The sequence below is a fragment of the Myotis myotis genome, unplaced genomic scaffold, assembly GCF_014108235.1.
Source record: "Myotis myotis isolate mMyoMyo1 unplaced genomic scaffold, mMyoMyo1.p scaffold_m19_p_19, whole genome shotgun sequence".
NCBI lineage: Eukaryota > Metazoa > Chordata > Mammalia > Chiroptera > Vespertilionidae > Myotis > Myotis myotis.
This window is the reverse complement of record NW_023416323.1, coordinates 27337251-27479380: the sequence shown is the minus strand read 5'-3', so window position 1 is coordinate 27479380 and position 142130 is coordinate 27337251. Positions and strand designations below refer to the sequence as shown.

Below are 142130 nucleotides of genomic sequence, written 5' to 3'. Positions count from 1 at the left end.
CACTGACATCCTCCTGTTGTAGAGAAGGTGCTGAGCCAGAGGTCTCCAGTGAATTCCCTAAGCATTATTGGTGTAAAATTTGACAAAAAATATTGGGCAGCATTAAAGAAATGTAAAGGGTGGATTGATGGTTGTGGTTCTGGAAATCCCCCAATGGAGGCATGAATAAATTCAGTCCTGTAAATATGAAAGTATTTTCTATGCAACCAGCCCTCCCAGGTGTAAGAAAATAACTTCCTCAAACTCGGCGTAACCAATGTGCCCACCCACAGCTTCAAGCAAGGAGTACTGTGCATATAGAACAGATAGGGCTGTTTGGGGATAATGGGTGAATTGCAGGGTTAAAATTTTTAGTGCCACTCAGCAGCTTTGTCTGTGAGGATTTGCAAGACAGGTGCTATGTTTATAGATTGCTGACCATGTATGTGCGAAGGTAGGGGAAGCAATGGTAAAAGATGGTAGTGCTGAAGCCAGAAACCTGGCCATGGAAGCAGCCCCTGGTCTCCGTGTCTCCCTATGCTCCTAGCACAGTGAGTGGTTCCTGAATGTACAAACTCTTCTGAGGGACTCTAGATAAAGACTTTGGTGTCAATAGCACTCAAATCGATTGTTCTCCCATGTGTGTGGGAGTGGGGGGTGGGGACTGCTAAGCTTTCTGTTGTTCTGTGTGTTTTTTGCAGTCGTGTAAAGTGAACTCCTAGACACTTGGAGAAATTAGAACAGCCATGGTTAGTTCTTGAATCAATTAAAGGGCCCCACCAGAGAACTGCACACACACACACACACACACACACACACACACACACGCACGCACCCTCTGAGAAAGAGAGAGGAAGAGATAGAGAAATTGATTTAACATGCTCTTCTAGAGCCTGGACTCATGGATCTGGAAATCACTTTTTCAGATTCTAGAGTGGATGACAGACCTGTAGGCCCTGTCCAGCCAAGGAAACGGCAGGACCCCCAGCCCAGGATGGCTCTGGCCAGGCCTCACTCAGGCTGTCGTCGTTGTGTGGGGCAGCAGCGTCACCTAGTGATCCTGTGGTCTAAGTACAAGCTCTTTCCTGGGAACTGTCCAATTTGGTCAAACTGTAATGGGATCAATCATCCATATTAATGAGTGACAGTGGTAGTATATATAATCCCAGACTAGAGATGACCCCCAATTCCATTTTTATTTAGCCTGAAAAGCCTTCTGTGACCATTTAGCATATGGGTTTTCCATCAAGTAACATAGAAGAAAGTATGGCTGAGCTCATGCCAGGCAGGATGGGTGGGAGAGCCAGGAAAAGTTAGCAAGGTTAAAAGAAGGCTGAATCCTGGTGTTAGTTCAGGTCCTCCAAGAAGCAGACGCTGAAATGGAGTTGGAAATGCAAGAGACTTGGTGGAGTTAACACCCGTGAGAGATAAAGCGGGAGTGGGCAGGAAGAGCCTTCAGACCATACAGGTCTGCCACCGGCGAAAAGGACGGGGAAGGAAAGAAGATGAGCTAGGAAGAGCCTCCAACTACAGTGCATTTGGAGAAGAGCTTGGGCAGCCCAACAGGGCAACCTGGTGCAGACATCCAGAAACGGTGATCCCTTCTACCACCGCTGTGCCTGGTCACTGACCCAGAGCTACCTTGCAAGACACAGCTAGAGGCCACCAGCCAACTGCCCTCCTTGGGCAGATTCTCTCTTGAAGCATGACTCTATGGAGTCTCTGCCACAGACTCGAAAGGAAACTGCCCCTTCACATGTTTGCCAGCAGATCCCCATGTCCACACATGGACACTCAAACACAAGAAAATGAAGGAACACTGTGGACTGACGTGTCTACATGGATCAGTGTCAAATCTAGCACTTGTCCTCATTCCATTATCTAATGTAAACTAGAAAAAGGGACTCCTGCGCAGCCTTTCTTAATCACGCCTTCCTACCAGCAAGCTGCCTGCCATCTGTGGTGTGTTCTCTGCCCAGGAAACCAAGTTCAATGTTGACAACCTGGAACACCAATGGCACTTCAGCTTCTTTGTTGAGCATGGATTTGGATCTCATCATGACTATGTTCTTCCCAAGCATGAACAATGACCTCATATCTGTGCTGGTTCTCTCCTTCCTGTAAACAGTCTTTGATGCTGTTGACCATGAGATGCCACTGCCCTGGTGCTATGACCTGGTCTCTGTATTTAAAAACATTAAGGAACTCACTCAAGTTCAAGGATTTTCATAAATCAGATTTAGATGAATTAAGAAACACGGATGGCACTAAGCAAGGGCACAAAGTTTTCCAATCACAGTTAAGCCACAAAGGTCCAGGATGCCTTGAATTAAAAAAAAAAAAAAATGCAAGGAGCCGCTTAACAAAGAGCCTTGAAAAGATCCAAGGGTGGGGAAAAGCCCACTGTGGAAATCCAGAAAGGATGAGAAAGAGCCAATAAATAAATAAGTAAATAAAAATGAATGCACCAACTCTTTCCAAGGCTTGTCAGGGAAAGATAAGAGCAGCAGAGACTGCAGAATGAGTTAATACCACCAAAGAGGTTAGAGGCAGTGAATATAGGCTGGGGAGGAGGCAGCATGTGCAGTAAAGTGGCTAGACTAATAAATGAGAAGGCGAGTGAAATTAATGATGACTCTGAGTGGCAGAGATACCAAGCTGCTCTTTTAAATTGGTCTTTAACAAGAAAAATAAAGGAAGGGAGCATAGATAATTAGGGAGTAATGAAGACCTTTAAATATAGATGTTGAAATAAACCAGGTGAGGGAATACTTGAAAACATGGTACAATACGTAAATCAGCAGCTCCAGACAATGTACATTCCCCAACCTAGAGGGACTTGGTTAATGAACTTGCTGAACTACTGGCCATTATTTTCAAAGGTTCCAAGAGACCAGGGATTATAAAATGAAAATATTTGACCAGTCTTTCCCCAAATTAAAAAAAAAAAATAAGTGGCCTCGATAATTACTATACCTGCCACTATCTACTCTCCCCGCCTCGTGGGGATGTTGTAATGACAAATGAAATTAGAAATAGTAAACCACCTGGAGGAAAACGTGGTGAGGAGGGGAGTAGCTGGCGGTGGTGTGTGTGATCCAGGCTGATGGACTGGACCTGGGATGAGGAAGGTGACACAGACATTCGACATGTTGTTCAGTAGAATGCATTTGGGGGTTGTAGCATTGTATTTGGGGGCGTTTTTTAGGCTGCTATAAAATCAGTTTACATCCCCCAGAGAGTAAGGGAGATAAAGTCTTCATAGCATGTGCCAATCTATGATGTTACATTTTCTCAGGATAATCCACAGATGGGTAATGGAGTATAAGCAGTATCAAAACTCTCCAAACTTTCTTTCTAATAAATAAGACTGCAAGAAGTTATTCTTTATTTTACTCAAAATAAACATTATTCTTGTAGAAAAAATACAAATAAGCAATAATAATAATGATCACCTAAAATCCTGCCACTGTTTATAAAATTCAATGTAGGTGCATACATAATTTTTCCCATGAAAATAATTATAGAAATTTTTTATTAAAAAATAAATAACTAAAAGTTGGATAGTCTTATAGATAGGATGGTTCATATACATATTAAATAACTGTAGGGGTTTTTCTATTCACTTTAATATACACCCCCCTGCCATCATTTTAAATTGCTACATAGCTACTTAACCAATAAGTTTTGGACATTTAGATTCTTTCTCCTTCTTTCTTATTGCTACCAGGTACACTGCAATTAACACCCTTACACAAACATCTTTCTATACTTATTGTTTTTTCTTCCCTTAGGACATAATCCTATAAGGGGAATTGCCAAGTCAATTGTAGTTTTTTTAGGACTTTCGTTCTATATTGCTAAGTTTCTTTCAAGAAAGAAGCAATTAACACTCCACAAACAACAAATGAAAATGCCAGATTCCTCATATGCACACCAACTGGATTTAATAAATTTTTTAATCTTTCAATTCAATAACAAACATTCTATAATAGTTGAATTTGGATCATTAGATGGAACAAAACACCTGAGGAAATTTATGTATTTTCTATACTTGCCTTAAACTATTGGGGATGGATTCTCTTTTCTCCCTCTTCTCTCGCTCCCTCTCTCTATCTCCTTCTTTCCTTCCTTTCTTCCTGCCTTCCTGCCTGCCTGTCTGCCTGTCTTTCTTTTTGAATCATAGATGTATGGACATAATTTTCATTAAGTTTGGTAAGAAATTCAAGCAGCATTATTGAGAGTAACAGTCTGGCACTGTCTTATAAAGTTAAATGCCTGCAAGCCTAGGCACCGTGCACACACATTGGAGAAACCCTTGCATTACAGCATGAGAATGCCCAAGAACGCACACAGCAGCCCTTTCTTCATAGCTAAGGAACCACCAGCAACACAGCTATATGGGAAAATGGATGAGTAAACTATGCCATATTCCCACTGTGGGCTGTCATACAGCAGTGAAATGGATAACCACAGCTAAATGCAACCACGTGGACCACTGCCCCTGGGAAACAATGTGGAATGAACATAGCAGGTTGCAGAAGATTAAGTAGAGTATGATACAATTTTTATAAAGTTCAGAAGCAAAGAAACTTAACATATTGCTGAGGGGTGCATACATACGGGATAAAAGCATTTTTCAGCATATAGTAAACACAGAATTCAGGGTGGTGGTTACCTCTGAACCGGAAGGCAGGGTCAAAGGACTAAAACAAAGGGAATTCTTAGGAGAACCAAGATGGCGGCATAGGTTAACACCGGAGTTTGCTGCCTTGAACAACTACTTCAAAAGTGAAACTAAAAAACTGAACGGACATCACCCTGAACCACAGGAACGCTGGCTCAGTGGAAGCCCTACAACTAGGAGGAAAGAGAAACGCATACGGACACTCAGAGGAGGCGCAGTGCTGAAGTCAAATTCTGAGGTGCGGAGTGCGCGGAGTGGGCTGGCGGCGGAGGGCGCGGTTGGCATTTTCAATCTGGAGGGAGTCGCAGACTCTGAGCTCCAGATCCGGGCGAGTCTTTAGGGACCCAGACTCAAACGGGAGAAGCGGGACTGTCTGGCTTCGGTCAGAGCGAGTGCAGCTTTCTCTCCGAGATTTGCAGCGGGTGCTGGGACTCAGAGAGGCAGAGCCCCTGGGGACAGGACTGAGAGCCGCCATAACTGCTCTCTCCGGCCCACCCTGTTGATCCTGTGCGACCCGCCCCGCCCAAGCCCTGCACACAGGCATTTGCCAGATAGCCTCAGGCAAACGCCAGATTAGCACCTCCCTAGAGGACAGAAGTTCTCTCACTGTAGACACAGCTGATTCTCATAGCCACTTGGCCTGGAGGTCAAACCCTCCCTGGTATTAGCTACAACAATCAAGGTTTAACTATAAGACTGCGCACAAAGACCACTAGGGGGTGCACCAAGGAAGCATAACAAAATGCGGAGACAAAGAAACAGGACAAAATTGTCAATGGAAGATATAGAGTTCAGAACCACTCTTTTAAGGTCTCTCAAGAACTGTTTAGAAGCCGCCGATAAACTTAATGAGATCTACAAGAAAACTAATGAGACCCTCGATGTTATGATGGGGAACCAACTAGAAATTAAGCATACACGGACTGAAATAACGAATATTATACAGACTCCCGACAGCAGACCAGAGGAGCGCAAGAATCAAGTCAATGATTGGAAATGCGAGGAAGCAAAAAACACCCAACCGGAAAAGCAAAATGAAAAAAGAATCCAAAAATGCGAGGATAGTGTAAGGAGCCTCTGGGACAGCTTCAAGCGTACCAACATCAGAATTATAGGGGTGCCAGAAGATGAGAGAGAGCAAGATATTGAAAACCTATTTGAAGAAATAATGACAGAAAACTTCCCCCACCTGGTGAAAGAAATGGACTTACAGGTCCAAGAAGCGCGGAGAACCCCAAACAAAAGGAATCCAAAGAGGACCACACCAAGACACATCATAATTAAAATGCCAAGAGCAAAAGACAAAGAGAGAATCTTAAAAGCAGCAAGAGAAAGAAACTCAGTTACCTACAAGGGAATACCCATACGACTGTCAGCTGATTTCTCAACAGAAACTTTGCAGGCCAGAAGGGAGTGGCAAGAAATATTCAAAGTGATGAATACCAAGAACCTACAACCAAGATTACTTTATCCAGCAAAGCTATCATTCAGAATTGAAGGTCAGATAAAGAGCTTCACAGATAAGGAAAAGCTAAAGGAGTTCATCACCACCAAACCAGTATTATATGAAATGCTGAAAGGTATCCTTTAAGAAGAGGAAGAGGAAGAAAAAGGTAAAGATACAAATTATGAACAACAAATATGCATCTATCAACAAGTGAATCTAAGAATCAAGTGAATAAATAATCTGATGAACAGAATGAATTGGTGATTATAATAGATTCAGGGACATAGAAAGGGAATGGACTGACTATTCTTGGGGGGGGAAGGGGTGTGGGAGATGCGGGAAGAGACTGGACAAAAATCGTGCACCTATGGATGAGGACAGTGGGTGGGGAGTGAGGGCGGAGGGTGGGGTGGGAACTGGGAGGAGGGGAGTTATGGGGGGATAAAAGAGAAACAAATGTAATAATCTGAACAATAAAGATTTAATTTAAAAAAATTAAAAAAAACAAACAAAAAAAACAAAGGGAATTCTTAGATGCCACATCAGAAATGCGATCCCCAGAGGTATCACACATATTCATTGCATCATTCTACTTCAAAACTTACATCCATGTGATAAGCATCTGAACGTATCCGCCACAGAGAGGCAATTATTTATTGCACACTCACTAGTTAGCAAATTTTATTGGCTAATACGTCAAATAGTGTTCAAATGTCCCCCAAGAGCATAAGCTGTTTTTCTCTGCTAAAACCAGGCCCCATACTGTCCCAGCTGGGTGCCTGCCACAGAGAACACAGAACAGGGTCTCTCTGGAGCATTCCCCAGTCCCCCCAGAGAAGTGCTGTGCCTTCACGCTTCAAGAGCAGAATTCCCTCCACTCCAGAGAATCAGGAAGAGAGAAAAAAATGAACCAGGATGTACAACAGACACAACTTCTGGAGGAATTCCCTAAGGCTCAGGGCCCTGACCTTACCCATTCACTGGTACTTTTCTAAAAATAGATCGCCAATTCTGGTAAATGGTTAGGGGAGAATAGCCTATTTTAAAGAAAGAGGTCCTAAATAGCGAAATCATTTTGCTTAAGCAATGAGCCAAGTCATTCCTAATGAGGTTGTGGCTTTACTGGAAATAAGAGAGATATTTAAATAAATAGTCTATACATTACCCCCAATAAATCATTTAAAAAATATTCTCAATGCACTAAATGTATTTTTAGTGGCACACACCTGACCTTTCTGGAAGAAGAAATGCTGGAACATTTTGAGAATAAACATTTATCCAAATTAGTAGTCAAGACACTAGTAAAATTGTTTTACATTTTCTTAGCACTTTTAACTATACCCTCTGCTTCAAAAACAATGTCTTTTTCCTCCCTTTAGTAAAATACAGAGTCTGTCTGTAAAGTAGCAGGAATATGAGAGGAGGAGCTTTTTTGATGACCCAGTGAGAAACCCTATAATGGTCCTATTACTTCAAGACCTCGGGCAAGATAAATATACGTATCCATGTATTTGCAACATTTCATAAAATGATTTGCAGTCCATAAAATACTCGTTTTTTGTAACTGTGTTTCCAAGTGTTTTAATTTAGTGTCATGTTATTTTTGTAATATTCATAATAAGCGTGTAAATAAGACCCATGTAGTCATTCAACAAACACGTCCTGAACCTACTCTTTGCCTGGTACTCCGCTAGGGACACCGAGTCTTCTCTCCAAGTCCTTGCGGCCTAGGATATCTTGTAAAACCCCCTGTATCAACTCTGAACCTTTTTATGTTATGTTTCTGTGCCTGAAAGAAAGAATAACGATCATTGCATTGTTCTCCAGAGAATGGTTCAGGTTGAGGCTTGCAGAGAAGTTGGATACCTACCTCAATCTTACTTACCTCCGATGCTTCCCCCACCCCACCTCTCTCTCACTCCTCATCCTCTGCTTTTCCCCCTTCTCTGGATCCTTAGCCAAGCTCATTATCCTCCCTTCCATTCTCTCCCTTTTCCTTCTCTACCCTCTCTCCTGTCTCTCCCCTCTTCCCCTTACTATAAAACTTCTAGAAAAATATTCGCATCACTCTCTCCTCCCAGAAACTCCCCCATCAACTGCAGCATCATTTCAGTTCTCTGTTCTACCCGCCCTGTGCTCACTAAGGTCAGCAGTGGCCTCCTGGTCCCCAACATAATGAATGGCCTGGTTTCCCTCATCTTACCTGAACTTCCGCAGCAGCTGACTCTGTGGACCTCACCATAATTTCTCTCCCTTTGGAGAGATCCATCTGCTGGTTTTCCTTCTGTGGGCTCCTTCTCAGCCCTCTTTGCCAACTTCCCTTCATCTACCCATCCCTTCAGGATCAGCACTCACACCCCAAACTGCACCCCTCTTATCCTGTTATTCTAACCTCTGGAGGTCCTCCTTATGTGCCACAGGTAGTCACAAATCAATGCCCTCGGACAAGCTTTACTTGGAATGCCAGCCCTGACATCCTCATCTCACCCATTCCCTCTTTCTCCATTGGCCCAAACCCCACTCATCTTTCAGGGACTGGCTTAAAGGGATGGGAGCAGGTAGTGGCTGAGGGCATGAGCTCTGCAACCAGGTGGTGTAGGTTCAAATCCCGACTCTACATAGACTAGCTTGGGCAAAGTTATTAACCTCTCTGCGCCTTAATTTCCTCTGCTTTAGAAAGAAGGTAATAACAGTATCTGCCTCCAAAAATTGTTATGAGAATTAATGAGTAAAGTTCTGTAAAGTCCTCGGAGTGGTGCCTGCAACATTGTAAGTACTGTGTGTGTTTGTTTAAGGGGAGTAAAGTCAACTCTAACAGTATTTTCCAAATGCTCAAGCTTTTTCCTACAAGGGAGTACCCATACGACTGTCAGCTGATTTCTCAACAGAAACCATGCAGGCCAGAAGGGAGTGGCAAGAAATATTCAAAGTGATGACTGCCAAGAACCTACAACCAAGATTACTTTATCCAGCAAAGCTATCATTCAGAACGGAAGGCCAGATAAAGAGCTTCACAGATAAGGAAAAGCTAAAGGAGTTCATCACCACCAAACCAGGATTATATGAAATGCTGAAAGGTATCCTTTAAGAAGAGGAAGAGGAAGAAAAAGGTAAAGATACAAATGATGAACAACAAATATGCATCTATCAACAAGTGAATCTAAGAATCAAGTGAATAAATAATCTGATGAGCAGAATGAACTGTTGATTATAATAGAATCAGGGACATAGAAAGGGAATGGACTGACTATTCCTGGGGGGGAAAGGGGTGTGGGAGATGCGGGAAGAGACTGGACAAAAATCGTGCACCTATGGATGAGGACAGTGGGTGGGGAGTGAGGGCGGAGGGTGGGGTGGGAACTGGGAGGAGGGGAGTTATGGGGGAAAAAAAAAGAGGAACAAATGTAATAATCTGAACAATAAAGATTTAATTAAAAAAATATATATATATATATATATATTTTTATTGATTTTAGAGAAGGGAGAGAGATAGAAACATCAATGATAAGAATCATTGATCAGCTGCCTCCTGCACGCCCCACACTGGGGATCGAGCCTGAAACCCAGGCATGTGCCCTGACCCAGAATCAAACCGTGACCTCTTGATCATAGGTTGGTGCTCAACCACTGAGCCACACCGGCTGTACCTAAATACTCAAGCTTTTAATCGTCTCTTCTTAGCCACCTTGTATTATATTTTTAGATAAGTGCCTCCCTGGAATACTCTGTGCTCCTTGTTCAGGGACTCTGTCCCAGTCGCTTCTGTGTCCCAGCCTGGCACAAGGCAGCTCTCAGCGAATGTCTGTTGGATGAATGGACGGTCAGAAGGGATGGGTCTTCCATGGGCACCCAATCCTAATGGTAAAACAGAGAGTATGACCTAAATTTTCTTGGGAGATATTTTGGCGGGTGGTGGGGTGGGTAAGGTTAGATATTGTTAGGCACCAGCACTTTCCATTCCCACAATTTATTCAGCTCAGTAACCTGGTCAGGTGACAGGAGCCATAACAGTGCCAAGCCCAGTTAATCCAAACCAGAATGGCACACACTGTACCTTTCTGTATCACATCAGCTGAGTTTTATTTTCCATCCCTCATACCTGTTTCCTTCTCTGGTGTAGTTAATGAGCTTTACATTTAAAACGTGAAAAGCCAATAAAACATGAAAATCACGAATCAACAGTGCTTTGTTCAAGAATATTCTATTTAATCAAGAAACTTGCCCAAGCAATGCATTCAATTTAGCCACCAGATGCCAGGTGGCAATAGGTGTTGTAAGGGGGAGGGCTACACAAAATGTGAGAGAAAATCCATGCTCCCTTCCCTTGGGGGTCTACAGTGCCAGAAATGATTAGCATACACTGTCCCCCTTCTGGACAAGTACCTTTAGAAATCAGAGATGTTCCCATAACCTCCTAATGCATCTGTACCTTTAATTAGCCCAATGGAGCGTATAACTCAGTAAAATCTCTCACCTCTTTTGCTCCTTTCAACTAATTTCTGAACATTTCATTTTCTCATAAGCTTCCACTGCATAACAAGCAGTAATGAAATGACCAATATTAACCCATTGTTAGATTAAACCAAGTACATCATTGGCTGATAGCATTCCATATTATTGGGTTTGAAATGGGTCCTACCCTATGATGAAAACATTTAGCATTTGCCTAATGAGACCACTCTTGTACCTACAAAGGAAAAAAGGCATTGTATTAAAACATTTCATGCTAACGATGGCACGTTCAGCACTTTCTGCTCCCAGCCACATCTGTGGGTGAGGCAGGTGTCTCGATATTAAATGCTGCAGTTGGGCCCATATTCTTAGAGAGATGTCTGATTGGCTACTCCCCAAATATAACTTAAATTGGCTTAAAATAGAACAATCACATGCTAACCCAGTAGCATTAGCAACTCTATTAGCAGCCAATTTCACATCCACACCAGAGGGAGTAAAAGGTAATTTGCTCATTATCAACACCCTCTGGCAGTGGAAGGAAATGACTGTTCATCAAAAAGTATTTTCCAACATAACAATAGTAACACCCATATGGAACCCCCTCACTCTCCCTTCCTTCCACAACTTGATCACTGGAGAGCAACTACAGGGAAAAGACTTTGAAATATAAATGGGTTTGGTATAGGTAGTCTACCCTTTCCAGAATGAGCCCTAACTTCATCTCACCTCCACAACCCTTTAGGGTTACAAATGAAATGTTGGGCAAATAACCCTACAGGGTAAGGGTGGATCTCACTACGACAGAAATAATTTAGATCAAAAAGGTTTCCATTCTGTGTCCTGCCTACTTGAATAGTATTTGACTATTTTAACTCAACTCATTGAATGTGGACAGTTCTCAGAGCCCACTGTAGCCAGCTCGAATCTGCACACTCACCTAGTGATTGAAGAAAATGAACCACACAGTCCTGTCCTGGCGGAGCAATTTTCCATCTCACCCACCGCCAGTCTGCATTTAGTAAATATTCAGAATTGACATTATTTTTGTTTGTTTGCTTTAAATCACTGCTCACTATACTTCAGTATTATGTGTGTATGTATTTGAATATAATATTATACTATTATAGAGACAAATTAGAGAAACAGATTTCTTACCTATTGCCCTTTTCAACTATTTTTAGTTGAAAATAGTTATCTCCTAATTCCTGTCTAACTGCCTGGGCCTTTTCTTCTTCCTTCCTCTGTCTGCCCTGTCTCCTATACACAGAGACCAGACTAATCTGCCTGAAGCAGTTCTTTAGATATCACTCCCCAGCTCAAAACACATTCAGAGGTTCCCTGTTACTTCTGGATAAATGCTAGACACTGCCTCTCCGACTCGTCTGGCTCTAGTTGGAAATTTTCATTTCTCCCTAATGTCCTAGAATACAACCCATCTTTCCTATCAGAATCAAAGGCAAGATCAAATGCAACCATCTTCATAAAAATCTTTTCTTGATGATCCAGTGGAAAGTGATCCATTGTACCTCTGAACTGCAGTAGCCTTTTGGGATAGTCTGCCACTTCATAGTGGATTATAGAGGAGTGATCCCCAGAACTTGAAATAAAAAGATTGTTCTGGGAGAGCTAAACCATATCTAGAGCCTATGTAGTCACCTAACACAGAATAGCTCTCAGATCTCCAAAATCTGACTGTACCAGAGTAGCCTGTTTAAGGAAAGAGCTTATCAATCTCATGATGCTGAGAAGGGGGACATGATGTCTGACCTCCTCCTAGCAATGTTCAGGGGAGAGGGATCCTTGGCCAGCAGACTGATAAAACCAGCTCCATTGGTGAGACCTTTGCTCTTTGAGATGGTTATGTGATGCTGTCCTAGCCAGTGGCCATTCAACATTGGACTCTGTAAGCGTCTTTAAGTTCTGATTCTGTCACCCAACACCGTCTTATTTTGTCCTGTTGGCCTACCTTATAGAGAAAGAGTGTGCTGGTCATATGGACTCAGAGTACTTCAGATCCCAAGATAGTGATTTCTCACTGAAATTAGTTCATTGGCTCCATTCTTTCAGTAAATATTACTGAATATCCATTCTGTCCCAGATACTTGTCTACTCACTTGAGATAAGATGGTAATAAGGAAAAATGCCATCCCTTGATCTATGGAGTTTACAGTCTAGTGCAGTGGTTCTCAACCTTCTGGCCCTTTAAATACAGTTCCTCATGTTGTGACCCAACCATAAAATTACTTTCGTTGCTACTTCACAACTGTAATGTTGCTACTGTTATGAATCGTAATGTAAATATCTGATATGCAGGATGGTCTTGGGCGACCCCTGTGAAAGGGTTGTTCGACCACCAAAGGGGTCGCGACCCACAGGTTGAGAACCGCTGGTCTAGTGGAACATACAGACAACTATGCCCACAATTCTAATATAGTGTGATGACTGCCCTGTTAGGAGTGTTCAGTGGATCAGGGAGGGAGGAAGAATCTAGGCTTAGGGAGCCAGAAAAGGCTTTGTAGAGGAAATGATATTTACTGAGACATCAGCTGGAGTTTGCCCAAAGATAGTGGGAGGAGAGAGATTGAATGATGCTTGTGGACAAAGCCGCATGGGCAGAAGACTCAGGATGTGTCTGAAAAATTGAACATAGTTCAGGAGAGCTATAATGGGAAATGTGAAGAAGGGCTGAGGGTCAGGAAAGCAGGACATAGATCAACGGGAGCCTTGTAAACCATTCTAAGAGTTTGTACTCTTTCATGAGAACAACGAGGAATAATTGAAAGGTTTTAAGCAAGTAAATGACATGATCATATCTCTAATTGTTGAAGGAATGAGCAGTGTCATTGGAGATAAAGACAATAGGGCCAATAGATTTATTTAGAAGCTATAATAGGAAAACTTGGTAAGTGATGGGATAAGGAGTAAAGTGAGTGAGAGAAAGAGAGAAGAATCAAGATGGCACTCACATTTCGGGCCTTGAACAAATGGAGTGGGTAGTGGTGCCTTTCACTGAGGCAGCATATAATAGTTAATAACACAAACTCCAGAGTGGGGCTACTTGGGTTTAAATCTCTGCTTTACCACTTACTCCTCTGTAGTCTTGGGAACGTTTCTTAACCTCGCTGTGCCTCATTTTCTCATCTATAAGAAAGATAACCAGAGTATTCATATCATAGAATTGTTATGCAGATTACATAACAATTAATAGTGACCTACTCAGAATAGTGTCTGACACATAACAAATGTTATATGTGTTTATTAAATAAATAAAAATAGGTGATAGGGAAGGAGTAGCAGGTTTGACGTAGAGGATTATGATTTCAGTTTTAGAGATGAGTTCAGTCTTGTTGAACTGCAGAGATCTGTGGAACAATCCAGAATAGCTCTCTAGAAGGCAGTTGCATATAGAGATCTGGAGCTCTATGTGGAGACCTGTCCTGGGGATTCTGTTGTGCGGAGACGTCTTCATATGGATGGTAACTGAAATGAGCACAGTGGGTGGAATAGAGCAGGGAGGATGCAGAGTAAGAAAGGAGAGGGCAAGACAAGAGAGAACCTTGGGGACCATTCCAAGAATGGTCTGTCGGAGAGGTACTTGCTGAGGAAATTGAGCAGGAGGAAACCTCAGAGAGGGTGTCAAAAACAAACTAAGGACAGAGTTTTTAGTAGGAGGAAGTAGCCACTGGTGTCAAGTTTGTCAAATACCATAAGAACCAATAACCCATTGGTTCTGACAATGAACATTTGACCTTGACCAATCAGAGTTGCTGCTGCCAAGTTGGGAGTGGGAGGAGGGTGGTAGAAGAAATATCAAGAGACAGCAAATGTACACAATTCATTCTTGAAGAATGTGGAGGAGAAAGTAGATCATAGACGGAGGTCAGGAGAGGCTTTTTTTGTATAGTTGAATATACTTGAGCATTTGACTGCTGTTATGGGTTGAATTGTGTCCTCCAAAATCCTGTATGTTGAAGTGCTAATCCCCAGTACCTGAGAATGTGACCATATAAGGCACTGTTATTAGTTAAGAGGTGGTTGTGCTGGAGTAGGGTGGGCCCCCACACCAAGGTGACTGCTGTCCTTATAAGGGGAAATTGGGAGACAGACATGCACACAGAGAGAACACAGAGGCAGAGATGGGAGGGGAGGGGCAAACCACTGAAGCTAAGTGAGAGGCACCGAACAATTCTCCCTCACAACCCTCAGAAGGAACCCACCCTCCCCACACCTTCATTTTAGACTTCTACCCTCCAGAACTGTGAGACAATAACTTTCTGTTGTTTAAGCCACCCAGTTTCTAAAACTTTGTTATTACAGCCCTAGGAAACTAATACAACTGCTAATAGCTCTTTTCATTTTCCATATTAATAAGGCGGGAAGTAGAGGGCAGGCTCAGGCTGAGTAATTCATGGAATGTTTCATAAAGGGACAGGGTCAAGTATAAAGGTGTGGGCAAGATATAAGGAAACTAAGAGGTGCCTGCTGTGCCCATCTCCAGACCTCAGTGGTCAAGGGAGGGAGCAGACCTACCTGAAATTGGTGACGGAGCAGCTGTGTGGAAGGGCCCAAGACAGAAGTATGTCCGGAGACCCAGTCATTCTTGGGGATCTGCCAGAGCCACATCTGAGGGCACACGTGCATATAGGGCACAGTTCTCCCTCCCTCTGGTCTCCTGCTGATTCTACCCATCAGCCAAGCCAACCTGAGGCTTGTGGGCAAGATTGCTAATTGATGCAGCACCCACTGGTCCACCTCAAAGGAGAAAGGGGTAGAAAGGAAAAGTGAGAGGCAAACGGAAACCCAGTCAGTTCACCTCCTGTTCACATTTTGGAACCACTTAGCTATATTACGTATTCCAATGTTTAAACTTTTAAAAAGCTAATAATCATTGAGAGGGAGAGGCTGCAGTTATAAGGCAGCATGCTGTGTAAGGCCCCCTCCAAGAGGGAAGTAGGCTATTTCATGGCACCGGTATACTTTCTCTTAGTTATATTTGTCATTGTTTATTTCTGCTTCACCTAATGCATGCTGGGTTCTCAGCACATTTAAACTACTGAATAAATTAATATTTATAGTGTCTCTTTCTCTTCTTTCATCTTTGGAAATAACCATTGAAAGGGACTTTTTCTACTCACTAACCTCTTGACTGTTTGAAGTGATTGAGGTGTATCTCTCCTCCTAGGATAACTTTGAGATAGATGCCAGTGACCACAAGGAAAACCGGTCTGGTTTAAAGTACAGGCTCATAAGAGGCAGGAAGTGACTCCAAGAGAAGCTTCTGTTTATAACACTATCGGTAAGTATCATTTCTTTTATCTATGACTATAAACATCTAACTAAACTACAAAAACTTTATTATCTAAGCTAATAGATGATGACATGCTATCATTTTATATGCTTCTATACTAGTTAGCCAATGCTTTATTTCAAATAGAATCTTAATTCATTACAGAAGTTAGCATGATAATCATTGATAAAAATAACGTCTTTTATAATGAAGGTCGATGTTCACACATTCATAGCAGTTCACCTTTGGTTTTTGCAACCTGGATAATGTTGTAATCCCACAGAGTATCACCAACTATGTGATAGTCTTTTGAGTCGTTGGGTTGGCTTTTCCAAGTGAAATTAGGATTTGTTTTGTGACAATATCCACCTCAGAAGTCTCAGCTTCTCACACCATAATTAGGGCAACACTCCATTGGTTACCTACTTCTTAAAACAGAAGAACCAAATTTGGATGTCAGTCTCAGGACTGAAATATTCATGTGAATAGCTGCACACTGCATTATTTATCTATAATGGAAATAGAAAACAGATGTAATAAAACACAGAAATTTTCATAATGGAAGAAGGTTGCTCCTGGATAAATCATTTGAGCAAAATCAGAATTGAGCTTTGACCCAATTTCTCTGTCGCATGAATGATGGATTTAAAGGGAGGAGAGAGACCAGGCCTCAGAGAACATCAGTGATGGCAAATGAAGAAACCAGGTGAGTCAGAGAAATGACTGTGCTAGGCTGACAAGTCGCCCAGAAAAGCAGCATTCAGAATCTTTCTAGCTGGATATATTTGAGAGCTGGACAGCATTATGGGAAGAAAACTGAGGGAGCAATGAGAAAAAGCCAAAGATAGCTAAGAACTTTAATTTTTTTAAATTAAAGCCTGGCCAGTGTGGCATAGTGGCTGAGCGTTGACCCATGAACCAGGAGGTCAGGGTTCAATTCAGGGGAGGGCACATGCCTGGGGTGTGCAGGAGGCAGTCAGTCAATGATTCTCTCTCATCATTGATGTTTCTCTCTCTCCCTCTCCCTTCCTCTCTGAAATCAATAAAAATGTATTTTTAATATAATAATAATAATAATAATAAATTTTAAAAATAAAATTTAAATTAAAAAGCAGCAGGCAAAATGGAAGTGTGGCATGGTCCAACCTGTCTTAGCTATCTTAGGCTTTTTCTCATTGCTTCCTCAGTTTCCAAAATGTACTTTCATGAATGGTCCTACTAATGCTAACTTTTTAAAAAGTCACAACCACATGCTGCAACACACAGGAATCTTTCTTTCATTTTGGGGACAGAAATTCCTTTTAACGTCTCCTTGTCATGGGAACTGTGGGAGCACCGGGTTCACCCAGACCTGGGCTTTCCTCCCTTGTTGCCACTTGCACAGTCGATGCACTCTTAGTTACAAAGCACCAGACGGCTGCTGCCTTCAGTCAATCCATTTAGCCGAAGGCCTCTGATTTGTTCACATTTACTACAACACATACAGAGGGCTGGAGGATTTTTTTTTTTTTTTTTTTTACTATTGATCTGGTGCTTTAAGAGGGGAAAAAATCTCCTTGGCTGTCTAAACACTATTGATCCCTGCTTGGGAGTCACAGCAGAAGTGTAGAAAGGGCGTGGATGAATTGAAATTTCATTTCCGACAACTTGTTCCTGTTATTTTTACCCTTTTGGACGGGGAGAAACACGTTACTGCGGCTTCAGTCAATGTGGTCGATAGCTCCACTGAGAAACTCAACACAGCTTCTGCCAGAGGTTTGGCAATGAGACATGATGTTGGATTTAGAGTATATGGAACTGAGGGATGCTGGTGGAAAGCATGAGGTCTTCATGCCAATCGGAAGCAGCGCAAATGGCTGTGGAGAAAAGGACTGTGGAGACTAATGACACTCCCCTGGGAGAAAGGTCATGCAAGAAGCTTCACGCTTCGGGCTCGTGGCTGCCTTTCTGTACCGACCAGAGGGGAGGTCCTCTGACCAGTGCTAAATTTCAGGCCTCAAAGAGCATTGTGTTGAACTATTAGAGGAAGTGGCTTTCTGATTGTCCAGAAAGGACCAATGCAGACACTGGAGCTGTAGACCCTCGGGGAAGTAGGGCACACCACTGGGTGTTCCAGGGCACACATCTGCAGCCAGTGGCCTCAGGAAGCACCCCACCCCTAAGCACACTGAGTAGATGTGGTCTGGTGCCAACAGCACCAGCTTTGTTCTGACTTTTATTAGATGTTCAAAGAATCCAGGAGAGAACCAGGCTCCCTCTTCCTAATGGCAACATCTGGCATTCATGTAGCCGTGCACCTTTGATCCTTAAGGATACCAAAGCACTTTACAGCCTGCTGGAGTGCTAATGGCCATAGCAGCGGTCTGACGGGACATGTGGCCAAACATTCCCCATCCTGGTGCTTGGCAGTGTGCACAGCAGTTCTCCCTTCTGGAAGGAAAGATTCCATTTGCATCCCAAACACCCCTTTTGTTTGTCTTTATTTTTGCAAAGTTTACTTAGTACTGCCCAAGCCTTTTTTTTTTTTTTAACTGAAAGTACTTCCTAATCATTCTTAATAAACAGTGCTTTGTTTACATTTCCAATTATTTTATGGACCCATTTATGCCCCATCCTCATCCCTCCCATTCCAGAGAAAGATGAAAATGTTCTCCCCGGGGAGCCAAGAATCTGCATTGCGGATAAGATTGCAAATTCAGACACAATAAACAGAATTAAGAAAAACTGAACTGGCATTTGACAGAAATTGTAAAATGACACTCAGAAATGTTGCTCTTGTGGAAATTACTGATATTAAAATATAAATCAGTGTCTTGTGTTTCCCGTAGCACCAGGGGCTCTATTAGGTTATGCTGTTTGATTGCTGAGCTGAACCTAGGAGACTTGGCAGTTCGGTGCTGAAGTTTTCCCAAAGAACTTAACCCTTATCCTGCTGGAAACAGGCACCAAGACAAATGCCAGCTGACCATATCACCTCCAAAAGGCCATGGCTCATTCACTGAACCTTCCGAAACCTGGAAGAAGGTGGAGGGAGCTCACATAGAGAACAAGGAGGAAGAAATTTGAAAGCTTTTTTATCAAAACAAGACTCTTCTTGAATAGTACCAGGAAGAAGGCAGCCAAGGCAACTCAAGGAACCAATTCTCAGATTTTTTTATGAAGTATAATGGAATCACAGTAACTGTATAGTGGATAAACTCAGTAGACACCAGCATAACCAAGTGACCAAGGTTAGGATCATTGATAATAAATACAAACAATGAGGAAACTGGAGAAAGGATATATAGGAACTCTCTGTTGTATTTTTACAACTTTTCTGGAAATTTAAAAGTATTTCAGAAAGGTCTGTATGTTCCTGTTTTTTCACCAGAGAAGACCCTGCTTACTTTGTGGGGGACAAAGAAAATCATAAATAACCAGAATAATGGCAGATACTGTTGTGGTAAAAGACATATAGGTAAAGTGTTATGGGAATGTGAGGAGTTACCTAGCTGGCAGGGTTACTGTGAGGATTAGCTATGAAATTTTATGTTTAAAACAGTGCCTGATATATAGTAATTGTGCCATGCAAGCTTTTGGAAATTAATTATAACATTCCATAACTCTGGAAATTAAAATTGGAGAGAAGATGACAAAAATGGCCATTGAGTTGGGCCTTGAAGGTATGTGATATTTGAGCAGGCAGAAAGCAGATATGTCATTGAAAAGGAAAGAAAGAAAGAAAGAAAGAAAGAAAGAAAGAAAGAAAGAAAGAAAGAAAGAAAGAAAGAAAGAAAGAGAAAGGAAGAAAGAAAGGAGGGAGGGAGGAGGGAGGGAGGGAGGGAGGAAGGAAGGAAGGAAGGAAGGAAGGAAGGAAGGAAGGAAGGAAGGAAGGAAGGAAAGAAGGAAAGAAAGAAAGAAAGAAAGAAAGAAAGAAAGAAAGAAAGAAAGAAACAGAAAGAAAGAAAGAACGAAAGAGAGAAGAAAAAGAAAAGAAAGAAAGAGAAAGAAAGAGAAGGAAGGAAAGAAAAAAGAAAAGAAAGAAAAGAGAAAGAAGAGAAAGGAGGAGGGAGGGAGGGATGAAGGAAAGAGGAAAGAAGGAAGGAAAGGGAGGGAAGAAGGGAGGAGGGAGGAGGGAGGGAGGGAAGGAGGGAGGGAGGGAGGGAGGGAGGGAGGAAGGAAGGAAGGAAGGAAGGAAGGAAGGAAGGAAGGAAGGAAGGAAGGAAGATATTGAGCAGTCAGGTGGGAGAATGTATAGAAGAAGCAGCTGGTGTAAGTGCTAGAAATGAGATGTGAGTTATAGGGAGGTCTCTCCGAGAGGAACATAAATAAGGGTACTTTGTTCATTTGCATTAGATTCAACTACATGAAAAATATCCAAAATAACAGTGACTTATGACATAAATTGTTCTCTGTGATTAGGACTAGCATGGTGGTTCCATACCATCAGGGACCTAAGTTCCTTCTGTCTCTTTGAGTATCTCCTCATGTTCCAAATGGTTGCTGGAGCACCAGCCATTAAATCAGCATTCCAAACATTTCTTCTTACAGCTCATTGGTCAAAACTTATAATCATCCCCAACTACAAGAGAGGCTGAGATCGGTAGTCTTCTTGATGAATACATGGACACCACAATAAAATTAGGGTGCTCTTACTAAGGAAGATAAAAAGTATGGATATTGAAAAAGGCAACTGAAAACCTCTGTGAAAAGCACCAAAGGCCCTGACCAGTTTGGCTCAATGTATAGAGCATCGGCCTGCGGACTCAAGGGTCCCAGGTTTGATTCCGGTCAAGGGCATGTACCTTGGTTGCAGGCACATCCCCAGTGGGGAGTGTGCAGGAGGCAGCTGATCGATGTTTCTCTCTCATTGATGTTTCTAACTCTCTATCCCTCTCCCTTCCTCTCTGTAAAAAATCAATAAAATATATTTTTTTAAAAAAAAAGTACCAAAGGACATTTCTATACACCAATAGTGAACTTTCAGAAAGAGAGATTATAAAAACAACCCCGTTTACCATCGCACCAAAAAAATTAAGCTACCTAGGAATAAACTTAACTAAAGAGGTAAAAGACCTCTACTCAGAAAACTACAGGACGTTGAAAAAAGATATAGAGGAAGACATAAACAGATGGAAGAGCATACCGTGTTCATGGATTGGTAGAATCAACATCATTAAAATGTCCATACTACCCAAAGCAATCTATAAATTCAACACACTTCCCATTAAAATACCAACGGCATACTTCATAGATCTAGAACGAACTCTCCAAAAATTCATCTGGAATAAAAAAAGACCCCGAATAGCTGCAGCAATCCTAAAAAAGAACAAAGTAGGTGGGATCTCAATACCAGATATCAAGATGTATTACAAAGCCACTGTTCTCAAAACTGCCTGGTACTGGCACAAGAATAGGCATATAGATCAATGGAATAGAATAGAGAGCCCAGAATTCGGCCCAAACCAATATGCTCAATTAATATTTGACAAAGGAGGCAAGAACATACAATGGAGCCAAGATAGTCTCTTCAATAAATGGTGTTGGGAAAATTGGACGGATATATGCAAGAAAATGAAACTAGACCACCAACTTACACCATACACAAAAATAAACTCAAAATGGATAAAGGACTTAAATGTACGACAGGAAACCATAAAAATTCTAGAAGAATCCAAAGGCAACAAAATCTCAGACATATGCCGAAGCAATTTCTTCACTGATACAGCTCCTAGGGCACTTGAAACTAAAGAGAAAATGAACAAATGGGACTACATCAAAATAAAAAGCTTCTGCACAGCAAAAGAAACCATCAACAAAACAACGAGAAAACCCACTGTGTGGGAAAATATATTTACCAATGTCATATCTGATAAGGGCCTAATCTCCAAAATTTATAGGGAACTCATACAACTCAACAAAAGGAAGATAAACAATCCAATCATAAAATGGGCAAAGGATCTAAATAGACACCTTTCAAAAGAGGACATTCAGAAAGCCAAGAGACATATGAAAACATGCTCAAAGTCACTAATCATCCGAGAGATGCAAATCAAAACAACAATGAGGGACCATCTCACACCTGTCAGACTGGCTATCATCAACAAATCAACAAACGACAAGTGCTGGAGAGGATGTGGAGAAAAAGGAACACTTGTGCACTGCTGGTGGGAATGCAGACTGGTGCAGCCACTATGGAAGACAGTATGGAGTTTCCTCAAAAAACTACAAATGGAACTCCCATTTGACCCTGTGATCCCACTTCTAGGAATATATCCCAAGAAACCAGAAACACCAATCAGAAAGGATATATGCACCTCTATGTTCATAGCAGCACAATTCACCATAGCTAAGATCTGGAAACAGCCTAAGTGCCCATCAGTAGATGAATGGATTAGAAAACTGTGGTACATCTACACAATGGAATACTATGCTGCTCTAAAAAGGAAGGAACTCTTACCATTTGCAACAGCATGGATGGAACTGGAGAGCATTATGCTAAGTGAAATAAGCCAGTCAATGAAGGAAAAATACCACATGATCTCACTCATTCATGGATAATAGAGACCATTATAAACTTTTGAACAATAATAGATACAGAGGCAGAGCTGCCTCAAACAGATTGTCAAACTGCAGCGGGAAGGCCGGGGAGGGTTGGGGGGCAGGAAGTAGGGGGGAAAGAGATCAACCAAAGGACTTGTATGCATGCATATAAGCATAACCAATGGACATAAGACACTGGGGGATAGGGGAGGCTAGGGGACTGTCTAGGGCTGGGGGGGGGGGGGGAGAAATGGACACATATGTAATACCCTTTGTAATACTTTAAGCAATAAAATAAAATAAAATAATTAAAAAATAAATAAAAATAAATAAATAAAAATAAAAAAGTACCAAAGGAGATAGCCACAGAGAGAGATTTTTACCTGCGACAGTGAGTCTGCTAAACCCTGGAATTCCTTCTCTTATTCCTCCTGGACCCTCTTTTTTCTTTTCCATTCCAAAACTCCTGCAAAGACCGATCAGCCCTACTTCCTCTCCCGAAGAGCCTCAGTCCTGGAGTTGGACTATGACCCAGATAGTGATCTTGGTGTCAGGTTATTATTCACTAAATTATGGTGCAGAATTCCCAGACCCTGAAAAAACCATCTCCAGCATCATCTCCTCCTACCGTCTTCCCCCAGTAGATATGCCCTATATGATCAGGGATTTTTCTCTTGTAGAACTGGGTTTGGATTCAAAGAGATAGACTCTCTTCATGCCAGACCTCTGTACACTATGCCTTCACCCATGCATTCAGGGTAAAAATTATTTATTAAGGAAGAAGCATCCATGTTCATTCATGGTGCTCACATAATATTTTAAAATAGGGGAAAGACTGAACATCCTTTCATCATTTCAATAATAAAGAAACCTAGGATTCATCAAACATTTTCATTGGAAGGAGATAGTATATTGGAGAAAAGTCTAAAACTCGGTAAGAGTAAAGGAAAGATTTAGAACTCGGTGTAGGTAAATCTGTTTGTTTATTTTGATTAACCCCCAAGGATAGCTTTAAGCTTAAACTGAATGGCATCTCTTTCCATGAAAACATAGAAAAAATGTTTTAAATGAAAAAAGTGATCCTGGATATTCTTCCATCCAGGTGATGAAGGAAAAGGAACAGACAGTGTTGCTCCAAGACCAGTAGGCCATCTGTGTACCCAGGTAGTGACCAGTTACTTGGAGAGAGAAGCAGCATCAGCAACCTGTGATTAGGGCCTTTGTGTAATCTAATGTGGACCGATGGTGCATGAAGTACTAACATGTGTTTCCCATCCTGCCTGCTCAACCTGTATTTCATTGAACTTGTTCACTTGAACCCTTTTTTCTCCCTCTCCCCAAAACTAAACAAAGACTCTCTGAGTTAAGAAAGAAGAAGCAGAGAATTTGAATATATGCAAGAGGATTAGACCCTGAGATCGAAGACATGGGCGAAAGTGGGGAACACAACAGAACCTCAGATTGGTTTAGCAATTTAGAGGCAGAAGGGACTTTTGGTCAATACCAGGAATGAGGAGCAGAAAAGTGAGCAAGATCTTTGGATTCTATCCCCTTCTTAACACCTTTCCAGGCAAAAAACAGAATGATGGTAGGGAAGCTCTAAGAAGAGAGGGCCTGAGACCCATCTCACAGGTGTGTGTCTCTGTCTTTATGCATTAGGGTCATCCTTGAAGGACAAAAGAGGGCCAGCAGATCCAAAGCCCACAGCCTGAGGAAGATGCAGTATTTGTGGCCTGTTGACCAAGACACAGACATCTTAGCACACTTCACCTGGGAGAGATGCCCATGGCCATGGACCAGAAGTCACCCTGATGCCAGGATCCAACCTAGGACCCCAGAATTTATACTCTGGAAAACCTTGAAGAGGTGAAGGAGATCATTTTTAGCCTTAAAATGATGACACTTTCTCAGAGATAAGTAAGATTCTGTTCTCTGCCATTTGATGGAAATGGAGCTCATAATAGAGTAATAGAAAAATAGTAACTTTTTCTTTGCACACCTGAGTTCATACCTGCTACACCAGTCGCTCATGTGAGGTGCAGTGTTACTGTTTCTTGGAAATCTATAAGGTGACCTTGAGTGTGGACTGAGGTCAACTTAGGAGGCACAAAACATTACTAGATGCTCTGATCAAGATTTTATTTTTACTGTAATTTTTTTCTGGACACAGCTGTCACCAAGGGAAGGCATACTGGAAAAGCAGACAGCAGAACTTTGGAATACAAGAAAGCAGTTCCCTGGGCAGATGCAGCAGAATTGAAGATGCTGATGGAGGAAAAGAGACATGAGGAAGTTAAGGTTTCAACAAAAATGCAGAAGACAGCAGCACAGAAGAGGTAGAATAGGGTTTGAGGAGAGGAAAGACATTCAAGTCCTGGGCCCAGAGATCAGGTAGGGACCCCCTCTTTCTGTGATGAATTCTCTGCTGTACAAAATATTTGCCCAGTCACACTTCTCACAGAGCACTGTGAAGTTTCACGTGATCATTTTATAAAGCATTTGAGGCTCCCTCAATGCACTCTTCCTTATCCATCTGGCAAACATTACTGTCAAATGCTTCGAAAATTTATCATATAACCCTTCCATTTTATTTCATCATAAGCACTTCCAAATTGCCCACTGCTGTTGTTAATGACTCACAGGATTCCCATGTCTCTCTCATGGAGCACAATTTAACTCTTTTTCCTCTGACTTATTTTACTTAGGGAAGTCCAATATATTTCCATGCAAATATGAGAGCCCTGTGCCTTCTACTTTTCCTTCCAAATGCTCTTGGCCCTTGCAACTATACCTGTGTAACTCCACATTAGATGAAACAGTCACAATTTGGACAAGATTGCATTTGATCTAAGAATCATCTCCTGACTATCCAGTAGGTCTGCCTGGAGAAGAATATTATTCTCAAGGATATATTTGTTTTCTTCCAATTTTATGTGATGCTTAGGCTGAGTTCATGGTTCTTTAGTAAGAAAGATGTCTGTCAAGGTAGAACATTGAATCAATAAACCTTAGAGCTAGGAAAGAATTAACAATCATTTAGCACAGTCCCCCAGTTTGCAGAGCCACATGCAGAGGCTCAGAGAGATCAGTACATTTTTTAATTAGATGCTAAACCAGGTTTAGAAGCTTGGTGGCCAGGAGCCCTGTTGGTATCCTTATATGCCACACTATTTTTAATCTTCTCATTTACTAGCGCTGTGGATTAAATGTTTGTGTCCCCCCAAAATTCATGTGTTGAAACCTTAACCCCCACGTTAAAGGGGAGACCTTTGGAAAGTGTTTAGGTCATGAGGGTGTGTCCTGCATGAATGAGATTAGTTCCATTATAAAACAGACCTCACAGAGCTTCCTTGTCCCTACCACCATGTGAAGTTACGGGGGGGGGGGGGGGGGGGGGGGGGGCAGGGGGAGCTCTGTTCAATGTTGCTCAGTGGTTAGAGTGTTGCAGATTCAATTCCTGGTCAAGGGCGCCTACCTGGGTTGTAGGTTCGATCCCTGGCCCCGGTCAGGTGTGGGGGAGGAAACCAATTGATATGTCTCTCTCACATCTATCTTTCCTCCCTCCCTCCCTTCTACTATCTCTAAAAATCAATGGAAAAAATATCCTCTGATGAGGATTAACATCAACAACAAAAACAGCCATCACGGAAGTGGGACTTCACCAGACACCAATCCTTTTCTTTTCTTCTTTCTTTTCTTTTCATTTTTTTTTTAAGTCCTCAACCAAGGATATGTTTTCACTGATTTTATATGATTTTATAGAAAGGAAGTGGGTAGAGAGAGAAAGAGATATCGATGTGAGAGAGAAACATTGACCCGTTGCCTCCCGCACTCACCCCAACTGGGGATCAAACCCGCAAACTAGATATATATGTGCTCTGACCTTGAATGATGATGCTCCAACCAATGAGCCACCTGGCCAGGGCTTCACCAGACATCAATTCTGCCATTGGCTTGATTTTGGACTCCTCAGCCTTCAAACTATGAGAAACTCCTGTTGTTTATAAGTTACCCAGTCTGTGATAAATTGTTATAGCAGTCCAGTCACCTAAAATACCTAGTCATTTGTGATGTTCACCAATATTTCCTTTGGGGAATAAAGGAAGAAGTTAGGCATGGCCATGTGACTTGTTTTGACCAATGAAATGGGAACAGAAGTGAAATGTGTCACTTCCACTTTAAGAATCTGTATGTGATTCACCAAGTTCCCTTTCTGCTGCCATGGCAACAGGCAACATACTAAATGATAAAGATTCTACCAGCTGAGGACAATGAAGAGCAGAACCCCAGCTGACTCATAAAGGACATGTAGCATGAATGAAAAATAAACCTTCATGGTTGTAAGCCACTGAGATTTGGCAGTTGTTACTGCAGCATCACTAGCCACTCGCTGCTGGGTAAGCCTGAGCTACCTCACCATTCCCATGATGCATCTCTGTGCATGAAGACTTAAGAGGAGAAACAATGCAGCACATCAGAATGCAACCTCATAAAACATTCCAAATTCCATGTCTCACCAGCATTCTTTCTTCCTCTTGGCTTATATTAGGGGTGGGGGATGTGGTTCATTACAAAGAATGAGTATTTTGATAGCTTCTCATTCTTGGAACTATTATGCAGGTAAGTGGCTGGTGGAAATTTCTTGTAGTCTTAGAGTTAAAAACAGAATGAATTCGATTATTTCATTAAGCTCAGTGCATTATGACCTCAAATGCATCATCCTGTCCTTACACCCATACATGAGCAAAACTCTTTGGCTTTCTTTGAGGCTTTTTATCTAGACATTTGAAGCACTTTATGTTTCCTAACTTTCCAAGCACCAACGTTACAGTAACTTGCTGCTTAAATCACATCATAAGATATTTCCAAAATAATAGTTATAAATTAGTTCCTCATGGAGTAGTAAGGGGGCCTGTGTGACCTTGGGTAAGTCACTTAGCCTCTCTGGGCTTCAGTTTCCTCCTCTGTAAAATAGAGATAGTAATAGTGTCTACCTCCCAGGGTTATCATGAGAATAAAGTTGGGTTGTGCACATTCTATCTGATTTTAATTAGTGCAGCCCTAGCCGGTTTGGCTCAGTGGATAGAGCATTGGCCTGTGGACTCAAGGGTCCTGGGTTCGATTCCGGTCAAGGGCATGTTGCGGGCACATCCCCAGTGGGGAGTGTGCAGGAGGCAGCTGATTGATGTTTCTCTATCATCGATGTTTCTAACTCTCTATCCCTCTCCCTTCCTCTCTGTAAAAAATCAATAAAATATATTTTTTAAAAATTAGTGCATAATATTAACTACGTTTGAGCCACCCAATACTTAGGAATCTAGGAAGTAAAATCATTTCAGACCTTTTGCTTTCCAGGAAGGATAAATTTAGAAACTATTTAGTGATAGTTTTTTGGAAAAGATGTAAAACCATGGTTGTCTTCCTGGTGAAGGATTTAACTTTTGGAAACACAAACAGATGGGTAGACAAGTAAGTATTGCTAACAGTTTGGGAAATTTTTCTGAACTCCCTGCTGAGAGCATATATCCAGATGGGAAAGTCTTTAAAGGACTGGACTCATTTATAGTTTTTCCATCTTAAATCTTTATACTTTTCCAGGTTTATAACAAAGCTCAGAAAATGCTAAAACTTAAAGGAGAATTGAGAAGTGCCAAGGAAATGAAAGATGAGGTAAGGCTTCTAATTCCTATACATATATGAAGTTGAACCTTTGTTACAAGGAACTTCTTTTCAAGGTTCATAATTCAAAATGCCAGTATTAAGCACCCAGAAATATCACAGACAGGGGTGGGCAGTAGGGCACAGCATTTAAGAGTTCAGTCTTGAGCTGGGTGGGTCTGAGTGCACATCTAATTGCAGTATGGTATGGGGCATGCTGCATACCCTCTCAGAGCTTCCTTTGCCTTACCTAAAAAATATGAAGAGCCCAACCAGTGTGGCTCAGTGTTTGGGCATCGACTTATGAACCAGGAGGCCATGGTTCAATTCCCAGTTGGGGCACATGCCAGGGTTGTGGGCTGTATCCCCAGCGGGAAGTGTGCAGAAGGCAACCAGTCAATAATTCTCTCTCATCATTGATGTCTCTATCTCTCTCTCTCCCTCTCCCTCTCTGAAATCAATAAAAATATATTTTTTAAAAATATATGAAGAATGAGCACCTATTTCAGAGGCTTGCTCTAAGGATTAAGTAAAATATTGCTTGTAAAACACTAGTGCTTGGGACAGAGAAAGCTCTTAAAAATATTAACTTTTGTTGCCAACATTCTCCCTTTATCTAGAATGATATGGAAGTGGAGTGTTCTGATTATTTTAACATTTTGGTCAAACTGTGTTTATGTATTCCCTGACTTGTTCCAGAAAGGATTTAAGGGATAAGTTCTGGCTAGTGTAGGGTTGTCCCACATGACGTATGCTTTTTAACAGACCTCCTACCAAGAGGTGAGCAGCTTCTAAAAGCGGTGTTTCAGCTCCTTTCCTGCTGGATTACTAGAGGATAGCCGTACAGGATCTGCTGCGAGCTCTGCCGGAACAAGGATCTGGTATGGATTTTCTAGAAGGGCATTCCTTCATTCAGCTGATACCTTTGGAGCACCTTCAATGTGCCAGGCATTGTCCTAAGCGCAGCGGTTCTCAACCTGTGGGTCGCGACCCCTTTGAAGATCGAACAACCCTTTCACAGGGGTCGCCTAAGACCATCCTGCATATCAGATATTTACATTATGATTCATAACAGTAGCAACATTACAGTTATGAAGTAGCAACGAAAATAATTTTATGGTTGGGTCACAACATGAGGAACTGTATTTAAAGGGCCAGACGTTTGAGAACCACTGTCCTAGGGGCTGGGGATGAAGCAGTGAACAGACAAAGATCCCTGTTCTCGTGGAGCTTACTTTCTAGGGAAATAATTTCTCCAAGGGTATGATGGAGAAAAGTATGTGGCAATTGCCCAGGTGCCAATAAAAGTTGCCACATATTCCATAGGTGGCTGACCTCTGCCATCTGCCCTGTGTATACTGAACTGTATACTTTATACAGTGAGCCAATCTTTAAATAATTTAGAATACAATAAAATATACACTCATTCTTTACTATATGAACATAATTGATTCCAGAGTTTTTGCTCCCAGACAAAACCCTGGATAAGTGCCCATTAATTCCCATCATCAGTCATCAAAAACTGCAATATTTCCATAGATGGAACAATAAACTCAGGAAGCAAGTTAGGAGTAACACTAACAGTGTTTGAAATTACTGTGGATAACTGTAAACTCTGTTGCTACACAAGGAAAATGTAAAAATTCCTGAAGCAATGTTTCATTTCTTTTTTTAAACATAACTCTCACTGTAAACTTCTATATGTTGAATGGTAGTGGTGATTAAGACGACAGATTTGTTGAAAATTTGTCATTATCTTCAAAGAAGATAATTTCCCAAAACTGATGACCTTTATGGTGGTGTTAGTTGACCCCAAAATTACTCTGGAAACTTCCACCCAAGCTTTCTTGTTTTTTCAAGTGCCAAATACCTTCCTAATGCTCTTGGGATTTGAGAAGGCAACTGAATCACAAAGTTTCGGTTTAACATCAGGATCCCACTCCCTCCCCCTGCCAAAAAAAAAGCATGAGACTATCTGTCAATACTTTGAAGCCTAGAGCAAAATTTCTTCCTTTTTTTAAAATACATTTTTATTGTTTTCAGAGAGGAATGGAGAGAAAGAGAGAGATAGAAACATCAATGATGAGAGAGAATCACTGATGATTCCTGCACACTCCACACGGGGGATGGAGTTTACAACTCGGGCACATGCCCTGACCAGGATTTGAGCCATGACTTCCTGGTTCATAGGTCGACACTGAGCCACACCAGCCAGGGCTTCTCCCATCTTTTGAAGTACATGTTCAAGAAGGCATGCTCTTCAGATAGTAAATATTTGCAAGCCATACTGTGTCTGACATGTTGACTTAATTCTGCCTTGGTACCATAAAAGCAGTCATGGATACTCCATTAAGAATGTGTCTGTGTTCCAATAAAACTTTACTGATGAGCACTGAAAAAAAAAAAAAGAAGGCATGCTCTTAGAAAAAAGATCCATTTAATCCATCAGAAAATTTGCTTCAGTGAATAACCTATTTTCCAATAACTATCATGAGCATAGTAGCAACTGCAGTATCAGCACTCACCATTTTGCCTGTGGTTGGATGATGTCACATGCCTTCGAGCAAAGTGACCAAGTTCCAACCTTACAGAAGCAAAACTGGGAATCTAAGTGCTGGCTTAAGAGAAAACTTACCTAGCATAGCAGGCTTGTGATTTGAGTCATCGTTAATGACTTCAGGTCTGGGTCAGGGCTGGATGGGGCCTGAGGGTCAGCATTATGACTCTCAGTTCATCTCATGCACTGGTACTGGTTACGGAGCTTTGATTGATGAAATGTCAGATTAAATCAATCCTTACTACGTACTGATACTCAAAAGGCATCTGCCTGGAATTTAGCCTTCATAAAGTAGATGGGATTAGAAAACAGTGTTCAGTGACCTCTGTGCAAGATATTAGCAAGAAATTAGGTTTACTGGAAGCTCAGAAACATTTGCCTTTCTGGAGTTCTGAGGTGAGCACAGCCTCTTCTTACAATTTCCTACAGTAAAAAATAATACATGATTCAAGGAAATCATTTTATTGCTCTCTCAGCATTTCCACTCTTGTTCTGATAAATAAAAAACCCTGTATGATTGGGTCTTTAGGAGTGAATGGTTAGATTTTTATTTCAAAAGTAAATTTCATTTGACATCCTGCAAAACACATTTGTTATTCAACTGATTAAGGAAATCCTCAAAGAAAGATTATATATTCCAAAACTCTTGTGTTATGAATGAAGAAATTGCCTCAGAGACTCTGAGTCAATGCTAATGTCTAAATTAGATGAGCTCATGCACATTAAAGATCTATTTCTGAAGTCCTAGGCATGCAACAGCATTGGGCTAGCAGGCCTTCGGCTCCGAGGACATCCAACACTGGAGGCAGAGGGGATTTTTTTATTGCCCTGAAAGAGAGAGGACATTTAACTTTTAACTTGGAGAGATTCAGGATGTATAGAGTTGGTGCTTTGTTAATGAGTCTACAGTGTACCAGGCTCCATATAGGACAATCTGGTGGCAAGGTCCTCGCCGTGAGACGCAGATATTCAGCATCAAAGCAAGAGTACAGGGCATGTGCACGGCCATAGAGCAGGGATTGTACTGTCACCTAATCTCTTCATAGATGCCAAGGAAAGATAGGAGCAGGAGAGGAGGGGATCCCTAGGGTCTCACTCCCAAATGAGCCTCTGTATCCTGTTCCCACCAGGGCAGCCATGACACAAGGGATTTTAAAGCATCAGAATCAAACTGCTGCTCCTTGTCCACTCAAGGGTTTTATTTTCCAGTTAGAAAACAGTGTCTGTACACTACTTTTTTTTTTTTAGCTGCTCTACACATATTCTCTTAAGAGAGTCCCTGGTAATTGTCTTACTGGTAATTACATGCTTGGGGCAGTTTGACATCCACCGTTGTTTTTCTGAAAGTGAGGAACAAGAGACGGGTGGAAGAGAGAGAGTTTTGAGATAATGAAATCCTTTTAATGATAGAGCCATGCCGTTAACCTAATTAAACTGTAAAATGGTAAAAAAAAAAAAAAAAAAAAAGTCCAGGTACTAAATGGAAATGAAGAAATAAATCAGCTGAGACAGCAGCACTTCTGGGAAACCTTCTGAATTCCGAATAGTCTGACATTGTAGTGTCCGATGCCCCTGGTTATTCTCTGGCCCCTCAGCTTTGTAAAGAGGTCTCTTACACTGACCTGTCCAGAAGGGCTTGATTTATGATGTCCATATGGGAAGCCAGAGCCATCGGTGGGATATGGTGACAGAGCACTGGCTACAGGGTCGGGAGAGCAGAATTCTCCTCATCCTGCTGCTAACTAGCCATGGGACCTTGTTGCTTGGGTCACTTTCCATTTCTTTGCACCATGGCTTCTGTGCGCTTCTGCACCTGCAACTCTCTTAGAAAGAATTGCCCTTGGGCTATTGGGGTCACTTTTCTCAGAAGAGCACAGAACTGGAAGTCCTTAGGAACCTCCCTCCCATGGGGCTGCCCTTAGCCATTGACTGGCTGATGCCGAGTCTGACAACCCGGCTTTCTGTGCATCTAATCAGGACAGACTCTGAGGTGTAACTTACACTCCAGAGTTCCCGTGGGATCAGGCTAAAGCTACTGCCCTCAGGACTCTGTCTGAAATCCTGCCCTTGCTTGGCTTCTTCTCCTTCCTTGTCCTGCTTCCCCCACTTCCCTGCTGATTGTTCTTGGGAGTGTTTCTTTAATAGGTGTCATGAATCTTTGTCTAAGAGCTTACTCTGAGTAACCTAACATAAACCAGGTACCTTCCATAAAAGCACCAGCCTCGCCCTGGCTGGTTTGGCTCAGTGGATAGAGCGTTGGCCTTTGGACTGGGGAGTCCCTGGTTCGATTCCGGTCAAGGGCATGTACCTTGGTTGCAGGCACATCCCCAGTGGGAGGTGTGCAGTCGGCGGCTGATTGATGTTTCTCTCCCATCGATGTTTCTAACTCTCTGTCCCTCTCCCTTCCTCTCTGTAAAAAATCAATAAAATATATATATATTTTTTAAAGCACCAGCCTCATTTCCAACATCTGAAACTCAGAGGTGGTAGGTAGTGCCTGTCTTCATGAGTGTTATGGACAGTCTGCACAGGGTCAGAGCGAAAGCACTGGACAGGATCACAGAGGGCTACTTCCTAATGTCTTCCCACCCTGATGCCAGCCACCCCAACACTGGGAGTCAAAGGTGACACCATAGTGTAATGGAGCACCCACCCTCTAACCACAGCTCCACACCCCTAACCCCACTGAAGTTACTATACTTCACACTCTCTATTAGTGATCTCAACCACTACTTTCCATTCTGACCTAGCAATAATTAACTCATCTTTTTCACTCATATTCAGAGGCATTGATCTTATATAATCAGCCCAGGGATTTTACTTTTATTCCCATTGGTATATGTCTCCAAAGAAAAAGCACTAGGTTTACAGGTGAGGGAGGTCTCTTGGTTTAGTGGATTGAAGAGAGTGAAGAGACTTCAGAATCCACAGCAACTCCATCACTGATTCACTCATCTTGACAAGTTCATTTGACATCTCAATATGTTGATCTCATCAGTGGCAGGCCCATTAATATTCATAGACAATCCACAAGGTGCCTGGAATTATTCTAGGCACTGACTTCCTCTTGCAAAACAGGGGAAGTGTCTGTGAGGCACCTACACAGCAGTGGGCGAAGATTAATTAAGTAAGTAATTGTCTGAACAATGCAGAGCACTCAGACGCCTCAAGAATGGAGAATGTGTAAGTGTTACACGGAATGAGTAATAACAGCAAAGGGTAGATGGACAAATCTTCAGCCAATTTAAAGTCTCTGTCAACCAGTTAAGTGAACGAAAGTAAGCATTTACTTGGTGGCTGATTAATTGATGCCTCTGTTTTTCTGACGGCCTAGGCGGGGGAAAGAGACAGAGAAGTGAGCAGCCTGAGCAGCAAGCTCTTGAGCCTGCAAGTTGACATCAAGAATCTACATGATGTTTGCAAGAGACAGGGGAAGACCTTGCAGGAGAATCAGCTCTGTGTGGAGGAGGCGATGATGAACAGCATCCACGTAAGGGTTTCAGTAGCTGCTACCACCTCTGCTCTCTTCACTTCCACTCTGCTCCCTTGGACAGGAACAGTAACCGAAAGCATTCCACAAGAACATTTATTGAGCAAGCAATGAGAAAGAATGAAACACATCTCCCCTATCACACACACACACACACACACACACGCGCACGCACGCACGCACGCACGCACGCGCACACACACTCCATCCTGCCCTCAGGATTTTCAGTCTAGCTCTCTCCAAGGTCATCTACATCTGAGGCTCTGTCTTTTTCCTTATCTTGCCTTGCACACCTGGATTTGTGGCACCTGTGATCATTGCCCTGAAAGACAAAATTATAGTTATATAAGGAGAGCAGCATCTCCTGATAGATCTTAGACAAACTTCTACGTTAACCAAAGAATAACACCCCTTCCACCTGCTCAGAGGTGTCACTGCTCATTAGTGCAGCGGGTGCTTTTTTTTTTTTTTTTTACAAAGAAACAGTTTGTATTTTATTTACATTTAGTATTATTTTGTCTTACTTTCAGATGTACAGCATAGTGGTTAGACAATCATATACTTTTCAAAGTGTTCTCCCTGATATTTTCAGTACCCATCTGGCACCATAAGTAGTTAATATAGTATTATTGACTATATTTCCTATGCTGTATTTTCCATCCCACGACTGTTTTGTAACTGCCAATCGGTACTTCTCAATCCCTTCACCTTTTTCACCCAGTCCCCCAACCCATCTCCCCTCTGGCAACCATCAGTCTGTTCTCTGTATCTATGAGTCTGTTTCTGTTTTGTTTGTTTGTTTGTGAGTTGTCTTTTCTTTTATTATTTAATTTATTGGGGCGACACTGTTTAATAAAGTTATATAGGTTTCAGGTATACAATTCTACAATATATCATCTGTATATTGTATTATGTATTTACCAACCCAAATCAAGCCTTCTTCCATCACCATTTATCTCCTCTACCCTCTTCTACCTCCTCCCCATCCCTCCCTTCCCTCTGGCAATCACAATATTGTTTGTTGTCTGTGTCCATGAATTGTCTTTTCATTTTGTTGATGGTTTCCTTTGCTGTGCAAAAACCTTTTAGTTTCATTTCTTTTCATTTGTTTATTTTTTTTCTTTTGTTCCCCTTGCCCCAGTAGATATTTCAGGGGTGGGGGGAGGGACAAGAGAAATATCCAAGATTTTACTTTCTATGTTTCCTTCTAGGATTTTTATGGTTTTGAGTCTTACATTTAAGTCTTTACTCCAATTTGAGCTTATTCTTGTATTGTTATATTGGAATTCAGCGAGTCAAACAGAAGACGCCACAGTCAGAGGGCCGAATTTGGAGTCTTTATCGCAAACGCGGGGGCCGCAAGAGAACTAATGTTTCTCCAAAACCTCACGGCCCCGAATGAACTTAGGGATTAGCTTATAAAGGAAAAAAACAAAACAAAACAAAACAAAAAACCGTGTGCTGGGATGGGGGCAGTGTGCTCAGCAGATATCCCGTAAAAAGTGTGCAGCCTTGAGCATAGCTCAGATAACCAGAAGACACCTGGCATGGGAGGAACCAAGGACAGACCAGACCCCTACGCCAGCAGAGTGGCTTGCAGGACCAGATAATTAAGAGGGGCAGTGACTAGACTATAGGCTGATAGGAAGGTACATTAGGTTACTGGCACCGATTCAGATTGCTAGCCCCTCCCCAAAAATGTCTTATTTTCCCCATTATTTGAGCAAGCGTGCTTACAGAAGCTAGAAATAGCAGAGTTACTTCTATCAGGGAGGCTATCTGGTTTAGTTACTTCCTGGAATTAACAGAACAAAGGACCATCTGTGTTTAGTGGAAAATTTTAAACGGCAGTTCTTACAAAATAGAGGTTACAGGAACAAGATGGAGTACCTATGGTTCAGATGGAGGGCGAGGGACAGGATGGAGTCAGTCCTTTCAAGGCCCATTGTTCAGTATGTGGTGTAAGAAGGTGATCTAGTTTCTTTCTTTCTTTTTTTTTTTGTATGTACCCAAATTTTCCCAACACCATTTATTAAATGGATTGTCTTTACCCCATTATATGTTCTTGCCTCCTTTGTCAAACAGTAATTGACCATATAGGCATTGGCTTATTTCTGGGCTCTCCATTCTGTTACATTGATCTGTATGTCTGTTTCTATGCCAGTATCATGCTGTTTTGATTACTATGGCCTTGTAGTATAGTTTGATATCAGATAGCGTGATTCCTCCAACTTTGTTTTTCTTTCTCAAGATTGCTGTGGCTAGTCAGGATCTTTTTGTGGTTCCACAGAAGTATTTGGATTATTGTCCTAGTTCTGATAAATATGCCATTGGTATTTTTTAGCAGGTGCTCTTTATTGCCACATCTGTAGCTCTCTGCCTGCAGCTTTTCTTCTCCATGCGGGAACCCAATCACAGGATGATCTGAAGTGCAAAGGAGCCAGTGCCTCTAGAAGCAGCCCTCAATCAATGACTGATGGAGAGACGGTAGATTAAAAAAACCTATCTCCCTTGCCCCTCAGTCAGAAATAATGCCAGGCATGCTCTTTGCTGCGTCCCCAAGTTCCTCAATGGGACCCAGTGCCAGATGCCCACAGTGGTAACTAGCTTGTTAATACCCCCTTTCACAGCTTCCTGCTCTTCCTTGTCTTACTTTCTCCACTACCTGAGCTTCCTAAGGTCACCCCCCACAGCAACTGCTACCTGACACTCAGTTCCCTGTCACAGGGCTTGCCTGCTTCCAGCGGTACCCAAGCCAAGATCCTCAGTAACACTTTCCTACACGTGTGTGAACAGAAAGACCTCCTGGCACTGTCATCTTTCTTGAGATGGAGATTTTGAACTACTCCGTGCCTGCCGCCTAAGCAGTTCATCAGTGGAGGCAGCCTCCTTTCAGCCTGAGGTTTCCTCTCTTTAGAAACTCTAGCACTAGATCCTTAAACCAGTCTGTAAATGTATCCACACAGGCTAGGGGGCCAGCTGAAAAATACTTTCCCAAAGCTCTCTAAACACTTTGGGTTTCCAAGAATTCCTTACTTTGCAGTCTTCATTTCCGTTGAGGGATTTGAGTTCTTGGCAGCCACAAAGCAGGTGCCGGTTGCACAGACCGGTTACTGGACACCCAAGTTACTAGTAGCTGCTTAAGGAACCACCAACTTCTTCAACATTTGTGGTCAAGGATCTGGTCTCTCTTAATTGTGTCTGTTAGAGTTCTCCTAGGACTTACCACCTCCCTGTAAAAACCACAAATTGTTTCTCTTTAATACCCTAAAAATGCTACCAGCAAAGCAATTCCACCTTATCTTACTGAGCATTGCTGTTCTTCCCCCAGTAAGTCACAAATACAGAGAAATCCATTGGTTTTCCTAAATGGTTCTCAGGAAGAATATTATCATAATTTACTTCTTTCTAAATATTAATGTTTTAGAATATTTTCACCATTGCTGTCACAAGTTTATTTATTCCCCAAGTCAGGGAAAGCCATGTGGCTTATAAATACCTGGCAACCTGGAAGGAGAAAGATATTAAGTCACATTTTATTATTCTATTTATTTTTCAGAAGGCCTAACAGCTTGAAACAAGCTTTAAAACAGGCTCTTTTTTCCCCCCTAGCACTTAGTGCAGAATTTAAATTGCAGGCTACGCATACAAATACACAATTAGATGTGGACTTATACTCCTCCCCTCAGAAAATCCCTGCAATGTCTGCCTTCCACGAGGAAATGTAATATGGGAACAAAGGGGAAACCCAAAACTTTCTGAAATGTTGACTGATATCTAACAAGGAGCTGGGGAAATAAGCAAGAGGTCATAATTCAGGACCATAGTTATACAAGAAAATTAAAATATTACATCAGAGGTTATCTCTGACTAAAGGAGTGGCAGGCAAGGCGTGGGTGGTGAGGAAAGAAAATGTCATGACCTTATAAATCAAGAATACTCTGTGTTCTGTCAACGCATGTTGCTCAGTGGTTGAGCACCAACCCATGAACCAGGAGATCACAGTTTGATTCCCTGGCAGGGTACGTACCAGGGTTCTAAGCTCCATCCCTAACATGGGGGGCATGCAGGAGGCAGCCGATCAATGATACACTCTCATCATTGATGTTTATATCTCTCTCTCCCTCTCCATTCCTCTCTTTGAAATCAATAAAAACGTGTGTGTGTGTGTGTGTGTGTTTAAAGAATACACTATACACTATGATTGGGCCTCCTGGAAGAACAGCTTTGGGGGCTAAGTCCGGCTGTTCTGGTCTGGCCTCAGCTCTTCGTGGCTAGACTCCACCCTTCGGCATTGGCTTTGGCTGTTGGGCGCTAGTGTCAGCACCTAGGGATAGACTGGCTCTTGGGCCTTGACTGGGCTATTTGGGGCTAAACTCCGCCGTTTAGGAGTAGATTTGGCTCTCCCATCTGGGTTCAGCATTAGGCTCCGCCCTTGGGGACTGGCTTCAGCTGTTAGGGACTAGGTTGGAGTCTTAGGACCTAGGCTGGCTCTTTGGGGCTGGGCTCGGCTCTCTGAGGGTCGGAGGTTCGACTCCTAGGCTCTGAGGCAAGGCTAGTCTGGAGGCTAGCATCAGTCTTTAATGATGTCCCACTGCACATTGACACATCACAGGCTTTTTGCTTGTGTTGGCAGTGGCAACTTACAGTGAGTCTAAAGGTTTCTGAGCACCAGACTGGCCTTCAGGAAGCAGACGCTCATTCCAACACCCGCCCCATTCCCTCTGACTTCCATCATGGGCCTCTCCAGAGAGCAGCAGCTGCCCTGACTGGTTTCATTTCTGTGTACACCAACTTTACACAGCATTATAAAAACATATTTACAGACTTTCCATGGTGTTCCTATACTCAGGAGCAGAGACCCTTTCATCAGAAGGGATTATTTCTAGGGCTGTGCAACATTCAAAATGATCAGATTCCTTTGAGAGACTCCAGAGACTGTTACAATCAAATTGACCTGAGCCCTTCGGGACTAGGCTCAGCTGTTCAGGACTAGTGTCAGCACTTATGGACTAGGAAAAAATCAATCAATCAATCAATCAATCAATCATACACTGTGCTCTAAAACCCAGTGAAAACTGAAGTAAAGCAAGTGACATGCCAAGGTGCAAAATTTAAGAGGCCCTCACTCTTCAGGTGCCATCCCTTCACTTACTGAACTCCCAACTCCCAACCTCGAGAGTAAGAGCCTCCTTGATATTTGCATGTCAGTTGCTTCACTCTAGTCCCTACCCTGCCCCAAAATCAAAAGACTGCCTCAATTGCCCTGACTGGTGTTGCTCAGTGGTTAGCATGTTGTCCTACACATCAGAGGGTCCCGGGTTCAGTTCTGGTCAACAGCACCTACCTGGGTTGCAGGTTTATCCCCGCCCCCAGTCAGGGCATATGCAGGTGGCAACCAATTGATGTCTGTCTGTCTCTCTCTCTCTCTCTCTCTCTCTCTCTCTCTCTCTCTCTTTCTCTCTCTCCCCGTCCCTCCTTCCCTTCCATTCTCTCTAAAAAGCAATGGAAAAAATACCCTCAGGTGAGGATTAGCAACAACAAAAATACTGCCTCAATTAAAGTGAAAGGAGAAAATAATAGAGATATTATGATGATCAAACCAGAAAAGGAAGGGTCTCTAAACAATTTCCCAGACTCCTTTGGCCCTGGTGGTGACATGGGGAGAATAGCCTGCTATTCGGTAGGGTTCAAATTGTGAAACTCATCTTTGAAGTATATGGAGGACATTATTTTTAGCGTAAAACTCTGCAAGAAATTTGATTTCTGCAGATAAAAGTAATTAGTTGAATATATACTAAAAGATTGATAGACTCTCAATGAAAATATCACACAGAAATATCATTTTGAATCATTAGGAATAAAAAAGTAAATATATTAAATGCAATGTGGGATCTGGAATTTGATCCTGAAACAGAAAAAAAAAAAACCCACACTGGTTGAAAATTTCATAAAATTCAAATGAAGTATTAGTTTAGATAACAGCAGTCTACCAATGTTAATTTCTTAATTTGGACAAATGTATTATGGTTATGTGAATTCTTTTTTTTTATTATTGATTAAGGTATTACATATGTGTCCTTATCCCCCCCTTGCTCCCCCCCCCCAACTCATGCCCTCACCCCCCTGTTGTCTGTGTCCATTGGTTAGGCCTATATGCTTGCATACAAGTTCTTTGGTTGATCTCTCCCCCTTGCCCCCACCCTCCCCTACCTTCCCTCTGAGGTTTGATGATCTGATCAATGCTTCTCTGTCTCTGGATCTGTTTTTGTTCATCAGTTTATGTTGTTCATTATATTCCATAAATGAGTGAGATCATGTGATATTTATCTTTCTCTGACTGACTTATTTCACTTAGCATAATGCTCTCCAGGTCCATCCATGATGTTGCAAATGGTAGGAGTTCCTTCCTTTTTGCAGCAGCATAGTATTCCATTGTGTAGATGTACCACAGTTTTTTAATCCACTCATCTGCTGATGGGCACTTAGGCTGTTTCCAAATCTTAACTATTGTAAATTGTGCTGCTATGAACATATGGGTGCATATATCCTTTCGGATTGGTGTTTCTAGTTTCTTGGAATATATTCCTAGAAGTGGGATCACTGGGTCAAATGGGAGTTCCATTTTTAGTTTTTTGAGGAAACTCTGTACTGTTCTCCACAGTGGCTGCACCAGTCTGCATTCCCACCAGCAGTGCACGAGGGTTCCTTTTTTTCTGCATCCTCGCCAGCACTTGTCATTTGTTGATGATAGCCAGTCTGACAGGTGTGAGATGGTACCACATTGTTGTTTTGATTTGCATCTCTCGGATGATTAGTGACTTTGAGCATGTTTTCATATGTCTCTTGGCTTTCTGAATGTCCTCTTTTGAAAGGTGTCTATTTAGGTCCTTTGCCCATTTTTTTATTGGGTTGTTTATCTTCCTTTTGTTAAGTTGTATGAGTTCCCTATAAATATTGGAGATTAAACCCTTATCGGAGATAACATTGTGAATTCTTAACATTTAGGGGAAACTGGATGAAGAGTATATGAGAACTGCCTATACTACTTTTTCAATTTTCTAGAAATCTAAAATTATTTCAAAATAGTTTTTTTAAGTAAATCTCTGGTAAACAGAGATCACTGATGAGAAGAACACCTAAACCATGAAGGTGCATGCCAAAGAAATGCATGTAACTTAAACATATAGTTCTATGTTCAAGAAAGTTTAAATCCCTAGAAGGGTAGGTCAATTGGTTAGAGCATCATCCTGATATGTCAAGGTTGCAGGTTAGATCCCCAGTCAGGACAAGAAGTGTAATTTGTAGAAGATATAAAATGCAACAGATAAACCTATCTAGTGATCTAACGCTAAACTAGAATTACAAGAGAAATATCTTAACACCTCAAGAAAAGGGGAAAGATGTTCATGACAATGACCAGAAATATATGAGACTTTCAGTTCTTAAATGAAGAAAAAATATCAGCAGGGATCTATTATCAGAGCAATGCCAACCTGAGACAGAAGAGAATCAATGAAAACTAGAACAGGGAATAAAATAGTTAAAAGGTATTTTGAAAGCCAGCTTTAGGCAAATCAGCAGGGCCTTATGACATATTTCGAAGAGTACTTAAGGAATTGGCAGGTGTTATTACATAGCTGCTAGCGATTATTTTTGAGAACTCAAGAGGATAAAGAAAGTCCCTGTAGGCTGAAAGGGAAAATGAAGTGCTCATCTTTTTAAAAAGGGAAAAAGGACAATCTTGGTAATTATAGACCTGTCAGCTTAACTTCAATATCAGGGAAAATGTAGAACTTAACATCAATCAATTAGCATCAACTTGAAAAGCACAGAGTATAGGGTGGAAACCATTGTGACTTCTCAAAAGGCAAATCATGCCAGGCCAATTAATTTCCTTCTGTGATCAAGTGGCCACAGAGGCAAGAAGGGAACAATAGCTATACTCTCGTTGGCCATAAGTAGGGCTAAAAGTTTGACTAAATATGGGAACAGGTTCCTACAGGTGGCCAGTGCTCTTCATCTTTTAAAATAGTTGAGGCCTGGATAGAAATCTATTTGAGAAGCACAGTGGACCACATGGCCTCCAGAATCATGTCCAACTCTCGATAATCATTCTAAGAACTAGTCTTCCATATCATTTCCAAGTTGCTCATTTCCTCCAGACCTCAGTTTAAAGGTCAAAGAAGACTCTAATAAAATATCTGTCTTCATTGGAAAGAAAACTTTTTTAAAAGATGACAAAAAAGCAATAGGAAATGCATTAATGCCTTAATGATACTGATCTTTGGCACATACAAGTGAAATGTAGACTTAATTCAGAGCATGTCATTGTCTACTCATTTAGAATTAAGAAAAATAATCTTTTGAATACTTAAAGATAAATAAGTAGAAATTCAATAGATTTGAAATAAGTCTAGGCATTTCTCCAAGTCTTTGAAATTTGATTCCTCTAAACCAGCCGTGGGCAAACTACGGCCCGCGGGCTGGATACGGCCCGTTTGAAATGAATAAAATTAAAAAAAAAAAAAAGACCGTACCCTTTTATGTAATGATGTTTACTTTGAATTTATATTAGTTCACACAAACACTCCATCCATGCTTTTGTTCCGGCCCTCCGGTCCAGTTTAAGAACCCATTGTGGCCCTCGAGTCAAAAAGTTTGCCCACTCCTGCTAAACTCATAGTTATCTATAGCATGCAAATGTTTAAAGTTCTTATCCAAGAAAACTATACATGTATAAGCGCACATGTATACACACACACACATACATACATATTATTTCCAAGTCACTTCTCCCTGAACCTCATTTACAGGCAAGGGGTGAGAATTCTTTTGAAAAGAATAAAAGCACTTAACTGAAAACATTTCATATAAATCCTGGAAATTATAGCTACACAAAATAAATACAAAATTTTGCTTTGTTTAGCTCAGGAAAGAAGTCTTGTCAACCCTCCTCTCCTTCCGCGCCCGCCCCCCCCCCCTTCCCGCAAGAAACCGGATATTCAGGCCAAGAGTTCAGCTGGTCTTGACCTAGGGTTTCTTTTGCCTGGTTACTATTGTCGTCAATTTTCTCTGACTGCCTTCTCTATTCTGTGACATTAAGGATGAAATGAACTTCTAGGAGAGCCGGAGAGTAAATCAGATTGAACAACGCAATCAGCTATAGATTTTCTGGTTCTGAGCTGAACTAAGCCTCCCTTATCTGTGCTGCCCCAGCCACTCTCACTAGAGATGATTTTCTCCTGGCTGCCAGCTCTTACTTAATTAATCTCATTAAAACTCCATCTCTCCAGTTACTCAGACCAAAACCTGGAATTATCCTGTTTGGATGACCATCATCTCCCACCATCTAACATCTAATGCAGTAGCAAATCCTGTGGGCTCTATTTTCAAAATATATCTAGAATCCAGCCATTTCTCCCACCTACTGCTACCACCTTCGTCCAAGCCATCATCCTTTCTCATCCACATCCTTGCTGTAGCCTCCTGGCTGGTCTCCCTGCTTCTGCCTTCCTATAATTGATTTTCTTTTTTTAAAATATATTTTTATTGATTTCAGAGAGAAGGGAGGGGGAGATAGAGATAGAAACATCAATGATGAGAGAGAATCATTGATCAGCTGCCTCCTGCAGGCCTCACACTGACGATTAAGCCCGCAATCTGGGCATGTGTCCTGACCTCCTGGTTCATAGGTCAACGCTCAACCACTGAGCTATGCTAGCTGGGCACCCTATAGTTGATTTTCAATAGGACAGCCAGTATGTCCTTTGTAATATCTACAAGGGATCCCATCAATCTCCCCTGCTCAGTACCCTCCAATGGTCTATCCTGAAAGGAAAAGTCAAAGTCTTTAGAATGGCATATATGGCCCTAAAGAACCTCACCTCTCTTTCCTTTCACCTCACCCGGTACCACTCTCCCATTCCCTGTCTCTGCTCCAGCCAGAACAAAGTGACTCCTCAAACACCACTGGACTCCTCTCACCTCCAGGCCTTGCCACTTGCTGTTATTTCTCCCTGAAGTGTTCCTGCTTAGATTCCCATCACGCTCCTTCCCTGCCTCCTTCAAGTCTTGGCTCAAATGTCACCTTTGCAACCTGGGCCTCCATGAAAACATTTAATTCAGAATTACAGCTGCCTCCATCCTGGCATTCCTCATCCCTCCCCTGCTTCACTCTCTTCCGTGGTACTTTTTCCCTTTTTCACTACATAATTTACCAGAAGGCAGAGAAGCTGCGTGTTTCATAAACTTCTGCATCCCCATTATCTAGTGCTTAGCACATAGAAGGTGCACCATAATGTTTGCTGAACAAATTCATTAAATAAAATATAATATCCACACGACAGCTATTAATATTCCTAGCAGCATTATTTATAACAGCCAAAATCCAAAACAGTCCAACTATTCATTAACTGGTAAACAGATGAACAAAATGTGGTACATTCATACTATCCAGCAATATAAAAATGATCAGAATAGTGATGCTGGCTAGAGTCTGGGTGAACCTCACAAAACATTTTCCTGAGTGAAAGGAACCAGACACACAAGATGACATTTTATACAATTCCATTTATATGAAACGTCTGGAAAGGGTAAATCCGTAGGGGCAGAAAGCTGATTAGTGGTGGCCTGGAGCTGAGGGAGGAACAGGAGTGACAAATGGGCATCAGGGAACTATTTGAGGTGATGGGAATGTTCGAAGGCTTGATTGTGATCATGGTCACACAACTCCAGGTTGCCACAAAGCATTAAGTTGTACACTTACAATGGTCGGATTTTATGATATCTAAAGTATACCTCATTAAAACTGTTAAGAAAAACAGTTTATTTTTAAATGTTTAAAAATACTCTGTTAATGAAGCCAAGGCCACAAGTTCAAATTCTTGGGAACCAATAAGAGTGCTCATTCTCTATTTTATTTCCTTCTCTCTTTCAATACTTCACTGTGTATAAATCTCTAATCCAGGTTCCATAGGAGCAGACATGGCCCCTGCCTTCCAGGAGTTTATCATCTATTGACAATAGGAGGTGCTCAGAAATCAGAATGTGCAGTGCCTTGTGAAGGACATGCCAGTGAAGTCCATGGTATTGATGCAAAGAGACCTTTGCAGGGAAAATAGGAAGAAGAGCAGGATTTGCACAGTGTTTTAAAGAATGAGAAGGAGGATAAGAAGCAGACACAGGAGCTAAGGGACACCCTCTTCATCCACCTCTTTCACATGTCATCAGGCATGTTGGGCAAGAAAATATAGACACATTAGTGCAAAGACCTCAATTGTACTAGATAAGCAACTTGGGAATATGTCCGGCCAGCAAAATACTCCATGTAAAGTAGGTGTTCAACATATGTTTATTGAATGAATGAATGAAAATGTAGGATAATCTAGCAGCATTTCAGGTAAATTGTGGATTGGCATGGAGAAATATCTATCTACCTACCTATCTTTCTAACACACACACACACACACACACACACACACACACACACACACACAGCCTCTGCAAAGTCACATCTTCTATCAGCAGAAAGAGACAGAGTCAGTGCCCAGACATGCCTGAACAATATCTCTGCCTCCCATTTCCCACCATCCAGAAACCTGTTTCCTCAAAACCCCACCCCAGAGTTTACCCTTTTATCTGGGCTTTTTTTTTTAATATATTTTATTGATTTTTTACAGAGAGGAAGGGAGAGGGATAGAGAGCCAGAAACATCAATGAGAGAGAAACATCGATCAGCCACCTCCTGCACGCCCCCCACTGGGGATGTGCCCGCAACCAAGGTGCATGCCCTTGACCAGAATTGAACCCGGGACCCTTGAGTCCGCAGGCCGACACTCTAGCCACTGAGCCAAACCGGTTCTGGCTATCTGGGCATTTTTAATAATCAAGATTAGTCCAAGGACTGTGGCCAGAAATTCATTACCTTCCAGGTCAACTGTGTTATTTTTATATGTGAAGATGAAACATAAGCATATTATCACATATATCTTTATACAACTCTCTAGTTCAGTCCTTTATGTGTGTTTTTTCTTCTGACCTAAATAAGAAGAATGGTAGATCTAAGTAGTAAGAAAGAACTATGGTTTTTTCTCCTTTTAAATCCTCTTATAGAGTGGAAACACAAAGTGATGTTTCATTGTGAATAGAGTGAAATGTTTAATAAGTGCTCTGTAGATGAAAAGGTAAAAAGATGGGTAAATGGATGTGAACTCTTGAACAATTTTTAAAAAATCAAAGAATGAATGCATGCTTAGTAACCCTCTAAAGCCTTTTCTGTATGTTTTACCTCAATTACAGAATAAGAAGCAAGCATTAGCATTCAAGGAATCACAGATGGAATTTGGGGCCAGTAAACAGTGTCACCTGAGACAACTCCAGCAACTCAAGAAAAAATTGCTGGCCCTTCAGCAAGAACTGGAGTTTCGCACGGAGGAGTTGCAGACGTCTTACTGTTCCCTCCTGCAGTATCAGTCCGTCCTAGAGAAGCAGACTTCCGACCTGGTTCTTCTTCACCATCACTGCAAACTGAAAGAAGATGAGGTATAGCTAGAGTTACTATGGAAGTTTCTCATATGCTCATGTACCTACAGGAAACAGGCCAAGCCTACTAGAAAGCAAGCATTGGACTTAGAGAGGAGAGCTTCACAACATCTTGAGCGGGTTTTATCAGCTTTCCCTCTTTAAGTCTTGCTCTTTTCGAAGCTGAGCTGAGGGAACTAAGCAGAATGGCATAAGTGGGTGAGAGCTCTAGTACTGGTGCATGTGGGTATGTGTTCCGTGTGTGTGTGTGTGTGTGTGTGTGTGTGTGTGTGTGTGTGAAGTTCCATCATTTTCATTTTATTACCATTGCAATTTATTTTTTTTTAATTTTTATTGCTTAAAGTATTACAAAGGGTATTACATATGTGTCCATTTTATCCTCCCGCCCTAGACAGTCCCCTAGCCTCCCCTATCCCCCAGTGTCTTATGTCCATTGGTTATGCTTATATGCATGCATACAAGTCCTTTAGTTGATCTCTTACCCCCCTACCTCCTGCCCCCCAACCCTCCCCGGCCTTCCCGCTGCAGTTTGACAATCTGTTTGAGGCAGCTCTGCCTCTGTATCTATTATTGTTCAAAAGTTTATAATGGTCTCTATTATCCATGAATGAGTGAGATCATGTGGTATTTTTCCTTCATTGACTGGCTTATTTCACTTAGCATAATGCTCTCCAGTTCCATCCATGACGTTGCAAATGGTAAGAGTTCCTTCCTTTTTAGAGCAGCATAGTATTCCATCGTGTAGATGTACCACAGTTTTCTAATCCATTCATCTACTGATGGGCACTTAGGCTGTTTCCAGATCTTGGTCTCTGAGGGTTATAAAAAAGAGCATAAGGCCCATTAAATGAACCATTTTAGAAAAAGTTATCAAGTTTTGATAATATATAAATTCCTGACACTGGCACAGTTGACAAGGGAACCAGACATTGGGTCTGAAACAAACATTGAGAATACAAGTCAGTCCTTTTTGCAGACTGGAGTTTGAGATCATCTAGACCAGAGGTTCTCAACCTGTGGGTCGTGACCCCTTTGGCAGTCGAACGACCCTTTCACAAGGGTCGCCTAAGACCATCCTGCATATCAGATATTTACATTACGATTCATAACAGTAGCAACATTACAGTTATGAAGTAGCAACAAAAATAATTTTATGGTTGGGTCACAACATGAGGAACTGTATTTAAAGGGCCAGAAGGTTGAGAACCACTGATAGACTTATCTGAACTATATTCTGGACATTCATTTCTATTCATGTCCCAGGATTCCATTTTTTAATATTTTTATTGATTTCAGAGCGGAAGGGAGAGAGAGATAGAAGCATCAATGATGAGAAAGAATCATTGATCAGCTGCCTCCTGTACACCCCTTACTGGGGATCGAGCCCGCAACCCGGACATGTGCGCTGACCGGGAATCGAACCATGAGCTTCTGGTTCATAGGTCGATGCTCAAACACTAAGCCACATCAGCCAGGCAGGATTGTCTTTTTTAAACCAGAGAGAGAATCCTTGTGGAATCCCAAGTAAATTCTGAAGACCAAAGCTATGGAGCCTAACCCAGCTGAGCAATGGCACTAGCAACAGTAAAACCGTGGGTTCTAGGTAAAAGGACAGGCAGCCTCCCTGGCTCTTCTTCCTTTGCCTTTAAAGGTAAAATTCCAATGACTGTCTTGGATGGTGGGGGTGGGGGTGGTGTGTGTGTGTGCTGTTGCTTAAAGACTAACTCCAGGGGTTTTATGAAGGGCCTTAAAGAACATAGACTTTTTTTTAAAAAGGGAGTATTATGGCCAATGAGAATTTCTTAAAAAGGATTAGGTGGGAAAGGAACAAAGAAAGGTTATCCTACAAAATATAATCTGGAACAAAGCTGGTGAGCATGAATTGTGGTTTAATAACACTAATGCAGGACTGTTGTTAAAACTCAGTATAATTTAAACAATAGTTCAGCCTGGATAAAGTGACCCTGAATTAGTTGTGATTCTATTTGGCTGAGTATAACAGAAAAACCCCAAGTAATTGTACTTAAGTAAGGTAGTCTATTTCTATGACTTATAAGATAAGGTCTAGGGATGTTATGGTAACTGCATGTGTCATTGGGTACCTCGGGTCCTATCTTTCAGCTCCATCATCATCAGCTCAAGGCTTCCATTTCAAGGTGGCTGCTAGAGCTCCAACCATCACATCCCTGATCCAAATAATCAGTATAGAATTTGGGGATGTGGAGAGAAAGGCACACTGCTTCCTTTTAAGGATACTTTAAAAGCCCATACACGTTAACTTTTATATCAGTGGCCAGAGTTAGTCACATGGCTACAGCTAGGAAGCCTAGGAAATGCACTGTTTTAGTAAGGTGTGCTGCTGTCCCAAATAAAGTCAAGGTTCTATCACTAATGAGGGGAAGCATTGATGTGGCAGGTAGCAGTAACAGTAGCAAGCAGCAGTCACTGATACACATCCCAAACCAGAAAAGTATTGGAAAAATTACTTGGGGCATTGTGCCAAATTCCCTCAATACTTTAATACACAAAGGCATCAAGCTTCTGTCTAAGGTTGGGTTTCCCAATAGCAGACCCTAAGACAAGGAGGTGAATGTAAGTAGTTAATACAGGAGGTGATCCTGGGAAGCATGGTGAGTGTAGGGAAGTAAGTCAGAGAAGGTCAGATCACTGTTGTAGACAGCTGGGGTTCGGTCCCTGGAGAACTCCGGGAGATGGTGTAGAATACTCCCCCGTCATTGGTCGAGGACTGCACTGAGAGTACGAACTCCCCAGTGCTTGTAACCTGCCTTGTCTGGCTCCTCTGCTTGGGTGGGCCCCTGGGGCACGAACAGCTCTTAAGCAAAGAGTTGAAGATGCTAGTGGTTGGAAGGAACGTAACATGCAAAGGGATGGTGAGTGCCAAGGGGATATGAGCAGGCCACTGGCAGCTTCGGTTACAAACATTTGAATATGAAATATGCCCTTTTCTCTTTCTCCTTCCCTAATAAACACCTCAGACTAAATGATCCTTTTCTAGGAAGAATCTGAAGTGACAGGCAACAAGTGTAATTAGCTTAGACCAATAGATTGTGTTCTATTCAAATTTTACACTGAACTATTTGAACCAAACTTAAGCCTGCTTTGGCGATTCTTCTGCTCTTAATTCCTTCTGTATGTGTCAGTCAAGTCATACAATTTAGCACTCTCCACTATGTCCCACTTGTTTGCTCATTTTAAATCATATCTCCCCAAAATTGGCAGAGTTTATAAACTCTGAGTGAGGAGCCTGTATCATATAGATATGTATTCCCTCAGCACCCAAGACATTGCTCATGAGCATTCAATGAATGTGTCCATTGGTTGGCTAATTAATTGATTAGGAAGAAAAGAAAACTAAATAAGGCTTGTACAAATCTCAGAGGAACTTCGGGTCATGTTCCCCCACTGTCTCCAGGGAACTTTGCTGACATGGACCTGTGTGCCCAGGGTGCTCTCCGTTTTCTAAATTAGACCCCTAGGGAATATCTAGGGAAGAGAGGAAACTCGTGTTTCAAGCCCTTAAAAAAATTTTTAATGGAGCTATACAAATTGATTCCTATTAATCAACTAACAAGTCTTTATGGAATTCTTACTACACGCCCAGCAGAATGGGAAATAAATATGGTCCTTGTCTTTAAGAAGCTTAGCATCTAAATAGGACAACCTTTTTTATTTCTAACCATTAACATTCTGATATTATATTGTAGCTTTTAAATCTGTGCTGGGGATATTCTGTGTATCTGTGTTTCTTAAGATGAGTTAAGATATAGGACTGCATGGAGTCTCATAGCCTTATTCTTTTCTCATTAGATGCTTCTATGAGTTCAGTGTGGTTTCATTCCTACACCAACAGGTGATTCTGTACGAGGAGGAAATTGGAACGCATACTGGAAACACAGGGGAGAAGCTCCATTTGGCACAGGAGAAACTCGCCTTGGCTGGGAACAAGATTGTCTCCCTAGAAAGAAGCTTAAACCTCTACAGGGATAAATACCAGACTTCCCTAAGCAACATTGAGTTACTGGAATGTCAAGTGAAGATGTTGGAGGGGGAACTCAGTGGGATTGTCGGTCAGGTAGGACCTAAACTAGGCCTCTCAAACCAGGAGCTCCAGCAAGTGGACAAGCTCCCAGGTGGTCCCCTGTCCCAGCCCCAACCTCCGCCACCAGAAACCCAGACCTTCAACCAGATGTCATTCCTCCCCTTGAATTGTGTAGCCCTCAGCTTTGAACGTCCAGCCTCCACATCTCCTTTAAGATTGTTCCTTATGAATTTTGAGGCCCTTAATCAATATAAAAAGCCACTACTTCAAATAAGGCAGAAAGTGAATTACCAAATGAGTTCTCAAATATGCCATGTTCTCATGGGGGTCTAGTAAAGGGCTCTTCTAGGTCATAAGACTCATGCAAAGCATGACTTCAGGATCAAACAGGAGAAAGCCACGAACCATGCGAACAAAGAGCCAAAATGCCTGAATTTGTATTCGTTTTTCAGTTGCTTTTTTTTTTTTCATTACACAAGTAATACAGGCATACTAATACTCATGAGAATGTTAATTGATAAATGTCTTTGAAGAGCAATTGTGTGATATCTATCAAAGTCTTAAATATATCCTATCAGTCCTACTTCTATGAATTTAATTTACACATATACCAGAAAATGTACTAGAAGATTTATATGCAAAAATATTCAGGTTCATTTTAGGGGAAAAAAACTTGAAAACAACCTATATTCTCATCAATAGGAGACTGGATAAACACATTTAAAAGGAATTTAAAAGAACAAGATAAATGTACATGTACTAATATGGATAAATTTCGAAGACATCTTGTTAAGTGAAAAAGTCTATATTTATGTTTTAAAAAGACAACATAATATCTGCATTCTACAGGTTTGTTTATATGTATGTAAATGTACAGATAAAGTTCTAGAAGGCTATGCAAAAATGGTCATCCTCAGAGAATGCAATGAGTATAGGATTAGTGGCGGTGATCAAAGAAAAATTTTAATGTTACAATGTTTTAGAAAGATAGTACACATATGCATTACTTGTGCAATTTGAAATTAATTTTAAAAGTAGATGTACAAGTAACAAAATGAAAACTGTCCCCAATAAATTGTCAAGTGAAAACACAACTTACATTAGTGTATAGAAAACGTTTCATTTGTGTGGGCAAAAAACTAGGGGGTCATATATATATATATAAATTTCTAAAAAGATACCCAAAAAACTGGTAACTAGGACTGTGTTGCAGGAGGGGGTGTGAGTCATAGAAGGCCAAGGTGGAAGGACTGACTTTTCAGTGTATTCTCTCTTGAACTTTATACCATATTTATACCCTTGTTAATTTTTTCCTTTGTTAAGAAAGTTATGATTCACATGTATGAACATAAATTTTTAGAATATAAGTCCAGAGATTTTTTTCATGCTCACAGCATTCTTAACTCAAAAATTGTAAACAGCCGAAACCGGTTTGGCTCAGTGGATAGAGCGTCGGCCTGCGGACTGAGAGGTCCCGGGTTCGATTCCGGTCAAGGGCATGTACCTGGGTTGCGGGCACATCCCCAGTGGGAGATGTGCAGGAGGCAGCTGATCGATGTTTCTCTCTCATCGATGTTTCTAACTCTCTATCTCTCTCCCTTCCTCTCTGTAAAAACTCAATAAAATACATATAAAAAAAATTGTAAACAAAACCACCCCTTATTTTTAAATATCCCAGGAACCTGAGAACAAGGGCGATCATTCAAAGGTGCGTGTATACACTTCTCCCTGCATGATTCAAGAGCATCAGGAGACTCTGAAACGACTGTCTGAAGTCTGGCAAAAGGTCTCTGAACAGGATGATCTAATCCAGGAACTTCGAAATAAGCTAGCCTGCAGTAATGCTTTGGTAAGTGCCTTCTTCTGGAACACTTTTGAGACCCAAAACAAAGTCATGAGAAAAGAAAGGAGGGAGAGAGTTACCTAAAGTAATCTCTTTCACCAAGACTCCTCAAATGTCTTAAACTTGCCTCTGCCTTTTATTCATATTCTCCATAGTATGCATTCTCCCCACCCACACTAAGTTCAAGACTGTAAAGAGTCATAAAATCTTTCACACAACAACTTAAGAGCTCATCAATAGGAAAAATGTTAAAGAGATTGAGGAATGATTTAAAAGATATCCACACTAGAGAATACTGTGCAGCCAAGAAAATGGATTAAGCAGATCTGTAAGGGCTATATAGAAGGATGCTTGTGATAAATTGTTGAGAATAAGTTGCAGAATCTTATGTATGGTTCCACTTTTGTTTATCAGTGTCTTTGATCATGATGTAGAAGTATATGCTAGAAATTGTCAATTTCCAGTATATAAGGGAAAGTGCCTCTTCCCCCTTGGGGGAAATGAATGAGGGAAGAATAAATGGAGAGCAAATTTTAATTTCTGATTATCAACGCTTGGGTTTTATTTGAATTATTCTCAACAAACAAGAACAAAAATTTCATGTTTTTTTTTTATTTTTAAGAAGTACATACACATTTACCCATTCCATTAAAAAGTTTTCCTTCTTTAATTCTTGAACTTTGAATCCCATCTCCTGATAGATTAAGCGCATCTTTCCTAATTCACAGCCTCCAAAGAACCTTCATCTGCCTAACAAACTGGACCACACAGAGGTTCAGGAGAGAGTCCAAAATGTGTCCACTGACAAACTCAAGACAAATCACTGTCTATGCCTTAGTGAACCTTGATGTAAGATTGAGAACATAATTCCTGCCCCAGACCCCACAGGAAGTGCATGATGAATTATAATGTTACAAGAAACTTAGGCTGTTAAAAGGAACACCCTGCTAAAATAACACTAGTGTAAACACGGTACATTGATCATGCAGCCTAACTGACTTGGGCTCATTTGCAGGTTCTGGAGCGTGAAGAGGCGTTAATAAAATTACAAGCAGACTTTGCTTCTTATACAGCCACCCACCGACATCCTCCCAGCTCCTCGGAGGATTATGAAGACATCAAAACGGTGGGACAACTTTTGCTTATTTGTACCGAGTGGGTCGTGCCAATTGGGATTTGATTCTGAGTTTTCCTGCTTGTTTTTAATTTTTATCTTACGTTATATTTTATTTTGTATTTGTGTGACCTTGGTTGGCCCTGCCACATAGATACAGCCAGCATTCGATTTTGGGATTGGATTTTAGAATTACACCTGTCTCTTAACGCACTTCCAACAATCCACCTAAACCAGATAGAGAGTCCTCTTGGCTTGCCAGATTCATAAGGACCATTCCAGCCTTCTAGTGTCTGGTTGGAGTCGAAAAGTAGCAAATTTAGGGAAAATTACTAATTCAAATTCACTCTCTTTTTGAAAACCTGATATTTTAGAAACTCAAAAAGGCATCTCAAAGGTTGATTCTCATAATGAATAAGCATTTAAACCATGTAAACAAATAGCAAGATTTGACCAACCAATAGTCAAAACTAAGTCAGGTCTCCTCCTAGGTGAGTCATGCCTGAACTTGTGGTACCAGACAAAGCCAGGCACTTGTGGCCATGCTGGGGCACGGGAGGGCAGCCTGCTGAGGCTGGAATGGGGGCAGGAGGGGCGGCAGAGAGAGGAGACGACACATATAAGTTCTCTAAGGGGTCCCCAGTGGGGGAGCAGGGACTCCTCTTTTCAGGACTTTCTCATCCCACAAAGTCCGAGTGACTAAGGGATCAGTATTGAACTTTGGAGTTTCCTCCTTGGACATCTGTCAATATTTATTTTAAAGGTCAGCTCCATGTTATTCACATCCTGACCTGCCATAAGGATAGCACTCCTTTTTTATTTTTGTCTGAAAAATGTCTTTATTTCCCCCTTACTCTCTTATTTTTTTATAGTGGTAAAAAACGCATGACATTAAATTTCCCATCGTAGCCACTTTGAAGTGTACAGTTCATCCATGTTAAGTATATTCACATTGGTGTGCAACAAATCTCTAGAACTTTTTCATCTTGTAAAACTGAAATTCTATATCCACTAGACACTAATTCCTCTTTCAACATTCCTTTTTTTTAATAATCCAGACTTTCCCAAGAAACAGGATATACCTTCCCCCACCATTTTATATATCCTATCCAAAGCCTTAGTGTTGCCTCGATATTCTATTGGGAAGCGAACCATCCACATCTCAGTCAGTGCCAGCAGTCCTCTCCCCGTCCACCGGCCTGACATAGACTGGGCCTTGGAGTCCCCGCAGTGCCCACCTGAGTCATATGGTGACTGCCCTGTATTTCTCCAGCTGTCCCCTGCCTTCCTGTTGCAGGCCTCCCTCACTGTCAACTCTGAAGTCACATGACTCTCTTCCCACCTCCCTTGATGCCCAGACATCTCATTGCTCCTCCTCTGCCATGTGTATATGCCCCTGCCTTCTCTTGCTTACAACCCATCTCCCTCTCCTTCAGGATAAAAGCCAAAGTCCCTACCAAGGGACTACAGTCCCACGTGATGTGACTGCCCTAACTCCCTCACCTTATCTCCTGCCACTTTCCCCATCACTCACTCCGCTGTAACCACATGGACTTTTCCATGTTCTTTCCCCAGGGTCTTGTCATTGGCTACAAAGCTCTTCCCTCAGATACCTACAACATGCTCACACTCTCACCTCCAGCAAGTCACTGCACAGGGGCCCCCTTCTCAGGGAGGCCAACCAACCCATCCTATTTAATATTGCAACCCCACATACGTGTCCCTGCCCCATTACCTCCATTCCCCTTTTTGTTCTATTTCTTCTTCCATAGCACTTATCAACTTCTGTTTTCTATAAGTCACTGCTTATTATGCTCATTCCCCCAGACCCATGGTCGGAAAACTGCGGCTCGCGAGCCACATGCGGCTCTTTGGCGCCTTGAGTGTGGCTCTTCCTAAGCCTTAGGAGTACCCTAATTAAGTTAATAACAATGTACCTACCTATATAGTTTAAGTTTAAAAAGTTTGGCGCTCAAAATAAATTTTAATCGTTGTACTGTTGATATTTGGCTCTGTTGACTAATGAGTTTGCCGACCACTGCCCCAGACAGTCAGCTCCATGGGGGCAAGGATTTGTGTCTGTGTTGTTTGCAGTACCTGGGACAGTGCCTGGCACATGGTATATGCTCCATCAATGACACTGATTGTTATAGGGAGGAAGAGTGGCTTCCTTTGTACACATTCAATGTGAGTGTGAGAAGTCTGCCATATCCTTTTTTTAATTATATTTTTTTAATTGATATGTAATTGACAGACCATAAAATTCACCATTTAAAGTGTTTTATCAGTGAGTTTTAGTATATTCACAGAGTAGGGCAACATCGCCACTAATTCCAGCACATTTTCATCACGCCAGAAAGAAACCGGTATCCACGAAGAGCCACTCCCCATCACCCACCCCACCCCCAACCCCTGGCAACCACTACTCTGCTTCCTACCCGCCGGATTTGCCTGTTCTGGACATTCGGGATTTTAGTAAGTGTTCTCCCCCATGTTCTCACCCTGCCCTGCTCTTTTCCATCTTTCCAGATACTGAAGCACTTGCAGGAGCAGAAAGACAGCCAGTGCCTGCACGTGGAGGAGTACCAGAACCTCGTGAAGGACCTGCGCATGGAGCTCGAGGCCGTGTCAGAACAAAAGAAAAACATCATGAAGGGTACACTGGGGGCCGGTGGGCTGTGGCCAAAAAGGGTGGGGCCCCAGAAGGAAGGCAGAATCCGTCTCTAAGCAAGAAGCCCTCTGTCCGGCCCCGCTGTAGAAATGATGAAGTTGGAGCTGGACCTGCACGGGCTGCGGGAGGAGGCATCTGCCCACATGGAGAGGAAGGACAAGGAGATCATCATCCTGCAGCTTCGGCAGCAGGAGCTACAGATGCAGTTCACTGAGGCCCAGAAGCTCAGTTTGAAGAAAGACACGGTGAGGCGAGGAGCTCTCTAGTCGGAACTAGCAATAGGGCGGGTGTGAGGCCAGGCCTTGGCCAGATAGAGCATGTTCGGCAATTCTGCACCCACTGTGAATGCTTAGGGAGCATCAGCACATGTACAGTGTGTACAATTGTCTCTTCAGGCCCAGAGATTCTGAGGACTTTTTTTAGTACTTCTCATACCACATAATAAATAAATAAAATAGCATTACCTTAATAGAGATGTTGCCTCTGTAAGAAAGAGATTTGTCCCCAGCCCTGCAGGGCAGAGAGTTTGGGACACACTTGGCATTGTTCCTTTATGCTTTTGTTCATGCTTGATAGTGGAAAGAAATAATATAAAATAATGTGTAGCCTAATTAAGAATATGAAGTGAATTTCAATTTTTAAAATGACAAATATCTTAGAATATGCAAATCAGGCAGTTTGAAAATATTAAGGGAGCGCTGCCCTAAAGGATCTGTAGTTGCCAACATAAATCAAGGCCCTGGAGAAGCCTAGGAATGAAACCAAGGACAAAAGCTTCTGTAGTCAATACTATCCAGCTCTAAACTTGATCAGAGCGAGTAGAAATAATCCAATTGGTTGACTGACTGGTCATCCACACCTCCAATTTCAAGGTCCAGAGGCGATCCGTCAGTCAAAATAGAGGCACGTGGAGAGGTGACAGCAAGAAGCAAGGCATCTGGATAGACAGCTTTGAGTCATCCATATATTTACCCAACAAATATTTTTGAGCTCCTACAATGTGCCAAGCACTGTTCTAGGCACTAAAAATATTACATATTTGTACACCTGAAACCTATAAAATTTTATTAACCAATGCCACCCCAATAAATGTAACTTTTACAATAATTTTTAAAAAGAATATAATAAAACATGCAACATCCTTACTCTCATGAAGCTTACATTCTAGTGTGGAGAAACAAACAATAAACAAATAACAGAATTAATGTGTCAGATACTGATAAATTCCTAAAATAGCTTGGTGGCTGTTTTATACAGGGTGGTCAGGGAAGGCCTCTCTGACAGGGTGACATTTGGGAAGAGAGCTGAATGAAGGGAGAGAGCCACCCAGGCAAAAGTCTTGAGAGAATAGCAAGTGCAAAAGCTCTCAAGTGGGAGGCCCCTTGGCGTGCTCTAGGAGACCACTTGTTGCAGACAGGGTGGGGGTCGCAAGAGGTGAGGTCAAGCTAGTAGCCAAGGACCAGGTCATGAGGCATAGCATCCTGGGAGGCCTTTTTCTAAGTGAGATGGAGCATGGATGGTTTTGATCAGAGGCATACAAGATCTGACTTGCGTTTTTAGAGCTACCCCCCCTCCCCTCTGATTGGTGCAGTGAGGGGTGGCAGAGAGCTAAGGTAGGAGGCTATTGCAATATCCAGGCATGAGAAGATGGTGGCTGTGAGAGGGCTCCAAAGAGTCTCTGATTGACTTTGCCCTGCCACTGTCAGGCCTTCGTTAGCATTAACGCATTGCTTTCCTCAGCTCCTCCAAGAGAAAGATGAAATGCTGCACGAGCTAGAGAAGGAACTGACACGGGTTCAGACAACCCTCCTGAAGAAAGAGATGGAGTTTGAGAAGCAGCAGCTGATGACGACAGAACTGGAAATGACCCTCCGGGGGGTGAAACAGAACACATGCCAGGCGGAGTGTGGGGCCCTGCAAGCTGAGATCAAGAAGCTGAAGGACTTCCTCGAAGTTGCCCAGCAGCAGCAGAGGATGGCTGGTGAGGCCCCAGCAAGCGCTGCCCACCACACTCCCAACACATGGGGCTGGAGCCCCTTTCTCTCTCTAAATGGCCATCCCCCTCTGCCTCCCCACGTTCTCACTTCAAGTCTTCCTTTGATCTCATCTCACATCTCAGCAGTTGCTTCATTCACCTCCAACCTCACCTCCTCTCTGGAACCTTCACCACAGCAGGTGTTCAGTTTGGGAGAGTGAACTGCCCGCTGTTTCCTCGGCGATTCAGATAAAGACCCGCTCCTTTCTCTGCCAAGGAGGGCAGGGCTCTGTACTTTGTTTCTTTGCACCACATTCCTCTTCATCTTCTCCAGAACTTTTGTCCCACAATTCATCTCTTCCTTCCCTGTTTTTGTTTTTAATCCTCACCCGAGGATATTTTTCCATTGATCTTTAGAAAGAGAGGCAGGGAGGAGGAAGAGAGGGAGGGAGGGAGGAAGGGAGAAAGAGAGAGAGAGAGAGAGAGAGAGAGAGAGAGAGAGAGAGAGAGAGAGAGAAATTGAGAAATTGAGAAATATCAATGTGAGAGAGGCACATCGACTGGCTGCCTCCACCACACGCCCTGACCACAGCCAGGGATCAAACCCGCAACTGAGGTATATGCCTGTGACTGGGAATTGAGCCCATGGGCCAATGCTCCAACCACTGAGCCAAACAGGCCAGGGCTCCTTCCCTAGTTTTTTTATTCTCTCTCTCCCTTTTTGGGGGGGTTAGGGGCCTCCAAAAATTCTCTTCTGTGCAGCTTGCACTATGGATTGTGTCCTTGTTCCACTGTTTTCTCAGAGGTCGCCAGTAACTTCTTGCCTTGGACATAGAGTTTCCTAGGGGGTGATGAAAATGATCTAGAATTAGATATTGATGATGGTTGCTCACCTTTGTGAGGATGCCAGAAACCACTGGACTATACACTTTAAAAGGGTAAATTTTCTATTATGTGATATAGAAATTGAAAAAAAAAGTAAAAGGTTCAAAGTCAGGCTTCCTCACCCTCCTTTGACTCTGTGTGTCTGTGCTGTGGGCCACCGCACCTCAACAAGTGTTTCTTAGCTTTGGAGACACAACAGGTCCCACAAATCTCATAATTGTTTTCTCCCCGCACCCTGCTCAGAATCATTCATCCCTAAGACTCTGCCCTCATCCTCTTCTCATTTCCCTCTACACTTGTTCTTCAGTGAGCGCCTTCCTCCTTGGAGCTGCATTGCCTTGCAGATGACTCCAAAGCCTAGGCACAGGCCCTGATTTCACACCTGTGACCAGTTTTATTTTTAGAAACTAGCTCCCCCTGGGCAGCTCACCTTCCCCTCTAACTCAGCATTCCTCAAACTGAACCTATTCTCTTCCCTGCTTTAAAATTTTTTTCTCCCTTCTTACAAGGTGTATAATTATTTCCATAGTGATACCACCTTTCCTCCAGTGTCCTAGGCTGAAAAATGGAGAGGAGACTGCTGTTTAAAGTAGAAATGATAGTAGAAACTGTTGGAAATGGGGATATATTTGGCATAGAGAAACTCCAGTAAGCAGCTTCGTGCCCAGTGAAGGCAAGGACGTGGGCTAAAGGATATTGCCGGAAGTCGTTCTCCATTCTAATCCTTCACACTGTTCCTAAAGTACTCTTCCTTCATGTCCAGTCCCTGCTCAAGAACCCAAAAATCAAGTCCAAACCTTTCTCTCAAAGTCTTTCAAAGCCCCTTCTAGTTCATGCACTTCCTCAGCTCTGTCTCTCAGAACTCCCATCCAGCTTCCTTTCAATCACACCAGTCTCTGCCCATCCTCTTCCCTAGGGCCTTCCCCTTCCCTTCACCAAGCATTTACTCTGACATTCCTCTCACCTGGAATTCCCTTCTTCTAAGGTGCAACCCTGCCTCTGTTCCTCGGTAAGTGCACCTCCAACGGTCCTTACAGTGACGTGCTTCCTGAGTTGACAGTCTTTGCAAGTTTAACATTACAGTGCTGTCTTATCGAGAGGGGCAGCTATGGTTCCCTCACTAGACTCTAAGTTCCTAGAGCAGTGGTCGGCAAACGGCGGCTCGCGAGCCACATGCGGCTCTTTGGCCCCTTCAGTGTGGCTCTTCCACAAAATACCACATGCGGGCACGCACGTACAGTGCGATTGAAACTTCGTGGTCCATGTGCAGAAGTCGTCTTATTGATGAGAACCTGGAATCGTGCCTAAAATTAAAAACAACAACATACAAACCTGACTTACCCAAACTTTCCAAGGAGATGCAAGGCCATTGTTCACATTAGTGTTTGTCAGTCATTGTCATGATTTAATTTTATGGATATTGTAAGGTAAATTGTAAGAAATTTAATTTTATCACTAAATATCGTTATTAAGTATGATATCAAGTTTTATTCAACGTACCTATAGTTTAACTAAGACTTAAAACTTTAAGTAAAGTTTATTAAGTTAATTTTAGTGAACGTTGTGGAGTGAAAGAAGATGTAGTGTCGAGGATTGAGAAAGGTATGTTGAGATGGTTTGGACATATAGAGAGGATGAACGAAATGAGATAGACGAAACAGGTATACAAGACAAGTGTGGATGGGAGAGTTGGAAGGGGTCGACCTCAGCAAACGTACCTCAATCAGAGGTACGTTTTTAGCAAAGGCCAGCTTAGGAGTACCCTAATTAAGTTAATAACAATGTACCTACCTATATAGTTTAAGTTTAAAAAATTTGGCTCTCAAACGAAATTTCAGTCGTTGTACTGTTGATATTTGGCTCTGTTGACTAATGATTTTGCCGACCACTGTCCTAGAGGGTCAGGGCGTGTGCCCAAGGGCAGGGTGAGTTGCATAAGATACACTGAGCCATGCCTATCAATTTGTTTCATTTTAGTCAAGAAGGAGACCACAGCTGAAGGGTAGTTGAAGACAGATGATTTAAAAGCGCTCCTTAAGAGCGATAACGAAATGGAGAGAAATGAGGACAGGTGGGAGATGGAAGTAGGTCACACCAGGAAGGAACGAACTATTTAACTGGTCTGGTTTGAGAGCCTGCTCTTCACACATCCTTCCTTCTCACGAGGACATGCCCCTGGCTTGTCTCCTGTCTTTGCAGCTCAGGAGGCAGCCCAGTACAAAGAGGAGGCCGCTTTGACAAAGACGAGCCTGGAGGATTCCCAGAGGAAACTGCAGAACTGCATTCTCCTGGAGAAGCAGAAGGCCGACAAAATCCAGGAGCTGCAGCGAGAGCTCCAGAAGCTGCAGGATTCGCTGGTGTCTGGGGAGGAACTTGCACCCAGCAGGTACCACAGGTTTACCTCCAGAGAGAGGCTCCGTCCCTAGTGAGCGAGCCAGGACACAACGGGCCACTGCCCAGGCGTGGGATAGCGAGCCCCGTGCGGCCAGCTCGCAGTCCGCCCGCACAGACCACAGCCGTCCTCCTACTTCCTGCCATTTTGCTTTAGGAAACGGATAGAGGAGCTGACACTGGAACTCTCTGGGACCCTGAGGAAGCTTGAAATTTCAGAGAAGGAAAAGAGGCAGTTTCAGAAGACAGTGACTGAGCAGGAAATGGCACTAAATGAACAGTTAGATCGCATCAAAACACTACAATACCAGGTATGAAGGGCAAGTAGGCCGCCAGCTCAGGCATTTGCTCTGTTTAACATTAAAGAGATTGGTCTTTATTTGGGCAGATGCCACCACCAATCCATGGCAAATGAATTGTCCGGAATTTGTGTTAGAATGCTAAACCAGCCAGTCAGCTCCAGTACCCATGACCAATAATAAGTATTTTCAAGTGCTAGGCTTAAAAATAGTCAAAGGACAGCTCTAGCTGGTGTTACTCAGTGGTTAGAGCATCAGCCTGCACACCAAAGGGTCTCAGGTTCTATTTCTGGTCAAGGGCACCTACCTGGGTTGCAGGTTCATTCCCCGGCCCTGGTCAGGTGTATACAGGAGGCAACCAACTGATGTCTCTCTCACATCAATGTTTCTCTCTCTCTCTCTCTTCTCTCTCTCTCTCTCTCTCTCTCTCTCTCTCTCTCTCTCTCTCTCTCCTCTCCCCTCCCCTCCCTCTCACCCTCCCTCCTTCCCTTTCACTCTATCTAAAAGCAATGGGAAAATATCCTCGGGTGAGGATAAATAAATAACGAGTCAAAGGACAATGTGTTGTTGTTTTTCTAGGATCCAAAAGCTATCCTTGTCAGTTAAGTTAAAGTCTTTGATCTCTGAACTATTCTTTTTGTCTTTTCTCAGATTTTTTTAAAACTTTATTCGCAGAGGTTTTATGTGGAAAGAGTTGGTAATTGGGAGAGAAGGTTGATACTGTGGGAGCTGGTTCTATAAATAAAATAAGTTGGTATATCTACTTGAAAAAATGTAAAATGTTGCTGAACATCAGAGGAAACTTTTGCATGCCAAATAACCAGGAAGTTGTCCTTATATTTATTTCAGCTGCTCTCTGTGTACAATTGTCTGAGTTTGTTTGTGTGCTTTTCCAAAAATATACAGTCTAAAACTGTCTTTCAGTTCAGTTTTTATTTTCTCAGCACAGGGAGCTAACCAGCACCAAAATCACTCTAGAAGAGGAGCTTAAGGAAGTAACAAGGTTACTAGAGGAGAAACGGGAACAATTGAAAAAAAGTAAAGAACAGGAGACGGTGATGGAGGTAGAGATTGAGACACTCCGACAGGAATTAAAAAAAAAAGAAAAGATGGTAAGAAGGAGAATCTTAGAAGACTCGAGGTCATGAATACAGGGCCAGCCATGAGCCTAGCTAGGCTTGGTGGGAAACGGAGACAGTGGGTACTCAAACCTCAGGAAGGAGGGAGGGAGGGAGGGAGGGAGGGTGGGAAAGGCAAGTGAAGAGGAGAGAGAAGGCCTGAGATACCACAGAGTGCAGAATGGAGCTGTGGGTAAGGAAAGGAGGAGTGGGGTTCTATAGGAGTCTGAGGGTAATACCTCTTTTCTGGGCTTGTTCTTTAATTGGGGAACAGTCAAAAGAGACTTTGCAGAAGTTGGAGGAGGAAAATGAGAATATCAAAGCACAGAGTAAGAAATATTCTACACAACTGGAGTCCACTCTCTGCAAACAGAACTCCTCCCAGAAAATCATCCAAGAGCTGAACAAGGAGGTGAGTAGACAGAAACCCCAAGGGAGTAAGAAACTTTGACCCTGTGTCCCTTGGGCTGAACTGGGCTTCTAGCTCTCCTCCACCACAGAAATGCGACTCCCTGCTGGGCCCAGGGCATCCTGTGGGACCCGCAGCTCCACTCTCCTCCTCGAAGGGGATGCCCCTTCAGTGCCCAGTTGCGCAGCCAAAGAAATGTTTCTTCCACGTGTGGAAGGTCTTATTTACAAACATCTGGTGGAGCTCCCAGACTATCTGGGCTTTGGCATCAAGTCCTCCGCTGTTGCATTTGAAACCAGAGTTGAGTGAATCCATTGTTTGGGGCAATTTGCTAGGGAACACTTCCAAAAATAATACCAAAGCACAAAAAGGGGATGGGAGGGGAGATGGTTATGGTTCATTACACAGATAAAGGTGACAGAGAGGAGCAAACGGCACCTAACATGTGCGAGGCACGGTGCTTGCGCTCAGTCATCATTTACTGACTGTCGGCGTAGGTCCTTTACATGCCTTCTGTCTGCTCTACTCCCAACAAGACATGCAATACTATGATCCAAGCCCTCCCACTACAGACACAGCAGACTCTCATAGCCAGTTAGCCTGGAGGTCAAATCACCCCGGTATTGCCGATATCAATCAAGGCTTAAAGGCAACAAGACTGCGGACAAAGACCACTAGGGGGTGCACCAAGAAAGCATAAAAAATGCGGAGACAAAGAAACAGGACAAAACTGTCAATGGAGGATATTGAGTTCAGAACCACACTTTTAAGGTCTCTTAAGAACTGTCTAGAAGCTGCCGATAAACTTAGTAAGGCCCTCGAAAAGACTGGTGAGACGGCCGATAAATGTAGTGAGATCCTCAAGAAATCTAATGAGACCCTCGATGTTGTGATAAAGAACCAACTAGAAATTAAGCATACACTGACTGAAATAAAGAATATTATACAGACACCCAACAGCAGACCAGAGGAGCGCAAGAATCAAGTCAAAGATTCGAAATGCGAAGAAGCAAAAAACACCCAACTGGAAAAGCAAAATGAAAAAAGAATCCGAAAATATGAAGATAGTGTAAGGAGCCTCTGGGACAGCTTCAAGCGCACCAACATCAGAATTATAGGGGTGCCAGAGGATGAGAGAGAGCAAGATATTGAAAACCTATTTAAAGAAATAATGACAGAAAACTTCCCCCACCTGGTGAAAGAAATAGACCTACAGGTCCAGGAAGCGCAGAGAACCCCAAACAAAAGGAATCCAAAGAGGACCACACCAAGACACATCATAATTAAAATGCCAAGAGCAAAAGACAAAGAGAGAATCTTAAAAGCAGCAAGAGAAAGAAACCCAGTTACCTACAAGGGAATACCCATACGACTGTCAGCTGATTTCTCAACAGAAACTTTGCAGGCCAGAAGGGAATGGCAAGAAATATTCAAAGTGATGAATACCAAGAACCTACAACCAAGATTACTTTATCCAGCAAAGCTATCATTCAGAACGGAAGGTCAGATAAAGAGCTTCACAGATAAGGAAAAGCTAAAGGAGTTCATCACCACCAAACCAGTATTATATGAAATGCTGAAAGGTATCCTTTAAGAAGAGGAAGAAGAAAAAAAAAAGGTAAAGATACAAATTATGAACAACAAATATGCATCTATCAACAAGTGAATCTAAGAATCAAGTGAATAAATAATCTGGTGATCATAATAGAATCAGGGACATAGAAAGGGAATGGACTGACTATTCTTGGGGGGGAAAGGGGTGTGGGAGATGCGGGAAGAGACTGGACAAAAATCGTGCACCTATGGAAGAGGACAGTGGGTGGGGAGTGAGGGCGGAGGGTGGGGCGGGAACTGGGAGGAGGGGAGTTATGGGGGGAAAAAAAAAGAGGAACAAATGTAATAATCTGAACAATAAAGATTTAATTAAAAAAAAAAATACTATGATCCTCGGTTTACAGGAAAATGAAAGGCTGGGCCTAAAGTGACTAATTAGTACGTGATGGGATGGACCAGTATTTGAACCTGGATCATTTCAGTCTAACATCTAACCTCTTTTCCCGTCATCCTGAATGGCAATACTTTCCCCAACTGAATATACTCCATCTTTCTGGGCAAGAAACAGTTAGAACATCTTAATAGGTGGTCTTTTGGGATACAGATGAGAGACCAGCAGCTCTGATTCCTTCACAATATTTTTTAAAGTTAATTTTGAAATACTATGACTATTCTAAATGTAGGAACAGCACTGCCACATGGAACTGTTTGCAGTGGTGAAAAGCTCTAAATTACAGCGGTCTGAGCTCTAAATTACATCTGTCTAATACTACATCCACTAGCCTAATGTGGCCACAGAGTGCTTGGACTATGGCTTAATATGACTAAGGAACTGATTTTATAATTTTACTATTAACTAAATTTAGTTTTATTTAACTGCAGGTAGCCTAATGTGGCTAGTGTCTACCATGTTAGACAGCATAGAAACTCACGTTTCTGGAGATTTTCCCTCCAGAGATATAAATCTCTACTGTGATCCAGAGTTGCGTTCTGAGTCACTCAAATCCCCGAGGAACCTCTCTGTAAATAAGGGATACTATCTACGTATTATATGGGCCTGCCATTACATTTGCCAAAAGAAAGAAAGTCATGTCAATGTGGACGTAAAAAGCACTAATTTCAGAATTCTTTTGGTGGCAGTCAGGAGACTAGAGGATTTTCATGTATGTGTAAGCATGTTTCACTTTTTAAAAGTATGCCCCAAGTATGGTAGACTTTTTTAATCAATTGAAATTGCCACTAGAAAGAGCCTTAGTTTTGCCCAGCCAGGTGTGGCTCAACCGTTGAGCATCAGTCCAAGAACCAAGAGTTCACTGGTTCAATTCCTGGTCAGGGCATAAGCCTGAGTTGTAGGCTTGATCCCCAGTGGGGGGTGTGCAGGAGGCAGCTGATTGATGATTCTCTCTCTCACTCCCTCTCCTTTCCTCTCTGAAATCAATAAAAATATTTTCTTTTAAAGAAACTTAGTTTTGCATTCTAAAATGTATTTTTCTTTCATCAGTATTCTCAATTTTAAAATTTCCCATCTGAAGTCAAAGCAATATATATTGAGATCCTTTTCATCTCTGATTCTAGACATTTTTCTGCCATCTATATACATAGATATATAGATATATCGATATATAGATATATAGATATATAGATATATATATAAAAGCCTAAGCAACCGTTACAACCGAAGAAGCAGTCAACCAGTTGTTATAATGCACAATGACCACCAGGGGGCAGACGCTCAATGCAGGAGCTGCCCCCGGTGGTCAGTGTGCTTCCACAACCAATCTCCTGTGGCCCCTCCTCCCATCCCTGGCCAGCCAACCTCCTGAGGTCCCTCCCCCCAAGCCCCAATCGGGGGTGGGCAGCAGGCCAACCTCCCACAGTCCCTACCCCCTGCCAACTCGCCCCCCTGATAGGCCCCAATCTGGGGGCCGGCTGGCCAACCTCCCAATAGGTCTTGATCACCGGCCAGGCCGAGGGACCCCACTCATGCACAAATTCGTGCACGGGGCCTCTAGTCTATAATAATAAAAGCATAATATGCTAATTAGACTGGTCAGCCTAACGACCTTCCAGACGACCTTCTGGACGAAGCCACAGCTGCGATGGCCAAGGCACGCTGCCATGGCTGCAAGGGCTGAGCCCCTTGCATGAATTTCGTGCATCAGACCTCTAGTATTTTATAATTAACTAGAGGCCAGATGCACGAAATTCGTGCAAGGGGCTCGGCCTCCATAGCCGCAGCGGCTTGCCTAGGTGACTGCCTCGGCCCTCACAGGCCCGGCTTCATCTAGAGGTCACCTGGTCTAATTAGCATATTATGCTTTTATTATTATAGATTACTGTTAAATACTAAGGAAGCTAATTTATTTTTATTCTATATTTGGATATCTTATTAAACTCACTTATAAGCAATAGTATTTTTTCAGTTGCTTCTCATGGATTTTCTAAGTTATGATTAGATCATTTACAAGCAACAATTTTCTAAACCTTTGTAACATATATTACTCATTTTTCTTGCCTTATTGCATTAGATACTACCTAAAGTATGGTGTTCAACAGTAGCATCCTTTCTTGCTTTTAATGTTAATGGAATTCATGTTTCAGTCTGATATTCCCTGTAATGTGCCGAATAAAATTAATCAAGTGGGCCCATCCTTGCATCCCAAGTATAAAGCCTGACAGTGTATATCTATCACTCTTTCAATCACTCTTTGGAATGTTCTAAGAAGTGAAGTAAGGCCAATAATATAGTAATCAAGAAGGCTATTAGGCCAAAACCGGTTTGGCTCGGTGGATAGAGCGTCGGCCTGTGGACTGAAAGGTCCCGGGTTCGATTCTGGTCAAGGGCATGTACCTGGGTTGCAGGCACATCCCCAGTGGGAGATGTGCAGGAGGCAGCTGGTCGATGTTTCTCTCTCATCGATGTTTCTAACTCTCTATCTCTCTCCCTTCCTTTCTGTAAAAAAAATCAATAAAATATATTTAAAAAAAAAAAAGAAGAAGGCTATTAGTATAGGATGAGAGTAGAAAGATAGGTAGCAGTAGACATTGTGGCCTCTGTTAAGAAATTTTGGGTTTTATTCTAAGAACATTTGATAGACATTGATGAAATTTCCTCAAGGGGCAGAGGAGATGATTTGATCTGATTTCGGTTTTCAAAATATAGCTTCAACTAATGTGTGGAAATGGATTGGGGAGCAGGGTCAGTTTGGGAGTGAGGAAACCAGTTGGGAAAGTATTGCTATCTAAGTTAGAGTGTTGTCAGTTAAGACGGAAATCAGCAAATTCAGGATATGTTTCGGCAGTAGAATCAACCAGACTAACTGACAGAAAGTGAGGAATGTAGGATGACTTAGTGGACTTCACCTATAAAACCATCCAGGTCTAATGTCTTTGGCAAGGAGAGAGCAGATCTTTATGAGAACTTTTCATTAAAACTCTTGGATTCTTTAATTTTATATATGTATGTGTATATAGTATTTTTAGTATCTTTTCCTAAGCTAAACCACTCATGTTAGAGAAGTTTAAGATAAAGCTTCCATTTCAGTGTCTAGCATCATTGTGATATTTTTACCACCTTTATTTTTGGTATCTCACCTCTATGGTGACATTTCTCAATCCGGCCACCAATTATCAAGAGCTTACGGTGGGTTGTAATTTCTCCAGCAACTCCCCTGGTTCACTGTGCAGACCCAGTTGACTCCATGGTTTTCCAAAGTCTCCACAAACTGTACTTTTATTTGCAGAAGACCAAATTATTCCACCTTTAGGATTAACTTCACCCCCCCTCCCAGATAGGTAAATATAGGGGCAAAAATACAGTCTAACACTTCTCCCATTCACCAGTTCCTAAGGTCAAAGATATTCAGAATTCCACTTGGAAAAACAATAAACTTCGAGTACTGAGCAGTTACTGAAGAAAACCCAAAAGGGTGTGTTCCTCTGTGTGTGTAGCCACATGGAGAATGCAGTGTACTGGAATACCAAAAAACATAAGTCAGGCACACGAATTTCTGAGGTCTCCCTCCTGCTTCCAGACTTAGATGTTGATCCTATACTTAAAGTGCAGAATAAAATGGCTAATTACTTAGCATCTTCATGATCATAACTCACAGCTATGTAGCATTTATACCTTACAAAGCCCTTTTTACATCCCATTTGATCATCACAAAAACTCTATGAAGCAGTTGAAAGTACCCCGATTCGCAGAAGAAGAAACTGAGACTCAGAGAGATGAAGTAAATGACAGAACCAGGACCTCAACAGAGACCCTCTAACTCCCCATCTCAGTTCCTTTTAACTAGCACGAATACTCAAGACAATGTTTAAGACACGGACTTCCGTTTTTAAATATACTTCTGCCAGAACTATGTATTCAATGCATCTCTAATTTCAAACACTGCCCAATGCAATATTTCACTCAGTCCAAGAAGAGTAATATTTACTGAGCACCTATTATGTGCCGTGCCCTGAGCTGTAAGCGAAGAAAGCACGGGCAGCCCTAATTTCATGGTGCAGTAAGTCTAGTGAATTATGTCAGGAACAAAGTGAGGCACAGTGCACACAACTGAGATACTGTATCACGTCTCCCATCCTAGAATTGGATCTTTATCAAAGGCTGCAGAGTCTGTGAAAGGGACTTTTCATGACACATCATGGCCCAGTACCTCCAGGAGTCCTTGTACTGGGGGCGGGGAGGGGAGGAGGGGCATGCTAACCAGAAGCTGAACGGTGGGGAGAGGAGTGCAGAAGAGCCTGGAATAGCAGCTCTTCCTTTTACAACAAGGAGGTGGAGACGGGGGCTTTATCTCACACTGCTCTACGGGCTAGTGCAGAGGGAAGAGAGCCCGGTGCTCCTCCTGTTTCCTATGGGCACAGAGAATGCCTCCATAGCCATGAACCTTGACAGTGATATTCCCCCTCCCTAAAGGTCGCCTCTCAGAAGGAGACCATAGTGCATCTGCAGGCCCAGCTGGACAAGGCTAAGCATAAAGAGCAGCATTGTCAACAGACCATGGTCAGTAAAGAAGTCTATGAGGAACTATCCCGGAAGTCAGCTGCCTGCCAAGACGACCTGACGGAAGCTCTCGAGAAGGTGGGCCACGCCCTGTATCTCTAGGACAAAGACATGTCCTAGCAGTGGGAGAGGCATAGAAACCAATTTCCTACACTCCTGACTGTCCCCGAGGCTCGTGCAAACCCTGGCATGCGCTGGGATGTCTGTCCAGAGAAGGCCTACTTCTTCTGAGTCAGGGTTTTGGGGAGGGTTGGGAGGAGCAAGATGGAGGCCAAACCTGATACATCTTTCTGCCCAGGGGTGACCCAGGGCAAGGTCCTCCCAAAACCTGGATTATCAGGGAAATTCATGCTCCATCCCTATGCTGACCATGTCTGATCCACTCATAGGGCCAAAGAGAGAGGGAACAGAGGAGGAAATGTGGGATGCAGGAAACCAACTATTGTGGGACAGTAGGAAAATGACAGGGTGTCTGCCGCCCTCGGTAGAGGACAGGGAGGGTTGGAGCCCTTCTCCATTCAGGGTTCAGCAGAGAGGCCTCCAGGGTTCTGACAGCCACCTCATCCCCTTTGTCTTTACCTAAAGCTCAACCACTCGATCTCAGAGACCAAGAGCCTGCACCGAAGCTTGATGCAGGCCCAAGATAGGAAAGCTCAGCTGGAAGAGGAAATCATAGCTTATGAGGAGAGGATGAAAAAGCTCAACATGGAATTAAAAAAACTTCAAGGCTTCCATCAGCAGAGTGAGATAGAGGTGAGGAGCAGCCTGGGGCTCAGGCTGCCTTCCTGTTCCAGGTCCCCAAGGTCACCTCTTGCACCCACAGCTATTTAGCACTGAGCCATAATGGGTTCCCTCCCCTTGTTGGGTCCTGTGAGTTGAAGGTCCGGAGCCAACGATCAGAGCAGCAGCGCCCTCTGCTGGCCGCTGGCAATAAAATGCCCCCTAACAAATCCCAGAGCTGAAAAAGGGCCCTCTGGCCTGGTCATGGGTCTCTGGGGTCACGGCGGCAAGCTGGGGGTCTCCTCCTCACTTTGCGCCCCTGCGCAGGTACACGCCTTCGACAAGAAGCTGGAGGAGATGAGCTGCCAAGTGCTGCAGTGGCAGAAGCAGCACCAGTGTGACCTCAAGATGCTGGCCGCTAAGGAAGAGCAGCTCCGGTCCTTCCAGGAGGAAATGACCACCCTGAAGGAGAACCTCCTTGCCGACGAGAAGGATGTAGGTGCTCCTCGGCTTGTGGTCACTTCTTCCCAGTTCCTCCCAGCACTGCCTACAGCCACCTGGATACCAGACAGCCCTTGGGGAGGAGAGGAGAAGGCGAGGGGGGAGGTGCCTGGGAGCAAGGAAAGACACCTGCTCTATTCAGCACAAAGCAGGGTGTGGGTGCTATAGCATCTGTATCGACCAAACCATCTTCCTGTGGCTTTGTTGATAGAGATATTGAGCAAAACAAAAGCCCCATTCCAGGGGAGAGAGCATGCCCTCTCCCTGTCAGGTACACCAGCCACCCCTGACTTAGAAAATCCACTGGGCAATTTCCCTCCAGAAGCCATTCTGATGCTTTTATTTTCCCTGCAGTGGAGTCAGCTAAGATCTTAGGGTGTGATGTGCCCCATGCCTGGCACCCTGCGCGGTGAAATTCATGGCAGGAAGTCGTAGGATACCTTGGGGTGGCCACAGGGCCTTGGCTCCAATTAAGAAAAAAAAAAAAGACATCTCTTCCTCAAGATATTTTTCCTTCCATATTAAAAAATTGGCTTAACCAAAATCTTTTTTAGAACAATAGTGCCTTTGGCCTGAAAATCAGTGTAAGTGTACAAGTCTACTTTGTCTCTACTAGAAACGGTGGCTGCTCAGAGGTGGCACCTCTGTGTGGGTGCAGCCTGGATGCTGGAGGTGGTGTCCTGCTGTGGCAGTTCCAGCTCTGGCCAGCAGAGGCAGTGTTTCTTCTCCCAGGAAGAGAGAAGAGGCCTGACTTGGGAGCAGGCAGGTGACGGGCCCATGCTCCCACCCCTTACCATCTCATTTTCTTCTCCTACAAAGCCCTGTTGCCTGCCCCAGCGGCCTGTGCTCACAGACGCCTGCAGGCTGCACCGAGAGAATGATGAGATCATGACCAACATGGAGCAATGGGCAAAAGAGCAGAAGTAAGTAAGGAAGAAAAAAATAAGACCAGGTCCCAAGGCCTGGGCTAAACCGAGGACCCATACATGTGCCAAAGAATAGTCTCTCAGCCTCTCTCTCTTTCTCTCTCTTTCACACACACACACTGCCCTCCTGGGAAGCTGACCCCATCTCGGCCCACACCCAAGGCTTGGGGGTAAGCTAGAGGGCCCTGCTGACGTAAAAGAGAAGCAGCTCTGATGGGCGCTTCACTGAGGGTCAGCTTTCCTCTTCCCAGCCTGGGGTCCGGCTTCGCTGCCTAGATCCCTGAACTCGCCTGGGATCACAGGGAATCTGCACAGGAGTTGAGTATGAAGAGTCCTCTTAATTGCCAGGGGCCAGGAGGGCTCCAGCTCTGGGGACTGGGGCCCCGCAGAAGCCTTCCTGAGAACACCCAATGTCCCGTGTAGCCAGCCCATGCTGTGCTCACAGGGGTCTGGGAACTCTTTTCTCGTGGATTTTATTACAGAGTCGCCAATGAGCAACTAGGAAACAAGCTCCGTGAACAGGTCAAATACATTGCCAAGCTGACTGGTGAAAAGGAGTAAGTCATCCTACACCACCCTGGCTGCTGCTTGGGTTTTAAGTAGAAGGATTGGCCAGGAGCCAGGGCTGGCTTTCTCACTGGATACGTGGGTCAGACCCCAGGAAAGGCCTGGGACTTTGGAAAAACCCCAAGTCCTAACCTCATCTGTGAGACCTTGGACACATCACTTTACCTCTTAAGGCCATAGCTGCCTCAACAATAATAAAAGGGAGTTAATGGTCTCCACACGCCTTTCCACTGTCACTTTCTGTGACTCTGAGGTCAGAAATGCTGAGAACGAAATGGGCACAGAAAGCAGACTGTGTTAGTTAGGGTGGGGGCCAAGCTGCTGTAACAAAGATCTCCAAGTGGAGGAACATAGAACATGGAAGGCACAGCTCTAGGAAGTGAGAAGTCCAGGTTGGTGGGGTTCCTCTGTCCCACAGGGTCATTTGGGGACCTAGTTCTTTCTACTTGTTGCTCTACCCTCCTCTGGGCCTTGCTTCACTTTCATGGTCAAAGCTGGGTCAGAAGCGAGTGGCAGGAGAGGAGTGTTGGAAGTTCGGGAATGGGGGAAAGATATGAATGTCTAAAACTGAGATTTCAAAGGGGGTGTAGTAATAGGTACAGACAGGCTCTAGGGCAGTGCTTCCCAGTCTCCTGCTAGACAACACTTAGAACATGATCGCATTGGTTTGGCACCTGGAAGGGCCTGGGATGGGGTTGCTGTGACCAGTCAGCAGCTGCCCCAGACCCCGCACCAAGAGCAGAGGTCTCTCAGCACACCTAGAACCCATTGTAGAAAGCTCAGCTCCAGGCTGTGACCTAGAGAGGGTGCCTGAGTGGAAAGAGAGGACATCGGAATAAGGAGGTAGGAACGGAGGTATGACTCGGATAGAAAGTACGAAATGTTGAAGGCATCGGGGGTGCTGACAGGAGTGGGCCAGAGAGAGTGGCAGAGAGCCAGGGGCATGGCGACCCCACCTGCAGGCCCAGTGGCATGTGGAATGTGGCGACCACGTGAGGAGCTACAAGGGACTGGGTGTCGTCAACTCTGGCCAGGTTTACAGAGAGCAAGAGGGCAAAGCACGAGCCCAGAGAGGAAGTTGAGGATGAATTTTTTATTTGATTTCCTTTAGAGGGGGGAAAAAAAACATGAAATTTTTTACTAGGATACAAATATTTTCTGAAAGGGTTTAACTAAAAGAAAAATTGTCTGAATCTGAGGGTAACAGAGAATGTCAGGTTTTTTTCTTATATTGTGTCAAGTTCTGGTCCTCATGCCCTAGCTGGTTTGGCTCAGTGGATAGAGTGACGGCCTATAGACTGAAGTTCTGGTCCTCTCTCCTATAAAGAACTCATTCTTGAATCTCTTTGAAGGAAAACCATTTTCGAATAATAATAGCTCCACTGATATGTATTAAGACACTAAGGGCTTTACATGTGTTAACTGAGGCGGATGAGGAGAGGAACTCACAAGCTAAATAACTTGCCCATGGCCTCACAACTAGTAAGTGGCAGAACCAGCATTCCAGTCCAGGAAGTCTGGTTCCTGAGCCCTTGTCACCCTACCCTCCACCTCGATGTGGAGAAACACAGCTGTCCATATGAATAACTGCCATGGATCGAACCGCAGGAAATATGTAGTTATCTTCCCCGTCACCTGCATTACAGCCACCATTTTCTCATTGTAAAAGGGGGATAAGTTACTCGCCCGAGCTCTCAAACAGAGCCGGATCCCCGGGCTTCCCACCTTTCAGCAAAGGGATGTGAAAGAACTTGGACTCGGGCCTCAGAACAGAGTCCAGGGCATGGCCGTGAGAGACCGAGGACACGTGGTCAGAGTTGTTGGTAACAGCCTTCTGGCTCTTCCAATCAAGTCTCTATCATTTGTCACACTCAGTTATCCCCATTTAACAGATGAGAAAACAGAGCCAGAGCTGAGATGACTCCGTGGGTCTGGAGCCACCCCAACCCCAGGCCTGGCCTCTTCCAGGGACACACAGAGGCTCCATTCCCACAGAGCATGTGTGAGAGGGCTCGCTCTGGAAGGAACCAGGCGCCCATGTCTCTCCATTCTGGGGTGCCTTTCTCTGTCCTTTCCTGTGGGGAACCGAGGAGCTGACGCAGACCAACACCCACCTGTCCCCTTCCCTTCCCCAGCCACCTCCACAATGTAATGGTCCATCTGCAGCAGGAAAACAAGAAGCTGAAGACCGAGATCGAGGAGAAGAAGCTGAAATCCGGGCACCAAAGGTTATGCGTGAAAGCTCTGAACCCGTGCAAAACAGAGCCCACACAGAGGAAAGGGTGTGGCAGCTTGGACTGGAGGGGGACGACCGAGAGCCTGAGCCACAGAATGGATGTCACCACGTTTGCCGGGACTCCGCTCTGCTCAGGTATGTCCCCCATTTATCTTTTGCTACTTACCACGATGTTGTCTTAGTCCCATGGGTCAAAAAGATAGCAGCCTGATACTATTTTTCAAGAGATTACTAGATTGCGAACTCAAAAGGGAAAAGAAAACAAGTCAGGACCAGAGGTCATTGTTTCCCTGTCTGTAGACAAGGCTTGTTCTCACTACGAGTCTTTGCTGGTACCGAGTGCTCAGTGTCTCAGGTCTGTCCCTTACCCAGACCAGCTGGAATGTGGGGACCGAGAGCAGCAGGATAGGCATCTTCCGCCTGTCGTGAGTTCTGGGAGCCACACGAGCGCGCCCTGTCCCCTGCACAGCCATCTTTTCTGCCACACAGACTCCGTCACCCTGAGGAAAATCACACTTCAACAGAGCGGCCTTCCTGGCACAAGGCCAGTCCTGAGGAGTCGCCTCATTAATTTCTCCTCAAGTCAAGACTGTCGCTTCCTCCCGATTCCCTCAGGTTCTTCATGTTGCTAGAACCAGCGCCTCCCCCTGGGCATCATTCCCACACGTTTCTGAAGACAGTGAGTCCCCATCCCTCCCTCTGGGCCTGGATCAGCTCCTACGAGAACATATCACGGTCCCAGCCTATTTTGCAATATGCTGATGTTTACTGAGTTTTGTCCACTTCCTGCAGCAGAGGCAGCCTTAGCCCCTTACCACCCTCTCCAGGCCCAAACTCTAAAATAAAGACATGCGCACAGCAGCCCCGGTGAGCTCCTGGCATCCTGCAGACATCTCTGTCCCCTCCAGCCCCCAGCAGTGTGTTCACCGCTGCCTTCCCTGGATTCTAACGAATACAGGCCTCTTTCACATGTATAGGAGTTGTCATTCCCACAGTCAGCTTCTGGATTCGTTTATAAACCAACCAGAGAAAACTAGCTCCTTCTTTATTCTTTCTATCTCTGTCTAGAATTTAAGAAGAAAAAAAAATCTAAAATCCTTAAAGAGAAAAGTAATCCTGAGGTGCAAAAGAAAGGACGAGAACTAAGTGATGCACTTTCCAAATGGAGGACGGAGAGAGAGCCGTCTGCTTCCTCCCTGGCCACCACACGTCATTCCTCCTCTGAACAGTTTTATTTTTCTCCCCAGCCAGCTCAGTACAAGTAAAACTCCATTATAACAAACTCCAAGGACAGCTAAACTATTTTGTTGTGGTAGGATTTTGTTAAACTGAGTACATGTCTAGAATTCCTATTCTTAATCTGTAGGAAATTGAGAGAAACAGCTGCTAAGGTAAAATAAAGAGAAAGAAGTGAAAGAGCTTGCATTTCTGGGTGGAGGGGAAGGGAAAGCGGAGGAAGAAACCCACTCGTTGGTAGCAGTTCGTAAATCATCTCCCTCCCCAGCCGAACAAAGGCCAGGAAAAGTCACTGCTTATGGTGACACAGGATGCCCCTGCCAGAGCAGCGGGAGGCGGGGTGCGGGCACATCTGGTCGTTTCTTTTGTGATGGGTGTTGTCTGCTTATGCTCTTTTGACTGTGCTCCCCCATTTGCCTTAGGATAAGGATTTATTTTCTAGAGAAAACAAAGATGGGAAAATCTGGTACTGATAATAGCTTCCTACTTCTAGCCTGTGGACCATTTACTTAAACAAAAGTTCAGTGTCATGAAAATTCCCAGTACAGTCTACTAAGAAGGCATTTTTTGACTTTATTTTACAAAGAGGTTTTCTACATGTTGGTGAAAGCGACAATATCTGGATACTTTGAATACTGTACATTTTTTCCAAGTTGCCTTTCACTTCCTGGGGGGTGATTACACCAGGCCAAGCAGGTAGCAAGGGAGCTACGGGGAGCAAAGGCGCAGCAGAGCCAGAAAAACATGGTGATGTCACCCAGCCCTCTGGCCTTCAGACAGGACAAGGGGCAGGGAAGCTCAGTGTTGCCTTCCTATCATTCTGTAAGCCAGAGGTGGGGAACCTTTCTTCTGCCAAGGGCCATTTGCATATTTATAACCTCCTTCAAGGGCCATACAAAATGATCAACTTACAAGTCACCCCTAATGCCTTGGCAGGGCCTAACCAAAGGATCTTGCAGGCCTTACAGAGCCCGTGGGCCAGACCTTCCCCAATGCTGCTAAGCAATAACCAAAGTTAGTTCCTAAAAAGTAGTTTAAACAGCTGATATTTTTAAAACACAGTTTCTGTATGATACTGAATGATGGGCACATGTCATTACCCGTTTGTCCAAACCCATAGAATGTTCATCACCGAACGTGACTCCTAATGTAAACTGTGGACTTTGGGGGAGTAATGATGTATAGGTACATCTAGAGCAGTGGTTCTCAACCTTCCTAATGCCGCGACCCTTCAATACAGTTCCTCATGTTGTGGTGACCCCCAACCATAAAATTATTTGCGTTGCTACTTCATCACTGTAATTTTGCTACTGTTATGAATCGTAATGTAAATATCTGATATGCAGGATGTATTTTCATTGTTACAAATTGAACATAATTAAAGCACAGTGATTAATCACAAAAACAATATGTAATGATATATGTGTTTTCCGATGGTCTTAGGCGACCCCTGTGAAAGGGTCGTTCGACCTCCAAAGGGGTCGCAACCCACAGGTTGAGAACCGCTGGTCTAGGGTAACAAAGATACACTTCATTACACTCTGGTGGGGAACGCTGATGATGGCAGAAGCTGCGCTTGTGCGGGAGCAGGAGAAATCTCTGCACCTCCTGCTCAACTTTGCCATGTACCTAAAACTGCCCTAAAAAAATAATAGAAAAGAAAAAATGACTACAAAGCTAGGACTTAGCCAAGGGGATTATAAATAAAACTAGAGGTCCAGTGGACAAAATCCATGCACTCGGGGGGTTCCCTCAGCCTGGCCTGTGCCCTCTTGTAGTCTGGGAGCCCTCAGGGGATGTCTGACTGATGGCTTAGACCCGCTCCCTTAGGCGGCTGTGGAGGCGGGAGAGGCTCGACGCACTAGCCAGCTGTGAGCCCTGCTTCTGGCTTAGCAGCACTCCCCCTGTGGGAGCGCACTGACCACCAGGGGGCAGCTCCTGCATTGAGCATCTGCCCACCTGGTGGTCAGTGCTTGTCATAGCGACCAGTCATTCTGCCATTTGGTTGATTTGCATATTAGCCTTTTATGATATAGAATAAGAGCTTCAGCTACCCAGTGGGAGGATGCCACCAGATTCTGATACCTAGGACCAGCAGAATCCTGTGTAATAGAGTATATTTCTCTCCCTGGGCTAAAGGGGCTCAGAGCAAACATCAGCCCCTCCGCCTGCTTCCTTACTGAAGGGAAGAGGGAGCTCCCTGAACCACCAGGTTGCCACATACACACTTGCCATTTGAGCCTCTTCTACACAACCCAACTGAGGGGGAAGCCTCCTGCCATGGATAGAGCCTGGCAAGCAAGCTCTGGGGTCCCCTATCTCAGCCCAAGACCCTCAACTGTTGACATATCCAATGTGTCTAAAGCACCCAATAGGCATTCAAGGACAGATGCACGTGACTGATACAAGCAGGGGACCCCTATAAAGACAGTGCAACAGCCTTGCTGCTCCCTCAAACCCAGAAATCTGAAGGGCAGTCTCAGGAGTCCACTTCAGGGCTGTTGTCACAGAAATGCTTTTGTACCTCTAGGAAAAGACTGCTTATCACCTAAGGCAGTGGTCGGCAAACTGCGGTTCGCGAGCCACATGCGGCTCTTTAGCCCCTTGAGTGTGGCTCTTCCACAAAATACCGACTTCTGCGCATGGGCCACAGTTTCAGTCGCACTGTACGTGCGCTCCTGCATGTGGTATTTTGTGGAAGAGCCACACTCAAGGGGCCAAAGAGCCGCATGTGGCTCGTGAGCCGCAGTTTGCCAACCACTGACCTAAGGGAATGACGGTAGGAATCAGAGCATTAAAGCTAAAAGGAACTTACAGTGGATCTGAATGGACAGGATCTGCCAACCAAAAAGCATTGGAGACACAGGTGCAGACTCTTAGGCAGCCTCAGGTAGAGCCTTGGGGAGAGGAGCCGCCCCATATCTGGTGGCACCCAGGTGTGCCAAATGTCCCTCGCCAGGTGTTCTTGCTTTTAAACTAGAAGGTCAGATTGGACCCATGGTTTTCATCACCTCTCCGGCCTCAATTTTCTTCTCTAAAGAACCTGAAGGCGAGTTGTGACTCGTCAGAGCCTGTTAATAATAAAGCCATGAATTGAAACCTCAATCTTTTTCATTTTCTGTTGCATCCCAAGCCCAAGTGTGTAAATAGATTACATCCCAGCTTACTTCTCTCCACAGAGCAGGTAGACAACTTCTGCTAGCCCTTCAACCCAGGGCCAAGATAGAAGCCTTCCCAGGCAAGCAGCCAGAAGCCCTCTCTTCACTCCAGAGCTGCGAGAAGTCAGTTTCACCTACATTCCCAATAAAGGCGGTTAGAGGTAAAAAAAAAAAAAAAGAAAAAGAAAAAAAAGAATGGAAGTAGAGGTGTAGCTGATGCTGGCTGGTAAAGTCTGGCTTCCAAACTCATCCTTAAAATTGATTTAAATTTTAACCTATAATGAGCTATAACAGATGGAAATTCAAATCCCAGGAACAGAGTGGGGAAGGGAGTGGAACTGAGTCAGCAGCGTGAGCCATGCACCTTGGGCTCTGGCTGAGCGCTGGCCAGTATCCGGCTTCTTCTTAGCCCCAAGCCTGTCGGTGCTGTGGCCCCAACACAGAACCTTGCACCCAGCACACCTGGCAGAAGCCCAACCCTAGGGAATCACAAAATAAGGACCTTGAGTGATGCAAAGGGCAAATACTCGTTACCTCAGCAGACTTAAGAGGCTGCTTAACAAAACACTAGTGATTCCAACGTAAGGATCATTTATTTATTTAATTTCAGTGAGGATGGGAGAGGGAGATAGAAACATTAATGAGAATCAATGATTGGCTGCCTCCTGCACGCCCCCTACTGGGGATCGAGCCCACAACCCGGGCACATGCCCTTGACCACAATCGAACCCGGGACCCTTCAGTCCACAGGCTGACGGTCTATCCAGAGCCAAACCGGCTAGGGCCGTGGTCGGCAAACTGCGGCTCGCGAGCCACATGTGGCTTTTTGGCCCCTTGAGTGTGGCTCTTCCACAAAATGCCACGTGCGGGCACGCGTAGCATACAGTGCGATTGAAACTTCCTGGCCCACGCACAGAAGTCGGTTTTCGGCCTGGGCGAGTCTATTTTGAAGTAGTACTGTTGATATTTGGCTCTGTTGACTAATGAGTTTGCCAACCACTGGTAGGGCAAAGATCATCTTTTATGTGAAAATCAATACGCAACATTTTACACTATTTTCCATCAATACACAACCCTTACACATGCAGAGTAGAAACTCTGGCCAAACACCCTCCCCCCACCCCCGCTCCTTAAGGAGGGGCAGAGGATACTCGGCCACTGACCTCCCTCGCTTCCTGCCACCCACCAGCCTTAGACCAGCTTGGCACTCGCAGAGCTGGGTGCTGGTGGCCCAGGCCACTCTCCCTGTCAGCTGTGTCCCACTCTCCCAATCCCTCCTCTAAGAAGCTCTGTCTGGAGAAGAGAAACAGGAAGAGTTAAGGTTCTAGCAGGATCCATTCATGTCAAGTCAGGTTGGGGTCCTGCCCATCTTCTCTTTATCATGTGATTTCGGGTGGCAAGGGAAAACGGAACAGTCAGAAATGCAGTAACATTTTACAAAGAATAAATTTATTTCCAAATCCTGAATTATAACCAAATTACAATTCCCTCTAGGTCTGTTTTGCGGCTTTACACAAGAATTTTAAAAAACATAGTCAATGGCCAAGTCATTTATACACCAAGCGTCCTGGGGACAGTTTATTTGGACACGACGGGTCCAGCCACCTCTCGCAGCTTCTCGCTGCTCTGCGGCCCAGTGCTGCACCAAGGAACTCCTTCTGCCCTAGCAGAGCCTTGCCCTTGGCAGGAGCTTCCCTCAGGCCATGATGCACAGATGAAAGCACACAGATGAAAGGGTGTTGTCAGCAGGCCCGGGTGCTCCAGCCACTCAATCTCTGGCTCCATCCCTGCAGGGACAGCCTCAGCTCATAGCCCAAAGCGGGCTGGCGTGCGGCGAGGAGTCATGGGCTCCCCTTGCTCTTTCCGACCTGGAGTGTAGATCTTTGTAGCCCTGGAGCACAGAGGGGGGTTAGGGATCACACTGCTGCTCACTCCAACCAGGAGACATAGCAGGACGCGGAGCCTGAGGCCTTGCTGTTTCTAACTGGTGTGTGAGCAGGCTTCAGGCTGAGGGTCTTCTCCCTGGCACACTGCCACTCCCCCTGCCTTCCCCATTTGTGAGTGGGAGCAGAATAGGACACCACCTCGTCCGACGCCCATTAAGGAATGTTGTAAGATAGATTACTTAATAACTCCTTTCACATCCCTAGGTGAGCTGTGGATTGAGTGGCAGCCTTCCATCCACTCACCAGGCTACCACTCCAGCTGTGTCTTAGACTCGGCTGGTCTTTGTCCCCAGTCCTGGGGGTAATCTCTAGAGCCCTGAGGTTTCCTATGAACTGGAGTATCTCTGTGGTTCATGGTAGGAAGGGAGGGCCTTGGGGGTGGCTCGGACCACATCTAGTCATTTATGCCAATAAGATGATTTAGGACTGGGGGCCACCAGGCCAGAAAAGCCAACCATGTAATAGAGGGCTGAGCTTTGAGCCCAGCCTCTGGGGAGGGGGGCTGAGACTGAGTCAACCACATGGCTGCTGATTCAATCCATGTGCCTATGTATGAAACCCTGAGAAACTGGGCTTCCCTGTTGGCAATGCTCGGCGTGTACTGTCACACACCAATGTGCCGGGAGGTAAGGCAGCCCTGAGGACTCGGGACCTTCCAGGCCTCATGCTATGCATATCTCCCTTTAGCTGGTTCCAATCTGTATCCTTTTGCTGTAATAAAACTTCCCTGAATTCTGTGTTGTTCTAGCAAATTATGTCTGAGGGAGTCTGCGGGGATCCCCCAATCTGTAACAAGTTGGTCACAGGTGAGGGGTGACCCTGGGTATCCCCCAGCTTGCAGCTGGTGTCTGAAGCGAGGATAGTCTTGCCAGACACTGTGCCCTTCCTGTGAAGGCTGACTGAACCCCAGCACCAGCACAGACGCACAGTCCAAGGCGCTCCTCCCCTCACCAGTGTTTTCCAAACCCTGCTTGTCAGCAGAGCTGTGAGACCTACCCTGCTGCTCCAACCCACCTCTGGCCCCAAAAGAACATGACAAACAAGGATCGGGGTTGCTGATCAGCACCACCCCTATGTCAGGAACGCCTCCATGTCTCCACACATGACCACTATCAACTTCTGTCCCCCACTCACCTCTACACATTTAACTTTTCTTAAATTGTGACCCTGTTTCAGGACCTAGTCAGTCCATCCAGCTGGTCCCTGGGACTTCCAGGGGGCTCCCTCCCAGCCAGGGTCCCAAGTCAAAGCTCACTTGACACTGCCCAGGGGGCTGCGTTTCTCCTGCTCCTGCCGCCGGGCTCGCAGCTGCTCCTCAGCCAGCGCCATCTCCTCCTCCATGGCAGAGGCTTCCTCTTTGGCCCGCCGGCGGTTCTCCTAGAGAAGGGGAAGAGGTTCTGGGAGCCACTGGGGACTGGTGAGTAAGAAAGACTTGTCTGTCCCATCTCCCTGCTGCAAGCCAGGTGCTGTGTAGACCACACAGCTCCCAGAGGGGGCGCCCCGTGGCTGCCTGCCTCAGCACCAAGGCCAGAGCCTGCTTCTCTCTCTGATTCAAGACAGACACCGGACGATGCAGTCCTAACCCGATTCAGTCATGCCTCAGCACTCCATTCAGTAAGGACTTGTATTTTCTTATGACGCTCATGGCTATGCTAGGAAGCACAGGGAAGACATTACATCTGGCTGAAACACTCGGACGTAAGGAAGATATGTGCAGGCCCCATGTGGGCCGGACCACACTGAGAAGGGGAAGCAGCATCGTAAGTGGGAGCACCAGGCAACATGAAAAAACATGTTGTCTGAGATATGCTTTAAAACCTTCCAGGAAAAAGTAAAGAGGGGGGATCAGACAGTGATGTGTCTTCAATACCAGGCTGAGGGGAAATGGATCCCAGAGGCAAACAGAACCTTCATGAAAAGCACAGGAACCTTACCTGCCGAGACTTGCCTGCCTGTTTCACGCTGTAGAACATGGGGCCCAGCTCCGCCAGCCACTCTCCGTCCACAGCAGTCACGCACTGCATGTACTCCTGCAGGCAGAGCGCCACAAAGTGGTGGTCACAGAGGGCCAAGGCTTCAGCTGTCCCTCCCAGGGTGGCTCCACAGTTAGGAACTATGTGGGAAGGGCCCTAACCCCCAGCCCTCTGAGGCTGAAATAGGCAAGGAAAAGCCTCAGACACGTGAATGTTAACCCCTTCTCCCACCAAAATTTCTCCATGCTTAAGAAAGCGCTGCCTAGTGTCCGAGAGAGAAGGCCCAGACCCTCAAAACATTCTGATGACGACACCACAGGGGTTGCTTGTCCCAGGCAGTAAGCAGGAAACATTCCTGCAGGCACAGCCAAGACCACTGTAACTTAGAGGTTAACTCTGTGCAAGTTTCCCCAAACCCTCACCTGAAAACCATCCTCAACTCCCCTCAAAGCAAGGCCTCAAGCCTCCCAAAGTCAAAGCTCATCCCAGAAGGCAGTGAAGGGGCCTGGCCTAGCCAGGTGGGCCTACGTCATGCAAGCTGCCTCGGAAAACTCACCTTGGTGGTCATGACCAGCTCGTGATACACTATGTAGTCTGGGGTGTAGCCCATTCCAAAGAGGGAGCTGGTGGGGTGCAGGTGGCAGGGCATCCCTGTCCGGATGTTCACGTACTCCCCGATTCCCTAGGAAGAGACAACAGGTGCCATATCAGGAAGACGCTGCTCATTTGGGCAGCGAACCTGTCCCTTTAATAAGACCTCGACACAGGCTGGTGGGGAGGCCCAGATCTGCAGGATTGCACAGTGAGAAGCAGCACTTTCCCGGGCACAAATATCAGGCCAGGAAGGGGCCACAGCTCCACCGGGCTCACCTTGAGCTTGGCCGCCTGGTGGAAATAGGCAGCACAGATGCACTTCCTGACGATGTCCCAGTCGGTGCCACAGGAGGCCAGACTCATCCTCTGCTGCACCATGATGTCCTTCAGCTGAGCCCGCACCTCCCGGACCTAGAGCAGGACACAGGTGGGCACGGATGAAGCCCCCTTCCCATGCCTTCCACCCCTCAATCCAACATCCCGAGTATGTGGGTCAGTGCCCCACCTTCCGCATGGCCTTGGCGTGGATAAAATGATCGTTACACCAGATGGTAGAGTAATTATTGTTCTTCCACTGAAGGTAAACATTCAGGTAGGTCAGATGGTCACTCTCAGGGACAGCAAACTTCTCCCGGATTTGGTCGCTCTCCTCCTCTCGGCCCTAGGGAGGAGCAGGGGCCTCTGAGCACAGGGGAGTCCAGGTCCCCTGAGCAGAGGCTGGAGCGTCTCACACTCTCACCTACCCACACACAACTCCACACACGTGCACAGAGTGCTCTAACAGTATGAGGAAGAAAGGTAGTTTACAATACAACATTCATCCTTATGGTGAGAGTTTAGGAGCAACCATCCTAGAAGACAAAAAGTGCTCTTGCAAATTTTCAAACCATCCTATCCCCTCACCTTGACCCCAACTTGCCTAACTGAAAACAGCAAAATCATTATTTAGAAACCATGACTCCTATCCCTGCATTCCATTTTTTCAATATTTAATGCTCATCCAAGGATATGTTTACTGATTTTAGAGAAAGAGGATGTGAGAGAGAGAGAGAGAGAGAGAGAGGCAGAGAGAGACAGAGACAGAGAGAGAGAGAGGGAGAGAGGGGTAACCGCCTGTGCCCGGACCAGGTATCAAACCCACAACATAGGTATGTGCCTGACTAGGAATAAAAACCACACCTTTTGGTGTATGGGGCGATGCTCCAACTAACTGAGCCACCCAGCCAGGGCTCCATTCCATTTTAATAACAGAGAGAGAAACTACTGTCTTCTCTAATCCTTCTCGAGCCCATAACTCCCCTGAGGCTTCTGGGAAGAAAGGAGAGCTAGCCACGATCTCCGCACCTTGGGCCTGTAGAAGATGGCTGGGACCGAGAGCATGGAGACAATGAGCAGGATCTCAGAGCTGCAGCCCATGTCACAGGATACAATGAGCATCTTGGACAGGGCTGGGTCCAGCGGGAACTCCACCATCAGCCGCCCAGTTGAGGTCAGACCACCTAGGAGAGAGGAGCAAATCCAGATGTTCAATGAACACAGGTGCAGAGGCAAAGAACCCAGGCCCCAGCACCCAGGAGGCCCTGCCGGGCTCCCGGGGCCACAGCACCTGTGTTGTCCAGGGCTCCAAGGATCCAGAGCTGATACATGGAGTTGAGCATGTTGTCCTCCGGGGGCGGGTCCATGAAGTGGAACTGCAGCAGGTCCTGCACCCCCAGGGACTTGAGCAGCAACACCACGTTGGCCAGGTTGGTCCTCTGGATCTCGGGCACCGTGGTGGTCAGGAGCTCATTCTTGTAGGCGCTCTGGGTGTAGAGCCTGCAAGGAGAAGACCCAGTGCCACTGCACCTACCAGCACACTGGGCACCGCGCCCTCCAGCATGCCTGGCCGCCGACGCAGTAGTGACGCTCCCTCAGCTTCCACGGTATGTGCACCCCGAACAGCCGGACAGAGGCAGCCACAGGCAGGAGAATGTCTCCTTTCTTCCCCGCCTCTCCCCACTTTCTCTTTGAGTTGTGAATGTCCACCTATTCAAAACTCAGCCTGGCCAGCTTACTCCTCTGCTAGTGTCCTATATGCTTGTTTCATTTCTGGAACCAAAGAGCCTGGAACTAGAATTATCGCTGGGTTTTATTTTCTTCATACTTTTCTGTATTTTCCGAATTTCTATAGTGAATACATTATTTCTGAAAATTGGGACCAAAAAAAAGAATAGTTGGCGATGTAAAAACGAACCAATGGTGTGTGTAATTTGCTCAGATTTATCCTCTAAGGGAAAACATGTCGTAACTATTGGTCTTCTACTGCAAGCATATTCAACATCGGTCTACCTGAAACCCCAAACTGCTGAGACCCCAGAGCTGCCTGGAAAGCTACTCCTTCCACTCAGCAGTGAATGGTGAGAGGCCCAACATCAGTCCCCACCCTCTGCTGGATCACAGTCCAATCCCGCTCACCCCGGCCCGGCCCCTCACGCAGCAATCCCAGCGCCGCCCCGGAAAGCAGGCTGGCACAGGGCTCCTACCTGAAACACTGACCTGGGCCCGTCCTGCCAGCTCGCCCCGACCTCTGGTTGGCGTTGGCCTGGCTGATGGGGTAGATCTGCAGAGCATCCATGCCAATCCTGGGGTTGAAGACCTAGGAGCAGCAGCAAAGAGCTGATTAAGGTCAGAATAAGGGGGGAAAGGAAAAGGGAGGCAGCCTTGAGACAAAGACATCCCTGGTTGTTACACACTGCAGAGCAGTGTCTCAGCAACACAGGCAGGATTAAATGAATCCAGCACATAGCAAGTTCAGAACTCAGCAAATGTTAGTCTCTTAAACCAACACCACCTTCATGTGACTCCCTCACTGGGGAGCGGAGGACCCAGAGCCTGCTTCCCACCCCGACTAGGCTTTGGGTGAGGCCTCAGGGCCCCGGCGTCTGTGTCTTCTCTTACCTTTAATTTGCAATAACCCGAATCAATAACAAACATGATGCCGTCGACAGTCAAAGATGTCTCAGCGATGTTGGTGGCCACGATACACTTCCGAACACCATCTGGAGCCTACAGCCGGGCAAGGATGTACGGGGAGGGAAAGCTGTAGACCTTCAGGTAGCAAAGAGCCCCCCGAACCGGAGGAAGCAGCATGTCCCACCCCTGCCAGAAAAGTAACGCCTACTCTCTCGTGCCCTCCTTTGTGAGAACCCAAGAGGACCCAAAGGTGAGGGCCCTGGACAGACGTTCTTGCTGCCGCACCTTCTGGAAGATTTTGGCCTGGAGGTCGGAAGGCAGCTGGGAGTAGATGGGCAGCACAGCCAAGGCGGGCGCATTCTCCAGTTCTTCCAGATGTTCCACAATCTGGTCTGAGGTCACCTGAGGTCACAGTAACCATGAGACACTGTATGCGCACACACAGGATACACCGGTTCATCACGGTCATGACAAGGCACCCACCTCTATGTCCTCCTGGCCAGGCATGAAGATGAGGATGTCCCCAGGGGCCCCTGACAGGTGCACCTGCAAGGACTGCTTCACTGCAGCCTCCACGTAATCCTCCTGCGGGGTCTGCAACACCAGCCAGGGACACCGTCAGAGGAAAGTGTCGAGGGAAATGCAGGCCAGGCACCTCTCTGGGGACCAGTGGCCCAGTCACTAGTCTAGGGCTAGAGATGGCAGACTTTCAGGGTTGCCACACCTGCAGAGGAGCTTGACTAACCCCAGGGGCCCCACATCTCCGCTCCAAAGAAACAATAAAACAAAACATACCCAAAGCTCAGTCCTTTGGCTCTGAGCCCTGCAGCTGCAGGCTGCCCCACGCACCTCACGGTACCCTCAACCTTTCCCAATTCAGTATCCTATCCTGCGCCCTCCAACTTCTCATCAGAGCTCAGGGTCAGTTCAAAAAAAGGCCTCAGTACCTTGCTGAAGAGGATGTCAACAGGGAAGGTACGGCCAGGGATGTGGAAGATGGGAACGTTCCCAAAAAAGGCAGCAAATTTCTCTGCATCCATAGTGGCCGATGTGACAATGAGCTTCAGGTCTGAGCGCCGAGCCACCACCTAAGAGAAGGGTCCGTCAGAGGCTTCCCCAAAGGTTTGGGACCCTTGGCTTCCATCCTCCAGTCTCATCAACAAACATTATTCCCAAATGAAACAGAGCCGAAGCCGATGAACTGGCACACAGATGCATAACAATCCTAAAGACTGAACCCATGGAGCCACAGCCAAGAGGACATGAGTCACTCAGCTGAGCAAGAACAGAATAAACTCCAACAGCAGGTCTGAATGCAGCAACCAAGGGCCTTGGGAGACACTGGCCTGAGAGAGACCCCCCAGCCCACCTGAAGCGCCCCGATCACTACCTACTGACAGTGTGCTGGTCAAAGCCCCATGGACGCAACCCCCAGCCCTCACCTCCCGGAGCAGCCCGAAGAGCACATCAGTGTTGAGGGAGCGCTCGTGCGCCTCATCCATGATGATGGCACTATAGTGATCCAGGTCTGCTTCCCGGAGGGACTCTCGGAGCAGGATCCCGTCAGTCATGTATTTGATCAAGGTGTTTTCTGAAGTGCAATCTTCAAAGCGGATGGCATAACCCACCTGGAGGTCAGGGAGAGATGGCTCAGAAGCTCTGGTACCAGCTCACCATTGTCACACCCCGTGCTGGGTCCAGGCCATAGCAGATCAGCTCAAATAGACGGGAACTACCGGGCAATGTCTACAGCTCGGCCCTTGCCCACTCACCTCCTCACCAAGGTTTCCGCCCATCTCTTCACTGACTCTCTTGGCCACCGACATGGCCGCCACACGCCGGGGCTGGGTGCATCCAATCATCCCGTAGTCCGTGTAACCGTCTTCATGCAAGTACTGGGTCAGCTGAGTGGTCTTACCACTCCCCGTCTCTCCAACCACAATCACGATGCTGTTATCTCTGCGAGGGAGAGAAAGCAAAGGGCAAGTCAGCCAGAGTGGAGACCACATCCAAGCCTCCAAGAAGATGCTGCCAGCTCCTGTCCAATTCTGGCCAGCCAAGAAGCACACTGCTTAGAGAGGAGGATTCCCCTGGGGAAACAGAGATACCCCTGAAATGTCTAAAAGATGGTGAGGTTTAAACAAGCGAACAATAGCAAAACAATGCCTTCTTGCTTGCTTTCCCTTCTCCATCAGATGTAATGCCCAAAAGGAAAAGAACTACCAAGTAAACTCAGGAGCCAAGGAGACACCAATTCAGGGCTGGAATTCCCAGGCCCTGGGCAGTTACCTGATAATAGTGAGCAGTTCCTGCTGCACAGCAAAGATGGGCAGGTACTGCCTCTGCTCCAGAATTGACTTCTTTTTGGCGAATTCACTGCTGGCCTCGCTCTTTTTCTTCATGTGATCCGCAAACTTCTGTTCTGTCCTGAGAACACACGGCAGCCTAAGCACCCTGCATGATTTCCCACCTGTTCCTTCCTGACCAGGTTCCTGCCCTTCTTCCTGCGCCCAAGAATGAGGGCTGCTTCAACAAGACCTAATAAACCTTCAAGACACTGGAGCAGCCAGCGGGTCGAGATGCTTTCGCCTCCTCCCGCCTAAGGGAGCAGACTGCTGTGGGAGAGTCCGTCATCCACAACACACCAACGCCCCCGGTCAAACAGCTAAATGCTCAGGAGTTACAGACTGGCAGGTGGGCAAAGCCTCTGCTCTAAAAATGAGCTCAGCCAGAAGAGGAGCTGAAATGACAAGTCATTACCTCACACAGAACACCTGGGGCAAGTTCAGCTCAACCCTGAGGGGCTGAAAGGAGGAGTCATGGCTGCAGAGGCGTGACCGAGGCCAGACCTCCCACCTCCCCTCGACAGGATGGCGCAGTCTGAAGGCTTCATTTCCAAAGAACTGTGAGAACAGTCAACCAATATTTACCCACTCCTCCTAAAAGCCTCAAATATCTGACACATGCACACATCCCAACACTCAAAAGCACTATGTCGTTTCCCAAGACTCCACAGCAAAAAGAAACCAGCCCGTGCTACACGAGTCCACACAATCTCCCCACCTCCTCCCAAGACTTTTCCTTTGTCAGACCTACCCCACGTTCTGAAAAGCTTCCTACTTCTAATTCCCAGGCACTCCTGGTCAGCTAACAATTAACCTTTAAGGGATTAAATTTTCTAGAAACTAACAAGGGCTGGTCAATAGTATCAACTTCTTGCCCTGGATGGTGTGGCTCAGTGGGAGTATCACCTCATACACTGAAAGGTTTCATGTTCAATCCCTGGTCAGGGCACATACAAAGGTTGCATACAGGAGGCAACCGATCGATGTTTCTTTCTCTTTCTCTCTCTCTCTTTCCCTTCCTCTAAAATCAATTTTAAAAAATAGTACTGACTTCTCATTTAGGACATTTCTCACAAGGGTACAGAGAATTATTAATTCAGATGACAGTTCCATAGGACTTCAGAGTGTTCAAAGGATGAGCTTCACAAGACACATGTGAGTCCAGCCGCCTCCCTAATGTGGGAATCCTAATAAGCACTTACCCAACATTGCCTTGGATACCTCTGTGAATGGGGAAGTCACTACCTGATAAGACAACCCTTTCTATTTTGAAACCTCTGTTAAAAATAGTTCTTCCTTATGTTGACCTGAAATCTAAGGGGGCAAAGCCCACTTTCTCCCACCCAACACTTGAGAGGCACTTTAGCAGAGTGGCTAAGAGTGGGCTCGTAAGCTAGACTGCCTGGGTCTGGTCCTCCCTCTACCATTTATCAGCTGGGTGACCTCAAACAAGTTACTTAACCTCCCTGGGCCTCGCTATCCTCACATGCAATAGGAATAACAGCACCTACCCCATGGGATTCTGGTGGGAATTCAGTGAGCAAGTAATTGAGGCGTTTAACGCTGCCTGGCACAGAGGAAGCTCCTGCAGTAGCAGCAGCAATAGGAATAACATCTAGGGAAAGTTGAAGATGGTAGAAAAGAAAGACCAGGAGGAAGGGTCCAGAAGAGACCAGAAGACTCATCACCTTCTGATTCACGAGCCCGAATCTTATCAGTTCCAACCAAGTGCCCTTGAGGGCCCGTCTTTGGAGATAGCCCGCTGCTAGCCAAGACCCCTACCTGTAGTCCACTTTACCATCTTCCGTTAGCGGTTTATCCGGTTCTTCCTCTTTTTTAACGCCCATTATATCTCCCAGTTTGGTTCCAGCCAGTTCCCAGTGTTTGTGTTGAGCCTGAAAAAGACACGAAAAGTAAGTCTGTACCATCCTGTGATACGACTGTGTTCAGAAAACCAATCCCACGGCACAGGCTTCATGTAGCAGCAGGTGCTAATTCCCACGCGGCATTGCATCTTCAGCCTTAGGCTCCCAAAGCACCCGGCCCAGTGGTCGTCCCAGCTAAGGTCCTGGTGGAGGGACGCAATGCCCTCCGCCAAGGACTGGTTCTTGCTCTGTGAGCGTCCTTTAACTTCCAAAAGGAACACTACCTATGAGCTCTAATATGACTTTAAAAATGAAAAGAATATGCAGACTCCCCAGCCCCAGAAGACAAGCCAACCTTCTTGCGTTCCTTTTGCTCCCTGTGCTTCCGCACTGTTTGACTGCCTTTCCGAGCAATGATGGCCAGGTCGGAAGTGGCATCCTTGACGGGAATCACAGGCTCCGGCTGCAGAGAGTTGAGGGAAAGAGAAATTCCCACTGATCATCAACCTCAACAAGAAGGTCCATTTCCCAACAGCCCCAGTAAATGAAAGGGGTGGCTCCCCTATTGAGATGGGGCGTACTTTCCCCTTCCCTTCCTTTCTGAGCTTGCTTATCTCAGGCCACAGAGGAGCCTCACCTGCTTGGTGAAGACGATGCGCCCGTCCAGGAAGGGCGGCACCAGGTTGTGCACCATCAGATGCACCTTGGCTGCGCTATCCTCTTCAAAGTCCTCATCCACCTCCAGCCGGTGGACCACCCCGCTGGTGAGCATGCGGTTGGTCTCCCAGCGTTCGTTATCCTGTAAGAACACAGTGGGAGGCCACACTCAGAATGAAACCAAAGGTGGTTCTGAAAGGTCACCAGGCAAGTGCATGCAAGAAGTCCTGACAGAGGGCCGTGGGGCCGCAGCAAAGTCACAGGCCTCTCTACCCTGCAGCTCCTTAGACAGAAGAGTCGCTGATCCCAAGTCACCTGCAGTCCTTTTTCCAAGAAGCGGCACTTTCTATCTCAGCCAGAACCTCTACCTGGACACACAAATGGTGACTGGCCCCAGCCCCATTCAGTGACTCAAAGGACACAGACCACAGAGCCAAACCCCACCCTACCAGTTCCCATCAACAGCACCCTCAAGGAAGTACTGCAAAGAGAGCTTTAAGTTGGGGGTTTTTTAAGCTACTGTAAGTTCCACACACTCCCCTCCTCCACCTTTAGAGTTCAGCTGCTCCTGGCACTTGGGCTGTAGGGACACTAGCTGTGCTGCCGTCACCCACACATGACCCGCTGCTCCTCCCACATGCCCCACTCCAGCTGAGCCTGCCCCCAGCGCTACAGGCAGCAGCATCACCTCATTGATCTGTCTCCGCTGAGCCGAAATGCGCTTCTGCTTCTGTTTATGCAGGTGCTGCTCCCGCCTCCTCACGTAGTCCTCGGAGGAGTAGGCCAGGGGATTGTGGAACTCGTCGTATCCCTCATCCATCATGTACCAATCCCGGTCAGCTTGCTGCAGTGCAGGAGACAAACCACAGGGAACAGGAAACAGATCACATTTATGCACAAGACATGGCCAGAAGCGGAGGATGTTTGGTAAGAAGTCACTGGTGCGGTGGAGCAGGCCTGTGAGACGTGCAGGTCACCCCACTCTGAAATGAGCCTCTACAGGAGACCACAGTGACCAACTATACATGTAAGACTTCCTATGGCACCTCATCATGTCAGCACTTCTCAGATTCACCACATGGTGGCACCAACACATAACTAGAGAAGGTGGGACCTGCCTTAGGTGAGAAGTTTCATTGGGAGCCTCTGGAGAGATTTCAGGGCTTCGGGACTGAACAAGGCGCAGCTTCCCTGAGACTATCATCAAAGTCCAATTCCACTGGAGTGTCACTCGTGGCCCCTGTGCTCTGACACATCCTGTCGCCCATTCCCCGAGGGATGGCCATCATCCCTCACTCCGTCCCTCAAAGATAAAAAGTGTTTACCCTCTGGTCATCCTCCCACTGCTGCCGCTCCTCTTCTGTGTCAAATGAAATCCCTTCTTCTCCATCCTCACGTCTCGCTAAAGGAGAACACGCAGCAGGTCAGACCCCACAACCCCAGCTTATCCCCAGGGGCCACCAACAGATCTGCAAGGTGCACAGCTCCTGAGGCACAGCTTTGCTCAGCCTGACCAGCGGGAGTGACCCTGCTTCCTACCGCCTACTCCCACCGGCCTTACCTCGGCCCCTGGACAGACGCGGAGTGGACCCTAGGTGTCTTCTGTCATCGGCCCACTCGTTGTACTTGTAGGATGGGGTTGGCAAGGGTGTGTCGTCCGAGTACTTGCTCCTCACAGACCTGGGAAACAGTATAACCAGCATCACTGACCAGTCACTAGGCTGAGACGTGTCCCTGAGCTGCCACCTGCTCTCCCAGCCCAGAGTCCTTTGCCCTCATCCCATCCACCCATGCCACCCACCCAGAGAAACTAGGCTGCTCTGCCCAGAACATCACCTATCCCGATCTCGACTGGACAGCCGGTGGCTCCGTTCAGAATCCCGATAGGAGGGTGTTGGGGAGGGCGATTCCCACTGGGAGCGCCGTGAGGAGCCATAGCCACCGTCCTCTTCCTCCCAGGTAGACCTTGACGGGGTTGCTGCGTCTGGGCACAAAAGACACATCCACAGGAAAATGTAAATTAACCAGGACATGGCTCTAGCCCAGCCGTGGGCAAACTACAGCCCGCGGGCCGGATCCGGCCCGTTTGAAATGAATAAAACTATTGAAAAAAAAGACCGTACCCTTTTATGTAATGATGCTTACTTTGAATTTATATTAGTTCACACAAACACTCCATCCATGCTTTTGTTCCGGCCCTCCGGTCCAGTTTAAGAACCCATTGTGGCCCTCGAGTCAAAAAGTTTGCCCACCCCTGCTCTAGAACTATTCGCTAAAAGGCAGATTCCCAAATTTATTTTACTATTTGTGAACTTTGTACCTATTTGTAATGGGTAAGATGGTTCTGACAGTTTTTAAAGATAACTGCATTTTGCCCTGGCTGGTTTGGCTCAGTGGATAGAGCATCAGCCTGTGGACTAAAGGGTCCCGGGTTCGATTCTGGTCAAGGGCACATGCCCGGGTTGCGGGCTCGATCCCCAGTGGGAGGCGTGCAGGAGGCAGCCAATCAATGATTCTCCTCATCATTGATGTTTCTATCTCCCTCTCCCTCTCCCTTCCTCTCTGAAATCAATAAAAACACTTTTTAAAAAAAGATATCTGCGTTTTAACAGTTCAGTTTTCATCTGTGTTTGTAACATTTCAAGGAATTTCCTATTTGTCTCTGCAAACATAACCCTTTAAATGTAATTATTTTAATGGCTCCTTCTGCTCTCCAGCTCCTATTCTTTCCTGCCATACAGGAAAGTGGCCATTCAGTAAGCCACCCCTCACCTTAAAGCATATCCATCTTCACAGAGAGGTCCAGGGTCTTCCCACCCGACTCAGAATCAGAGTCCTAGAATTCATGATGGAATCAGGAATTCTATGCCCACAGCAGTTCCACTGAGGAGGGGAGTTGCTCATCCTGCCTTTTATACGCCTGACCCCTCACAAACCACCACCAGCAACAGCTCAGTCTACCTTTAGGTCGGTGTCTCGGGCTCTCTGGTTCATTTCTCCTGCTGCGCTCTGACCCTCCATCCCGTTCCGATCTGCTGCTGTGCCGGCTTCTATCCCGCTCATCTGTCAGGAGTCACACGCAGAGCTTAGGAAACATGTGTCCCATCCCAACTTCCACCCGTCTTCACCCTCAGGAAAGGACAGGCCTTCCCACTCACTCACAGGTACAACCTGCACTGCTCTATCCATGGGCTCCTGACACTCACATGTCCCCATTCTTTCAAGGGGAAAAACAGTTACTGGCTAGAAAGTTTCAAACTCACAGTAACAGTTACCTTCCTGTAAGAATTCAGAAGAGGATAGTTACAAGTCTATAGTGAGTAGCTGCTTAAGAGTTACAAGTCTATAAGGTATAAAACTTAAACACTACTGAGCAAGGCCAGCACTGGACTATGTCTAGCTTTGCTCCATAGCACTGTCCTTTCTCTGTCATTAGCACTATTGTCAACTCTGGTTTCTCAAACATACTACTCATTATCACCTTTATCACCAAGTTGCATAATAAAAGGAAGACCACACATTCAAACATAGCAGCTATGTTGCAAGTAACAGTTCTTAAACTGCCTGCTATTCCCAATCCCAACAGGGTCAAAACCAATCAGAATGACATTATGCAAATAGGGCTTCTTAATTTAATGGGCATTATAAACACTCCTGCAACAGGAAAGATGCTGGCATGTTCATTCAAATACTTAATGGGCTATGGGACCTATGCTGGGCACCCTACCTCTGTCTCTCTTGCGGTCACCATCTCGATCCCGCGATCTCTCCTTCCGATCCTTCTCTTCTTTGGACGAGGCATAGACACCATGTTCCCGGCGCTCCCGCTCTCTCTGCCGACTACGTTCCCAAAACTCTTCGCTCACACCACCGGGGTGGGATGGAGTCTCTACCCGAGCAGAGCGATAATGTCTGAAACAGGGAGGGCAACAGGTAAAGGAGAAAAGCCTCGCCCGCCTCTGGCTGTGCCCAACGAGTGACCTGTCCTTTTCCCCTTCATCCCCTGGTACTGCAGGCTTCCATACAGCAACAACCCAAAGCATTTCTAGCCACCACCATCTCCTTTAAATGTCCCCCACAGATCTGAAGAATGTACCAGTTCCTATCTGCCCTCAATGTTATAAAATCAAATAAATCCAAGAAAACTGAGAGATAAATGTGGGACATTATTTCCTGGCCTCCATTTTCATTCCCTATGGGTCAACTCATCCTAAAGCCTTTACCTGTCTTTCCGGCTACCTCGACCCGACTGGTCACTGCCGTCCTCCTCAGCATCCCTCTGGTCATCCTTGCTCTCTTCCCAGTCCTTGTAGGAAGAGACTTTGGATTTCTTCTTGTCCTCCCCATCGTCTTTCTCCTCTCGCTCCCTCCGTTTCAGGGAGGCCAACAAGTCCAGTCCCAGCAATGAAGGGCGGGGAGCAGGGGCCTTAAATACATGCTGCTCACTGGCTGCACTTTTGGTCTTGCAAATAAGACCGCCAACCTGAGAGTCCCCATCAGTGCCTTCCAATCTATGGATCGAGGTGTCTTCACTGGTGTCCTCCATGATAGGTTCTGGGATTTCTCTAGAAGGAAAACAAGCCATTTGGCAAAGGACATAAGAGGGGAAAGGCTTAGCTCTGCTATATCCTAAGATAGCTGTAGTCATAGGTATATTTAAGACTAGGATTTCTTAAGTACCTCTTGCTAAGATCCTTCCATCAAGTCATTGACAATCTCAAAAGATCACCCTACTCCCACCTCAACACACATAAGAAATATACACACATTCACCCCAAATACCAGGATCCAAGACAGCATTCTCGGGCCTCATGATGGCACACTTATTAGAGCATGATGACATCTATAAAGGGAGTGTCGGGGATTTGAAGTCAGAAACTCAAGCAGGTATGAAGTCAGAAACCTCAGTGGGAACCCAGGCTCCTGATTATTTTCTACCTATATAAGTATAAGCAAATAACTTAATCTTTGGTTAGGCATAATTTCTACATCTATAAAATGGAAATACTTTTTGCTCTACTCCATGGACTTCTTGTGAAAATCAAACAAAAGAGAATATGTGAAAGCTCTCTGTAACTATAAAGAGTTACATAAATGCAGTTGTTACATTATATTCTTTGCTGTGCTCCTATGCTGGGTCCCTTGCCATTTTTTTTTTTTTTACATGAGTTCTTCTACCTCTCCCTCCCTTTAAACTCACAGAGACTGCAGAGATACTAGGGTACAAGGCTACCATCTATGTGATCCATACTTTACTAGCTTTTTTTGGACCAGTTGTATATAGAACTCAAAATCTGTTTAAAAATCATCTATGTTCATCAAAAACATTGATGAGAAACACTAGGTTAGAAAATGGGTGTTTCTGAAGAGTACTTATTTAGGTGGCTGTAAGATTTCCTGGTACTCCGCTTCTAATCAATTCCTCTTTCCCTTCCATTATACACCATCCACTTGTGAACATACACCAATTCTGAGCCCTCATTCCAACAAGTCAGTGAAGCAAAGGAAGTGTCAAGGAGTGGTGTACCACCAGAATCCAGAATGATTTGCACAGCTCCAATTAACGTGCACAGTTCTATGGAGGAATACAGTCAAACAGACTAGACACATAATATGGACACAGAAACAAGAGCTACGTTTTGAAAAATGTCATCAGGGGCCTGGCCTTGTAGGAAGTTTCCTCAGTGGTTAGAGCATCGGCCAGCCAACTGAAGGGTCATGGGTTTGATTCCCGATCAAAGGTCAAGGGCCAAGGGCACATATCTGAGTTGTAGGTTCAGTCTCGCCCCAATCGGGGCATGTGCAGGAGACAGCCAATCGATGTCTCGCATCAATGTGTCTCTCTCTTTCTCTCTCTCTCCCTCCCTCCTCCTACCTCCCTTTCTCCCACCCTTCCTTCCTTCCTTCCACTTTCTGAAAATCAATGGGGGGAAAAATATCCCCAGATGACGATTAGCAAAGAAAGAAAGAAAGAAAGAAAGAAAGAAAGAAAGAAAGAAAGAAAGAAAAATGTCGAGTAGGAGAAGGAGAAGCTGCATGTTGTTGACACCTGAATATACCCGTGAGAAAATCTAAGCAAGAAGGTGGAGCCGTACAGGCTGTGCTCGGAAGTCGTCTAACCTAGAAAACATTGGAATGCCATTCCCATGCCATTCCCATGCCATTCCCATGCCATTCTATGCAGGAGAAAGAGCCCTGACTTGCCTGTCTTGCTGATGCTGTACTCAATGCCTAGTCAAAACACACGTTCGATGAATAAATGGATTAATGAATTTAAACTGATTAAAGGGAAACCGGAAGTGAGCCATTTGGAGAGACAGCAAGAGAAGATACCAGCGGCACTAGATAAGGTGTCTGACAGCAAAACTTAATTCGCTGCTGAGATGAATAAACAAGGAGCTAAGGGGCTGGATTCTGGAGAAGGATTAATGACAAAGAGGCTACATGAGGTAGGAGGGGGGGGAAAGCAGTGGAAGAAAGAAACTGGATTTACTCACTGAACGATTATTCATTCAGTACCTCCCCTGAGCCCATCGCTGTTCTGGGAAATAGGGACAGAGCAGAGAACCAACCAGACGAAAACCCCCGCCCTCTTGGGGTTAACATTCTAGCAGAGGAGATGGCCTAGAGATACAATGTGTCAGCGAAGAGGAAGGCACAAGGGCTCAGACGTCCGTGTGGGAGCGGGCTAATGCCGAGGCCCAAGGAGGGCGACCCGGGAAGCATCCCTGGCCGCAGAGGCCGCCCCGGGTCCGAGCAGAACAGAGAGAAAAGCCCGGCCAGGCAGGACCCGCGCGGGTAAGACAAGCCAAGTGACAGGGACCCCACTTCCCAAGCCCGGGCCCGACCTGAGCGAAGGACAGACACCCGCCGCCTGGAGCAGCCATGATCGGCGAAGGGCAGGTCCGGAAGGAAGAAGGGACCCTCACCTCACCAAGCCCGACTCTCGGGAGGTTCTGTCCCGGATCCCGGGGCGCCGGCGCCGCCAAACCCTCGCTCAGATCGCCTTAGAGTACCAAAACCTGCACCTTGAACGCCGCCATTATTGTCCCATAATACCTTGTGCGGCCCCTTCTATCCGTCCAAAGAGACCATAGAGAGCGACCCGGAAAATGCCAGTTCCTGGCTCCAGGCCCAGGACATAACGCGACCAGGCCCTCAAGACTAGAATGCCCTCCTTTGGGCGTCTGACCAGAGACACTTCGGAGTCTCGCCGCGACCAACCGCACCGGCCGGAGAGGCGAAGCCCCGCCTCTAGCCTGAGAGGGTGGGAGGGGACAGGAAAGAGGCCGGGCATGTTTAGTAAGGGCGGAAGTGACTCCACGGCTTCCGGTCAGAGCCGGTCAAGTAGACGGCGACTGGAACCACCGGTTTCTTGGGCTACGCTGGTTCATCTACTGCGCCTGTGCATTTTCCTCTTCCGTTTCCTGAAGTGGACCGCCCAAGGTTGCTAGGCAACAGCCCCGGGTGGCCTTGCCTTAGGGTCCCTGAGCGCTTCCGGCCGAAGAAAGGAGCCGCCGGCGTCCTGACCTGGGAAAAGAGGCCGCGTCGCCGCCGGCAGTCCTGAAGTTGGAGGGAGGAAACTTGTACAAATAAAGTAAGTGTCGTCTTCCCTACCACGGACATCATTAAAGTTTAACCAGGGACCCCTGTGTTTTTCAAGAGTGAACTGTATTTTCCACACCCGGCGGGGAATCCGGGTACCCGGCGGCCGACTTAAGTTGTACGCGAAGTTTCGACCGCGCGGGCCGGAGGCGCCGCACCCCGGCCTCGTCCCAGGGTCAGCGGTGCGGACTGTTTTGGGAGGAGAAAGACGCGCCCTCGACGTAAATAAAGCTCCCCTGTCTGTCCGCTCGCAGCGGTCGCCGCTGGTGGCGTGGAGGGTATTCCTTCCCACTTACTTCTGTTGGTAAGTTCGTGTGATGGTGAGGTTTTGTACCGAGACTGTGGAGTGTGGTATCGCACTGTCTCGGAACTCTTTTCTTTACCATGAGAACTTCGCAGTATCTGCGATGTGCATCTCTCACACAGTACGTGGTGGTGACTTTCACGGTACATTGCAGAACTGTACTGTCTCTTCTTCCGCCAGTCCCCTGTTAAGTTGCCATGTACGCTAGTTGCAGGTTTTTGCCACTGCAAGTGGGCCGAGTATCCTTTGCGTGTAAATCTTTGTGCGCGTGTCTGTTTCCTAAGCGCTGATTCTCAGACTGGAATGGCTGGCCCGGGAGCGTTTCCGCTTTCTCTCAAGGAGCGTGTCGCCTCTCTGCGCTCCAGCGGGGACTGTGAGTGCCTGCCCTTCATTCACACGCTTTCCATTTTTGTTTAATCTTTACCAATTTAATGGCTTTTTAAAAATACATCTTTTAATTTGCTTTCCTTTGCGCTTACTGTAGTATATTTATGGTTCATTTGTTGTTGTTCTTTTGTGGCCTCTCTTTTGGCATCCTTTGCTGTGGGCATTTTCCTAGGTTATTATCTCAGTTTCTCTCTCCTTCCAACAGTTACCCAGTCTCCACCCGCCCCCTCTCTTCCTCCTCTTTATCAGTAACATAGAGGAGTTGCTGTTTGCTTAAATTCTAGTGGTGGGACAGGTTCATCTTCTCTTTGACGTTCCCTTTCATCAGTAATTTGTTCTACCGCTCACATTTGATGAAGTCCCTCCTGGCCGTCAGCTTCCCTGTTTAGAACAATTTCATTTCCTATATGAAGTTTTATTAATTCATATCTTAAAATGTGGCTTGACACACACACACACACACACACACACACACACACACACATAAACAGAAAAAGAAAGCCTCCCTTCTCGTAGCATCAGCCAACTTTGGAACTGAATTTAAAATATCAAGTATATCAGTGGGTCTCGTGGGTGGATGCAGAAATAAAGCTCCTTGACCCAAGAGTTTCTTGATCATAAAAACAGGAATTTATTATATGTAGTAGAAGGAACACTAAAGTACAGATTTGGTGGCCTGGCTTCCAGTCCTAATTTTTGTAGCTAGAAGTGTAACTATAAGCAAACTAGTATGTAAAATGAGGGGGTTGGACTAGGCAGAGGGAGAGCAGTAGCTGAATCCCCTAACTGCAGGCTGACCTCCTGCACAGATGCCTTCTACACCACACAATTCCGGTCACTACTCCCTTCCATGACTCCTCCAGGTGTAGGGGTGGGAACAGCACCCCGCTGTTACTCACCCCAGAGTATAGCACTGGACCCTATTCTTTTCCTATATCCTGCCTTCCTGAAAGTCCCCCAGTTGCCAAATTTGAGGGTGTCATCTTTTTTTCGCATGAAATACTGACTGGCTGAAAGGCTAATTGGAGAGTAAAAGAAGGAGGAAGCAGGAATGCCCATTGGTATTTCTAGTGAATGCATAATAAAACTCTGGAAGGTACATGAGAAGCTAATGGAAGTAGCTACCTGGTGTGTGGGGAGAAATGGGGCAGCGGGACTAGGCCAGTTGAGGGGAGGGAGAGGGAGGGAGATTTTTCACCCTATTCCTTTCTATATTGTTGCTTTTTAACTGGTAGACTTATTCGTCACCAGATTGTGCATTGGTTGTGTTCCTTTTACTTTTCTGATTCTGTGTTGTGATACTGTGTTCCTCTGGGGAAAAAACATGCATACAGTGTGTCCCCAAGACATGTAACACTGTAATAGTGTTACACTATAACAGCTGATGGCTCAACTTTGAAAATGAAGTGTATTGTAACTGCCTTTATAATTATTCCAAGTGTGTGTACATTTTGTGGGACCTATATTACCTACTCCAAAAATTAATTTTTTTTAACTATATTTTATTGATTTTTTACAGAGAGGAAGGGAGAGAGATAGTTAGAAACATCGATGAGAGAGAAACATTGATCAGCTGCCTCCTGCACATCTCCCACTGGGGATGTGCCCGCAACCCAGGTACATGCCCTTGACCAGAATTGAACCTGGGACCCTTCAGTCCGCAGGCCGACGCTCTATCCATTGAGCCAAACCGGCTTCGGCCCCAAAATTAATTTTTTTTAAAATGAGGACTCATGCCCTTAATCTGCCTTTAAACATCGCAACTTTATTTCAGGACTGACAGTGAGGGATTCATTGGATTATTTCAAGATGAGCTTTCTGTTGCCCAAGCTGACTAGCAAAAAAGAAGTCGACGAGGCAATAAAGAGCACTGCAGAGAAGGTGTTGGTTCTCAGGTTTGGGAGAGACGAGGATCCTGTCTGTCTGCAACTAGATGACATTGTAAGTAAATACTTAAAATAAAAATTTTTTAATCTATACATTCTTACTTCAACATCTGCCAAGTGCATGCAGGGACGCAGGCAGGGTCTGGGATAGAGCTGTTCAGTTGTTAGTATGCTTCCATAAGAGCCGAACCCCTAAGCCTGTGATTGTGCCGAATCTGTGCTGGATGTCCTTCCCCTCTAGCAGCTGTCCAAGCTCCACTTCACCAACAAGGCAGTGAAAGACCCGAAACGTTACGAACAAGCATCTGTGAACATTATCTCACAGCACTGGCTTCTTTACGACTACTGTTCCCAAGGGGAGAAATGAATGCCAGGGAGGTCAAGTGACGTCCCACAGGCACAGAACCACGAAATTGCAGAGCTGGGGTTTGAACTCTGTTTTCTCTGCCTGCAAATCTGCTTTACTAGTGTTCTGCTCCAGCGTGCGCCCCATGATGATCTCTGACTTCACCACCCGTCTTCACACTCCGGTGAATAGGAAGGGCAGTTTGGGACAGAATAGGTTTATTCTTGTGTCTGTTTATTATGGAGAGAGACTCACTCCAGAACTAAGACCTCTGTTCTATTGCTGATGTCACTGTTGTGTCACTATTATGTTTATTATGGAGAGAGACCTACCCCACTATTTCTATTGCTGACATCACTCTATGGAAGGAGTGTAAGAATCCTCATTATCGCGATTAAATATGAGTATGTGATGTGTTACTCTATGGGGTAAGGGCCAGAGGATTATACCTCAGCTGTAGGGAGGAAGGACTACCACTGGAGGTCAAGAGCACAGACTCTGAAGCCAAGCTCCCTCCGTTCAAATCCACACCTGACTACCTACTAGCTGTGTGTCCAGGGGCAGATTACCTCCCTAGGCCTCGGTTTCCTCACCTCTGAAATGGGGACTGTTAGAGTGCGTACCTCATAGGAATGTTGTAGGATTAAATGAGTTAAAAGTGGAAAGCAGTTAGGGTAGCACATAATAGTGCCATGTAAGTGTTTGCTTTTTTTATATATAACTATCATTTATGTGGAGATTATAAGGAAAAACATTTGGGGGAATTTCGATGTCTGTGGTACATATTTATGAGTTGTTCTGTTTTTGCTTTAAGTGAGCATGGATTTTATAAATCCATAAAAAGTTCATAAAATCTTTACAGTCAAAAGTAGAACAAAAATGAAGGAATATATTCACATAATTTATCCAGGGCCCTCTGATAACTCTGCCAATAGTGATTCAGACTGAATGATAAAGTTACACTGTCTAATGTGGAACTCAAACAGGCTGGATTCTTGGCCCAGGAATTTTTTTAAACAGAATATTCTATTAAAACGTTTTGTAGCAGAAACATTGGTTTCATGTTGCAACCTACATCTCTCTCCTCATTTGCAGCTTTCTAAGACCTCTTCTGACTTGAGTAAAATGGCTGCTATATATCTGGTGGATGTGGACCAAACTCCAGTCTATACACACTATTTCGACATCAGTTATATTCCATCTACTGTGTTTTTCTTCAATGGGCAGCATATGAAAGTGGATTATGGGTAAGTCAGGCTGACATGAAGCTATAACAGTCTAAGTTTCCTTTTCAGCAGTTTCCGTAACTTACCTATTTGCTTGCAGTGTTGGCTAGGTGAGTCTTTTATTGATACTGTCTCCTCAACAGATACTCTCTCTAATTTTTTTATGAGCAGCTTGGTGCAAAATGAGTATTCTGGCATGACTGGCAAATTTTAATTTCCTACTTAAGTATGAAAGAATAGTACAGCTGTGAAGCACTAATCATCCTTCAGCCTAGAAAATATCAAACCATTTTCTTACAAGTTCCCCAGGGATTTCATTTCAAACAAAATATGTCATTCTTAAACTTTTGGGACTGATAGTTTGCATTTTAAAAGAAGTACTCCTTTCAGCAAACGAAGACATGCTCCTCTCTTGCCAAGTTTCCTGTCTTCTGCCAGGAAAGAAGTTATTCTTTTGTTGAAGTTATTCTTCAACAAAGCCTGTCAAGTATAAGTAACATGAAGTCTTCTGTAATGCCTTCTGCCCAATCAGCATCCCAGAATTTAATATTTATATTGAAAATATCCATAATTTTTATTTTTTCTTAATGTGGTTGAGATATCCTCTTGTCTAGATCTGTGTACCTGCTTTGTCATTATTAGTTTGAAAGGTGTAAAATGTTATGTGTTTTAAGTGTTCTAAAGGTAGAATATGGTTCATTTAAGTATTAATTTGCTGTAATCTTTTCAGAAGGCGAATATTCCCAAATATGACCTCCATCAAGACATTTAGCACATTAACTACCATGACATTACATACCAAATACCTTACAAGTGTGTAAAAATTTTAATCCAGCAATTGCATTTCCAGGAATTTATTTGAAGAAAAGTAATTCTGAAAGTGGGCAAAATTGGCTCCAGGGATACTTATTTCATCATTGTTTAGGAAGCAAAATACTTAGAATTTAGATGTCCACAAAGGGATACTAGATACCAATTTACTCTGATGTTGTAGATGCATGGTTAACTTTGAACAAAACATATCTTTTTTAAAAACCACATTGCAAAATAGAATGTGTGATATAATTCCCATTACTGTGAAAAAAAATGCACATAGAGACACATACACGTACGTATGATTGGAGGGATATATACCAAAATGTGGCAACTTTTTTTGTCTTGAAAAATTTCTGCAATGAGCATACTTGATGTTCAAAATAGTGAAGAAAAAAAAGGAAGAAGGAAAGAAATTAATACTACTCAGAAATGGAAGTGACTGGAACTTGGAGACCACGACTAGGGCTTTGCACAGTGCCTAGCCAAACACAAAAACAATGAAACAAACTATGCCCACACCAGTACTCAGGGAATTGTACTTGAGAATGAGTTGAGAAATGGTTAAAATACATTTTGAGCAGAAGCTTTCCATATGATAGAGCTTACGTGCTATTCCATGCCCACAGCTCTGGTTTTAGTCGTATATCAAATGGGCCCTGTAATTGCAAATGGAAAAATCATTGTTGGGCCTTATGGCTAAAGTCTCCCTTACAGGAAGAGCTACTGTTCGTTTTGTTTGCCCTGAAGGTCTTCAGCAAGTAAATGTTCAAAGTTCTGAGCCAGGTTGTTTCTCTTCTGTGCTACCTAGGTCTCCAGATCACACTAAGTTTGTGGGAAGTTTCAAAACCAAACAAGACTTCATAGATTTGATTGAAGTAATCTATCGAGGAGCAATGAGGGGGAAACTTATTGTCCAAAGTCCAATTGATCCCAAGAATATTCCCAAATATGACCTTCTCTATCAAGACATTTAGCACATTAACTACCGTCAAAGCTGAAGAGAAAGGCCCATCTCGAAACGGTACGCGAAGGCAGCTGTGCTGTTTTCCGGGTCCTTCGGAAAGGTGCTCAGCGTCCCAGTGGAGAGAGGTTTGACTTGTATAGAAAATATTGGCCTGAGTGGAAGACCCCGCAGGACTGTGATGACCTGGGGAGCCTAAGTGTTTATTCCCCACAAACCTCAGAGCAGTCAAGTCAACTGTGGTCAATTTCCCTGCATGATTTGTTTGACTTTTCTTTATATTGTGCTTTTCTTTATCTCTTAACATAATACAGAATTTTCCTAAACATTGGCTAGTACAATTTGATTTAACTATATTTATTTGACACACAAGTAAAATGGAAAGAGCAAAAATACTTATTTTCTACTCTATATGTACATACACACACCTCTTTCTCACCCTCAACCTTGCCCATTCCTCCACTCACATATTTCTATTACTCATGCTCTCTGATCTCCAGTCCTAATTATCCCAGTTTCTCTTGGAATGAATAATTCTCCACTGATAGCAGGCAAGTTTGTTTTATTTTGGAGCCTTCCTGGTTCACACTTTGAAAACAGTGTCCTGGTTTGCAAATTTACTAGCTTTTGTGCTATTACCCAGGAAGTGAGACTTGAACCTTAACCATCCAGCACCCAATTTGAGCTAAACAAAGAATTAACTACCCTTAGCAAGTAGGAACAGAGCTCTCCCAGAAGTTAGAGCTCCACCTCTTCCTGAGACAAAACTGCTTCAAGGGCTCATGACTAGAAAGAGAGAGAGAACCAGAATTGTTAGAAAGCATAGGGGCTGCTTTCCCCACTTGGAAGAAACCTACTCTCTACAGGAGTCTGCATTCTTGTCGTATGTAGCTTGTTAATACTAATAAAGGAAGAGAGCCAAAGGGAAGCCAGACACTGGAAGCATGGTCATCTGGGCAGCTTTGCCAGGAAACTACAGGTTCACGCTCCCCAGGGAACCACCATGCCATTCCCTGCAGATCACGGGAAAGCATCAAACAAAAGGGGAGGTGGACAGACAAAGGGGGAGATGGGCGCCTGTGCAGTGAAGTCGGTGATGTAGGGGAGGTGCTTATCTGTCAGTCTAGCCTGGGGAGCAATGGATTGGCTAGGAGGGTGGAGCCACCACAAGTGCACAAAATCTTAGAAGGTTAAAATCCCCAAAGAGTTCCTTCTCTCTTGCTCTTGCTTGCTTGCTCTCTTACTCCATGACCCACGCTTGCCCGTGCCTTTGCCTGTTCGCTCTCCATTGCTGTGGCCTTAAGCAGCTGAGTGGCCTCTGGCTATGCAGATTCGCACACAGCGGACTACAGCTAGGACCACAAGCTAAGCAAGCCGGATGCTGGACTGGACTTTAATATGGAGCAGGAACTCTGGTCAGTGGCCTTCATTCTGGCCCTGCTGAAGACAAGATTGGACTTCTTCCACGGCGAGACGGACAGAGATGGGACCTTGGAGGAGAACCCCCTTAATTTTACATCATTAATACAGCTTTCCAGGAAACCTCATCCTCTTGCAGGGACCTCAGGGAATTTTTTCCTCGCAGCATCCCAAGAGCTCCATTTCCACCGATAATAAACACAAGCCATCCAAGTTTTCCATTTCACAAAGAAATGCTCTTCAGGGACTCCCAGAAGAAAGATTCCAGAACCCTTTCAGACAGGAAGCTCTTTTTCTAACTGAACTCTTCCGCTATAAACCTTTAGTACATCGCCCAGCCAGCATGGCTCAGTGGTTGAACGTCAACTAGGAGATAACAGTTCGATTCCTGGTCACAACAAATAACCAAGTTTCGGGCCGATCCCTAGTGCGGGCATGTAGGAGGCAGCCGATAAATGATTATCTCTCATCATTGATGATTCTGTCTCTCCCTTCCTCTCTGAAATCAATAAAAATATTTAAAAAAAAAAATAAGGATGCAGCAAGGAGCTCAGCGTTTGTATTCAGACAGACCTAGATTTAAGGTTCAGCCTTGCTACTTAATAGCTGCGTAACCTTAAGCAAATCGTGTAACTTCTCAGAGTCTGTGTTCCCTGTCTGTAAAACAAGGGTAATGATGACCTTTCTGAGAGCTGCCTCAGTAGGCACTCAGTCAGTGAGTGTGACCGGCAGTGGGACAGTTTGTACCACCATAGGGCTTTCCAGTCGGCCTGCAGTGTTTTCTGACACATTCCCAGTACACGCTGTGCCGCCTGGCTGCTGCTGTACCATAAAGGAAAGGATAAAAAGGTCCAAGCCCCCCGGCCCCCCAAAAAGAAAAAAAACACAGAAATGAGTGAAAAGAAAGCTCTTTATTGTTTGCCTTAGACATGCAGGGCTGGAGCCCGTTGGTTTCACACCAGCTTTTATCCCTCCACCCCCATCCAGTTTCCCCTCTTCCAGAGTGAAATCTAGCACACGTTAGTTTTCGGCCGTGGTTTTCTGAATCCAGTCCAGGATGGAGTGCACCTTCACATACACACCGTACTCGGCCACACTACAGCTCTTATCAAAGCTCAGGATCCCCGCCGCATACCAGGTGTCGTCATCAGTGTCATGGACAGCAAAGGCGCTGCCAGCATCCCCAAAGCAGGTGTCCTCCTGGTACTTGGACAGGCCAGCGCAGAAGGTGTGCTCGTTCAGTATGGGCTGCACCCCCACAGGGCTCTTGGGCTCCTTCTTTTCGGGCACCGTGCTCTTTTCATAGTGCCGCACACAGCTGTCCTGGTCAGCCACAGGCAGCATGACGTACTTCAGGAGCTGGGTGAAGTTAAAGTTGGCGTTTCGTCCCCAGCCAGACACATAACCCATACGATTCACTTCCGCATAATCTTTGGAAGGTAGGCAGATGGGCATTACTTTCTCACCCACGGGCACCTTCTGTTTGAGTTTAATGAGCCCGATGTCGACCTCGAGGTAGTTAGGGTGGAGAATCACCTTTTCAACCTCCACAAGCTGCTGCTTCCCCACATAGAGCCTTAAGGTAGGGGCAATATCTTTTGCTTTTGCGTCTTCCCCATGACCCAGGAAGAGGTTCTTAGCCGTGGTCAGCAGCCATTGCTCGCTGATGAGTGTGGCCCCCGTGGTGAGGTTATGATGAGAAATCATCTTGGCCTGCCAGGGAAAGCTGTCTTTGGCATCCACCGAGCCACCCAGGATCCGCTGGACCTGATCTACCGGGTTCTTGGGCTTCCCGCACACTGTCAAGGAGAGCAAGGAAATCATGAGAAACGCGAGGATCTCCCCGTCTGGGGGGGGGGGGGGGGGAGCTTCGGCTGTCACTGCGGTCTACATGATCATTGTTCATCTCTTCCGAGCCAGGAGTGTTTACACGCTTTGCTTTACCATCTGTCCTCTTGTTTCCAGTGTTTACCGTCAGTTGTTTCTATCGCTAAGGCAGAGCTCCATTACTGCTTTCCTAACTCACCAAAGAAACAAGTAATGCTGAGATTGAGAAACCCTGGCTGATGAGCTGTATGTATATTCAACAGTTTGTCACAACAAGGACATGTCCACCATTCCTTGAAATTCATTATAACTCATTCTCTCTGAATAAAGAGGGATCTATTGTAGCATTGGCCAGAACTCAGATACTGCAAGTAATACAAGGCAGGTTAGCAGTTCCACACCACTAATAGCAGAAGAGGGCAGGCAAAACCCTCCTGTTCCAAGAGGGAAAAAGAGCAATAGCTCTTCCTAATGACAAGAAACAGAAGCCCTATCCATCCAGCTTTCTGTCATCCTTCCCTGGATTAGGGTTCGTTACGTCCTCCCTGATAGTTCTTCCTGGAGCTGTCTTTACCCTGGGACCCTGGCTCTCTGGGTGGGTTGTCTGTACACTTAGGGTCTCTGGACCCCTTGGGGGCAGTGTATACAGTGGGTTCCGTCAGTGCCCTGCAGGCCTGAATAAGCAGGAACCTTAGTGAACTTTTTAAGGGAATCATCACCTAATTGCTCAGTTCCCTGCCAGCCATTTGTGCTTCTCCCTGGTCCCAGGTCTTGGCTTTCGTATGCTCAGGAGAAGCCACACAGGAGGGGCATGTGCCTCTAGGACATTCCGACCAATATCCCTGCCCAAGCACTGAACCCTCAACACCTATCCTTGGTCTGCTTCCCAGGCCCTCGGCTGCCTACCTGCTTCACACTCAGGAAGCTTCTCTCCAATGGCCTTGTTTGTCCACTTCTTCTCACTGTTCAAGGTGTACACTCCTGCAACAAGAGGAAAGAGATGAGCCAAAGGAGAAACTCAGTCTGGACCTAGTGCGGGAGAGAAGGTATTTAAAGAAAAAAATTGAAAAAGGAGAAGGAAGGTGAGGGAGGGGCAGGGAGGAGGAGGAAGGGAGGATCGCTGTCCTAGAAGCCAAGTGCTGGGCCCTAGCAAAGCCCAGCAGGACAGAACCGTGGTCATGGTGGTCATGGTGAGGCCATGCAGGGTGGGATCAGGGTCCAAATCCTGCCTCTACCTCTTGCAGGCTACCTGACCTCTCTGTGCCTCAGTTTCCTCATCAGCAAGTAATAATAATAGTATCTTTGTAGAGGGGTGTTATGAACACTAAGTGAGCAAATGAATGAAAAGCACTTACAACAGTGCCAGGAAAGTAAGGACTTCCAATGTCATCACTATCACCATTGTTGATTCTTTTGCCGCATCCTTTGCCAGATCTAGATGTAGCTCTCACTTTGAGATGGGTAGGCTATGTGGCATCCCCTCCCCTTAACAAAAGACAAAGCTTGCGGCTGAGCAAAGTTAATTTGCCCAAAAGGCCACAGCACTGGGAACAAAACCCCTTATTACAATCTGCATCTCCTGGCTCTGAGGATAACCCATGAATTTCCTAGCCAGTCACCTGACTCCACTCATCATGGAAATGCCAGGATGAGGAGGGCACAGGGACACTTGTCCAGGTCTTACCATCGCCTTCAGTGCGCAGCCTGTAGTAGGTCTTACACTGATAGCGAACCGAGTGCTCCACGTAGCCATTTGCAACCTCAGGGGCCTTTGGGCAGCTGTCATCTGCAAAGAAAAACAGGAAGAGGAGGTTAATATTCAGAAATGGCTCTCAGAGACCCATGAAAAGTCAGGTGAGAGGAAGCTGCTCTGTACGTCAACCTTCCTCCATCCCAAGTGGAAGCCATGCAGGGGGCAATCTTTCCTTGTTTCTGGCTGGCTCCCCAAGGTTTTAACAGTAGTGAAAGGCCAGCGAGTAGGATGAGAAGAGGGTATTTGGGTCTCCTGAAGAAAGGGTGCAGATCTCACAGGGTCAGCCACAACAGGCGCTGGGGTGCACAGCGTCTGCCCAACCCAAAGACCTACCTGCATTTTCTGGGTTCTCGTTGACAGTGTCCACTGCAAAAAGCTGCCCCCAGAGCAGGAGGGTGACGACAGTTCCCAGGGCGCTGCAGAGAGAAGACAGGAAGGAGTGCAAAGCTGCTCTCCCTGCTTCACCCTTTTACCCCCCACACACACCTCCCTCCCTTTAGGCAGCCAGGAAATAAAATAGCCACGTGCAAGCACTGGGACCCACCAAATGCATCCTTTACAGCTTCCCAGTACACCCAGGCCCAGCAAGCTCTCTGCTGCTGGGAATTCTCCATAAGCCTCAGACAGGAACCACCAAGATAAGGAGGCACACAGGTATATGGGCCTCAATTTCAGAAGCATTAATCTAGTAATACATGGGCTCTCCCGCAAGGGGGGGCTTCCCTTGGGCACCTCTGGAGTGCCAGGCTACGAGCACACTCAGATAAAATGTGGACTGCGGAGCCGGGAACGTGGGGATTGACTGCTAGTCTCTCCACTTTTCAAAATTCCCCATAAGGAAAGGTTTTTAAATATTTCATTTAAAATACTTATATAGTGTGTGTCTTATTTTGTGATCATTTGTCTTCGTGAAATGGTATATCAAACCCCAAAATGCCAGCAGGTTCCCTGGAGCATAACTGGCTCCCTGACAGCATGAGCGGACACGGGCATCGATGCACAGGCCACACCTGCCAGTTACTCATCTCACTGACAGATGTCAGCTCCTCGGGGATTGCTTGCTTAAGTTTCTAGTATGGCTACTTCAACATTTCCAAAGTCTTTTTATGAAATCGAAGTGCCTTAATTGTGTCATCCAAATATGCCACTATTGGTCTTTCTTATTACACATTTTTTAAAGGAAAAAAAATCTAATAAATACATTTAAAATCCCAGCTACTGTCATCTCCTACAAAGATAAAAACTTTACAACCTCTGCCCTAGGTGGTTTTTCTCAGTGGTTAGAGCATTGCCTGTGGACTGAAGGGTCTCAGGTTTGATTCCGGTCAAGGACACGTACCTCTGTTGCAGGCTTAATCCCTGGCCCCAGTTGGGGCACATGCAGGAGGCAACCAATCGATGTGTCTCTCTCACATTGATGTTTCTCTCTCTCTCTGTCTCCCCCTTCCTTTCATTCTCTCTAAAAAAAAAAAAATCAATGGAAGAAATACCCTCGGGTGAGGATTAACAAAAAAAAAAAACACACAACTTTACAACCTCAAGGAAAAAAAGATATTTCTTAAAGTAAGTCACGTCTCCTGAGAAAGACGGCAGTATCAGAAGGCATTACCTCTTATGGGTGCAGAAAAGCAGAGGACTTAACACACTGCGCCCTTCAGTTCACTATAATTTAGCCCATTTACCCTGTTTCTTCGGTGTATTTTTGCATCTGTTCTGTAGGCTTGTCATGCAGCTAAGAGAGGTATGCGTAGGAGGATGAGATGAGGAACAAGGGAAAGGGAAGGAAAGTGGGCAGAGCTGTGGACTCACCGCATCTTTGGTTGGTCCTGCCTCTGGAAGAGCAGTGCTGTGGGGTGAGCGGCTGGTGCTTTTATGCCTGTAACATCTCACCCACCCCTTCCCGATGTTGTAACCCTGTGTCTACACAAGTTTGACCTTGTTAAGGGCACTGGCATTTTCCAGTAACAGAGCCACAAACATCCCCGTTAAGCGTGGAGCTCTTGCCTCACGCTTGAGTTTTCCCCGGTGTTCTTTTACAAACCCAAAGACACCTGGCCCCATCGTGACCCCAGGTAGCTAGCTGCCAGAGAGTTTCCCGAAAACGGCCCCTGGGCGGGCTGGGGAAACAATCGATCTGCACCTCCTTGTTTTGGAGGGTGAAAGCACTGAAAAAAAGCCCTTCTTTGGGGTTACTTCAAACCCCTATGAACACTCCTGCAACCGGGCTGAATTGGGGCTCTAATAAAGAGAGCATTTCCTTTTCAAGTATTTCCCCCATCCTGTGTTGACATCTTCCTATTGCTTCAAAGCTCTCCAACCTGAAATCAGTACAATGTATGTATTGTCTTCTCTGATTGCTGTTTGCAAGAAAGCACACAAAAGAGTTAACACAATAGTGTGGACTGGCACATACCATACTCAATGGTAGTGGTTCTCATGGTTTTATAGACCAGTAATTAAGACACAGACAGATGAGAAGGTGTGTATGCTTCAGTCAGATGTTTGCACCTGCTTATCCCAATTACTATTCAACTGAAATTAATAGCAACTCAATAAAAGATTGCTTTATTCAGTAAAAATAGGTAAGCGGGCCCTGGTTGGGTTGCTCAGTTGGTTGGAGCATAGTTCCATACATCAAAAGGTTGCAGGTTCAATTCCTGATCAGAGCACATACCTAGGTTGCAGGTTCGATCCCCAGTTGGGGTGCATGGGGAAAGCGAGCAATGGATTGATGTCTCTGTCTCACAATGATGTTTCTTTCTCTCCTTTTCTCTCTCTTGAAAAATCAATGAAAACATATCTCAGATGAGGGTTGGGGGGGGTAAGTGGTTCTTAAATTAGGATGTACAAAAGAATCACTTTGGGATATTCATGGTGACACTGAGGTAATATCAAAATAATTAGAAATAGCTCTAGCTGGTATTGCTCAGTGGATAGAGCCTTGGCCTGCGGACTGAAGGGTCCCGGGTTTGATTCCAGTCAAGGGCACATGCCTGGGTTTCGGGCTCGATCCCCAGTAGGGGGTATGCAGGAGGCAGCTGATCAATGAGTCTCATCATTGATGTTTCTATCTCTCTCCCTCTCCCTTCCTCTCTGAAATCAATAAAAATATATTTTAAAAATAATAATTAGAAACCTCACAAATGTCCATTAATAAAGGAATGTGTGAATCAGTGGTTCTCAACCTTCCTAATGCCGCAACCCTTTAATACAGATCCTCATGTTGTGGTGACCCCCCGACCATAAAATTGTTTTCATTGCTACTTCATAACTGTCATTTTGCTACTGTTATGAATCATAATGTAAATATCTGATATGCAGGATGTATTTTCATTGTTACAAATTGAACATAATTAAAGCATAGTGATTAATCACAAAAACAATATGTAATTATATATGTGTTTTCCGATGGTCATTCGACTCCCAAAGGGGTCGTGACCCACAGGTTGAGAACTGCTGGTGTAAATTATGGGTGGTATATTCCTATAATGGAATATTATACAGCCATGAAAAATGAATGAACTATGAAAGAACCTGGATAATCTCATCAACATAATTTTTAAAAAATACTGCAGATTTCAGAAGATATTCAAATGACTCCACTGTTGCAGAGCTCAGAGTCAAACAAAATTTGGCAATGGATTATTAGCTATGACACCAAAATTGCATACAACAAAAGGGGGGGGGGGAGTTGAGTTCATCAAAATTAAAAACTTTGATGCATCAAAGTACAATATCAGGAAAGTGAAAAGACAGTCTGTGAATGGGAGAAAATATTTGCAAATCATATATCTGATATGGATTAATATAAAGGATTCCTACAACAACAACAAAACAACCCAATTAAAACATGGGCAAATGATTTGAATAGACATTTCACCAAAGAAGATATACAAATGGCCAATGAGCACGTGAAAAGATGCTCAACGTCACTGGATGATGTCATTAAGGAAATGCAAATAAAAGCCACAATGAGACACCACTTCACACCTACTAGATATAAGTGTTGGTAAAAATGTGGAAAAAGTGGAATTCTGCCGAAACTGGTTTGGCTCAGTGGATAGAGCGTCGGCCTGCGGACTGAAGGGTCCCAGGTTCGATTCCAGTCAAGGGCATGTACCTGGGTTGCGGGCACATCCCCAGTCGGGGATGTGCAGGAGGCGGCTGATCGATGTTTCTCTCTCATCGATATTTCTGACTCTCTATCTCTCTTCCTTCCTCTCTGTAAAAAATCAATAAAATAAATTTAAAAAAAAAAAAAAAAGAAAAAGTGGAATTCTGATACACCATTTTACATTCCTAGTGGGAATGTAAAATGGTGTAGTTTCTGTGGAAAACAGTTAAATAGTTCCTCAAAACTCTAAACATAGCCCAGCCAGCATGGCTCAGTGGTTGAGGGTCAACCTATGAACCAGGAGGTTGTGGTTCGATTCCTGGTCCTACAGGTTGCAGGCTTGAACCCCAGTGTGGGGCAAGCAGGAGGCATCCCATCAATGATTCTCTCTCATCATTGATGTTCTTCTTTTTTTTAAATCTTTATTGTTGAAAGTATTACGTATGTCCCTTTTTTCCCCCATCAATCCCCTCCAGCCTACCCCAGACCCTCACCACCCCACTGTCTGCATCCATGGGATATGCATTTATACATACAAGGTCTTGAGTTGATTACCTCCCACCCACCCACCCTCCCCGCCTTCCCTCCGAGATTCCACACTCTGTTCCATGCTCATTGATGTTTCCATCTCTCCCTCTCCCTTCCTCTCTGAGATCAATAAAAATACATTTTAAAAAAAACTACACATAGAATTGCCATACAATCCAGCAATTCTACTTCTGTGGATATACCCAAAATAATTGAAAACAGAGACTCAAACAGACCATTGTACACCAATGTTCATTGTAGCATGATTCATAATAGCCAAAAGGTAGAAAAAAATCCAAGTGCTCTTCAACAAATGAATGGATATACAAAATGTGTCATATACATACAATGGAATATTATTCATCTATAAAAAGCAATGTAGCCCAGTGCTAAGGCTCAGTGGTTGACCCAGGAGGTCATGGTTTGATTTCCGGTCAGGGCACATGCCCAGGTTGTAGGCTTGGTCCCCACTGGGGAGCATGCAGAAGGTAGCTGATCAGTTATTCTCTCTCATCATTGGTGTTTAATATCGCTCGCCTACCATTCCTTTCTCTGAAATCAATCCTATATAATAAAAGGGTAATATGCAAATCGACTGAACAGCAGAACGACCAGTCGCTATGATGCGCACTGACCACCAAGGGGCAGACGCTCAACACAGGAACTTCCCCCTGGTGATCAGTGCACTCCCACAGGGGGAGCGCTGCTCAGCCACAAGCTGGGCTAATGGCTGACAAACACAGGGGCAGTGGCAGGAGCCTGTCCCGCCTCCGTGACGGCACTAAGGATGTTCCCCGAGGGCTCCTGGATGGCGAAAGGGCACAGGCCAGACCCCCCTCCCACCCCTGAGAGCACAAATTTCGTGCACTGGGCCTGTAGTAAAAATATTTTTAAAAAAATAAAATAAAAAGGAATGCAGTTCTGGTACATGCTACCACATGAATAAACCTTGAAAACATTATGCCAAGTGAAAGAAGAAACTAGACACAAAAAGACAAATATTGCCGAAACCAGTTTGGCTCAGTGGATAAAGCGTTGGTCTGTGGACTGAAAGGTCCCAGGTTCGATTCCGGTCAAGGGCATGTACCTGGGTTGCGGGCACATCCCCAGTAGGAGATGTGCAGGAGGCAGCTGATAGATGTTTCTCTCTCATCGATGTTTCTAACTCTCTATCTCTCTCCCTTCCTCTCTGTAAAAAATCAATAAAATATATTTTTTAAAAAAGACAAATATTGTATGATTCCATTTATATGAAATATCTAGAAAAGGCAAATTCATAGAGACACAAGGTAGATAGGAGGCTACGAGGGGCTGGAGGGAGGAAGGAAAAGGGAATTCTTGCTTAATAGGTACAAAGTGTCTGTTTGGGCTGATGAAAGGGGTTTGCAAACAGTGGCCATGGTTGCACAACATTGTGAATGTAATTAATGCCACTGAATTATACACTTAAGCGTTGTTAAATCAGGAATTTTATGTTCTGTGTATTTTATCACAATAAAAAAAATTCAAGAAATAAAACAGTAAGTAAACTTTCTTACTTGCGGCCAAATTTTTCTTTTTTTAAAGAAAGTAAAGCTAAGCAATACATTGTATAGGCATATTTTTTAAATTTTAATGAAATGGAAAACAAAATGTAATATGTTACCTCTCATGGGAGGCAGGAGGAAGGCACAGGAGAATAGCACATAAGTCATTATAAATATAGATGATTATTGCTAACGATCCAGCTTTTAAGTGGGGTGATAGTTTTATGAATGTACATTATGTTAGTGTGCCTATTTTTAAAGATATATATCATATCTCTCACACATATATTTATAGCGTTAACATTTTAAAATATGAAGGGGGAGAATCACCTGACAGGGGGAAAGTCCAGGCTCGTTTGCAGAGATGTGATACCGTAGGTCTGAACAGGGTCTGAGAATCTGCACTTTAAATGGCCGTAACTCTCCCCATTCCTGTACGCAGTGTGACTGCAGCTCTTCCAGCCAAAGTGGAGCCCATTTCCACCCCTTGAGTCTGGGTTTGACTGTGTGACGACATTGGCCAATGGAACAGTGGCAAACAGAAAGCAGGGACTTGAAACGTGCTAGTAAATCGGGGCTTGCCTCCTATTGCACCTGGAATCTGGGGCTGCCATACGGGTGAGCCCAAGCTATCCCTCCATTGCTGGAGGGTGAGAGATCACACAGAAGGGAGCCCAGGCATCCCTGCCCCCTCAACCCAGCCTGGCCCAGACCAAAATGACCCCCAGCCCAGCCCAGCCCAGATTGCTGACCCACAGAATCACAAGCTAAATAAAAGGCGCTGTTGTTAGCCATTAAGCTTTGGGAAGGCTTCAGCAGCAAATGTGAACGGATAGAGCCAGGATGTGGGACATGAAATCGGAGCTACTCTGGCTGAATCTGGGGTGAAGGGTTAGCATTTTGCTCCGTAGGCTCCTTACATCTTCTGTAGCAGCTTATGCTCACCAGCTCTTTGCCTCTCAGTTTCCTTTCCGAAAGGAGGCTGCAGCCCTGCATTTTCTAAGGCCCTTTCCTCAAGAACACACACCATAGGCTGGGAAGGATTCACACTGAATCTGCAACACTTCCCTCCGGTGGCGTCCTCACCTCCTTCCTCTCCTCCCTCCCACCCGGTCAGTACATCACCGCTCCTCACAGAAATCGGGGACTTCAGTCTCTAACAACCCTCTGTCTAGTGTCTTGCAAATGTCACAAGACTTGTTCATCCCTAGGCTTGTTCCTCCTCTGCCCGGGTGCAGCTCTTATCCCACAGAGAGAAGAGAGGAGCTTTATTTCCATGGACCCCCTGGCAATGGGGACAACTTGGGTCCTATGACATGGAGGGCGGTGTTCTCTGTAGGCTGCCTCCTCGCTTATACAGAATGAAACCTTTCTCACCACCACTATGGAATAACTGCTCACCCTCCAGGTGCATGAAAACTCACATTTCCTGCGTTTGTATTAGTAACTGAAATAAGGATTGTGAACTTGTCTATTTTTTTCTTTAAGTTCTGTTATTAGGTGCATACAAAGGTAGATTCATTATGTCTTCCTTTTAAACCGACTCATTATCATTATGAAATGTCCTTATTTATATCTAGTAATTCTTCTTGCCATAAAGTCTCTCAGTCTGATATTACTTACGATATACCGACTTTCTTTTGGTTAGTGTTTTTGTGGCATATATTTTTATTTACATTTAATATAATTACAAGTAGAGTTGGTTTTAAGTCTACCGTTGTGCTATTTGCTTTATGTTTAATGCATAAGTTCTTTTTTCTTTTCTTTCTCCTTTCCTGCCTTCTTTATTACTCAGGGTTTGTTTGTGTTTAATTCCCCTCTATTAGCTTATTTTGTTATATATTCTTATATTATTTTAATAGTTGTTACCCCAAATATTTCAAGATATGCATCCTTGACTTTTTATAATTTAAGTTCATGGCTTTGTCACTCCCCAAGTAATACAAGAACTTTGCAACAGTTTATCTTTTCCCATTCTTTATGCTATCTTTTTTTAGAATTTTTATGAGTTTATTTGAGCCAAACTGACAATATGTGCTGGGGAGCAAGATCTCAAGTGCTCTCCTCCTTTATGCAATTTTTTTCATGTGCTTTACATCTATTTATCCTAACTCTCATCATATATTTTTAAACCAATTGCCAGTATGTGGGTATGAGATCCTTTGAAATTCAAGTAAATAAGAGTCCAGGAGACAAATGCAGTGTTGTGGAAGCTTAAAGGAAGGATCAAATGCAAGAGAATGTTCAGAAAGACAGATTGCGAAAGTCATTGAGTAACTGCACATGAAAAAGACAAAGGAAAGGCAAGGCTTGAGAATGACTCGGGTTTATAAGCTTGAGACTCGGGAGGAAACGGATGCAGTGGATAGGTCGGGAAAACTTGGACTCGGGGGTCAGGGTTTGGGTGGGAAGAGAAAAAAACATTGATCCCTGGAAACAGAGGACCGGATTTGGAAACCATTTAAATATACCACTTTTATTGGAAATTGTGTGAGGAATGAGTTTATTAGGGGACTAAATAGAGGGTGGGCAAAAGTAGGTTTACAGTTGTTCGTGGAAAATAATACAATAATTAATAAATAGGAATACAAGAGTAAATTCTGTTTCATGTACTCTCAAGTCATGGGGACAGATGTAATTTATAGCCTGGGGAATGTAGTCAATAATATTATATTAATTTTGGGTGGTGACAGGTGGTAACTAGATTTGCTGTGGTGATTGATCATTTTGCAACATATACAAATGTCAAATCACTATGCTGTACACATGAAACTAATATAATATTGTATGTCAGTTGTGCTTCAATTAAAAATAAGTAGATAGCTTCTTGAAAGTAGCATCAACCTTGATACTTTATAAATGAGGAACTTACAAGCTTTTTAATCAAATAGTATCCTCAGATCAGCTTTCTAGCAGTAAAGACAGCCAGCCAGTGGCAAACCCACATGACCCATTAAAATTTTAAATACAATCTGCCTTTCCCAGTAAGAAATTCATCAGAGATCAAAGGTGTGAAGATATTAATAGAAGTTTTAAAATTAAATTAATATAAGTTTTAAAATTAAATCTGTATTCACAAGAATTCATATCAACCCTCCTCAGTTCTTCCACCTGCATTTTTGGGACAAACATTCTTCTAGTTCCCGGGAAACCAGGTAGGGAGCCATGTTGGCATTTGCTTACTCATCTGTATCACTATACCCAGCAAAGCCTGGCACACACAGACGCTCAAGTCAGCTTACTGATTTGAATGGATGATAGACATGGCCTCTGCCCGAAAGAACTCAGCGGTGAGGGAGAGATGAACATACAACAGGGTTCCCTCCTGCCTGTCACCTCAGCTTCCAGCTGCAGTAAGATCAGGACCCCAGAGGCATACAGGCTGTCAGTAGAACCAGCTCTACAAGTACCTTAGAGGAACAGGCGCTCACCTCACAATAGTAACAGCTAACACTGTGCGAGTTCCTACTAAGTGCTGGGCACTGTTGTGTGTGCTTTCTGCATGTTTTTTCCTTTAATTATTCAACAGTCCGGAGCAGCACATCCTTCTATTATCTAATAACCCTGTTTTCACAAATGGGCACAGAGAAGATAAGGAACTTGCTCAAGGTCACGTAGTTAAGTAGCAGAGGCTGGATTCCAACCCAGGCCAAGCCCTGGGCCGAGCTGGGGTGCTACCTCTCCTGCCTGATGAACGCTACGGGATTTCCAAGCCCCCCCTCACATAATCAGCCTTGAGTTCTCACCATTAGAGACACCTCTAAGGGTCAAATAGAGACAAATCCTTTACTGAGTTAAGACATTGCTTACCTGGGAGGGGAAACAAACTCACTAATCACATTAGCCAGCCTCAGGGTACGAGTTCTAAATGGCCATCGAAGTCCAATAAGAACCGTTAAGAACCGTGTGTGTGTGTGTGTGTGTGTGTGTGTGTGTGTGTGTGTGTGTCCCTTAAAACCCTCACTCAGGCAGTGCTTCCAAGTAGAAAGGGCAAGGAAGACCTAACGCAGGGGCACCAAGCTGGAGAGGCCTGATGCTGGGAAGTGGAGGCTCCTTCTGAGCGGGAGCCAACTCCCTCCCCTCAACTGTCCCCCTATCCCAACACTCCAGGGCCCCTATCAGGCCCTGGGGGAGCACCACAGCCGGGAAGCAGGGCCATGGCTGAGAAATGCATTAGGAAATAGACCAAGGAAACTGCCTGACCAAGCATTTGGGAGCAGTGTTCCCTGGGAGCCAGCCAGGTTCTGGGAACAGTGGAGCCACCCACTCCGTCCCATGACAGATCTCTGGAGGGAGTGGTGTTAAACGGGTTTCTGCTTTTGAGCCGTCAGGGATTTGAGTAATTATGGTCCCAGGAAGTTGTATGACATTAGTCCTGGCCACACAGAAAATTCAGTGCAGCTGTACCTGGCTGAGCCCCCAGCGACTCCCCTCTCTGCTAGGGAAGCACTGGGCTCCGTCCTCTGTTGTAGGTTGTGACCCAATAGATTCTGGCCAATTGTGTTTGTATTTGTCTCTTTCTTTTTAATATATTTATTTTTATTTATTTCAGAGAGGAAGGGAGAGAGAGAGAGAAATATCAATGATGAGAATCATTGATTGGTTGCCTCCTACATGCCCCCTACTGGGGATCAAGCCCACAACCTGGGCATGTGCCCTGACCGGGAATCAGACCGTGACCTCCTGGTTCATAGGTTGACGCTCAACCACTGAGCCACGCCGGTAGGGCTGTACTTGTCTCTTGTGAGGCACAGAGAGATGGTGAAAAAGTCAGTTACCTGCATCTCCCCACATAGCACAGCCAGTGGGAGGAAGTCAGATCACAACAAGTGATTGTTGGAAGAATAAGTGAGTGAAAGAACAAATGCATCGGAGTCAGTGCTATTCTCTCTCCTCTCTCTCTCTCTCTCTCTCTCTCTCTCTCTCTCTCTCTCTCTCTCGTGTGTGTGTGCGTACACACATGTGTGCATATATATATTTATATGTGCGTTTATTTTTTAATGGTAACATCAGTTGAAATTCTGACCCAACCACAGTGATTTCTTTTAGGTCCCCAGACTTGGGACCCACACCTTTTGCTCTGTTGAGGTAGGAAGATGTCTAGATCTATTAAGGGCTCAAAATTCAACATCCAAGAGGATGGTCGAAGCTCAAAACACTGACCAGCTTCTCAGATTACCGAGGACTGAAATGGCAGCACCAAGATTGCACGTCCTCCACATGCTCTGGGCAGGCCGAGGTGGGTGCTGACCCAGGAAACGCTCTGACCCTCCAGGCCCGCCAAGGCAGCCCTGGTGATTGACAGGCATAGGGGGTGCAGCCAGGTTGCCTTCACCTGCTGCAACTCCTTTTGTTTCCTGTGGGCCACTTTTCAAATGGAGTTTTCAACACCCAGGAAGCCTCCTCTTGGCTGGCAAGAATGCAAGGGGTTTGCATGTTTATTGTGTTTCCTCTCCTAAAAGCCCTGCCCTTTGGAGCTTCGCCCCTGTATTGCTGCCCAGGTCTTACACAAACCTGCCGTGTGCCAACGCCAAGTCACTCCCCCCCTGCTCCGCACACACACCTCTCAGCCCTGGCCCTGGTGTCCTCTTACCTGTGACCTCCACTTTATTTCCCATATTTATAACCACAGGTTCTTACAGAAATCTCCCCTGACTGCCAAGATTCATTCAACACTGCAGGGTAGGTAACATGATAGCCTGAGGACATTGTCAGGATGTGCTGCCAGAAATCTGCACCTGGAGGAAAGGGAAATCCTGAGAAATAGACTAACGTATCTTACAGGTAAATACAAGATATCTCAATGTGGCTTTTCTTATCAGCTAGAATTGAATGTGGCTAAATATGAGAGAAAGCCCCAATTAGCAGGGACTTAAGCACATAAGATTTTATTTTCTCAAATAAAAGAGCTGGGCCCCGGCCGGTGTGGCTGAGTGGTTGAGCCTTGACCCATGAACCAGGAGGTCATGGTTCAATTCCCGGTCAGGGCACATGCCTGGTTTGGGGGCTCGATTCCCAGTAGGGGGTGTGCAGGAGGCAGCCAGAGATCCATGTTCTCTCGTTGATGTTTCTATCTCTCTAATCCTCTCCTTCCTGTCTCTCTAAAAAAAGCAATAAACACATAATTAAAAAGAAGAAAGAGGTGGGAAACAAGAAGTGGGGAAGTAAGCAAACAGACCTGGTATTGTCAATTCTATTAAGCTCTTCCCAGCTCTTGCCTTTAAGGTCTAATATGGCTGCCAGAGCGCCAGCCATCATACTCATGTCCCAGGCAGCGACTGACTTCCAGAAGAGGCACACAATACTTTCACATATATCTCATTGAGTAGATGTTTGGTATCCACATCCTATTACAATGGAGATCAGGAAATACAGTCTTTATTCTGAGAATCCAGAATGTAGAACTGTTTATAAGACAATTAATTGGCCTTATCTCTTCAGAGATGACTGTCCTAGATTTTAAAAGACTAAAGAGACATATAGGTGAGCCTTGATTGACTATAGAAGATATTTTGAGGGCAATAGGGAAAATTAGAATATGGGCTGAATGTTAGATGATATTAGAGAATCATGGTTAATTTTATTAGATGTAATCATAAATTATGTTTTCATAGGAGCATGTTTTTATTTTTAGAAAATGCAAGCTAAGAGTGAGGTGTCCTGAATCTACCACTTCCTTCAAAATGTTTTGTCAAAATTCTGCATATAAATAGGTAAAGATATTTATAAAGAAAACACGGAAAAGATATTTTTATTAGCTAGATAGTAAGAATTACTCATAGTAAGATAGGTATAGTGGGTGGAAGGGGTATAGATATTTATTATACTACCCTTTCAACTTTTCTCTATGTCTAAATTTCTTAAAATAAAAAGTGGGGAGAGTAGTTCTCTGTTTGACTCGGCTGGTCCACAGTCTCATGTGTAGTTGGCTGACTCCTGGTGAAAGGGAATGTTGTTCCTCTCAGCACTCCGAAGCCAGTCAGCTCAAAGGGTCTGCAGGTGGGGGGTGCATCCCCCAGGCTTAGCCAGGGGGTCCTGGAGCTTGTGGAGATGAGGAGAGAGAAGACTGCATCTTGGCCCTCAGCTTCTTGGAGGGTCTTCCCCATCACTCGGAAGGCAGCACGGCATCAAGGATCCACACAGCCCATCACCTATTTGAAATAACGTGACAGAAGATTAAAGATGAATCCAAGACAGGCCAATGCCTCAGTTACAGCCTCGTTAGGAGCCTCTGTCCTCCCTCCACCATTTTTGCCCATATCATCTTGGAGCAGGCACTCAACTTCGGTGTCCTCATCTGTAAAATGGAGATCGTAGTCATTGCCTCACCCACCTCCAGGGCTGTGTGAGGATCAAAAAAGTTGTGTGTGATTTGCTATGAGCTAACAAATGTGCAAGATGATTAGGAAGATGACCTTGCTCGCCCCAGAACTACTTCATCCTGTTACGCTCTCATTCAGTTAACCCACAGACACCAGGACCAAAGGACATTTTTCAAAATTCTGCTTGTGGTGGTTTGGAAATACCTCCACAAATTCTTTGACATTCCTCCCTTCAAAAATGGAACCTAATTCCCCTCCCCTTGAGAGTGGCCTGGACTAAGTGATTTACTTCTAACATAGGGTTGCCAGATAAAATACACGATGCCCAAATGAAATTTAAATTTCAGAAAAACAACAAATAAATTTTCGTATAAGTATGCCCCAATTACTCTGTGGGACATATTTGTACTAAAGTGTATGCATTGTTTAACTGGAATTCAGATTAACTGGGCATCCTGTTGTTTTTGTTTGCTTTACTAAAACTGGCAACTCTGTTCCAGTGAATAGAAGAATGAATGTGGCATAAGTAACGATGTGTGACTTCCGAGCATAATGGGCATTGCAGCTTTCACCTCCCTCCCTCTTAGACACTCAGTCTGGGAGAAGCCGGATGCTGTGGTGTGAGGACACTCAGGCAGCCCATGGGGAGATCCACTGACACTTTGGCCAACAGCCAGCACCACCTCACAAGCCACATAAGTGACCCATCTTGGTAGTGGATCCTTCAGCCCCGGTTAGCCCTGGATGACTGCAGCCCCAGCCAGTGCCTTGGTTACCTCCTCATGGGAGACCCGGAGCCAGAGCCACCCAATTAACACTAGATTGCCCAAGGAAGTCATTTTGACTGTTTTTTAATTTCAATTAGAAAAACAATTATGTATATAAGGACACAATGTCTTAGAATTTCGTGACTTTTTTTACAACATATGAATGTGTTTATTAATAATTGTAGTTACCTCCCCCTCCTTCATTTACGGTATATATATATATATATGTGTTATACCTATATTGCCCAAAAGCAGTCATTTTGACTGCTTGGGGGGGGGGGGGGGAATTATGACTCTTATTATTGAATTGAGTAAATTTCTTATATGACCAGGTCGGCTCTGTATTGAAATAACAGTTTTCATTTTTTTTTTTCGATTACCGTCACATGATAACATACAAGTACATGATAAATTGTCGATACTTGATAAGTTGCAGTTGCTCAATTAGCTAAACTAGTACTTGTTATTCGAATCTTTATGCAGTGATACTTGTTCTAATAAGTTGTTTATTGTATTTCTTTTGCGCCCTAAATTCATGAAAAAAATGTCGAATAGAAGTGAGTTATTGGAAAAGCTAAGGAACATAAGTGAAGAGTGCTCCGATATTATTCTTTCACGATGCAGTCATTTTGACTGCTTTTGGGCAATATAGGTATATACTAAATTTCCGTCTTTCTAGTGTTAAGTTGCTCCTGAATTCCTCACCGTGTGGGATAATAAGTGATTGTTTCCAGCCTCTGGCTCAGCCCTGGTGTGCACTGTGGTTCCTACAGGATGATCCCACTTGTAAGAAGCTCAGAGATTTGACCACTAGACCCTCCTCACCACCTCCTGTCAGACCACTCAAGTGCCCAGGGCAAGGTTCCATGGAAGCTTTTTTAACAAGTAATGGCACGCAGCACGAAGTCTCTCTGTAGGGAAAAGGAACTGATAGTGATTTTCAGAGGCCCCATGCGGCCCTTCCCTGCGTGAGAAGAAAACCCAGGGCCTGCGCTCAGTTCTGCCGATTCCAAGCTGCCTGGTTTGGAGAAGCTGTTTAATTCCTCAAAGCTCTGGTTTTATCTATATATATATAGGTGCGATAATACCTACTTGCAGGACTTTTGTGGGGATTTGGATATTAAAATAACATTTATTAGGAGGGTAGGATGTGCTGAGCACTGTTGCACTTCATATGTAATCTAACAACCCACTGAGATGGGTAGTGTGCTTCTCCCCATTATACACAACAGGAAACTGAGGCATGCACACTTTACATGATTGCCATTGCCAGTAAGTACACATGTGCCCGGCACATAGTATGCATCCCTGTAAAAGTTACTGTTTAGATTTCTTTTACCCTCCAAACCACTGTTTTTCTAGGAGAGAAAATGGGCGTCAGTGGGGATTGGTAAATCTCCTAAGGCGACTCCAAGTCTGCACTCTCCCCACCCAGTGAGTCATCCCTGGGGCCCTCCTGTAGGGGGTGGGGGTGTGCAGAAGGGGGCTGGCTGAGATGGTCATTCTCCTGATATCCCTCCACCCATCGCCTTCCTCCTGCTGGTGTGCTTGGCTCAGAGGAGTTAGGGAGTTATACTGCCACATAAAACATGCTGATTTCCGCCTCTCTGATAAAATGAGATGCTGCCTGGCCCCCCTGGGTGGCAAGCCATCTGGAGCTGGAGAGCAGTACTCTCCCAGATGGAGCCGGACCCCCATTTGCCACCGAGAGCAGAGCCAGATGAACCCCATGTTCTGCACATGTGATTTTCCTGCCAAAATGGGCACTGGGCTAGCTATCTAAGTCACACCCTTGGTGACACCCCCACCCCCATCTTCAAAGTAGCAACACTTTCGTTCTTTCTCATGTCTTCTCTCAAGGACCCTTTATTAGATTAGACCCACACCGATAATCTATCTTCAAGAGGGTTCCTGTCTTAAACCATTGGACAGCACAGTCCTGGGAGTGTAGGTCCCAGGGGTTAGGGCAGGGCACCTGGGGACAGGAGGCATTTTAGAAGTTCTGCTCCCACAGGGCCTGGCATCAGATGGACGCAACTGTATCAGTGCCATATCCCGACTTCGATGGTTGCATTGTGGTTGTGTAGCAGAAGGTACTTGTTTGCAAGGAACCCACAGGGACACATTCAGGATGGTGGGGCATCAGGTCAGCAATTTACTCTCAGGTGACTTAGTATTAAAACAGTTCTTTGCACTGTTCTTGAAACATTTCTATATATGTGCATGCAGCTAGATTAAAAAAGTAGTAATGGATACAGATGTTCATATATACAAAGAAAAATGTTTAGAAATATCTAGAGATACAGAAATTACCTCTGGGAAGTGGAATCATTTTGGGAAGGGGTGAAGAGGTAGACAGCTTTTACTTGGGGGCTGTATGATATAAATTTATTAATGAGTAGGTATTTTCATAATAAAAACCAGGAAAAAAATCTTGGGAAGAAAAATAGCAGGAGACTGGCTCCCTGTTTCTTGGCAAAGAGTGAATGGGGAGAAGGAGGCCCAGGCTGAGGCCGAGATGAAAAGATGAGGCAACAGGACACGTTATCGCTATTGCAGCTCCGTGCTTCTCCCCAAAGCTACCGAGAAATCAAAATAGTCTGTCCTGAGGCAAAGGGAGCAAAGGTGATTTCTGTTGGCTCAGAAGGCGTGCCAGGCACCACAGCACTTCCCAGACGAGGCTCGCACTTCTCTTGCCCGTGTGCTTCCCAGTACTGAGAAGATTGGCGTTTCTCTTTGTATTTAGTTAACAACTGCACCTCTTCAGTCCCTCGTCTTATGTGCCTGATGGCACCCACATCACATGACATGTGACTGCTTGTGATGGGTTGAGTTGTGTGTTCCCAAATCGATGTGTTGAAATCCTAACTCCCCGATACCGCAGAGTGTGCCCTTGCTTGGAGACAGGGTCATGAGCGAGGCAGTCAAGTTAAAATGAGGTCACTGGCGTGGGCCCCAGTCCAGAATGACTGGCGTCCTTGAAAGCAATGATCAGGACACAGACACTCAGCGACAAGAGGCTGTGAAGACACGGAGAGGACAGCTATCCACAAGCCCTGTTTTGTCTGAATTTGAAATGTTTTCAAAATTAAGTTAAAACTTAAATAAGAACAAAAATAGAACGTAAGCGTCAAGCTCTGGGAAACCCATTGCAGACCCAGATAGCAGAGGCCTGGAAGGACCTGCAGTGCCTGAAGCCGGTGGACCTTCCAGAAAGAGCTGGGTTTATCCAGGTTTTAAATTGCTTTATTTTTTCCATGAGCCCCCGGCCCCCAAATATCTCATGTCCTCAGGATATGAAAGGATCCTGGGACCTGAGTCTGGAAAAGGTCCCGGATGCAGTTCCTCCTGGCAGGTGACTGAAGAAAGCTTTGTGTTGATTCTGGGACCCTCGCAAGTGGCTTTCACAGTCCTCCTGGCCTCACAGAAGGGGCCCCTGTGGTTTGCGGATGTGGCCTGAGACAGTCCTCCCTCTCAATCCAGCCACAGGCTCGCCTGACTTAGTGGGAAGAAGCGTCTGGACCGGGCTTCCCACCAACAGTGTCCTCACCTCCGATGGTCTGCTCCAATGGCGTCTGTGACGCTGGGAAAACCCTGCTCCCTGGAAAAAGAGAAAACAAAGCAAGTTCAGCAAATGATGAAGGACAGGCCCTGTTTTTACCAGACGCCCACATTCACCGGGGCTCCACCTGCTCCATAACTGCACCTCCCCCCTCTCTCGATCCCAAACACAGACCTCATGCCCCTGCACTGTCTTCACCCAGGAATCTAGATCTGAACACCCAGGTCTTAGACCAGAAGGCAGGTGATTTTAAGTATGACAGGTCCCTGACATCAAACCAATGCGACTGAATTAATGAGAATGCCACCAGGACTCCGCAGGCCCATACACACCATTGCCTTGGGCGTTAATCTTCAATACCATTGGTCCTTCATCAAAGGAGCAACAGAATAATTTCCCCTGCATTCTGAGTATACCCACCCCTCAGATCCTTTTCGCGTGAAGAGTAAAGACAGATCAGTAAGACGCCCTTGATTCAAGTCATTCAGAACTGATACATTAACCTCAGTTTCAAGCCACACGTGCCCCACTCACTTCAAAAGGGCCTCCAGCTCCCGCTTGACTCTGCCCACCACAGGTGGCCCCCAGTAGGTGAGGGCCGTGTACAGCTGCACCAGGCAGGCCCCCGCCTGGATCTTGTCCAGTGCGTCCTGCCCGCTGCTCACACCGCCAACCCCGATGATGGGAACTCTGCCTGTAGGGAAGCACAGGGCAACACCATGACGATGTGGGAACCAGGGGCTCAGCTGGGATCCAGCCCTCGGCCCACCTGCTGACTGCAGCGGTTCAGGGAACCCCGATTCTGATCACAGCCCCAGAACACGAGCCACACACAAATCCTTGACAGGGACACGGAATCCTTGCCTTGGGTGAGTGCGTACATCTCCCGGATGGTTTGCGTCGATAAGTCCCGGAGGGGCTTCCCACTCAGCCCTCCTGTTTCGGAGCGAAGGGCACCCTGAAGGCTGGCAGGGCGACTCACTGTGGTGTTCGTCACAATCAGCCCATCGATGCCCAACTGCGGTGTGAGACAGAGAGAGCTATCCAGTCAGGGCTCTGTCGGACTCGGAGAAGCTTCCCCAGGGGCTGAGATAGCCAGGTGCCCACACCCACAGCCCCCAAATCAAGGACTACCCCGGACTCACTATGCTCCTGAACAGGTGTCTAAACAAGCCTCGGCATGGCAACAGCTGCTGTCACATAGCAACCACCTAAAAAGCTCCCCTGGGACAGGGTTAGAATCCTCCTAACAACCCAAGGAGCAGCCCGGAGAGCCCAGAACTGCCCCTCTGACATTCCCATGGATTTCTGTCTGTTCTCAGTTGTATCACATTTACGAGCCACTAGTCTACCAGTCTCCAGGGAGTAAGCGATGGAACCAAGATTTGAACCCAGGACTACGGGGCTCGGTCTGTTTCCACTAATCTCCTTTGACACGGAGACCAGGTGCTAGACTGGAGAGAGAGGAACACAGGCGCGCTTTGGAGATACCACAGGTCCAGTTCCTGCCACAACAAGGCTAGTCTCACAATACAGCGAGTTGTAATCCCTTTCTGGTGGAGGGCCTGTGACATGCAACAAAGCAGGTATGCCTGTCCTCCACTCTGACCAAGGCTGGCAAGGACACAAGCCTGAAAGCCCCAGCTGGATGAGGAGGGAAGAGGCACCGAAAAAGATTCATTCAAACGTTTATTCAAGCATCCACTTTTATGAATTAAATCGTGACAAATACCAAACCAGCCCTCAGTATCACAGAGAAAACCACAGAGGCTGCGTCTGGGCAGAGTGAGGGCCCTCACCTCTCTCACCACCCCGGCAATGTCCTCCTTGTCCTGGGCCGTGAGGTCGGGTGCGATCTTCACCAGCAGGGCCGGCTTGTGCGCTCCCTTCAGGGCATCCCTCTCCTGCAGCACCTACAGCGACAAGTGGCCAGAGATGGGGACCCCTGAGACCACAGCTGGGGGTGCACTGTGACCTGCAGCGCAGACCAGTGTATTTTCACATCAGCTATCAAGCTGAAGCATGAGCAATTTCTCCTTCTTGGAAAACACAGCCCTCAGTTATGCACTCTTCCCCATCCAGGCAAACCTCATTCCATTCTCTTGAACCAAGAAATCCCCAGGACTGAGTCCCTAATGTGGTCATGGGCATCGGCTAATATATTGTGGCTTATTTAGACTTTTGTTTCTAAAAGACATAACAAGATTGTGTGATGAAAAGTCATTCAATTCATTCATTCATTCAGCATCCTAGGTGCTAGGGACAGCATGGTAAATGAAATTTATGGTTCCTTCATTGTTGAACTTGAGGGACAGAAAACTTAGAAATTAACTACTACTAAGCATCATCAGTGTTATGGTGGGGATGAGAGGCAGAGTGAGGGGTCCTAGCTGGTTGAAGTGTTAAGGACAGTCCTACATGGTGCCATGGAAGCTTGGCCCTGGAGAATGAACAGGACAGGCTGGAGGAGCGGGCTTTGTAGGAAAGCATTACAGGATTTAATGTAATTTCCCACCTTGGTCAGCAGGTGGCGCAGCTCATCCTTTCCCTGAAGGCTCCGCAGCCCTGCAGTGTTGGGACTGGACACGTTCACTACCAGGTAGTCAGCCAAGGGGCCCAGGACTCGAACCCCCTCTGCGTAGTCCGAGGCAGCATCCACCGAGGTCTTATTCTTCCCCAGGTTTATTCCCAGTGGCAGCCCACCTGCACATATCACTGGTCAAAATTTTGTCCCCACACACCATTTCCTTGACATGAACAGCCTTATAGGCCTTCCCCCTGCAATGTGAACTTCGAACACCAGCTGACAAATGCTACGATATCCTGCTCGGTGCTGCTGCCTGCGACCAGGAAACAGCTCACCATCTTGTCTGCGTAGCAATGTTGGGGCAACCACTAAGACATTTTACTGCATTGTGCCCTTATTCTTTTTTCCCCCTCATCTGAGGATATTTTTTCCATTGCTTTTCAGAGAGTGGAAGGGAGGGAAGAGGGAGAGAGAGAGAGATAGGCAAAGAGAGAGAGAGGGAGAGAGAAACATCGATGTGAGAGAGGAGACCCATCGATTGGTTGCTTCCCATACATGCCCTGCAAACCCGCAAACCAGGTTGGCCCCTTGCCCGAGAATCAAACTCGGGGACCCTTTAGTGCAGGCTGACGCTCTAACCATTGAGCAACACCGGCCAGGGCATACACTTGTTGTTTTAAAAATTTTGATGAAAAATGGAGAAATTCGGAATGCAAATACTAGTGACAAAAAAGGTAGGGCTCATAAATGTAATACAACCGAGAACAGACAGAAATCAATAGGAATGTCAGGAGGGGCAATTCATGACTCTCAAGGGCTGCTCACTGGACTTGGTTTGAATGACTGCGCGTGCAGTTGTGAAGAAAACCCAAAATTAAAGACTATGTATAAAATATTGGGAAATATCATTTTCAGTTATCATGTAGACGTATCATTGTTTTATTTCAGTTTTCTGAGAAGGGCCTCCCTCTATAACTAGGGTGATCGCACAGCCCAGTGCTCCCCGGATGGCACTGATTAGTCCTGTAGCCTGGGCATATTATTAATTCACTCTCAAAAGTGTCTCAATTTGAACAGTAATACAGCCAGCCACCTTACTGAAAAATCCATTGGATTATGACATGTCTTGCATTTTGGACTTTCCAAAAAACACATTTCAGTAACAGGCTTTGTATGAGAAAGCATGGCGTTTTCTCCTAAAAACACCATCTTATCTGCAAAGGTTAATGGTATGTCAGTGGTACCAGCTGCTTTTCCATCTGACGGTTGGGAAAAAGACCTGAGACATCAAGTTAGTGCAGTAAACTTGGGTCAGGTAAAGGAAGATCAAAGAACATCATCCAGTCCTGCTGACTACCTTCTCATACCCTACAGTATCACCCTGTTATCATCAGCTTGCAAGTAAATGACATTTGTGTAGCTAATTGTGTGTGTGTTGCAGGGGCAGGGGGTGGTGCAGTTAGAACCCAGTGGGCAAAGGTTATACAACATGATGTCCTAGCTTTCCAAATCTGGCCTCCATCAGCCAAGGGCATTTGTAAGTTCTCATTCTTTTTCCACACAAAGAAACTGGCCTGAAAGCAGTATCGCTTCCACGTAGCTAACGGATCTTTCATTACTAGTCATCTCCCCACACTGACAAATTGCTGAATTACTCTATCCCCCAGGGGCACCACAGCCTTTGTCAGCTCCTGTTCCTTGGCATGGCACCAGCAATAAGCTGTCCTCAGGCTTCTAGCTGCTGGGAAACTCTGTGTGCAGAGCTCTGCTATGGGATTTTGCTTCACTCCAGAGAATATTAGCACCAGAGCGAGGGTGAGAGGATGGGCAAGGGAGAACGGGGAGAAAGCTGGTATGAAGAGCGCTGTGGACGGCCAAAAGGAAAGGGAGGCAGGAGAGTATCACAACCATGAAAGTCATACTATGACCTTCAGAGTTCCCCAAACAGCAAGGTGTGTAGCATAGCAGGCTCTGGTTCTGCCAAAGCCACAGATTTCCAAACAAGGGCACTTCCTACTCCCCACACCAGAGACTGCTGACAGCCTCAGCCCTTTCAACCTCACTCACCACCAAGATTTCTAATGAGACTAAACCCTCCTGGAAGAAGGCCTGTAGTGACCCAACGAGGGGAGAGGCCGCAGCCCCAGACAATCCCCGACAGCACGTGGGGAGGTGGGGAGGACAACAGCACTGCGACCACCAAGTGCGTCCTGAGGGCCAGCGAAGCTGGAACGGGTGGTGGTCCAAACTCCCACATGCCAAGAGTCGTTACCCCTCAGTGGAGGAGGATGTCAGTCACTTAATTGTCTTCTCCATGCTTCTCTGTGGTTAGCAACGCTCTGTAAATCTACTATATAAGGGCCACAGGACAGCAGAGCAGGACAAGGAAGTTGGTGCTGGAGCCTGCCCACAGCTTAGCTGCCTCTGAGATCACACAGGCGCCACTCCGCTCTGCTCACTTCCAGGCTGGCCCGGTGAAGATATAACATGGCTTCCGTAACTTGGCTACATTGCGAAATTCTGTTAAAATCTTGGAAACTGTGGAGCCAAGAAACCAGAAAAATTCCTCTAGGAAAGAGCCCTGAGTTCTGCAGTGTTTTTTTCAATTGCTCAATCCTAGTTATGTCACCAGGAATGTCCCTGATGTTTCTCCCACAGGTTTCCTTCCAACAAATGAAGGAAGCCCCTCTCAGGCAGCCCCACTTTACCTTCTGTGAGTCTGGCCTGCGTCTGCTGTCTGGCCCGTAACCTGTGTTCCACCACCGAGAGCCCGTGACTGTTAAATCCGTATCTGTAACACACGCAGAGGGGGAATGGACAGGTGAGAGCCCTCAGCCAGAAGGCAGACTGCAGACATGGCTCCATGGCCGTATGTGTGACTTTCAAAGACAGAAAAGAAAAGGAAAAGTCAGTTCTTAAGACTTCCAAGGTCTAAATGCCCCTGGACTTCCTAGAAGAAAGTCCCCACTCCTTACCTATGCACCCCTCCACCCAGTGGAGCCGTCACCACTTTGACAACCCCTTCTTCCCATCTCCTGCCTGTGTTCCATGCATGCACCTCCTGGGACCCATCCTGCCACTCCATCTCCCCAGCCCGTCTGCCGATTAAAACCGTCCCCTCTTCCTGGCCCAGATCAAATGCTCCCCAGCCTCAAATGATTCCTCGCCTCTTGGCACTCACTGAGCGCTTTGTACTAGTCTTTTCCTGGCGTGAGATGTATGCATATGCATGCTTAAGTTCCCCTCCGGGTCATCATCCTCTTGAGGACAGGGACATGTCATCACCCCGCCACTAGACTGTCCACAAAGGCAGTGACCTCATCTCTGTCTCCCCAGTCCCACTGAGGGATGTTGCTCTGATGGCCACCCCGTCTCCCTTCCTCCCCTGAGACTGGGTGAAAATGGCAATGACTCCTTTCCCAGACCACTAGCAGTTGAAGCATGAACAAGTGACTGGGCGTGGTCACTGAGACACAGGAGCAGACTTTGGGGAGCTCCTAGGATGCCCCCACATCTATGCTTCCTTTTCCCTGTCTGCTCTCAGATGTCCACATGGGAGGACGTCATGCTTACAGCTGGGGTAGCCGTCTTACAAACAAGGGAAGGCCCAGAGAAGCTGGACCAGAGTCTGACATTGCCCAGCTGCTCAACCATCCCTGCAAGTGCCCACTACACCTGTTATGGGAGGAACATAATAGCAAGCGCCTGTAGTTTTTGTTTGTTTTTTATGTGCCTCAGGCATGAAACAGCTCTGGCCACCAACACGGGCATCAAGCTACGATGAACCAAGGGCTGTCCATCTGCTTTGCCCCTGATTGATATAAGAGCAGCACCACCAATCAGGTGTCTCCTTGCCCAGTGCCGGGGGACAAGCACCTATTGTTTAAGCTACTTGGTCACTTGCAGCGGAAAACACTGAACAGACACAGTGGCAGGTGCATTGGTTGACTGATGAATAAACTTATCCGTTCATTCAGCAAGAGTTTACTGAGCACCCACTGTGTGCCATGCAGAGCAAGGAGCTGAACCCACCGTGCTGCAGGGCACAAGCTCTCCTCTCAGCCATGTCTCCTCTAAGGGTTCCGCGAGCACCGGCACCCTGCTACCTGCAGCGACTTGGACGTGCTGGAGATATCGACCCCAGCCTGCAGTGCCGCAGGAAGATCAATAATCTGATCTCTAGTGCTGGAAAATTTCCCTGAAGCAAGCACAATCAAGCGGGAAGTGGCAGCCTAGTCCACTCCCCACAGGTCGTCTTCCAGAGGCCACAGTGGCCCCTCGGAGGCTCTTCAAAATTCTGTTGCCAAAAAGTAGGAACGTCTTCACTTTCTGGGCTTGCTGTACAGAAACTGCGCAGGGATTATAAAGAGGACTTACACACTCTAGAAGGATCTCTCTTACTAAAAGCAGCTGTGTATGTTGATCATTAAAATTTCCAGTTTACTAAAGTTGGGGCTGGGTTGTCCAACACAAGAGCCATAGCTACACGTGCCACTGAGCACTTGAAACATGAAGAAAAACACACACTGGATCTGGAAGACTTGGTACAAGGAAAAGTGGGTCAGTAGCTTATTAATCATTTGTACGTTGATTATATGATAAAATGATATTTAGAATATATTAAGTACTTAATTAAATAACAATATATATTACAAAAACCTAATTAGAATATATTACTGAGATTCATTACACCTACTTCTTTTTACTACTTTATCATAGCTAAAATAAATAGCTATTTTATCATAGACTATTTTATGTTACCTATGGGGTTTGCATTATATTTCTACTAGACAGCACTGGGCAAGGGCAATGGAGTAACAATGTGGAAAAAGCATGTTGACAGTCAAATAAGCCTAAATCTGTACCCAAGCTCTCCTGCTTATGACCTGTGGCTGAAGCTAAGCTGTGTTGTTCTCTGAGCCTCAGGGTGTATGTGTGCTAAACTGAAACCCCAAAACCTGCTCCTACGCCTGGCACATAGTAGGTGCTGCACCTGGTTCCTGACAATGACAGAAAAATGCCTGCATTGCCCTAACCGGTTTGGCTCAGTGGACAGAGCATCAGGCTGCGGACTCAAGGGTCCCAGGTTCGATTCCAGTCAAGGGCATGTACCTTGGTTGCGGGCACATCCCCAGTGGGGGGTGTGCAGGAGGCAGCTGGTCAATGTTTCTCTCTCATCAATGTTTCTAACTCTCTATCCCTCTCCCTTCCTCTCTGTAAAAAATCAATAAAATATATATTAAAAAAAAAAAAGAAAAGAAAAATGCCTGCATCACAGACAGAAAGAACACCCCGAGGTCCCTGCTGGAGGAGGCGGCCCTGTTACCCTGAGCTGCTCACCTACCTGTTAATGACGGCTTGGTCCTCGGGGAGGCGGAAGACTCGCGGCCTGGGGTTTCCTTCCTGAGGTTTTGGGGTGACGCTGCCTATCTCAACAAAACCAAAGCCCATCTTGTACAGTCCGTCCACAGCCTCCCCATGCTTGTCAAATCCTGCGGCAATTCCTACTGGATTTCGGAATTTATGGCCCAGGACTCGCACTTCCTAGGGAGAGGGAGACAAAGTCAGGTACACAGGCCAGACCAGTGTTTCTCAGGGTGTGGCCTGGCACGCCTCTATCCGATTTCCCTGGGGGGCTTGTTAAACAGCCTATCTTCAGTCTAAGGCAGTGGTTCTCAACCTGTGGGTCATGACCCCTTTGGGGGTCGAACGACCCTTTCACAGGGGTCGCCTAAATACATCCTGCATATCAGATATTTATATTACGATTCATAACAGTAGCAAAATTACAGTTATGAAGTAGCAACGAAAATAATTTTATGGTTGGAGGTCACCACAACATGAGGAACTGTATTAAAGGGTCGTGGCATTAGGAAGGTTGAGAACCACTGGTCTAAGGAATCAGATTCCTTGGGGGCCAGCGGGGCAGAATGGAGCTCTGAGCGAGTCTATTTCTAACTGCTCTCCGGGCGATTCTGACGCCTGCTGGAGTTCAAGACCACTAGGCGTTATCCTCCACCAGCAAGAGTGAGGAGAAAAACAGGGTTTCCACCACGGTGCAGCAGGAGGAGGACACTGTCTCTAGTGGCGGGGAATCCCTGCTTATCCACTGTCCTTGGTGGAAGAGAGTGGCCTGCTGGTGTCGGCCCCCTAGTTAGTGCTATTTGAAACAGTGTCAAGCAGCAAAACCCTTGGATCAGCCTAGAATGTCAGCCTCAGCTGCGTCCCTCTCAGCCAGGCAGACTCCAAGACCCCTGTGGGGCACCAGACGCCTTCACCACCTCCTAAATAATGAGCTGCTGAAGGCGGGACCCACACAGCGGTGTTGGGGATCGCAGCTCAAAGGCCACACTTCTCTCCATATTGGCGATGTTTCCCTAGCTTGGTACCTCACCCAGCCGTAACCTCACTGCCTTCCAAACCCACCCATCTCCACAGCCCCCTTTACTCCCCCCTGCTACCCTGGTTCCAGGACTCTCAGCTGGCCATGGGGATGAGGAAAAGAGCGCTCTGATCCCACAGTGCCTTTCAGTGTGGGGAGCTGGGTAAACACATCTGCTCAACACTGCAGGACGGGGAAGTGACAGGGACCCTGAGACCAAAAGGGAAGATGCAGACAACGGCCGCTTTGATTTACAACAGCGACCCTTCCCCGAAGAGTGCTTCTTGCCTGCTGTCTTCATGTTCACGTCATTCTGATGTCCCCCCGTTTGGTAAGAAGTCTCTCGGATGGAAACTGCCAGGGCTTACACGAGGACACAGATGCTAGCAGGAGGTGATTCTTCTGTTTGTTTAGCTGCAGGAACCCCAGCACCCAGAGCAGTAACAGGCACACATGGGCCCTGTGCGAACGCAGGAGTGAATAACCCTGGGATGGATGTCTGTGTGCCTTCCTGGAAGGCTTGGCTACACATGCCTGTGTCACAGTAGGCGTTTAATGACTGGTATGTTTCCCTATTTCGCAGAGGTGAAGACTGAGCCACCTGACCTCAGCAAGGCAGGCCAGTGGCTACGGGGACAGCTGCCAAGTCAGACTCCAAGGGTCTGAATCCTGGCTCATCTACTCCCCAGCTGTGTGACTTCGGATAATTCACTTAACTCCTCCGTGCCTCAGTTTCCTGATCTGTAGATGGGGATGACAGCTTTTTTAATTGGGGCTAACTTGGGACTCTGCTGTTCAGAAGGCTCAGCCCCCACTGTGTAAGTCAGGGGATGTTGACCTTGTATTGTACAAGGTGTCCCAAGAGGACCTACCAGCATGTCGGAGTCTTGAAATGTGACACGAGGAAGGAGCCCCAGGGAGGTGACACGAACAGCCAGCCTGTGGGCTGACTCGGGGTCCAGCAGCCCCTGCAGAGTCGGCATCAAGTGTTCAGCGTAGAAATGCTCATCCCCCGTGGCCGTCAGGTAAGAGGCGAAGAGCAGTCCTCCACCCCCCAGGATGACCAAGGCATCCTGGGCCCGCTTCTGGGGGAGAAAAAAAGCCCATTGGCCCTCAGAGCCAGGCTGCAGCACCTTCCCTGAGCCCTTTAAACCCCCACGCACAGAGGACACAATGACATGCCACATGGCGCAATACTCCTAGCTCTTTGCCAGCACAGGTCTCCCTCCTTTCCCAATAAACACAAAAACCATCTCCCGTATTTTCATACGCATTGGCTTTTCCAGGAATACAATGACCTTGTAAATGGAGGGCCTGTACTAGTTTGCACAGAACATTACCAAGAAGTGTTCCCTGCCGAAACCGGTTTGGCTCAGTGGGTAGAGCGTCGGCTTGCGGACTGAAAGGTCCCGGGTTCGATTCCGGTCAGGGGCATGTTCCTGGGTTGCGGGCACATCCCCAGTGGGAGATGTGCAGGAGGCAGCTGATCAATGTTTCTCTCTCATCGATGTTTCTAACTCTCTATCTCTCTCCCTTCCTCTCTGAAAAAGTTCAATAAAATATATTAAAAAAAAAAAAAGAAGTGTTCCCTATTTCAGAAAATCCATCAGGAATGGTAAGGTGCTTTGCTTGGGGTGTTTGACAAACATACCTGTGGCACTAGAATTTCTAAGCAGAGGCTGAAACACTTGACTATTTCACTATCTAGGTGTCATGCCCTACCATTTACACACTGAAATGCATATTATTTTAAATTACTTTCATTTCTCCTTTATATTCTAATTAGGACATTAGAATGACTTTTAAAATCACACACAGGAAGATTACATTATATATAAACTCCATCTCAGAATCATAAAGGGAGTTGCAAATTTTTTTTTTAAAAAGGAGCATCAGGGCCGAAACCGGTTTGGCTCAGTGGATGGAGCGTCGGCCTGTGGACTGAAGGGTCCCAGGTTCGATTCCGGTCAAGGGCAAGTACCTGGGTTGCGGGCACATCCCCAGTGGGAGATGTGCAGGAGGCAGCTGACCGATGTTTCTCTCTCATCGATGTTTCTAACTCTCTCTCTCCCTTCCTCTCTGTAAAAAATCAATAAAATATATTTTTTAAAAAAAAAGAAAAAAAATAATAAATAAAAAGGAGCATCAGGTATTATTAGGTCAAGAACCATTCTCCCAGAGGAGGGGTCAATGGGGGAAAAGCGGGACATGTGTAATATATTCAACAATAAAGATAAACTTAAAAAAAAAACACCATTCTCCTAGTTCAACCATGGTTCCTAATACTTCAATTATCACTGCCAGATGCTGGGTCATTCATTCGTTAATTCAGTCATTCATAGATGGGCTAATCAGTGAGTCCTTGCCTTCTGGGGAATACGATCTCATGAGACGGAAATCAATGATCATGTAAATATATAACTACAACTGCTATGAAGAAGAAGGTATAGGGTAAGAAGAACCGAACCTAACCTCAGAGGTAGAGGAAGGCTTCCTTGGGGAAGTGCCACTAATATTCCAGGGATCAGCGGGAGTTAACCAGGACGCAGTGGGGGAGGGAAAGCGCAAAGGCTCTCCCCTGGCAGAGGGGAATGGGGGAGGGGGGAGGTTCGTCTGGAACCGAGGAGTTAAAGCAGTGATTCCCAAAGTGGTGGGCGCTGCAGCGATCCAGGGGGGCGGTGATGGCCACAGGTGCATTTGTTTTAACTTTTTTTGTATTACCTTTCTATTCTGAGTTCAATAAATAGTTTCATAATTTCAAACTTCAATGTTTCTAATTTACACCTTTCTTTACTATATTTTACGAAAAAGGCAGAAACATTAATACATATATCTTTCTGTTTAATTGCTATTAAAATTTTAAAAAAATTAATTTCCAGGGGGCGCTGAGTAATATTTTTTCTGGAAAGGGGGCGGTCGGCCAAATAAGTTTGGGAACCACTGAGTTAAAGTATGGCTCAAAGAGAAGCTGGGAAAACAGGCAGAGATCTTGGCCAGAATAAAGATCTGGGTTTTGTTCACAGGTCACATTTGCCTTTAAGGATCAGACATAGCTGCTAATGTAGATCCAGTATTCGCGGTCTTACTTCTGGTCTCCAGGCTGTAGGAACGCCCCTGCATGTCAATCAACAAACACCAGCACCGTTACACGGAGCCCCCGCCCTGCATTCTGTCCAGACGGGTTGGGAGCAGGTCTTGTGACTTCACTGCACGTTGGAAGCTGCACGCAGTGCTGGGCCGTCATGTAGTCACTGGCCCACGAGTGCTGACAAAGTCTGGCGTCTACGCGGACACACACGTGCCGTTTACACACAGACCAAGTACATGTGTACAAATGCACACGCACGACCCTTTGCAGAGACACCCAGACGTGCCCGACGCTCTCGGAGCGGCCTCCCGTCCACACCTCGCCCCGGCTACCCCTGTATTCCCCGCTAGCCCTGCCCTCGCCGACTCTTCCTCGGCCACGCGACAAACCCAGTTTCCACACTCACTTTCAGCTGTGTCCACGCCATGGTCCTCTCGCCACTGGGCCCGCCTCTGCCTCATTTCCATTGGAGGAGGTGGAGGGACACCGCTCATCTCCGCCCCCGGAGCTGCCAATTCACCAATTGCCGGGCAGAGGGGTGGAGCCGGCGCCTCTGGGCGGGGGAAGGCGGCGCTCCGCCCTCAGGCTCTGGTTGGACACGGACAAGCGCGCGCGCGCGCGCGCAATCGCAGCGGCCACGGCTTTTCCGCCTGCTCGCCCGCCCGACTTCCGGCATCCGCGCCGGGCGCGTAGGAGGGCCCTGTGCACTGAGGTGGTTCGCTGAGCTGAGTTCGTCTGTGGTTCTGCAACCTGGACAGAAAGTACTTATATGTTGATATTCGGTTCTTAGCGACCCAGTCACCAATTTCTTGACCTTTTCAGTTGAAGACTGTATTGGCATGCCTGTGCTCTAGATAAAGCATGTACTGAGAAAGCATCAGGCGCTGTAAAAAAGGGTCGGCATGAATTGCATCGCTGGGTGAAATACCCGTGTAGACTTCAAAGAAGATGCCAGCAACTTCAGGTTTCACTGAAACATGCCTAAAACGAATGTATGTCTGTGTACATGTCCGAATGTTTATGAGGATGTTGGAAAATCAAGACCATAGGTGACTTTACGGTTGGAAGTATCCTGCCCCGGAACCATTTCTCTGTAGCACAGGCTTGGCGGACTCCTCCGCTCAGAAACCTTGCTCGCGTTTGAATCCTTTCAGTCTTGTCATTTCAGTTCTCACTACTTTCTCCCAAGGACACCCACACGGACCCGCACAGAGGATTTTTTCTCTATAAATTCCTGCCACTTTCCCACTTCTGTGCGTTTACTCACATTGGCTTCTCCGCCAAGATGCCCATTCCATCTAAAGACCATCCTATGTGTTCAAGTGCCGGAAATGGTTCCCTCGGCCGAACCTTCATAGGTGGAAGCTGTACCTCTCTAGTAGCACTTTCTTTATTAACTAAACTTACATTTTTATTAAGTGCAATTATGTCTTTCCTAATTAGACTGTAGACTTTTGAATGTAGGAACTAGACCATATTAATCTTTCACTTGGTTAATGTAGTATTTTTTTAAACAGGGATGTATTGGGGTCTATACTTCAGAGAATTTTTAATTTTGGTACCACGTTCATTTTGGTTTTAAAGAGTAATGTAAGTATCAGTAGGATAAACAGCTGAACCCTGAAACCTGCCAAGTGATTCCAGTGCCCACATTTATTTGTGTTTATCTCCCATTTTGGCACCAAGAAAAAGAACTGGTTAAGAACATAAATGACAGATGTGCTGCAGGTGAGGATCGAGTGGCATGTATGAACAGAGGTTTTTCAGCAAGTTAAAGAAAAGCAACGAGAGAATTGATTCTTCCCTACTGCGTGACCAAGTCAAAAGGACCTATGTGGCTGTAGGCCAGAACCATGTGTATTTAACAAGTGGCTATTTAGTTCAGCAAATTTTAATTTCACTGGTTTTCAGTTGTGTTTGTACTTAATCTGTATTCATTCCTTCATTAAATATTTATTCTTTGGTTTTTATGAATATAAGATTTGGGGTATAGTTAAATAAGAGATTTAGGATAGAGTGAATGTATTTAAGAAACAGTACGACAATTTAAATTCATAGCTTTCCTTTTTTAAAACAAAATAATACATTACTCAATTTTTAACAACACTGACTTAGATATTCATCATTCTCTGCTTCCTTACAGCTTAGAT

At 45.3% G+C, this 142130-nt stretch overlaps 5 protein-coding genes and 1 pseudogene across 14 annotated transcripts; 2 read left to right on the top strand and 4 right to left on the bottom strand.

The window, feature by feature from the left end:
• Window positions 1–27969: 27969 nt before the first annotated feature.
• On the top strand, window positions 27970–79346 carry PMFBP1 (polyamine modulated factor 1 binding protein 1). Its single transcript, XM_036346882.1, has 20 exons — window positions 27970–28047; window positions 33927–34082; window positions 46383–46625; window positions 50497–50718; window positions 52364–52534; window positions 53544–53654; window positions 56172–56298; window positions 56401–56558; window positions 58054–58294; window positions 61373–61559; window positions 61722–61875; window positions 62808–62975; window positions 63256–63393; window positions 69872–70036; window positions 70544–70711; window positions 71006–71173; window positions 71999–72102; window positions 72588–72662; window positions 74808–75043; window positions 79324–79346. The coding sequence occupies exons 1-20, from the start codon at window positions 27997–27999 to the stop codon at window positions 79344–79346; spliced, it is 3066 nt and encodes a 1021-aa protein (XP_036202775.1). The 5' UTR covers window positions 27970–27996.
• A 1383-nt stretch (window positions 79347–80729) lies between these two features.
• Window positions 80730–98858, bottom strand: DHX38 (DEAH-box helicase 38). 4 transcript variants are annotated; one of them, XM_036345258.1, is made up of 27 exons: window positions 98694–98858; window positions 95858–96199; window positions 95362–95546; window positions 94596–94697; window positions 93471–93618; window positions 93196–93314; window positions 92960–93036; window positions 92323–92478; window positions 91615–91776; window positions 91333–91440; window positions 90895–91007; window positions 89057–89194; window positions 88540–88726; window positions 88210–88395; window positions 87715–87855; window positions 87251–87361; window positions 87053–87169; window positions 86753–86860; window positions 86338–86450; window positions 85422–85630; window positions 85160–85314; window positions 84321–84476; window positions 84092–84226; window positions 83778–83903; window positions 83183–83278; window positions 82504–82625; window positions 80730–81193 (listed from the first exon to the last, which is right to left on the bottom strand). In XM_036345258.1, the coding sequence occupies exons 2-27, from the start codon at window positions 96178–96180 to the stop codon at window positions 81109–81111; spliced, it is 3678 nt and encodes a 1225-aa protein (XP_036201151.1). In that variant the 5' UTR covers window positions 96181–96199; window positions 98694–98858; the 3' UTR covers window positions 80730–81108. The 4 variants fall into 4 exon arrangements, with proteins under 4 accessions (XP_036201151.1, XP_036201148.1, XP_036201149.1 ...); XM_036345255.1 differs by having other exon boundaries at window positions 98564–98704; XM_036345256.1 differs by lacking the exon at window positions 98694–98858 and adding an exon at window positions 98483–98505.
• Window positions 98859–98962: 104 nt separating this feature from the next.
• On the top strand, window positions 98963–124465 carry TXNL4B (thioredoxin like 4B). Of its 4 annotated transcripts, none has more exons than XM_036345262.1 (4): window positions 98963–99231; window positions 101705–101871; window positions 103258–103409; window positions 104119–105006. In XM_036345262.1, the coding sequence occupies exons 2-4, from the start codon at window positions 101740–101742 to the stop codon at window positions 104207–104209; spliced, it is 375 nt and encodes a 124-aa protein (XP_036201155.1). In that variant the 5' UTR covers window positions 98963–99231; window positions 101705–101739; the 3' UTR covers window positions 104210–105006. The 4 variants fall into 4 exon arrangements, with proteins under 4 accessions (XP_036201155.1, XP_036201157.1, XP_036201153.1 ...); XM_036345264.1 differs by lacking the exon at window positions 104119–105006 and adding an exon at window positions 124242–124465 and having other exon boundaries at window positions 98967–99231; XM_036345260.1 differs by lacking the exon at window positions 104119–105006 and adding an exon at window positions 105013–105493 and having other exon boundaries at window positions 98967–99231.
• Window positions 107477–112039, bottom strand: LOC118674067 (haptoglobin-like). Its single transcript, XM_036345259.1, has 5 exons — window positions 111974–112039; window positions 110498–110580; window positions 110096–110197; window positions 109318–109392; window positions 107477–108383 (listed from the first exon to the last, which is right to left on the bottom strand). Exons 1-5 carry the CDS (start codon window positions 111976–111978, stop codon window positions 107605–107607), a joined length of 1044 nt encoding a protein of 347 aa, XP_036201152.1. The 5' UTR covers window positions 111979–112039; the 3' UTR covers window positions 107477–107604.
• Window positions 124466–127651: 3186 nt separating the features above from the next.
• DHODH (dihydroorotate dehydrogenase (quinone)) lies at window positions 127652–140484 on the bottom strand. Of its 4 annotated transcripts, XM_036346250.1 has the most exons (9): window positions 140387–140484; window positions 137765–137977; window positions 135855–136054; window positions 133219–133301; window positions 130499–130686; window positions 129783–129896; window positions 128848–129001; window positions 128518–128677; window positions 127652–128022 (listed from the first exon to the last, which is right to left on the bottom strand). In XM_036346250.1, the coding sequence occupies exons 1-9, from the start codon at window positions 140405–140407 to the stop codon at window positions 127968–127970; spliced, it is 1188 nt and encodes a 395-aa protein (XP_036202143.1). In that variant the 5' UTR covers window positions 140408–140484; the 3' UTR covers window positions 127652–127967. The 4 variants fall into 4 exon arrangements, with proteins under 4 accessions (XP_036202143.1, XP_036202144.1, XP_036202146.1 ...); XM_036346251.1 differs by lacking the exon at window positions 128518–128677; XM_036346253.1 differs by lacking the exons at window positions 128518–128677; window positions 128848–129001.
• Window positions 134236–134379, bottom strand: LOC118674879 (annotated as a pseudogene).
• Window positions 140485–142130: the final 1646 nt, after the last annotated feature.

What these genes read in the sequence shown, in the direction of transcription:
- TXNL4B (XM_036345260.1), top strand. Translation starts at nt 101,740, where the DNA reads ATGAGCTTTCTGTTGCCCAAGCTGACTAGCAAAAAAGAAGTCGACGAG. An exon ending in GTCTGCAACTAGATGACATT is followed by an intron (nt 101,872 to 103,257) that starts GTAAGTAAATAC and finishes CCTCATTTGCAG; the next exon opens with CTTTCTAAGACCTCTTCTGA. An exon ending in CATATGAAAGTGGATTATGG is followed by an intron (nt 103,410 to 105,012) that starts GTAAGTCAGGCT and finishes TGTGCTACCTAG; the next exon opens with GTCTCCAGATCACACTAAGT.
- PMFBP1 (XM_036346882.1), top strand. Translation starts at nt 27,997, where the DNA reads ATGCTAAAACTTAAAGGAGAATTGAGAAGTGCCAAGGAAATGAAAGAT. An exon ending in GCAGCAGCAGAGGATGGCTG is followed by an intron (nt 58,295 to 61,372) that starts GTGAGGCCCCAG and finishes CTGTCTTTGCAG; the next exon opens with CTCAGGAGGCAGCCCAGTAC. An exon ending in GAGGAACTTGCACCCAGCAG is followed by an intron (nt 61,560 to 61,721) that starts GTACCACAGGTT and finishes ATTTTGCTTTAG; the next exon opens with GAAACGGATAGAGGAGCTGA.
- DHODH (XM_036346250.1), bottom strand. Translation starts at nt 140,407, where the DNA reads ATGGCGTGGACACAGCTGAAA. An exon ending in TGGCGTGGACACAGCTGAAA is followed by an intron (nt 137,978 to 140,386) that starts GTGAGTGTGGAA and finishes TTTCTCCCCCAG; the next exon opens with AAGCGGGCCCAGGATGCCTT. An exon ending in GACCAAGCCGTCATTAACAG is followed by an intron (nt 133,302 to 135,854) that starts GTAGGTGAGCAG and finishes CGTGTGTTACAG; the next exon opens with ATACGGATTTAACAGTCACG.
- LOC118674067 (XM_036345259.1), bottom strand. An exon ending in CGAGAACCCAGAAAATGCAG is followed by an intron (nt 110,198 to 110,497) that starts GTAGGTCTTTGG and finishes TTTTCTTTGCAG; the next exon opens with ATGACAGCTGCCCAAAGGCC. An exon ending in GCTTCCTGAGTGTGAAGCAG is followed by an intron (nt 108,384 to 109,317) that starts GTAGGCAGCCGA and finishes TCTCCTTGACAG; the next exon opens with TGTGCGGGAAGCCCAAGAAC.
- DHX38 (XM_036345258.1), bottom strand. Translation starts at nt 96,180, where the DNA reads ATGGAGGACACCAGTGAAGACACCTCGATCCATAGATTGGAAGGCACT. An exon ending in TCCAGTCGAGATCGGGATAG is followed by an intron (nt 93,315 to 93,470) that starts GTGATGTTCTGG and finishes ACTGTTTCCCAG; the next exon opens with GTCTGTGAGGAGCAAGTACT. An exon ending in CCATCTTCTACAGGCCCAAG is followed by an intron (nt 84,477 to 85,159) that starts GTGCGGAGATCG and finishes GCTCCTCCCTAG; the next exon opens with GGCCGAGAGGAGGAGAGCGA.